This window comes from Carya illinoinensis, chromosome 8 (genome assembly GCF_018687715.1).
Source record: "Carya illinoinensis cultivar Pawnee chromosome 8, C.illinoinensisPawnee_v1, whole genome shotgun sequence".
In the NCBI taxonomy this organism is placed as follows: domain Eukaryota; kingdom Viridiplantae; phylum Streptophyta; class Magnoliopsida; order Fagales; family Juglandaceae; genus Carya; species Carya illinoinensis.
This window is the reverse complement of record NC_056759.1, coordinates 7032382-7176560: the sequence shown is the minus strand read 5'-3', so window position 1 is coordinate 7176560 and position 144179 is coordinate 7032382. Positions and strand designations below refer to the sequence as shown.

The 144179-nt window shown below is 34.9% G+C and overlaps 11 protein-coding genes and 1 non-coding gene across 23 annotated transcripts; all 12 read right to left on the bottom strand.

Moving 5' to 3' along the window:
• Positions 1-31611: 31611 nt before the first annotated feature.
• LOC122318111 (auxin-induced protein 6B-like) lies at positions 31612-32665 on the bottom strand. The gene has a single exon (XM_043135247.1). The coding sequence runs from the start codon at positions 32529-32531 to the stop codon at positions 32079-32081; it is 453 nt and encodes a 150-aa protein (XP_042991181.1). The 5' UTR covers positions 32532-32665; the 3' UTR covers positions 31612-32078.
• Positions 32666-40722: 8057 nt separating this feature from the next.
• On the bottom strand, positions 40723-46062 carry LOC122274723. Of its 8 annotated transcripts, none has more exons than XR_006228317.1 (8): positions 45764-46062; positions 44238-44389; positions 43612-43721; positions 43409-43494; positions 43045-43149; positions 42807-42942; positions 42241-42366; positions 40723-40790 (listed from the first exon to the last, which is right to left on the bottom strand). XR_006228317.1 is itself a non-coding variant. In XM_043083731.1 (7 exons), exons 1-6 carry the CDS (start codon positions 45871-45873, stop codon positions 42825-42827), a joined length of 681 nt encoding a protein of 226 aa, XP_042939665.1. In that variant the 5' UTR covers positions 45874-46062; the 3' UTR covers positions 42093-42366; positions 42807-42824. The 8 variants fall into 8 exon arrangements, 3 of the variants coding, with proteins under 3 accessions (XP_042939665.1, XP_042939666.1, XP_042939664.1); XR_006228318.1 differs by lacking the exon at positions 40723-40790 and adding an exon at positions 41290-41782; XR_006228319.1 differs by lacking the exon at positions 40723-40790 and adding an exon at positions 41290-41763.
• Positions 45034-45097, bottom strand: LOC122274884. The gene has a single exon (XR_006228423.1). It is a non-coding gene; the product is annotated as a small nucleolar RNA snoR101 (small nucleolar RNA).
• Positions 46063-48964: 2902 nt separating the features above from the next.
• LOC122318007 (probable methyltransferase At1g29790) lies at positions 48965-50802 on the bottom strand. Its single transcript, XM_043135125.1, has one exon. It carries the CDS (start codon positions 50626-50628, stop codon positions 49366-49368), a length of 1263 nt encoding a protein of 420 aa, XP_042991059.1. The 5' UTR covers positions 50629-50802; the 3' UTR covers positions 48965-49365.
• A 13288-nt stretch (positions 50803-64090) lies between these two features.
• On the bottom strand, positions 64091-68553 carry LOC122318426 (probable pre-mRNA-splicing factor ATP-dependent RNA helicase DEAH5). The gene is made up of 2 exons (XM_043135756.1): positions 65155-68553; positions 64091-64674 (listed from the first exon to the last, which is right to left on the bottom strand). The coding sequence occupies exons 1-2, from the start codon at positions 68391-68393 to the stop codon at positions 64281-64283; spliced, it is 3633 nt and encodes a 1210-aa protein (XP_042991690.1). The 5' UTR covers positions 68394-68553; the 3' UTR covers positions 64091-64280.
• A 4092-nt stretch (positions 68554-72645) lies between these two features.
• LOC122318032 lies at positions 72646-75541 on the bottom strand. Its single transcript, XM_043135157.1, has 2 exons — positions 75107-75541; positions 72646-72900 (listed from the first exon to the last, which is right to left on the bottom strand). Exons 1-2 carry the CDS (start codon positions 75461-75463, stop codon positions 72871-72873), a joined length of 387 nt encoding a protein of 128 aa, XP_042991091.1. The 5' UTR covers positions 75464-75541; the 3' UTR covers positions 72646-72870.
• Positions 75542-76241: 700 nt separating this feature from the next.
• LOC122318870 (zinc finger CCCH domain-containing protein 6-like) lies at positions 76242-82921 on the bottom strand. The gene is made up of 4 exons (XM_043136580.1): positions 82534-82921; positions 77832-78041; positions 77601-77725; positions 76242-77517 (listed from the first exon to the last, which is right to left on the bottom strand). Exons 1-4 carry the CDS (start codon positions 82591-82593, stop codon positions 76575-76577), a joined length of 1338 nt encoding a protein of 445 aa, XP_042992514.1. The 5' UTR covers positions 82594-82921; the 3' UTR covers positions 76242-76574.
• Positions 82922-85299: 2378 nt separating this feature from the next.
• On the bottom strand, positions 85300-91421 carry LOC122318420 (protein IQ-DOMAIN 32). Of its 2 annotated transcripts, none has more exons than XM_043135740.1 (6): positions 91162-91421; positions 89670-90002; positions 89323-89550; positions 89077-89157; positions 87321-88971; positions 85300-85638 (listed from the first exon to the last, which is right to left on the bottom strand). In XM_043135740.1, exons 1-6 carry the CDS (start codon positions 91240-91242, stop codon positions 85619-85621), a joined length of 2394 nt encoding a protein of 797 aa, XP_042991674.1. In that variant the 5' UTR covers positions 91243-91421; the 3' UTR covers positions 85300-85618. The 2 variants fall into 2 exon arrangements, with proteins under 2 accessions (XP_042991674.1, XP_042991675.1); XM_043135741.1 differs by having other exon boundaries at positions 87336-88971.
• Positions 91422-93734: 2313 nt separating this feature from the next.
• On the bottom strand, positions 93735-99869 carry LOC122318114 (bZIP transcription factor 29-like). 2 transcript variants are annotated; one of them, XR_006244719.1, is made up of 5 exons: positions 98133-99869; positions 97918-98050; positions 97522-97606; positions 95401-95723; positions 93735-93994 (listed from the first exon to the last, which is right to left on the bottom strand). XR_006244719.1 is itself a non-coding variant. In XM_043135255.1 (4 exons), the coding sequence occupies exons 1-4, from the start codon at positions 99302-99304 to the stop codon at positions 95473-95475; spliced, it is 1641 nt and encodes a 546-aa protein (XP_042991189.1). In that variant the 5' UTR covers positions 99305-99869; the 3' UTR covers positions 95264-95472. The 2 variants fall into 2 exon arrangements, 1 of the variants encoding a protein (XP_042991189.1); XM_043135255.1 differs by lacking the exon at positions 93735-93994 and having other exon boundaries at positions 95264-95723.
• Positions 99870-101516: 1647 nt separating this feature from the next.
• Positions 101517-105832, bottom strand: LOC122318113 (protein BASIC PENTACYSTEINE6-like). 3 transcript variants are annotated; one of them, XM_043135253.1, is made up of 4 exons: positions 105662-105832; positions 103045-103090; positions 102784-102937; positions 101517-102699 (listed from the first exon to the last, which is right to left on the bottom strand). In XM_043135253.1, the coding sequence occupies exons 3-4, from the start codon at positions 102850-102852 to the stop codon at positions 101758-101760; spliced, it is 1011 nt and encodes a 336-aa protein (XP_042991187.1). In that variant the 5' UTR covers positions 102853-102937; positions 103045-103090; positions 105662-105832; the 3' UTR covers positions 101517-101757. The 3 variants fall into 3 exon arrangements, with proteins under 3 accessions (XP_042991187.1, XP_042991186.1, XP_042991188.1); XM_043135252.1 differs by lacking the exon at positions 103045-103090 and having other exon boundaries at positions 105662-105831; XM_043135254.1 differs by lacking the exons at positions 103045-103090; positions 105662-105832 and adding an exon at positions 104059-105581.
• Positions 105833-118027: 12195 nt separating this feature from the next.
• Positions 118028-119839, bottom strand: LOC122274263 (aldehyde oxidase GLOX1-like). The gene has a single exon (XM_043083283.1). The coding sequence runs from the start codon at positions 119736-119738 to the stop codon at positions 118113-118115; it is 1626 nt and encodes a 541-aa protein (XP_042939217.1). The 5' UTR covers positions 119739-119839; the 3' UTR covers positions 118028-118112.
• An 11648-nt stretch (positions 119840-131487) lies between these two features.
• On the bottom strand, positions 131488-133456 carry LOC122319351 (aldehyde oxidase GLOX1-like). The gene has a single exon (XM_043137380.1). It carries the CDS (start codon positions 133231-133233, stop codon positions 131605-131607), a length of 1629 nt encoding a protein of 542 aa, XP_042993314.1. The 5' UTR covers positions 133234-133456; the 3' UTR covers positions 131488-131604.
• Positions 133457-144179: the final 10723 nt, after the last annotated feature.

Sequence of the window (144179 nt, the reverse complement as noted above, 5' to 3'; positions counted from 1 at the left end):
TTTTTAATATAAATTTTATATTAATTTTTTCTTTTACAATTATATGATACTTGTACAACTACGATTATAAATATAAATTTTCTTAATCTTATTATAAGCTTCTTTCTCTCCTTTTCTTTTGATAATTGATGAAAGCAATTATGGTTGATTAGAATCCGGACAAAGCAAAAGCAAAAGCTAGCGATATGACATACTTTAGAGTACCTAAAAATTCCGACGATCTTAGGATTATAATATAAATTATCCACACGCTTTTCAATATGGAGATTAATTGGCAGTTAATGGGCTGAAAATTAATGATCAAGTGAATGCCTCTCTTCTTCTTTTAATTGGGAGATACATATAATATACGAGGGACAGTTATCACGTCACTGATCGATCATGGAGGACTTGCAGAAGTCCTTGAATTCCAAGCACCTGAATAGCGTACGGATATATCGAAATTAAGGCCTCTTGGTTTGATGTCTCGTGACTGAATACCATTAGCTAGAGACAGAAAAGAATCCTAAGATCACCAGAAACGAATTAGATAGCATCCCTGCAATTCAATTCAACGGAAAATAAAAAACAACAACAATTTAAGTTTGGAGTTAGGCTCAGCTCCATCTTGTTAAATTAGATTTATAGGACGAGACGCGTGTGTGGCTACGTGCCTCATGATGAGAGAGTTGCAGAGTACGTGATACCCCAGTTACAAGCATGAACCAGGCCGGCCTTGGCATGCATTACCCTCGCAACAACTTTTCTGACCCAATTCACTTTCATATATAATACGTGCTGCTATATTATAAGTCTTGCTAATTTTCTCCTCCTTTCAAAGAACTGTAGAACGTACATGAGAAAATTCCAATTAATTAATGATTGCATGCATGGCACATTTATAGTGGTCCAGCTCTCTCTGTTTTTCTCGACTTTTTGGGGATCTGCAGAATCCAATCTCATCTGATCACCACACAGTAATGATAACAAGCATGCATGCAAGCATCATAATTGGAAGTTTATTGTTGTTATTAGCGTTTGTTCTCTTCGCAGGTGGTCGTCATCTCATTCCTTAGCTAATTAACTCGCAATCTTGGACACGTACAACAACATCTGCAACGTTTTTGGTTCACATGCATTCTACCCATGAAAACGCTTCACGTGCATATGCTTTTACGTACCTTCGGGAAAGATTTTGTAATCTTGGGAGTGATAGCTAGGGTGAAGTAGATCAACTCACTTAGGGAGTGTAGATTAATTTAATCACATGGATTATTGTGTCCCTATATATAATTTATATAATAATAGAGGAAATAAAGGACTAGGCACGTGGAAGCTGGCATGCCAGACTTCCCTACTTTATGATAAGCGGCATTGTTTGGTTGGAGTTGTCCCCTGCATGCTCATCTCTAAAAGACCAACTTTTGGATTTTCTGCCACTTTAAGGACTGTGACAACAACCGGCAATGTTTTTAATACTGTCCTTCCGTATCACCGAGTGTTGTTCCAATCACACGGTTTTGGCTTTTGGGGATCGTCACAAATTCTCACTTCTATCATACACGGCAAAAACCTCAAAAAAACAAAAAATAAAAATGCTTCAAACTAAAGTTCAATTATGACCCAGCTTTTCTTTATTTTCTTGATTTTGAATTGATGTTATGTTAAGATTTAGTGTCGTTTAAATAGTGAGTTGAGATTATATAAATTAAGATAAAAATTAAAAATTAAATAAAATATTATTAAAATATTATTTATTATTATTATTTTAAAATTAAAAAATTGAATTATTTATTATATTTTGTGTGAAAATTTAAAAAAATTATAATAATAAAATAAAATAAGATGAAACACTTTTTGTATCCAAATCAAACCTTAACCTCAACAAAATTTAAGAGAAATGTTTAATTCATAAAGATATGTCACAAAATTACAATCGTAAATGATGTGAGTTGTTGTGATATTATATCAAATTGTAAAACTCTTTTTATTATAATATAATCTAAATAATCTAACGTACACATCTAACTACGTCAAATTATAAATTTTACTGAAATTTTGTTGTGAACTTGATAAATTTCTCTTTTGGGTCGGACATGCTAATTAGCATTGGTTGCCTATAGAACAACAAGCATCTCAAGAATCTATTACATGTTTTTTCTTTTTGTTCTTTGGGTTGGGCTCCATACTGAAAGATATTGAGGTTTATCAAGGCCTGCCAAGTAAAGTGAACACACATACATGTAATATATATGCCTTATTCTTATTCCATTTTGGGTCCATTGAAAAGTAAGACGAATTGGGCCTAATCTTATCTGATTCTAATTAGACCCACAACCAAATTAAGATCACGTGCCTCCAGCAGGAAACTAGACTTTCAAGTTTCATGTTCCTCAACTCAATATACTAAACGAAGCTGACAATATTTTTTACATGGATTATTTCTCAAACGCTAAGGTTTCTTGTCATTTTCAACAGAGATTGCGTTAAGCGGTGGATCGGCACAGTACGTATCAATGCCATTCTACGTCAACAAAAGACTGATGCTGCGATACGCAATCGCAGCGTCTGCTTCTGCAGCCCAAAGCCGTCGTCATTATCCAACAAAGAGTTCATTTTTCTTGGGGACAGATTCAGATTGATTGAAGAACCCAGTACTCCCATGTGTTTTTTTCTCTTTAAAAAAATGTAGCAGCCTAAGGTAAACGTTGAAACAGGATCCTTTGGATGACAGAATACAAGAGGATTGCTTGTATAAATTCCTCGAACTTTGATAGCTTGGACTTCTAGGACCTAGATAAGTATTTAAAATACGAAGTTTCTTTTGAAATGTTTGTCTGTCAACGCTTGAGTTCTTTCTCCTCTCCATGGCTCTTTACACAGGCCAGGGCCGGGTAACCATTCAGATTGAATGTTTATCCTACGCGGGACTTGAAAGAAGAAGAGTTCGACTTTGCCTCGCATGGTTTAGGAGGAGAGACTCCCCCATGCACGTCAATGACATATATGGTTTGAATTATGTTCAATATTATACCATTATCATATTCTCATCTTACGTTGTTGAGATGACACTATATATCAATATTTGAATCGGTTCTTATTTAAAACATAATATGTTTAATAATATTATCTTGTCAACTTAATAAAATAAAAGTGAAATGGGGATACAGTTGCATTTTTCTACATTTTATAAGATTTTTCTCTTAATGGTATGTGGTATTTTCCTCTACCAAAAGAGAAGATTATTAATAAAAATGAAGATTTTATCCCTCTTCTTCGAAACAGAAACTCAATTAAATCATCAAACATATATAATAAAAAATGATATTTGTAGTTAGGAGTGATAAGCATCGTATAATTTTTTTTTTTAAAATAAGAGTAAATGCGAGAGATTTACATAAAAAAATTAATTTTTTAATAATAAACCTTATTTTTTTTAAAAAAAATTATGCGACGCTTACGCATTTTACGACTATATATAATATTACTTTATTACAATAGCATTGAATAATGATAACATCAATACAAGTTGCCACTATTCTATAGCTTATTCAAAAAGAGTCATTCAAAAGAGTTGCAATTAAATAACATTACCCTATCAAATATCTCTTGAAGACGCTCGCAATGAACCACAAAAACTCTTCGTACTTCCAACTTTATCACCATATTCAAATTTCAATCGAGACAAGCTGTCCCTCGTGAACTGCCAGGTTGTCCACTTTCTCTGCCAGAGACCAGATTTATTTGTTAATTGTCAATGTTATAATGATGGAAAACAGAAACATTAGAAGTCGTCTTCATCGGGTTAATTCGGGGCCGGCTCTCGAGCTTCATAAATCAAGTAGAAGGTCCAAATTGTACAATAATTGTTCTCTATTAAAGAAATTAGCTTGACTCTCGCCTACTAAATCTTTTGGATCAATCGGCAACATTTTAATTTTTCATTAAGAGAACCATAGATTGAATCCCCTTCCCCATATATATCTATATATATAAATTAAAAAAGAAAGCTTGACTTTTTCCTTTATGGCCCATCCAACAAAAGTTGTGGCTTCTTGCTTAATTATGATGTCCAGATCTTTTGATTTATAGATCAAATTTTATTTTTTTATTTTTACGTATATATAGAAATGTTTTATGATTGGTTTGGATTTAAAGATGACATAAAATAAGATAAAATGACTTTAGATTAAAGATGAAAGTTGAATAAAATATTATTAAAATATTTATTTTTAATATTATTATTATTTTAAAATTTAAAAAAGTTGAATTGTTTATTATATTTTATGTGAAAATTTGAAAAAATTGTAATGATGAGATGTGATAATTTCCGAATCCAAACATAGCATCATAAAAAAATTATCATAAAAATAAATTAAAAATTGTGTGATTTAATAAGATGTGTTAATTTATAAAAATTAGTATAGAATTATGTTATATACAGTCAATTTTACGTATTTCATTTATGTGATTGATCAAAATAGTTATTTTATATTAAAAAATGATACAATCAATCATATTAGTAAAATACATAAAAAATAATGCACCTAAATTTTTTTTTATGTTTTTAACGTGGGTTGGAATGGTTCCCCATTATAACTTCCACAACGTCTAACGTGATTAAACTATTTAGCAATTTTATTTTATTAGTTTCAACAATAACAATAAAGGAAAATTGTTAATCTTAGTTATCAAGAAATTTTTATGGAGAAAGTATAAATATAAAATGGACCAATCATGATTGGGAATTTCTCTGCAAACATTTCCATTAATCAACCAATTAAACGACAGAATTTACGGTACGTGACCCAAATCACCGACCATCACTTCCTTGCCTTCGCTTATATCATAAGATGAAAGTGCCCCACTTTCTTTTTCATTTTTTCCCAGGTATCCACTCCGATTTGAACCCGGGACGACTCCGTGGTAACTCGCCACCCATTTGCCATCTCCTTCGGTATCCTCCGGAGCATTAGATAGTACTCGGCTCAGTGATTTACTCCAAACCCACTTCCAATGCTAAAATATTTTCAAAAAATAAAAATAAAATAAAAAGAGTAACTCATTGGTTAACTCGGCCGAGTCAAATGCAGCATGTACTCGGCGACGACTTTCTTTATCCGTTCAATTGAGTTTTTCGGAGAGGGGCTTCCCTTGAGCAGGAGCCAACTCGGAGTGATTCACATCAGCAAAAGATGTAAGAACCGACTTACCCGATGGTTTTCTCGGCGAGTCCATCAAGCAAAGGTCGAGATTCGGGCCAGAAATCAAGATTGCTCCTGATGCCCGCGTGGCAGAACCTCTGGAAGTCCTGCAGGTTCACCAACCGCGCCGATTTACTAGACTCAGTAAGTAATATAGCGTACAGTTTGTATGGCGTTTGCATTGATTTATATAGTGTTTACATGAATTCAGCTCTGCTTCTGGCTGTACAGAAACTATAGAAGGAAATATACAGCTGCTATGTAATGGGTACAATGCTTGCATATAAAACTATGTATTTACTGTAATGTCATAGAGATATTTTAGCAACAAATCATGGTCTTTTCTCTTCATTCCCCCTCAAGCTCAAGGTGGAATTGGTCCAATGCAGAGTTTGCAACGATTTGGTGTAAATTTTGGACTGCAAAGGGGCTTGGTGAATATATCAGCCACCGGAACTTGGCCAGAAATATGTGCGAGAGAGACGACACCCCTTGCAACTTGTTCGCAGACAAAATGCACATCTATCTCGATATGTTTGGTACGATGATGAAAGACTGGGTTTTTGGCCATGTGAAGGGCACTAATAGTGTCAGAGTACAATGTTGGTGAAGGAAGCTCATGACATAGGTTCTTCAGCAAATGAATATACCACGTCAACTCTACTGTGTTGGTTACGAGACCATGATATTCGACTTCGGTTGTAGAACGAGACACAATCGCCTGTTTCTTTGCACCCCAGGACAAGAGATTGGCACCCATAAAATTGCAAAACCAGTTATTGATCTTCAGTCACCTCGAGAACCTGCTCAGTCGGCGTCGCAAAAATCAGTAAGAGCAAAAAATGGTTGTTTAACAAAATGAAGTCCAAAATTAATGGTACCCTTGAGATAGCGAAATATTCTCTTGAAGGCGAAAAGATGAGGAGCACGAGGGCTTTGGGAGAATTGGGAAACAACGTGAACAACATAAGAAATGTCGGGACGTGTCAATGTAAGATATTGAAGATAACTAACCATTTGTCGTTACACCGTCAGATAAGCTAGAGGATCTCCCTCTGTTGCGAAAATGGATGCACTTGAAGTTATTGGATTGGAGAGAGGCTTAACACCATCGAGAAAAAATTTTCTAAAGTAGAGTCGAGAGATAACCGAGTCTGATGGAGTGCAAGATTGCTGGAGTCCCGAGTTACCTGAATTCTAATGAGGTAATGCAAATCTCCCAGGTTTTTCATGTGAAAAATTGTTGAGAGACGAGTGATAAATTTGCTGATGGCAGAGGCAGAGCTTCCTGTTAGGATGATATCATCCACATAAATTAACAAGACAAGAAAATCTAACCCTTTGCGCTGAAAGAAGAGTGAAGTATCGTATGAGCAGCACCCAAACCCCATTTGCTGAATGTAAGTGCAGATACCATGCCCGAGGAGCCTGCTTGAAACCATAGAGTGCCTTGTGCAATTGACAAACATAATTTAGATGAGTAGTCCTCAAAACCAGGAGGTTGAGTTAAATAAACTATTTCTTGTAAATCTCCATGCAAGAAAGCATTGCTTACATCTAGTTGCTTTAATGGCCGGCCTTGTGACAGAGCTAAGTCGAGATTCAATCGTATAGTAGCTGGTTTGATAACTGGACTGAAGGTTTCGTCATAGTCGAGTCCAAGGAGCTGGGTGAAATCATGAGCAACAAACCTCACTTTGCAACGTTCGAGAGTTCCATCGGCATGAGTCTTTATTTGCAGGTGGGATCGAGTATGTGGATGAAGACAACATTATTAAACCAACCCGGCACTGATACCATGTAAATAGATTTATGTAGTATTTACAGGAATCGAAAGTTGACATTTACATCCCTACTTCTAACTGTACAGAAACGATAAAAGAAAATATACAGCTGCTGTGTAATGGATACAATGTTTACATATAAAACTATAATCTATGTATTTACTCTATTCTCATAGAGATATTAATTTTAGTATCAAATCATGGTCTTGTCTCTTCAGACTCGGGTCCCGAGATGAACCGTAGCACCTCCTCGAACAGTGACTCGTCGCAAGGGATCGCTAGCGGGCCCTGGTTGGCGAACCCGTACTCTTCTTCGGCTTGGACCAGAAGCTTCTTGAAGACGGGGTGGTTCAGGTAGGTCGCGGGCACCACGAACCTCTTGCAACTGGTGCCCACGCAGACCGGCACGTGTCCGGCCGGTACGTCAGAGGGTATGCGATTGGCTGACATGCGAGCCTTGTTGCGCCACCTTCGCAGCATTTGGCGGAGCCTCACAATGTGGTAGATTTTGCTGCATTTTCCGAGTCCAGCTAACATATTCACGGCAAAGGACAGGAAAAAAGAAAAAATGACACTCCCTTTTGAGTCTCGACTAGCGAGGGCTTCGATTTATTTATTTCAGATGGCTAGAAGCCCAGAAGCAATGTTGGGGTAATTGGCCGTTCAGGGAGGGAGGAGACATATATATAGGGATGGTGGCCTGATATTACCCTTGCTGTTGATAATAATTACGTTGTTCTGTACTTCTGTGGGCTTTTGGTGATACTAGAAGAAATGAGATTTGCAATTTTGTAACGACCAATCACGAGTTGAGTAAAAATATATAATTTATATTTTTAATCTTTTAATTATTTTATTTAGAAGTTGGCGTGAATTATATTTTTCACGCATGTGAATCATATTTCTTCTATTTCCTATTTGCATATAAAATTTATATGTTTTTTGACTCGCATTACTAAATGGGAACGTTTTAGATTGGAAAATGATATTTATACTTGTAATTTTAAGTAAATTTTAAAATTTAATATTTAAATCAAAAAATTGATAAAATAGAACTGATATTCATTTGCATACGTGTAACACTACTCTTTTAGATATTACGTTCAAATGATTACGGATGCTGACCTGCAAACTATGCAAGTATTTATTTATTTATTTGTTTTTTAAGTAAAAACAAAATATGGATCTAGTTTTCAAGCGGCTTGGTTGTGTCATCCCAAATCATCCTTTAAATCTAGAGTGTTGAGAAAATTAGCTATATGAGTACAGTACTACTGCTGAATCTATGGTGGAAGCAACAAATCATCTGGCGAGTTGAAACATCTTCCCATTGAGAGAAAAGGAAAGTACAAACAATTCCAATAATAACAATGATGAATAGAAAAAAAGAGAAATGTTTTACTTATAAAAATATTTTATAAAAATAAACTTATAAATTAATATAATTTGGTATGATATGTTAAATTATTAAATTATATTTTCTGTAAAGTAGATTTAATATATTATATAAAATTATATCTATTTATAAATTTATTTTTACGTGATATTTTTGTAAATGTATCACTTTGATGACTTGTATAATTTAATATAATTTTATTTTTTTAATTTTAAACTTTAATATAATTTTAAATTTTATTATTGTTATTAAATTTTATTCCAAATTTAAAGAAAAAGAATATTCAAATTTCACTTATACCATTTAAGGGATAAAGGTCAAGGTAAATTTTTAAATAATAGAACAAATTGAAACTTGACAAACCTTTGAATTGCATGTTAAAAGTTACATGTGGGCACGCACCAGCATGTTTTGATTTTGAGGAAGATAAACTACGTACAAGAAAGAAAGTAGTTTTAGTTTTAAACTTGGCATGCAATACGGGCCATTGTTTTTGATTGATGGGAGAAGCAACGTGGGCCTTTGGTTTGACTTGGGAGAAAGACGCATGAGTGAAATGCGGAAGAGATTTTATTTTCGTTCGTTCGTTCCGTAACAGAAGCAGCCAAAATTGGATTGGAGAGAAAATTCAATTTTTTTGGGGAATGCTGGCCAGTTCTCTCTTCTATTGACGTAAAAGGGGACCCAAAAAAAAATAAATAAATAAAAAGGACGCTGTTTTGTAATAGATCAAATTAGAATTAGAAGGAACTAGAACAATCTGTAATGAAATTCATCTGTATTGAATAGAAAAAAACAGGGAAATGATGAGGCTCTCTTCGAGGGGAGCTCCTCCGTGAATGAGATGAAAACAGAATACAACTTTCTTACTTTTCTTCTTGATGATTCCCCCACGCTAATGTTATGCTAGATATACAAGTAATGAAGAAAGACATGATTGCCCTTGTTGGTTACAGATTTAATGGAATTAAAGAAGGAAATAAAATGGGTCATGCTCCTGGCTGGCCCGTTAGAGGCCCAAACAATATCCTCCTTTCAGCCGATGCCCCAGCCCATCTCTTCAAGCCCTTACACGGAACCCATATCTCAGCATCAAGTCTTCTGAGACAACCTAAGTGAACTAGTGCCGAGTTCTTCTGTTCTCTTCCCAGCAGTGTCGGCGTGTAACAATCCCCCCCATCAAAACACCTTGCCCACAAGGTGGGGATAATCGGTGCAAAGCTGTGTGTAAGGCTCCCAGGAGGCATCGTTCGGCGTCTGACCAGTCCAGCGAACCAATAGCTCGACAACCGGTAAAATCTCCTCAGGTTCCGGTTTTATAACACCATTTTTGTCAATGGGAGGTAGTGTAGGAAAGATATTGACTTGGGATCCCAATTTTTTTTTTTAAATTGTGAGCTGTGAAAAACATCATGGAGTTGTGATGAAGGGGGTAGTCGGATTCGGTAAGCAACTTCACCGAGCTTGTGAGTGACCTGAAAAGGGCCATAAAATCGAGGTGAAAGTTTCAGGCTTTGGTGATGGCGAAGTGAAGACTGTCGGTATGGCTGGAGCTTGAGGTAAACCCATTCCCCGACTTCTAACTGTACTTCTTTTCTATTTTTATCTGCATATTTCTTCATTCTCTCATGGGATCTAATCAGATTTTGTTTCAATAGGGCCCAAAGTTGATCTCTTTCCCGCAAGGTAATTTCTACTTCCTCCAATCCCGCTGTGCCTGCCGTGTCACTTGATAGCTTAGGGGGTTGATAACCATACAGTGCTTGGAATGGTGTGAGCTTACTCGAAGCATGCTGGCTCGAGTTGTAGCACCATTCGGCCAAGACCACCCATTTTGACCACTCCTTAGGTTTATCACAGACATAGGATCGCAAGTACTTCTCCACCCATTTGTTAACAGATTCGGTTTGACCATTTGTTTGTGGATGGTACGCCGTACTGAAAGCCAACTTAACCCCTTATAAGGACAGAAACTCTTGCCAAAACTTGCTAGTGAATGTTGGGTCGCGATTGGAGATAATGGAGTTTGGCATTCCATGGAGTTTGAAAATGTGTTTGAGGAATAGTTGGGCAATGGTCTTAGCAGTATATGGATGTGAGATAGGTATGAAATGGGCATATTTGGTGAATCTGTCGACGACCACCCATAGGGCATTAAAACCACCCGAGCTAGGCAAGCCTTCCACAAAGTCTATTGTAATGTCAGTCCATGGTATGGATGGGATAGGTAGTGGTTGAAGTAAGCCACTAGGAAGGGTATTATCCACCTTGACAGCTTGACAAATGTCACAGGCCTTGAGAAAATTGCACACATCCAGTTTCTGGCCAGGCCAGTAAAAATCCTTCTTAACCCGATAAAGGGTCTTGTCAAAGCCCAAGTGACCCCCTAAGGGGCTTCCATGTAAGAAATCCAATAGTTTGTGGACAAAAGAAGCAACGGCAGGGATATAAATTCTGTCTTTGTAAAATAGCATGTCGCTCTTCACTGTGTAAGGGCGTGGTAGCTGTCCCTGTGTGTGTTTCTCCCATAGAGCCTTAATTCTGTCATCACTAGAATACAAAGCCTTTATCTCGTTCATCCAGTCCCAATAGGGGACAGAGATAAGAGATATAGTCACCTCAGTATCTACCCCTTGTCTAGATAATGCATCGGCCACCACATTCTCTTTGCCCTTCTTGTATTCCACTACAAAGTCATAGTCCATGAGTTTAGCGACCCATTTTTGTTGCATAACCGTACCCACTCTTTGGTCAAGCAAGAATTTCAAACTCTGATGATCTATTTTGATAACAAACGGCTGGCCTAACAGATAATGACGCCACTTTTGAATTGCTGAAACTAGCGCCAGAAATTCTTTCTCATAGGTAGAGAGTTTTAGAGACCTCCCTTTTAAGGCTTGACTAAAGAATGCAAGGGGTCTCCCTGACTGCATAAGGACAGCCCCAATGGCCTCACCCGAAGCATCGCATTCAATGACAAAAGATTGTTGGAAGTTGGGCAGGGCTAAGACTAGAGGTTCAGTCATAGCTGTTTTGAGGTTATCAAAGGCTGCCTGGGCTTCCTCATCCCAAGTGAAACAGTCTTTTTTGAGCAAACTGGTCAACTTTGCTGCTACACCCCCATAACCTCTGACAAATCTCCGGTAGTACCCTGTAAGGCCTAGAAAACCACGCAAAGCCTTAAGGGATTTAGGCAGAGGCCAATTCATCATTGCTTTAATCTTCTCCGGATCAGCCCTTACACTTTGGCCAGAAATTAAATCGCCCAAATATGCAATTTCCATGCAGCCAAACTCACATTTACTCAGCTTTGCGTAAAGCTGGTTGTCTAGTAAAATGTCAAAGGTGAGTTGTAGGTGTAGTAAGTGAGCTGCTTCATCCCTGCTATAAATCAAAATATCATAAAAAAAAACCAAAATAAACTTCCGCAAATGAGGTTTAAAAACCTGATTCATGAAGCTTTGGAAAGTGGAGGGAGCATTGGTGAGGTCGAATGGCATCACCAGAAATTCATAGTGTCCCTCATGGGTACGAAATGCTGTTTTAGGGATGTCTTCAGGTTTCACCCTAATTTGATGATATCCCGACCTTAAGTTGAGCTTAGAAAACACTTTGGCACCATGTAATTCATCCATCAATTCCTCCACCACCGGAATTGGGTATTTATCCTTCACTGTAACATGGTTGAGTGCACGATAGTCAACACATAAGCGCCATGTACCATCTGCCTTCCTTACCAATAAAACAGGAGATGAATATGGACTTTGGCTAGGTTGAATAACACCCGAGTCCAACAGCTCTTTTATGATTTTCTCTATTTCATCCTTCTGAAAATAGGGGTATCGGTAGGGTCTCACGGAAATGGGCTGAGTGCTAGGTAATAAGGTGATATTGTGGTCATGAGATCTGGTTGGGGGTAGGCCGGAAGGGAGGTGAAAAATGTCAGGATATAGGTCCAGGAGGTGTTGTATGGGTTGAGGAACTGTGGTAGGTGTTTGAGCTTGAGGAGCCTGTTCAATGAGCTGTAATAGAACCCCTTTTTTTTCCAGAGCAGTAGCTCTATTGAATGCCCCTTCTTCCATCAAAGTGTTGCCTCGCAACCCTTTTAAAAGGATCATTATGTCCTGATAATTAAAGCGCATGGTGAGGTCCTGGAAATTCCATAAAACCGACCCTAATCCTTGCAACCACTGCACACCCAACACTACATCACAACCGGCCAACACTAGGAGATACATATCCACCGAAAATCTCATGTCCTGCGCAACCATGGGAACATCCTTAATTCTGCCCTCACTCTGCACTTGGTCTCCATTTGCAACTTTCACCCTCACCTTGTCATTCGTGAACACTTGGAGGGAGAGCTTGGGAAGTATAGAAGGGTCCAGGAAATTGTGAGTACTTCCTGAATCAATGAGAATGGTCACTGGTTGGCTACCAATTTTGCCCACCACTCGCATAGTTTTAGGGTTCAAGGACCCTATAATAGCATGTAAGGTGATTTCTGGGTTTTCGAGAGACAGAGCTTTGTGGGGATGCAATCTGATTCTCCTCTGTGGTGGGAGCAACATCTACTAGTTCATAATTTTCATCAATTCCTTCAATCAAATACAGCTTAGGAGTGACACATTTATGACCCGGTGACCACTTGGAATCACAAGAATAACATAGGCCTTTAGCCCTGCGCTCTCTCATTTCAAATTGGCTAACTTTGAAACAATGGCTTTTGGATGGTGTTGGTTGTTATCTATGGGTGGGTTTTGTGGGGTGGGTTTGAAGTAGGTTTGTTGATGATTGGGTGTGGCTGTATGGTATTGTGTGCTTTTGTATGGGTTCTTTTTTTGCAAAAAATTTTTTTCCTCCTGCATCTTTGCAAGTCCATAAGCTGTGAGTAAATTAGTAGGTGTAAACATTTTAACTGACACCCTTATATCATCCTTAAGGCCACCGAGAAAGCAACTAAGTTTGCAATCCTCAGATACTCCACGCAGCCTATTAGACAAGACTTCAAAATCATATTTATAATCATCCACACTACCCTTCTGGTTCAACTTAGCCAACTGTTCCATTGGGTCATCATATGTGGTTGGGCCAAATCTAATTAATAATGCCTTAACAAAAGCATCCCACGTGTTTATCCTTCCAGACTCCTCCAAATCTTGAAACCAAACCAGTGCTTTCCCTTCCATGTGAAGGGACACTAAGCGCATTTTATGCTGAGGAAGGATACTATGATAAGTACAAAAATGTTTTACCTTAAACAACCATCCATGGGGGTTATCACCGTTGAAGACTGGAAAATCCAATCGAATAGGCCTTGGCTGGATGTCAGAATTATGAGGTACCCTTCTTGCATCATTGTTTTCCAGATCTTCATTGTGTTGATGATTTCTGGATGATTCACTTGATAATGTTGTCTTCACACACTACAGGTCTGCTGCCATACCCGAAAACTGCTTCAGCATTGCCTCCATCTAGCGTCGCATAGCTAGCATTTCCACTCCTATTGTATTAAACTGGCTATCAGTATTTTTTATATGCTGTTCCGTAGCTTTCTTTTAGGCATTGAGTCCCTCTTGTAAATCTTTCATGCGAGTATTTTCAGCCATTTCCACAGGGCAGGAAAGGGGCTTTGGATACCACTTGTAATAGATCAGATTAGAATTAGAAGGAACTAGAACAATCTGTAATGGAATTCATCTGTATTGAGTAGAAAAAAACAGGGAAATGATGAGGCTCTCTTCGAGGGGAGCTCCTCCGTGAATGAGATGAAAACAGAATACAACTTTCTTACTTTTCTTCTCGATGATTCCCCTACGCTAATGTTATGCTAGATATACTAGTAATGAAGAAAGACAGGATTGCCCTTGTTGGTTACAGATTTAATGGAATTAAAGCAGGAAATAAAATGGGTCATGCTCCTTGCCGGCCCGTTAGAGGCCCAAACAATATCCTCCTTTCAGCCGATGCCCCAGCCCATCTCTTCAGTCCAGCCCTTACACGGAACCCATATCTCAGCATCAAGTCTTCTGAGACAACCTAAGTGAACTAGTGCCGAGTTCTTCTTCTGTTCTCTTCCCAGTAGTGTCGGCGTGTAACATGCTTAGAGGAAAATTTGAAGAAAAAAGTGGAGAATACTGCATATTATGAGTATTTTTTTTAAAAATTATGATAAATTCATTTATGTTGAATTTAATTTTCAATATTAACTAATTTTTTTATTTTTATTTTAAGAAAACGATATAATCTAATTTCAAACTATACTTATTTTTCTATACTAATTTGAAATAATTCTCTTTTATATTTATCTGATTTATTCTAAGCTTATTAGTTCTAATTGACTGTCCATTAATTAAATGATTTTAATATTATGATTTGCTATCGAAAGAGAAAATTATAGGATAGATCTTGAATATTTCAAAATAGGTAGATATTCGAAATTGAAAGACTTGTATGAACCTATGTAGTATTAAAATCGTTGGTCTTAATGCTTTCTTGTTTTATTAATTTGCATACTCTTATATAAAATGATAGACAAGAATATTTTCAATTGACTATCGAAAGAGGTTTTTGGATGAGTTTAGAGATTTGCTAACAAACAGAAAGAATTAAATTCAATTAATTCGATGAGTAAAGCATAGTGAGAAATTAAATGAAATCAATTTTCTAGAAATTTTCTTTCTCATTAATTTGATCTTCGAACAACAGCTTTTTTTTCCTTTGAGTATTTTCTTTGAATTGATTTTATTTTAAATTGTAATTACAAAAATCTTAATGACTTATCTAAATAAAGTCAAGATTAATTTAATTTTAGTATTTGTCAAAAGTAAGTTACTAATCTATGAAGATGGTATTTTTCTTATCATTTTATAATAAAATTACGATACTGTATATTTGTAGTTTTGCACTGATACACTTCTCAAAAGAGAATAATTTGACCCGTAAAAATTGAGTTGTTGGAGTTGGGACAAATTAAATTTTGTTCTGGAATTGCGTATAACCTAATGTTGGACTCAAGGAGCCTAATCAGCTCAATGAGTTGAATTTAAGATATCAAACTGCGATTTATAATAAAATTCTTTACTGTTTTGTTTTATGATTACTATTTAAAAAAAAAAAAAACTACCCATCATGTTAGAGCTATGTTTTGATCAAACTTAAAAACTTAACTTTGCCTTCCCCAACAAAAACAACTTTGGTCCATTGTGCATATTGGATGTCTTTTTAATTATTGATGTAACACCCATGTCAAGCACAAATCAGCTTTTTAAAATTTTTAAAGTTATATAGATGAAAAGTTTACTTAAGATTAATAGTATTTTTTTATTTTTTTGGAAGGGACTACGAGTCCAAATTTTTATTTTGGCGGATATCGAATTTTATTTTTATTGAGCTTACTAGTTAAGTGAAAAATCATTAAAGATTTTTGGATTAGGTGAAATCTTTTCTTGGGCTGAGAAATTTGTGGGACAAATTAGATTATTTTGGACGTTGAATCGAGACCCAAAGTTTAGGGAAAAAGCCCAAACCTTGTGGGCCCAAGAACCAAGCCCGTTAGAACCAACTATTAGTTTCGGATAAGTTTTTACTCCATGCACGTCTCCTTCCCACTAGGGTTCACAGGAACACTATACATTATAGAGGAACGCTACGTATAAGCAATTTTAGGGACGAATTTGAGCATGCCGCTGACATCAGCTGTTCTTTTATACTAAATTAAAAAAAAAATTCGTTGGTCTCTCTCTCATATTAGAGTTTCTCATTCCTCCATCTCTCTCTCTCTCTCTCTCTGATCCTCACGATTTGCTGCTCTCCTTCAACACGGCTATTGAGCTTTACCATCAAATCGGCTAGAAGCTCCTCACTCCTCTAAGAGGCCATTTTTCCCCATTTCATTGGCAAAAATCTTTGATATTTTACAAAAAAGGTATCATCATTGCAAACTCTGCAGCTTTCATGGTTTAATTCTTAGACACTGTTGCGAGAAAAAGATCTTGTTGAAGTTATTGATGCTTGTCATTGTTCTGAACCTTGTTTAGCTTTTATCATTGTACTTCAACGAGTTTTTTGATTTTGTTGATGAAGCTAAAAGATTGGGTGGTCGTGTTTGACTCATTGCTTGGTGAGAAAATCGAGAAGTTTGAGTTTTCGTACCATCTAGTCTACTCACTTTCAGGGTAATCTTCTTGCTCATGGTTTTTGCATCAAAATTCTCGTAAAAAGTTTGGAAACTTGCACCTTCCTCAAACTAGGGTTGCTGCACCTTCCCCATAATTTACCATCAAGCATTGCTCGGCCACGACACCTCAACCCCCAAGTCTCATTCCCACTTCTCTGTCTAAGAATATCAACCCATCTTGTATGTTGCCATCACCATCACCAAAAGCCCTTTTTTTTTCCATACTTCTTCTTTCATGCCACATTGCCCAGCCAACACCTTGATGGATGCCATCCTTGCATATCAGAAGAACAAATCCTATTTCACATTTAGACAAACGTCTAGAAGGCAAGAAGTGCAGCACAAATAAAATAAGTCAGCAAGGCCACTTATCAGCTTCGTTACAACCAACAGCAGAGCATCTTCTAGAAGATAACAGTAAAGAAAACTGTTAGGAATTGTCTCAAGTTATTGTATATTAAATTTATTTTCTTATTTTACTCTTATTCATGTATAAATATGCCCAATTCTTTAAATAAGAATCAAATAAGTTTTTCCATAATTCTTTCTTCGTAACATGGTATCACAAGCCTCAGACTAATCGTCATTCTCCATGGCTGCCTCATCTCCTTCTCCCTTTCTCTCTTCCTTCTCTCATATCATCACAACCAAGTTAACCAATGAAAATTATCTCCTATGGACAGTGCAAATCTCTACTTACCTACGAGGTCAAGACCTCTACTTCTATGTTGATGGGACCAGTCTCCCTCCCTCTGAATCCTTACCTGCATCCTCAGACTTACCATCCAAACGCAACCCAACTTTTATCTCATGGCAGCTCATTGATCAACTAGTCTTAAGTGTTCTTTTCTCCTCTCTTCCAGACTCTCTGCTTGGTCATGTTCTGTCCTCTACAACAGCTCGTGCCCTCTGGCTCTCCTTGGCATCTATGTTTGCCTCTCACTCTTAGGCTCAGTAATTTCAAATACGATTCCAACTCTTTCAAAAGGAGATCAGATCATCACCAACTATTTCGGCAAGGTCTGTTCACTTGTAGACTCCTTGGCCACTACAGGTAACTCTCTTCCTGACAAAGAAGTAGTTACTTATTTTCTCAACGGTCTTGGCTCCTCTTATGAAGTCTTTATAACTACTGTCAATGCACGGGCAGAGCCCATCTCCTTTCATGAATTGTTTCAATTACTTTTAATTCATGAAAGTCGCACCACTCATCAGCATCGAAGTACAACTTTCTCTCTTGATCCCTCTGCTAACCTCAGTGTTGCTACCAACCTGGATAATCGTGGATGTGGATCTTATCGTGCTGGCCATCAAGGACATAGTCGGGGTCATCCCTTCTATAACAATCGAGGTGGTTGCTCCTCCTCTCCCAGTGGCTTTTCACAATAGCAGTACACTTCTCATCGCCCTACCTGTCAAGTGTGTAACAAGTCAGGACATGTCGCCCTGCAATGCCATTATCGATTTGATCATGCTTATTAATACGAGCCTCCATGATCCTTCTAAGCAAATTTCACAGCTCCAGATTCTCTGTCTGATTCAACTCGGTACCCTAATTCTGTTGCTACTCATCATATTACAAATGACTTTAATAATTTGAATATTTCATCTGAGCAGTATAGTGGTAGTGATTCAATTCGCGTTGGAGATGGTAGTGGGATACCTATTCAAAATTTCGATGACTCTTGCCTCTACTCTACTTCCTCTTCTTTTTTTCTTCGTAATCTATTGCATGTTCCAGATATTACCAAGAACCTTGTCTCTGTTATGCATTTTTGCATTGACAATTCATGTTTCTTTGAATTTCACTCCTCTCATTTTACTGTAAAGGACAACAAGACAAAGAAGGTCCTCCTCACAGGGCCAACACGTAATGGCCTCTATGTTTTCCCCTTCAAGTTAGCACAGCCACAAAGTCCAACCATTCATCTTGGTGAACGAACAACAATAGCTCAATGGCACTGAAGGCTAGGACATCCCTCCTTAAATCTTGTCTCACGGGTTCTATGAGAAAAGTGTTTACCAGTTTCTTCTTTTGACTCAAAGTTTTTTTGTTTAGAATGTCCACTCGCTAAGGCCCATCAATTACCATTTTGTAATAGTCAAAATACTTATTCTCGTCCTCTTCAACTTCTTTGTGCTGATATTTGGGGCCCAACCTCTCATGCTTCTCGGCTGGGTTTTAAATACTATTTTTCTTTTGTGGATCAATACACACGATATACTTGGTTGTTTCCACTGAAACTTAAATATGATGTTGTTTCAGTTTTTAGCACCTTTTTACCATATATTGAATGCCTATGTAACTTAAAACTTCTTATTCTTCAAACTGAATGTGGGGGTGAATTTAAACCTCTAACTCTAATATGTAAAAAATTTGGAATCACACATTAGTTTTCATGCCCTCACACTCATCAACAAAATGGGTTTGTTGAAAGAAAACATCGCCACATTGTTGAAACAGGCCTTGCATTGTTGGCCCACTCATCTTTACCACTTATTGGGCCGACGCCTTTGAAACTGCTGTTTACCTGATTAATATTTTACCAACTCCTACCATAAACAATCAAACACCACATTTTCTTATTCACAATTGTGAACCTAATTATAAATTTTTAAGTGTTTGGTCATGAATGTTGGCCTAATATTCGATTGTATCTTTCACACAAATTTGCTTTCAAATCTATCTCGTGCTTGTTTTTGGGCTACAGCTCCTCTCATAAAGGCTACAAGTGCCTTGACTTAAAAACCAATAGACTCTATTTTTCACGGGATGTAGTTTTTAACGAGTCTTCATTTCCACTTTCAAAATCACGGCCCACTTCAGCCCCTCACCCTCTCATAAATCTTGCAGTTCCGTTGCCTATTTTTCAATCTTCTATTCTTGGGCCTGCACCTGAACCAAGCCCGCATCCTTCAACCCAACCTACTTCAAATTCTCTCCTTTCCATACCGTCATCTACCTCGTCTTCCTTTGCAAATTTTCTTCCAATCAATCCTTCTCCGAACCCAGTTCCTCCCTCATCTCTTATTCCTCCTCGCTTTCCAATTATAACTTGTGCACAAACAAACTCAGCAAGGCCACGAATATTTACAGATGGAACCCTACCATACTCATCTCAGTATTGTTTCATAGCTTCTCTTACAGTTCCTAATGAACCTTCTAGCTTCTTTGCAGATGTAAAATTTCCTAAATGGTGGGAGGCCATGCATCATAAATTTACGGCTTTGCAACAAAATCAGACTTGGAGTCTGGTTCCTCCTACATCCACGACCAACATTCTTGGTTGCCGCTGGGTTTACCGCACCAAAACTTGAGCTGATGGATCTTTTGAAAGAAGGAAAGCGAGATTAGTTGCAAAGGGTTATCATCAGCAACATAGTTTGGATTACATTGAGACTTTTAGTCCAGTTGTAAAGCCCTCTACCATTAGATTAATAATTTCCATTGCTGTTACTCGTGCTTGGCCATTAAGGCAACTTGATATTCAAAATGCCTTTTTACATGGTAATTTGTCTGATGAAGTTTATATGCAGCAACCTCAGGATTTTGTGGTTGGTTTGCTCAACTGTCTTCATGGCTCCTGAACTATGGCTTCATCTCCTCAAAAGCAGATCCTTCACTTTTTGTCTTACGGCACTCTAATGTATCCATTTATTTTCTTGTGTATGTAGATGACATAGTCATCACTACTTCTCATCAATTTGCCATTGACAACCTCATCCATGATTTGGGCCGTGCCTTTCCTGTGAAGGAATTGGGATGCCTTTCCTATTTCCTTGGTGTTGAAGTTGATCATTCTCAGACTGGGTTATTTTTGTCACAAAGGAAGTACATCAAAGCCTTACTTTCCAGAAGTCACATGCTCCTCGCCAAGCCTATTTCATCTCCAATGGCTTCCTCCCTTAAATTGTCCAAACATGATTCTCTTGACTTTGACGATGTAACTCTATATCATAGCATCATTGGTGGACTCCAGCATTTATCTCTAACAAGACCAAATATCTCCTTTGCAGTGAATAAGATATGTTAATTCATGCACTCACCAAAAATTTCCCACTGGACTGCTGTAAAACTAGTGCTTCGATATCTCAAAGGTACTATCAATTTCGAGTTGCTTTTTAAACCTCAACGTGGCTTCCATCTTCAAACTTACAGTGATGCCGACTGGGGAGGATGTCCCGACGACAGGAGATCGACTGGTGGTTTTTGTATGTATCTCGATTCTCATCTGATCTCATGGAGCTCCAAGAAACAGAGCATGGTTGCACGATCCTCTATTGAAGCTGATTATAAGTCCCTTGCTTCTTCAGCTGCCGAAACCATCTGGCTTTAGACAATGCTTCAAGACCTTGGTATCTCACTTTCGCGAGCTCCTACTTTGTGGTGCGACAACATCGGAGCTACCTACCTTTCAGTCAACCCAGTTTTTCACTCCAAGACGAAGCATATGGACATCAACTTTCATTTTGTTAGGGACCGTGTAGCAGCCAAATCTTTACAAGTCTCTTTCTGCAACTCTCATGATCAAATTGTGGATGTTTTGACAAAACTATTGGTTGCGGACAACTTTCATCGTCTTAGAACGAGTCTCAATGTAGTGGAAACTTCATTGGACTCAAGGGGGCATATCAGAATAACAGACCCTATTTCTCATTTAGACAAACGTCTAAAGGCAGGACGTACAACACATAAAATAAGTCAGGAAGCCACTCATTGGCTTCGTTACATCCAACATCAGAGCAATTTCTAGAAGATAACAGTAGAGAAAACTGTTAGGAATTGTCTCAAGTTATTGTATATTAAATCAATTTTCTTATTTTACTCTTATTCATGTATAAATATACCCAATTCTTTCAATAAGAATCAGAGAATTTTGTCCATAATTCTTTCTTCGTAACATTACATCACCATAAGCCAAGCTTCCCATTCAAGTTGAACGTAATGTAGCCCTTCCCATGCACAAACCACCATGAAAGTAACCGAGTTGCAGCCTTGGATCTCGTCGCTAGCATCGCTGCACCACCACCACTGAAAGGTGAAGACCCACTCCACTTCCACCCCATGCTGTAGACCGAGAACCACGTAGAGTAGCCCAACCACACGTGCAGTACCACGAACTAGTTGCCAACTGCTATCCATCGTTGTCTCTGCACCACCCAACCTGTGTACGTCCACTCACTGCCCAAAGGCTATGTTGCACCTCCACAAGCTGCAACAACCCTCGTTCAGCAGCTTCTCCATGCCTCCTTCCACAGCTGTAGATAATGCCACCCTTCTCCTCAACCACAAGTAGAGCCACCGCAAGTCATCATGCAAAAGCCTCTGTTTTCACCACACCTAAACAGAGCAACCCCTTCCTCCTAGCTGTTGATCCTGTTAGGTGCCACTAGCCACGACTCAGTGAAGTCCAGTGATGTCGACCAGCCACCCTTCCGTAATAATTTGAAACTAATGTATTACTCGAAAAAATTAAGTGGATATCAATGAATTTGAGAGATGATAATATTTTAGGGTTAGGTGAATTTTAGATTTTTAGGAAAAATAGGTTGTTTTGATATTTCACGTTTAAGTATCAAAATACGTATTCTATTGAAAATTTACGGAAGTTACATAACTATCTTATAGGTGACGAGTAATATTCGTTTGGTACTATTGTAGAAAATTTTTGAAAAGCTAAAATGTCTAAATAAGCGAGATTCCTATATTAGATTTTACATAAAAGAAATGAACTGAGATGGATTTTGGAAAAGGAAACTACTAGGGATATAAAGGAATCCCACACATTGACATGGCATAATGACAGGTCAGTTTAAAATTGTTTTTCCCCTGAATCCAGATAACCTGCTCTCCCTTCCCATCTCCCTCCTCTATTTTCCTTCCCAGACCGTTGTAGTTGCCCACAAGCCGTTGCCAACAAACTGTCGCCCATCCTTCTGCCTTTCTCTTCTTCCTTTTTCTTCCCAGACCGACCCATGATAAGACTAGACGGGCTCCTTCCCAGACTGATACATTTTGTTCGACTTGTGGTTGCTTTTCTTTTTTCATTCTTGAGGGATTTTTCAAGTTCATGGCGTTTTCATTTGTGTCTATGCAACTTCCATTTCTATTTATTGTTAGACACTTGTTGTAATGGATGCTATATTGTTGCTGTCAATGTTATGGTGTAGTAAGGATTTGGTGGAATTATGAATGGAAGCTACAGGAATTAAAATGAGAAATGTGGGAAACGTGTTTGACAAAAGGCTTCAAAGAGTCACAAGTATATTGATAAAGGAATACTTCGAGGGATTCTAAACCTTCATACAAGATTCAGCCTAACCAATTTCTAGATCCCCTCACTCAACCTAAGATTCATCTTGTAGATCAATAACAAGATTTTAACAATTCTTGCAATAATATGTGAGTTCTGCGCCCTTATATGGTGAGTTTTCGTTTGGTCAAAACAAACAAGGAATTGAATATGGCCATATTTAATAGAAGGAATTGAAAAATACCTGGGCTACTTTGGCCTAAAGATTTGGTGGAAGGTGGTCTTCAAGAGTTATTATGACAAGGTATGGTGATTTGGTGGCACAAAAACAGGTAAAATTACTTGATTACATATCAGTTTTGATGTCTGCTTTGTCTTTTCACTTCTTCTTTTTTTAGTTTCTTTTTTTATGGGATAAATGCCATGAAATTTTTAAGTAAATTTTCAAGTAAATGTATTCCTTGCTTGGTCTTTATTGTTATCACATTTATGGTCATTACCATCCTCATAACCTGGGAGGGATGGACCGGTCCAGTATATACAAGATTCTGTGAGTTCATTTATTTTAATTTTATATTGCATTTTCCAAAATATACCGGTTGAATTGTGTATGGCACATAGTCTGAAGAAAAAAGAAGTAGAGCTTCCTGCTAGGAAATTAGAATTTGCAAGTGTGTTCAGAAGTTATCGTGGCTGATATTGGGTTGCTGGAAGATTATTTGCAGGGACACTGGGAACTCTATAGAGTACAGACGGGATAGCATGGGGTTGGGAACTCTACAGACATGAAATTTCTGCTCCCGCCATGGATAGAAAACAAATAAAAGAAAAAAACTGATGTCAGAGTGTGGGATCCCTTTGTGAGATCCATGTGTATCTGTAGCAGCTCCATTTGGAAAATATGCATTTTGGTTTTGAAATAAAATTTGAAACAATTTCAATTATTTGTTCTGCATTAACATGAAATTTTGTATAAGAAGAAAGTATTTTCTATCATGATTGATGTAGACATGAGTTTATTTTTGGTATAATGTTTATGAACTATGCAAAAAGGAGCGAGTATGAAAATTTGTGCATAATTATATGACTATGATATGATTTTGCTGTGTTCTAAAGAAGTTCTATACTCTGATATGATATGATGTGACTTCTAAAAACCTTTAGTATGACATTCTGTTTCTATTCTGTTCTAACCTTACCACATGTGTAAAACGATAGCCTTTATTCGGGTTGGTATCAACTTTTTTGTTTCTGGTGTACCCATTTTGGAAATCAAAGTGGTTTTTCTGCATGGTCTTTCCTGTGTGTATACTTGGGGCTCTGAGAATGAATAAATGGGAGATTTCTCATTCTGTTTTTGCTTGATTGACCGTTGGGGTTTGCACAATCTTACCACGGGGTTAAACATGGAATTTTGTTTCTGATGTGATGTTTCATTATGCTATGCCAAAGGAATTTTGAATAAGAATATTTTGAACTTTCGCTCTGATATTTTTCATAACATGTTTTGATTCTGCATTTTGAAACCAAATATTCTGGTCATGCATTTTGAAAGTAAATATTTTGTTATGCATTTTGAAATCTATAAATGCTCATATTTATATACTAGTATATGTTCTCCGTTACTGAATTGTTGATAACTCACCCCTTATCTTCACAATATTTTTCAGATATTTTTTATGCTTCAGCTGGAAGTCAAGAGTAGGAAATGTTAACAAGTTTTAATGATCGTAAAGAAATATATGCCAGATGGTACAAATAGTTATTGGGGAGTCTTTTGATAGATTTAATATTTTCTGTTATTTTGGTGTTTTTGAGTTATGGATAATTCCGAGTCTTTGTGGAGATTCTAATTTATTTTATTAAGGCATTTCTTTAGTTTCCTGGTGGAGGAACATTTATATTTGGTTGGAATAAATGAATTTATAATTTATTTGAAATTTAGAATATATAATTATGTTATGAGAGATGATTTTAGGTTATAATAGTTAACTCTCTGGATCTCCAAGATCGGGGGACCGAGGTGTTACAATTGACTTACAAAAAAAAAAGAAGTGTCTCAAATCATTAGGAAACTAGAAAAGTAAGAAAATGTTTGCTGTGAAAGAAAAATTCTACTTATTATCTCTTACTCTACATATTAATATGTGATTTATCATTTTTGTCATTATAGTTAAACACAAACATGTTGATGTGTTTAAATAGATCAATGACAAATAACATTTTGATATGTGGTGTGAGAATGATAAGTATCATTTTTATGCTGTCAAATAGTAGGTTTTCACTTTACCTTTGAATTATCAAAAACTAACATATTGCAAGCACGGGTTCACACGCGAGCACACAAACAATACGTAAGGGGAAACAAAGAAGCTTATCGAAAGAAATGCAGCTTCGGGAGATGCTCTCGGATAATATGGAAGGAGAGGACGATGTTGGAAAAGAACGTGCCTTCCAAGGAAGAGCAATGGGAGATCCAAAAATCAGGTTTCGATCCTCTATGGTTTCAGTTGAATTGGTGACGGAGGAGATGGTAGTAGTGGTAGGTGTTTGCTTTTCACACCCGCCTCAGAATCCTGTGGGGCGCAGCTCCTTTCATCTCATTTTCGCTTAAAATGTAGATTATATTTTATTAGGTTTGAAACTTATTTCTAGTTTAAAAGTAGGGGTGGGCAGTGGGGCCCGCACCCTGCTACCCTTTCCCATTCGCCCCGCCCCCGCACGATGGGGTGGGGGCCCTCGCCCCGCATCTAGTCCCCCTAGCGGGGGCGGGGAGGGCCCAACCCCACCCCGCATTTCCGCTGCCCCGCCCTCACCTATATATATTATATATATAAACATAAATATTTATATATACAAAAACATAAATATATGTTTATATATATATATATATATAAATATATATTTATATTTTACAAATTGTGTATATATAAATATATATTATAATTTGTTAGACTTGTTCACAAAGTATGTATTAGCAAATTTAAAAACTATATAGTTTAAAACTATTACACTACAACTTACACAAAATATGCATTAGCAAATTTAAAAACTACATAATTTTTAAATTATAGTCATATTTATAAAATTTAAATTTACAATTTAGATCTAAAAATATATTTTTTTATCACTTTTAGATCTAGAAATAATTTTTTAAAATAATAAAATATAGTCAATATTTGAAGTGGAAATAAGGCGGGGCGGGGTGTGGGGAGGGGGCTACCCCGCACCGTATGGTGCGGGTAGCACCCCTATTCAAAAGTGATCAAAAATATTTTTTTAAATTTAAATTATAAATTTAAATTTATAAATATGATTATAATTTAAAAATTATGTAGTTTTTAAATTTGCTAGTGCATATTTTGTATAAGTTGTAGAGTAGTAGTTTTTATATAGTTTTTAAATTTACTAGTGCATATTTTATGTAAATTGTAGTTTTTAAACTATGTACTTTTTGAATTTACTAGTGCATACTTTGTAAATAAGTCTAATAAATTGTAATATACTTATTTATATATACACAATTTGTAAAATATAAATATATATTTATATATATAAATATATTTATGTTTTTGTATATATATATATTTATTTTTGTATGTATATAATATATATATATATAAGGGGGCGGAGCGAATGGGGGCGGGGTGTAGGGCCCCGCTGCCCACCCCTAGTAGGTGTCACTTAAAAGGCAAGACGATGGAAAAGCTCCAATGATTTAGTTATAGTTATAGAAAGTGAGTTGAGATGAGTTAAAATAAAAGTTGAAAGTTAAATAAAATATTGTTAGAATATTATTTTTTAATATTATTATTATTTTAGAATTTAAAAAAATTTGAATTGTTTATTATATTTTGTTAAGATAAGATAAGATGAAACACTTCTTGTATTCAAATCGGGCCAGCCTTAATAAAATTTAAGAGAAATGTTTAATTCATAAAGATATCTCGCAAACTTAAAATCGTAAGTGTTGTGAATTGTTGTGATATTATATTATATCAAATTGTAAAATTATTTTTATTATTGTATAATATAAATCTAACGTACACGTCTAACTACAGGCCTGTTTGAGGTTGCAATAGGAATCTTTAAAATTACTTAAATAGCCTTAAAAATTAATTAATGGAAAAATTAGGTCATTTGGATGTGACATCTTAAAGAACTTTTAATCTCAAATAAATAACTTGTTTAGAATTGAGTTTGAAAGTTTAAAAAGTGTTTTTAACTATTTAAAAGTTCTTTTAAAGAAAAAATGATATGTTTGGTAAATTTATAAAAAAATATTTTAATCTCTTAAAAAATTTGAAAGTCTACTTTTTAAAAAAGTACCAAATTGAAACTTTTATAAAAAAAACTCATACAGATAATTGTATATTTTTTTATAAAATTAATGTAACTAACTTTAAAAGTATTTTAGATACATGTTTATCAAATAGTAATCAGATTTTGAAGTATAGACTCCATTATTTAAGTTATAAGCTATAATTATAAGTTATGAGTTCTAAAGCTATAAGTTATATTTATCACCGCAAACATAACAATATTGAAAGTGTTTTAAAAATATGGTTACTAAACTGTAAATGATTTTTTAATAGTAAAACTTATTAATTAAGTTATTAGTTATAAATCCTAAAACTATAAGCTATATTTTCCATCGTAACATACTTATCATGCTTTTCTTCAAACGTGTTTTTTTGGATAACATATTACGTAATTCAAATTTTAAAAAGACTATAAATAGACGAAAATACCTATACAACTTTCAAACTTTCAAGAATATAATCATAATTTTTAAAAATTTAAATAATTGTTATTTCTACCTCAGAAAATACTTTTTTAATTTGTTTCCAAGAAACGTAATATATTTGAAAGTGTTTTAAAAATACGGTTAATAAACAGTAACTGAATTTTTAATAGTAGAGCTTATTACTTAAGTTATAAGTTAAAAATGTTAAAAGTATAAGCTATATTTCTCACCGTAATCTCAAATATCCACCACGTCAAATTACAAATTTTACTGAAATTTTATTCTAAACTTGATAATTCTCTTTTCGGTTGAACGTGCTAATTAGTGATTAGCAATAGTTGCCTATATCAACAAGAGTAATATTACATATAGTTACGGAGTGTGCAAGTGTTGTGCAACTGTTTTGAAAAAGATTAGAATATTAAAAAATTAAATTTTTTTTTACGTAAATTTCATATTTATTCACTTTTTTAAAAAAAATATTATACGACTCTTATACAATCACGACCGTAACCATCATTTCTTGACAAGCATCACAATAATCTATTACACTTATTTTTTTTTCTTTTTGTTCTTTGGGTTGGGCTCCAGACTGAAAAATATTGAAGTTTAAATTATCAAGGCCTGCCAAGTAAAGTGAACATTCGAAATTGAATCGCACGTGGGTTTTGAACACACATACATGTAATATATATATGCCTTATTCTTATTCCATTTTGGGTCCATTGAAAAGGAAGCAAAATTGGGCCTAATCTAATCTGATTCAAATTAGACCCAAAACCAAATTAAGAACACGTGCCTCCAGCAGGAAACTAGACTTTCTAGTTTCATGTTCCTCGACTCAATGTATTAAACGAAAAAATTTAGTTGTAAGTATAATTATAAATTAATTTATTATAATTAGTTAAAAAGTAAATTTTATTAAAAATAACACTAACTTAAATTTTAAATATGAATGAGATATGTAGATTAATACGCAACTTTACTTTCAACAAAGATTGCGTTTTGTAAGCACCAAGCGGTGGATCGGCACAGTACGTATCAATGCCATTCTACGTCAACAGATAACTAATGCTGCGATACGCAATTGCAGCGTCTGCGTCTGCAGCCAAAGCCGTCGTCATTATCCACTAACTCGTTGGGCAATCATTCAACAGAGAGTTTATTTTTCTGGGGACAGATTGATTGAAAAACCCAGTACTCCCATGTGTTTTTTTCTTTTTGGGGTGGGTCTACGCCCACAGCTCGGAGCCACAGTTAGTTCTAAGTTTTTTTTTTTTTTTAAATGTATTTTTTAATTCTTATAAATATTTTTAAAAAAATAAAAAATATCATAATATTATTAAAAAATGCTTCCTTAAAACACTGAAGTAAAAAGAAAAATAAAAAAATTCAAACCGTAACATTGAGCTGTAAGTTTGAAAGATGAGAATAGCGTTTTTTTTTTTTTTTTTTTCCTTTTAAAAAAGTGTAGCAGCCTAAGCCGTTGAAACAGGATCCTTTGGATGACAGGGTACAAGGGGATCGACTGTATTACAAGTTCCTCGAACTTTGATAGCTTGTGCTTTTAGGACCTAGATAAGTATTTAAAATACGACGTTTCTTTTTGAAATGTTTCTGTCTGTCAACTCTGAGTTCTTTCTCGTCTCCATGCCTCATTACAGAGGGGCCTGGTAACCACGCAGATTGAATGGTTACCCTACACACGACTTGAAAGAAGAAGAGTTTGACTTTGCCTCGCATGGTTGTTAGGGGGAGAGACTCCACCATGCACGTCAATGATATATATGGTTTGAAAATGTTCAATAACACACTTTATCATATTGATCTCATCTTACTTTGTTGAGATGACACTATATATCAATATTTGAATTGGTTCTTATTTAATACATAATATGTTTAATAATAATATCGTGTCAACTTAATAAAAAAAAGTGAAATAGGTAGACAGTTGCATTTTTCTACATTTTATAAGATTTTTCTTTTATTGTATGTGGTGTTTTCCTCTTCCAAAAGAGAAGATTGTCAATAAAAATGAAGATTTCATCCCTCTTCTTCAAAACAGAAAATCAATTAATCATCATGCATATATCGTAATGAGAAATGATAATTTCAATCGGGAATATGTAAAAGTGTATGTAAATACATGATTTACATGGAAAAAATTAATTTTTTAATGGTGGACTTTGCTCTTTTTCAAATAAATTACACGGTGCTTACGTACTTTACGACTGTATGCATTACTCTATCATAATAGCATTGAATAATGACAACATGGATACAAGTTTCAACTATTCTATAGCTTATTCAAAAAAGAAAAGCTGGGGAGCGGTCAAGTTGTTTAAATTAGAAGAGGAGTCCTCCGATGAGATCGTGACATGTAGGAAATTTATATTATTTAATATGCACTAACATACACCTGATCAACAACCAAAACCAAACCCAAACGAAATCCCTCACTCCGTCTTCTAGGAGATCCCAACCCAAAAGAAATCCCACCCCACACTCATCTCGGACGGCGCTCAACCCATATGGTGGTGAGGTCGGAGCTCCACCCATATGGTGGCAAGGACGGAGCTTGACCTAGATAGTGACAAAGCTTGGTATTTCTCTCTCGGTTATCTCTCTCTCTATCTTCGAAATTCCTATTCTTTTTGGTGCTTTGATTCTTTTTATTTTTTATTTTATTTTTATCTTCTTCCTATATGATGACTCGAGATGCTTGAAGTTTGGTTGTCAACCTAGACGGTGCACGAAGCTCAATTCGGCCGTTCATGACTAATATCGATTTATGTTTGAGAGATTTTTTTTATGTTAGGTTTTCATGAAAACAGAGTTGGTGCTCAATCTGTGTGAGTTAGGTGATTTGCAAAACCAAGCTAGGCAATAGAGTCGATGTTGGGCGGAGATGGTGGCGGTAGAATTGAGCTTTGTCTTAAGTGGCGGGTTTGGTGGTAGTGCAAAGTGACTACAAAGATGTCAACAATGTAAAAGAGTTTGGTTTGTTCGAAATGAGGAAGATAAAATATGAAAATGAGGAAGCGTTAGTGGTGATTCTTTACGGTGAGGTTGTAAAAATACCTTTCATTTAATATATTTATTATAAAATATGTTGTAAAAAATATTGCGTGGAGATCATTTTCCTATCAATTTCAATCGAGGCGAGCTTTTTCCCTCGTGAACAGAAAGGTAGCCCACTTTCTCTGCCAGAAATTCATTGTCAACGTTGTCATGATGGAAAACAGAAACATTAGAAGCCGTCTTCATCGGGTTAATTGGGGGCCGGCTCTCGAGCTTCATAAATCAAGTCAAAGGTCCATCATATGGGTACAATAATTGTTGTTATTAAAGTAATTAGCTTGACTTTCTTCCCTGTGGCCCATCCAACAAATGTTGTTGCGCCTTTGCTTAATAATGATGTCCAGCTGTTTTGAGTTCTAGATCATTTTCTTTTTTACGTATACATAGAAATCTTTTAATCATAAAAAATAAAATTTATTATAAAAATAAATTTATAAATTTATATAATTTAATAAAATATGTTAATATATAAAATTAGTATAGAATTCTCCTATATAGAATTATTTTTACATATTTTTTACACTTCACTGATTAATCAAAATAATTATTTTATATTAAAAAAATAACAAATTCAGTTATAATAATTAATAAAGTAAACAAATAATACATGAAAGTGATTACCCTATAATTTTTGTATGCTTTTAACGTGGGTAGGAATGGTGCCCCTTTATAACTTCCTCAACGTCTAACGTGATTAAACTATTTAGCAATTTTATTTTATTATTTTTAACAATAAAAATAAAGAAAAAATTTGTTTGATTAACTAAAACTAAAAATTTCTTCTCATTTCATTTCAACTCATCGTTACAATTTTTTCAAATTTCAATATAAAATAAAATAAATAATTTAACTTTTTTAAATTTTAATACAAAATTAATATTTAAAAATTATATTATAATTATATTTTATTTATTATTATTTAAAACATTTATTCTTAGTTGTCAAGAAATTCCTACGAGAAAGTATAAATATAAAATGGACCAATCATGATTGGGAATTTCTCTACAGACATTTCCATTAATTAATCAATTAAATGATAGAATTTACATTAAGTGACCCAAATCACCGGTCATCACTTCCTTGCCTTTGCTTCGAAAAGATGAAAGTGCCTCTCTTACTTTTTTTTTCATTATTTCCCAGATATACTCGGATTTGAATCCGGGACGACTCGGTGGTAACTCGCCACCCGGTTGCCATCTCCTTCGGTATCCTCCGGAGCATTAGATGGTACTCGGCTCAGTGATTTACTTCAAACCCACTACCAATAATTAACATATTTTCAAAAAATAAAATAAAAAGAGCAAGCCTCACTGGTTAACTCGGCTGAGTCAAGTGCAGTATGTACTCGGCGACGACTTTCTTTATCCGTTCAATTGAGTTTTTCGGAGAGGGGCTTCCCTTGAGCAGGAGCCAACTCGGAGTGATCCACGTCAGCGTAAGATGTAAGAACCGACTTACCCGATGGTTTTCTCGGCGAGTCCATGAAGCAAAGGTCGAGATTCGGGCCAGAAATCAAGATTGCTCCTGATGCCGGCGTGGCAGGACCTCTGAAAGTCCTCCAGGTTCACCAACCGGGCCGATTTACTAGACTCGGGACCCGAGATGAATCGTAGCACCTCCTCGAACAGTTTCTCGTCGCAAGGGATAGCTAGAGGGCCCTGGTTGGCGAACCCGTACTCTTCTTCAGCTTGGACCAGGAGCTTCTTGAAGACGGGGTGGTTCAGGTAGGTCGCGCGCACCACGAACCTCTTGCAACTGGTGCCCACGCAGACCGCCACGTGTCCGGACGGTACGTCTGACGGTATGCGATTGGCTGACATGCGAGCCTTGTTGCGCCACCGTCGCAGCATTTGGCGGAGCCTCACAATGTGGCGGATTTTGCTGCATTTTCCGAATCCGGCTGACATTTGCACGGGAAAGGACAGAAGAAAGAAAATGAGACTCCTTTTTTGAGTCTCGACTATCAAGGGCTTCGATTTATTTATTTGTTTACTTATTTCAGATGGCTAGGAGCAGATGATGTTGGGGAATTGGGCTTGCGGGGAGGGAGGAGGGTTATATAGGGATAGTGGCCCGATATTACCCTTGCTGTTGGGAATAATTACGTTGTTATGTAGTTGTGTTCGCTTTTGGTGACGGGCGATGCTATTATGCCGCCCAGCGATTACCGCTGGGCGTGCCGCCCTTTGTAAATTTTTTTTTTTTTTTTGTTTCTTTTTTCATTTCACATTTTTTTTATATATTTAAACATTTTTAAAAAATATAAAAAAAATATCAATACATTTAAAATCAATTTCTTAATCACTAAGTAAAAAAAATATTAAAAAAAAAAAATTGTGACCAGCGGTCACTTTGAGGGGGCAAATAGAAGGGGCATATAAGCATTTCCCTTTGGTGACTGTAGAAGAAATGAGATTTGCAATTTTGTAACGAGCGATCACGCAATCAGTTGAGTATATATATAATTTATATGAAAAATAATTAATTTTTTTAACAGTTGATTTTATTTTATTTTTAAAAGAAATGTACGTACACAACAAATAACTTGATCGAGTATTATTACTAACATGGAATTGGGTTGGATAATGCAACATTGCAATTCCGTATGTTGGACAAAGTTAATAATTAATAGTATATTTCGACCATGTGCCATGTATTTGCAATAATGTGTTTTGGTTTTTCGAGATGCATTAGTATGCTACATAGTGATTTTTTTTAAAAGAAGTTGTTATCGTTTATTTATCAGATAAACTTAAATTCATGACTGGATATATATAGAGATATTCTCATATTAACCATTACCTCGCAAACCAAGTAGTGCATATAGAACTCCATCAATATATTATTTTTTTTATGATTAGTTTAGTCTTCACTATCGTTGACACTCTATAAACAAACATTTAAGAGACAATATTTTACCTAAATATAGACTCAACATCATTTTTCATAAAAAGAGATTACTTAACCTTTACCAACAAATATTCAAGAGATTAGCTTTTTTTTTTTTTTTACTAAACAATAAGGAAAGCATTAAGATAAATACAAAAAAGTATAGATTACAGTTTGGACAAACTAAGGTAGACTTTGAAATTTATGACGGTATGTAAATGTATCACACCTGTTTCTTTTCAGTCACAAAAGTTAAATATGAAATATCTGATAGTGACAAATTCGATGATTCGACGCCTATATCAAGAAAAGTTGCCGAAAAGGATGGCACGTGAATACCACGCGCTGTAATTTTCGTAAAACCGCTAGTATTCTCCGAACAATTTGCATCTTATGAGTCTTTTTGTGACACGTGTGTCTTTAGATAATTGCAAGTAAATTATAGATTTGTCGGCTTTGAAAGAAATAAAATAAGTCAAGAAAATAGAATTATCTTTATAGACAAAGTGGGTAGATGAAAAAAGAAGAGAAGAAGACGGAGGATGAGAGCTAAAATCAAATATGGAGACTTTTTGCGATAGAGAGTAATTTGCCTTCTTAAGAGAGAGAGTAATTTTCCTCTGTAAGAGAGAGAGAAACCAAAACTGCTATGCCACGTAACGATTGAAATGCTCAAAACGATTAAAGTTGAAAGAAAATGAATTGTCTCAAAGGCAAACTACATTAATTTAGTTTTCAAGCGGCTTGGTTGGGTCATCCCAAATCATCCACAGTGTTGAGAAAATTAGCTATATGAGTACAGTAACTACTGCTGAATCTATGGTGGAAGCAACAAATAATCTGGCGAGTTGAAACATCTTCCTAGTGAAAGAAAAGGAATGTACAAACAATTCCCATAATATCGGGTTTTAGTTACATAAAGATTTTATAAAAACAAACTTATTAACTAACATAATTTGATATATTACGTCAAACTATAAAATTATATTTATTGTAAAGTAAATTTAATGTATTATATAAAATCATGTCAATTTATAAATTTATTTTTGTATGATATTTTTTTTTTAGATGTATCACTTCTTAACCGAAAATTACTTGACCTGTAAGCATTGAGCTGCCGGAATTGGGACAAATTAAATTTTGTTCTGAAATTGCAAATAACCTAATGTTGGACTCAATGAGCCTAATCAACCCAATGAGTTGAATTTAAGATATCAACACTGATTTATAATAAAATTCTTTATTGTTTTGTTTGATGCTTATTATTAAAAACCAAAAAACAAAAAGCTATCCATCATGTTAGTGCTATGTTTTGATCAAACTTAAAAAACCAACTCAACTTTGCCTTCCCCAATAAAAACAAACTTCGGTCCACTGTGCATATGGGATGTCTTTTTAATTATTGACTTACAAAAAAGAAAAAAGTATATTAAATCATTACATCTCAACTCATTTCATCTACTCATTATAGTTTTTTAAATTCTCGTATAAAATAAAATAAGCAAATCAATTTTTTCAAATTCTAATATAAAAATAATATTAAAATAATATATTCTAATAATATTTTATTCAATTTTCAATTTTAATTTCAACTCATATGATCATCTCTAAAAACAAACAAGACATGAAAGGTTCAAAGTGTGCTGTGAAAGAAAAAATCTACTTATCCTTCTTCACACTACACACTAATATGTAATTTTTTATTTTTACCATTCTGTTTAAATACAGACAATCAATTTTTTGCTGTCAAATAATGGATTTTCACTTTATTTTTGAATTGTCAAAAACTAACAAATTGCATATTCAAATTATCAAATATTTATACTTACACTATTATCTAATTATGGACATTTATATATATGAAAAACATGTGACATGACACAATTTTAACCGTCATATCTTAACAGATGGTGCAAAGTGCTTATTTTTTAGTAGGGTGCAAAGTATAATTTCTTTAATAGTTTGAGGGTATAAAGTGTAATTATCCCTAGAAAGTACGTATTTTTTGTGTATAGGCAATTGGGAAAACAATATAAACAAGGTTTGATATTCAAGATGATGAAAGGGAAACTCTAAGTTGAAAATATGAGACAAGATGGACATGCTCATAATGTATCTAATAATGTTGTTGGATGCGGTTCATCTAACTAGATTGTGTGCGGTGAAATTGAAACATGTATATGTCCCAGTTGATTTTCATTATCAAAATCTTTCATCATCCAAGCATTTGATTAGAAAAAAAGATAAATGATATTTGTAATTTTAAATTGTATAAATTTCATACACCCATTCTAAAAAAATAGAAAAATTTGAAATGTATGTGAAAAAATTACTTTTTTAATAATAAACTCTATTTTTTCTCAAAGAGTGCACAGATTTTACATAGTTTATAACTATATCTAACATTACTCAAATAAAAAAATGAATTTATAAAACTTTTAAAAAAGAGTACAATTTCTATTTTAAAAAAATTATGTTTAAAAGTTGAATTAGAAAATATTGACACTATAGAACTTGATTTACAAAATTTTAAAATTAAAAAAATAAGAATCTACCAACAGTGCTTAATTTGTGTGAGGAGCCACGCTAGCGGAGGCCCAGAGGAAAAAGTTTTAGCTGTGCGTGCGGGTTGCTTTTGGCGCATCAACTCATGCAAGAACTCCAAAAACCCACCATGCACATGGGTAGTCGGAAGATAAAAAGTTTCTCCAAACTACCTTTAGTTTAGGCCATCCAAGATGCTCTCCGCTACAGTCTACTCTACACCTCAAACACAACCACTCTGCATTCTCCAAATCTGATCATGTCTCCTATGTGCAAAGGTCCAAGGATGCCCCCACCCCTTTCCCATTTCTTTATAATTATCCCCCCGCAAACAAACATCGAGACTGTCTCGTTTGGATTTAAACTGTACCTCATTTCATTTTATTATTATATTTTTTAAAATTTTTATATAAAATATAATAAATAATTTAATTTTTTTAAATTTTAATTCAATTTTTTTAAATTTTTAAATAGTAATAATATTAAAAAATAATATTATAATAATTTTTATTTAACTTTTATCTTTAAATTAAAATTATTTCATCTCGTCTTACAATCTAAACAAATTTCTCTTCTGTCTTAACATTTTATCTCTATAAAAGGAATAATAATATACATATAATTCTTTTCACGATTTTATTTTAAATAAAATATATTTATGTAAAATAAAAATTACATCATTTTATAAGAATACTTTCAATTTAAATAATACTTACATAAAAAATTGTAAAAAAAATTATGTGTATCATTTTTTCTTAAAAAATAAGGTCAAGATGGTGGGGTCCCCAATAGAAATCCAAGGGTCCACGTGCATGATGTGCTTCGGTACGATACATCCCCTTTAAAATGTCTAATTTATAAAGGTCATACCCTACTTGTTAGGATTTAAGGAGCATGGCATTTATTTTCATCGTTCATGCATCTCCAAACACAATGTGAACAGCAATCGAAAACCTCAATTTGGGCAACAGAGATCTATCTATAACATCCCCCATTAACTAATCATGTTACGTACGTTAATTTGCTTTGTTTTTTTTTGCCCGGTTTCAATTTAATTTTCATGTTCCTTGTTTCTATTTAGGTCCCACTCTTTTTATGATGTGGCGGCATCCCATATGCAGGCTTCATTTCAGCGCGGTTCTCTAGGAACGTTGGTATATCCTAAGTCACTGCCATGTGCTGACATGGCATCATCTTTCATCAAGTTGGGGACCATTTACGGAGGGGTTCTGCCCTTTGGGTTGAGTCATATTAATGCTACTTGGAAAACTTTTCCTCTGAAAAAAGACCGTCCGTGATCGTAGCTGCTTAGTTGTACTGTACTGTGTCCCGAGCCCCACGGCCGGTCGCGAGTCTACGCCTCGTACGGGCACCTTGGTGGCAATCCTCCATTCACACACAAATTCAGCTCTGTTCTTATCATCAACATTCAGGTGTTCCGGCCCAACATCTCTTATTGACCGTTCGATCGTGAACCTACTACCTAAATTGCACGCCTAGTAATTATCTAAGTCCTGGTGAGAAGCAGGCGTACCACATGTTCCAATCATTTTTATCATCTTAAATGATTATCTAAAAACATTTAAAAACATGTAATTGTATTTATCCTGATCATCAGGATTGTAAACTTAATGCCTTTGAGTTTTGATTGGTCGAGTTTCTAATTTAACTAAAAATAACTGTTTACAAATTCGTTCATTCATTATATGAAAATCTTTCATATCTAAGTGTAAAAAAATATTATGTTTTAAATATATTTTTATAATTATAATTGACTAAAAAATAATGTATTTAATTAAATTTATAAATGAATAATATTAGATACAGTTTAAAACATATAATCATCGTACACTCTTATTAAAAAAATAGAATTTATTATTAAAAAATAATTTTTTTTTTATATAAATCTTAAATTTATTCATTTAAAAAAAAATTACGAAACTTATACTCTAGGGACGGGATAAATCATTTTTCTTTATAATAACAACTTTCTGTTGAAGGTGACGTGCATATCCTTTATCCTTTATGTTGCCTTTAAGGTACTTTTGATAGTGATCAATAGATTACATAAATGAAAAAGGGCAAAGAAGTTAGGAAAGCAAGGGTCTTTATTAATGCGGAATGTGTAAGGAGGACGTGTGATCTACATAGTTTTAGCCAAACCCAAAAAGAAGAAAAAAAAAAAAAATTATTGGAAGTTTGCTGTGATGTTTGTTTTTGGGGGAATCTCATTATCCCTTGCCATCCTAATTAAACTTGGATTAAGCCCGACAATCTTGGTGCTAGACGAATAAGAGTACAATTAATTATATTCCCAAGCTGGGTGGGTGGGTGGGTGGGACAAGTTCGGATGCTTATGTTAAATCACCCATGATTAAGTACTAGAAATGTTTGTTTTTGACAAAAGAGATGTCTTATCTGCCTAATTGCTTTGGATTTTTATCTCACCCACGCACAGCCTCTAGATACTGTCACACCGTGGCTGTGGTTCTTATAGATCAACGCAAGCTGTAATTTGTCTGCTTTCTCAGTTTCTGTTGCTGAAAACTAATGATCATTAATATTAAATAAGAAATGATATATACCGTCGTAAATGTATAAATATTATACAATTACTTTTAAAGTCTTGAATTCTAATTTTGATTAAACTCAAAGTTGGATTGAGACTCTCAATTTCAACCTCAAATTGGATCCACTCCAACTCAATGTTCTAATTTTTTTAAGTAGCAATAAGAATTCATTCGGCCACATTATAAGTAGCCGTACCCTTTACGTTATTGTATTTGAGCCAGGTCGTAAAAGGAGATGAAAGACAGTACAGATGGGGTGCACTAGAACGTACAATCCGGAACATCCAGCCAACTGTTTTTGTCCCAACAAAACAACCGACCCTTATGAATAAAGACGAAGTTAAACCACCCTCTTTACGTAATATTTATTTAATTTAGATGAACAAATACAAGGTAGCAAGCAAGCTTGCTAGACAGACCACTTTGGAGCTCTTTTGTTATTAGTTATGATGTGTAACGCACGCCCACATACAAAAGAAGCTTTTGCCTGTTCTACCTTTTTCAGACATAATTTGGACGGTGCAGAGAATAACCTTAACCCCCCATAAAAAATACATTTATACACTTGATTGCTACAACTACAAAGCCCACAGATTCTAAAATACAATTACTTCAAACAAGTTTTTGGTACAATTTTATAATATTGTTAGCATATTTAATTTTCTCTCCCTCTTAGTTTCTCACACTACCTGTAACCTCTCGATGATGAGCATAAGGAATTCAAGTATGGTAATGAAAGATCAAGAAATGTTGTCTTGGTGGGTGGTGGTATTGGGCATGTCTAGTGTTTAATCATTCCTTTCGGTTGTTTATGTCTAGGTAAGTACTGTTCATTTGTTTAATCAAAGTGAATCGTTAATAGTTATTAGCGTAACTTGCAGTTATCTTTAGGTTTTTGAAGTGTTTATTCGCATCGACTATTATGATTTGAAGAGCAAATTTAGATTCGGATTCAATTTAGAGTATGAGAAATAGACACATAAATTAAATCCCACATCATATATTGAGCATTTAAATGGTGCGATACTTACTTTATGTGTCTATATTTTTCTCACTTTTTGCCCTAAGTTCTTAAGGAATCCAGATCCATCAAATCCTAAGTCATATAGTAGACTATTTCAGGTGTATTTTATTAGATATTGGCAGGTGTATCTTGGTTTAAATATCTATATTATATGAGTTTTGTTATATACAATCACTTTTGCATAATCTTTGTACATTTCACTAATGTGATTGGTCAAAACAATTATTTTATAGTAAAAAAAAAGTGATGCAATCAATTATTAATAGAATATGTAAAAAATACATAAAATTAACTGCACATAGAACTTTTGATATTCTATACGCAGAGTTTTGCCGAATATTTTCGTCTTCCAATCTCTAATTTAGTTATTTGTTTTGAAATGGAGATCGAATTTAAAGCCTCGATACGATTCCAACCACCCAATAAGAGAACGCTCCTCCCAATACCCAACAAACAACCAAAAAAAGAAGAAGAAGAATCTTGGATGATTGCTAGCTAATCTTTTATTGTTCGCATGCTCAGAGATTTGTAAAGTGGAGGGTAATAACTAATAAATAATAGGAAAATGATAAATTTACCATTAGTCTACGACTAGTTTACCACTATTTAAAATGAATGGTAGTTACGTAATACTGAAATTATCTTTTAATGAAGTGTAACAATTATATTGGTTGATTTAAAATAAATTGTAAACTAATTGTAAAATAGCTGTAAGTGTATCATTATCCGTGTTCTTTGGGTGCCGATCTCCCATCACTTCTCCATCTTTCAGGCACGCGGGATCCATGCGTTGATAAAACTATGCAACCATTCTTACAGGCCTTTGAAGAGCGCTCATTCTGTTTAGCATCATCCCTCAATGTTACTATTTTTCACAAAATTGAGAGCTCATGCTTTCATGTTTGAGGATGAGGAAGCCTAATTCGTTTTCCCCGCCATATAGTCTGCTGCAGATTTTCCTACTGTGGCTGCTATTTTCTCTACAACAAACAACTTTCATTCGTTATATTAACAGTCTAAACGACAACATCCTTTTTGTACTTGATTATTGAAGAAAACTTTAAACTATACCCTTAATTTGACTCCATTGTCACTTCTTTTTTTTCCATTGCACTGATGCGACATTTGAATCGAAGTATCTGTAAGACTCCACACCCTTACTCTTTTAATCATTTCAAATTTATATATATATATATAAACTACTACAAATACAAAGAATTTACACAAAAATAAACTCACAAACTAACTTAACTTTATAGGATCCGTTAGATCTACTTTACAATAAAAATAATTTTATAGTATGACTTATCAAATCAATCCACATTAGTTTGTAATTTACTTTTATGTAATCTTTTATGACTAAAGTATTTCTCTTAAAAAAAAAAAAAACCCATACTTGGCCCCCATCACTCATCAAGTGAAAAGAGAAGAAGAAGAAGAAGAAGAAAGGTTTCGGATACCACCAATCAAAGATGCAATTACGGTATGGGGGCAGCTTAGAATGCCGGATTATACGGCAAACTGAGTCTTTTTTTTTTTTTTAAAGGTACGGCAAACTCAGTGGAGACAACCTTTTATTCTTGCTAAAAATAATAGTTAGGTAACATGGGAAGGTTGACGAGAAGCAGAATCATATCATAATTCACCAAACTGAAAAGCATATCTTTCCCACTCCTCTATTTCACCTCAAAAACTCATAAAAATAACCTTTGAACAAACATTCAAACAAGATGAGAGAAGGCTACAACTATCATGGGGGTGGGTTCTGATAGAAACCCCGTACCTCATCGTCATTTACAAAATATTCCTCCAATACTCATACACATTATATATATATATAGATCTGTCTTCCACTTTCTTTATTTATTTATTTATTTACAACTGCATGCGATGGCTATGACAAGTACATAATGGTTTACATGAAATGTACTTTACACTCCTCAAATCCCCCTGAAAAATTGATTGATGAACCAACACTGAGTCACGGGTTTTTGACGTCTGTCCAATCTAGGTCTGGTATGCATAGAATAAAAGCAAGAATAGACGAAATTTCCTCATACCGTCAGCCAACTGGTATTTCTTTTTGTTTTTTGTTTTTCCAATCTTTGAATTCTGTCAATATCCCACCAAACTATCTAAAAATTGTAAGATATAAAATTTGATACAAAAGCCCCTTCATAAATATCACATATACTAAAAATAAGAAAGAAATTTGTTGAAATAAAAAAATCCAAAACTAGAATAGATATAGAATCCTATTCGTTGAATGCTACGCCATAGGGAGGGAAATCTTGATAGAAAATTATACACATATAACCCTTATTACAGCCTTTTACACAATCATGTTTTAAGAACTTTAGCTATTGAAAAAATATTAAATAATTACTAAAATACTAAAACAAAAAACTAGGAAAAACACAAAAAGAAAATAGATTCCAACATTGAAGACATTAGAATCCTCCATATTGGCTGTTTAAATGTATCCGAGATTCCGAACAGTAAAAGTTTGTTTGGGTCAGATAGGGAGGGAAATCCTGATATAATAAGATTTGGGCTCTTGGGTTCTGCTTTTGAACAGAAAAAGTGTACCTGAGCTCTGGGTTCGAGGTAGAACTTTGGGCTTTGAAGATGGTATATATTTTGGTCGAGTTGACCTCTTATGGCTGTAAACCTCGATGCCCACTTATTTCTCTTCACCCAATCGGGGCATGGATCCTGCATATTCATTTCGCTTTGGTTACACCTTCCCGGCTATTTTGTCGTTTTAATCTTCATGGGTTTTATTTAAAAAAAGAAATCACACGTTGTTAACTGTAAATAATAATGGGAAAAAAAAACCGAACGACAAAAAGAAATGGCAACAAAAAACAAAGTGAAAAAACGTAGGTTCAAAAAGTTGTATACTGAATGTCAGTATCCTCCTGCATCAACTGTTATGGAACGACCCTTTTTCAATCCAATGGAGAGAATGATATGGTGAAATTGTAAGCTTAATGGGGGGTGAAGAACAATCATTAGACTCAAATTATAAAAAAAAAAAAAAAACAAAAAACAAAATTCAATGCAATAAATAAACTATCGATGCCACAAAAATGTTGAACTATTACAAGAAAATAAAAATTGCTTCCCACAATTACATCAGAACAAGAGAACACCTTACACTTCTTTAAGACTCAGTCTTTAATTTTGCGTTTCTTTGACGTCCTGATTTGGTCACTGTGCAAAGAATATGCTTCACTGTGCTCTACAATTACCGATTCTGCCTCACTTTCTCTTCCCCTCTTTGTACTCCTATAAAATGTTCAAAATTACTGTAGCGCACACCAGAGCCTTTTAAGATTCAAATATTAAAAAAACTTTTGAGATGTTGAAATCAAAGTCCAGTTAAAAAACCTGTCAATACGTGAAACATCTTCCATATGTTTAGCCAACCAGCCAATGCTTCCCGTGTTTCTTGGAACCAGAGACCCAGAAATGTGCAGTATTTCCTCATCAAAACTGCAAATATGAACCACTGATGCGAATCAAGTGACCAATATATCAAAAAGGACGCTTTTCACATACAATCAGTAACAAATTTATGTAAAATTCCTTGGTATGAGAGAGAGAGAGAGAGAGAGAGAGAGAGAGAGGGGGGGGGGGGGGGGGGGATGGTGGAGGAGCATGCCATACTTCAGTCAATAAAAGGATAAACATATATGCAATTCTTTGTGTGGCAGTGACCAGCTAAATACCAAATGTAATTAAAAATGTGTACCTCTTGACTGAAAAGCGTATCATGGTTCCAACCTTTATCACATGTCGCTTGTGAAATCTGCTAGCATATTGTTCCTCACCGTGTTTCTAGGACAAACTCCACATATCATAAAACAAAATCAACATCTCAACCACATAGATGTGTTACAAACACAAAAGGAAAAGGATGTGAACTATGAAATGTGATGGTGAAGATCCACTTACGGTTTTATATATAAATTCTTCCCGAATGTCTTCATCTGTCATGACAGCAGATGAAAAACCAAGAACAATGACATGGATGGATGTTTGAGTAAGCTTCACAACCTTCCCTTCTGCAAGTGAAAAATATGAGAGTCAACCATACAGTACATAGTCATGAAATCTGATGGGCCCTAGTCTATGAAAGTTATAAGATCAAGGAAAAAAAAAGAAGCTGAAAAAGTTGATTGCAGGCTTTGTTCCACTTGGGGTAGGAACACACCGACATACAAAGGATTAAAGATGATTCTTGACATCTTTGACAGGAAACCTGCTATCCTTCCCTATGGTAATCCTATATCACAGCATATAATTATGCCTAAACTATAGCCCATTGTTTCATTTATCATAAATACTACCAACCATCCCAATTGATAATTACTCCTGATCATCATTCATTACTCCTTATATTTAGGATTAGGTTTAGGGATCCTCCTGATCCTATCAAAATCTTAAATGAAGTCTACATCTGCTTCCTTCCTAGAAAAAAATCTGGTATTACACATAACAAAAAGAATAAAAATAAAAATAAAAAGGACAAGGAAAATACACCATCTGGTGAATAATCAGAATGGTCATTGAAAAGCTACCTAAAAGCATGTTTGGCTTCGGAGAAAAAAGTAACAGCTTTGCTTTTAGTCTCACACAAAAATAAGGGTGAAGTCCAGGAAGAATCTTTGCAACTTTATCTTGAATTTGGACGTCATATGCTAATACCACACCATCAAAAGTTTCATTGAACCTGCAATCAAAAACCAAAATGCCCACATAAGCACATCATCCCAAGCAGACTTACTCCATCTTGTAGATTTCAAACGATTAAGATTCAAATTCAAATTGGACACAGATGTCTCACACTCTCTACCATCCCCCTAAAAAAGCCCAGAGTGCTTAATGCTACAATATTTATAACCGCAGAAACTTTTTGATAAGTAATTTAAAACAGCAGAAATGCACTTTCAACTATGAAAAATAACACAAATAGTGCCACACGATGCAAGTTATGCCATATCCTCTTGCTGGCGGGAGTGTAACAAGCAACATCATGGTCAATCAATAATAATAAAAGTGGTAGGGCTTGCTGCATATGCTAAAGACCTTCCATTCATAGAGTTGGCATATTAGGATAAAAACCCTTCCATGGTTACTCAAATGTATAACATAGAAACTTAACCAACTAGTGAGCATGCAAGGTGATCGAGTCCAGTAATATTAAAAATGAGATATCAGTGCACATTAACCATTCGTGATTTTGAGACAAATGTATAACATAGAAACTTAACCAACTAGTGAGCATGCAAGGTGATCGAGTGCAATAATCTTAAAAATTGGGATATCAGTGCCCATTAACCATTCATGAGTTTGAGACAAAGGGTGCAAAGAGAGTGCATCAGCATGTGTACTTGTCAACATATGAACTTACCTGAAGTTCAGAGATCAAGTGTAAGCCATCATGTGCACTGAATTTGCACCAAAAATAAAAATCGGAAGGATTATAAGCATGAAGAGTTAAACATCACTATTAATATATGTCAGTAGGGTAAAAGCATTATAGTTGCATAATCAATAACAAAGTTAACAGTGTATACAAAAATAAGGAAGTTATCAAGCATTGTAGGCAGGCGCCTAGCTCTTTTATTTATTTATTTTTTTGTTTGTTTAATGATCGAGATAACAAATTTTATAAAAATGGAGATTACAGCTCATGGGGGTATAAGGAGAGGTGTTAGATGAAGATATGTGGTGGGATGGTTTGTATGGGAATGCATCCAATAATACTCGATGCAAATGCCTAACTGAAATATCCGATAAATAGCCATGAATAAGAGCAAGACAATACCAAAGCTATCAGTATTCAAAGCATAACCATTTAGACTCACAGCATATTCGCCATCTTAGTTATTTTCTCAAGTTTTCTCGTCAATCAAACAATAGCACATCAACGCCCGCCCCGAACAAAATTTAACTCCGCAAGTAATAAATCTAAGACAGAATAAAAGCTCATTCATACACACTCCAATAACATGGACACCAATCTCTCATAAACAACAGCATAAAAATTAAAAATCATCAAGCCCCAAAAAATCGAAAAACACAGATTGGTAACGAAGAGTACTTGAAAAGCAGAGAGCTGAGCTCGCGTAGGACAGCTTGGGGAACCTTGGTACTCTTCGATGGGTTCACGTAAGCAACCAAATTGGCATCTGATACCTTCAACCCCTCCATTGACGGGTTCCAATTACTATTAGGGACTAGGGTTTCATTTCGCAGAGCTATAAACCCTAAGCAATTGAGAGGGTTTTACTGTCAGATAAGTAAAAACAGACGCTTTTACGGCCACGATGCTTGACATAGTTTTCAATGGGGTTAGGGTTTTCGTGGGACTTGGGCTTTATATAGCAAGAAAGAGGCAAGGGGCTTGAATTTGTATAGGCTGAGCTTGTATTTATTTTCCACCAAATAATTTTGATTGGATTATCCCAAAATGATAAAATATCTCATTTTTTTATTATCTAAAATTTTAAAAAAAAATTTACATATAATAATATTTATTATTTTCCGTATAAACTTTTCTGGAAAACATTACACGCTCCATAAAATATTAGAAGAAGACCCAATTTACGTGTCTCTGGTTCTCTCCTAATTTATGAGTTTTATAAAATCCAAATTTCTAGAAGACAAAAGGCATAAATTATAGTTAGATTCATGTTTTAAAAGAGAGAAACCATATTATTATTTACAGTTGTAAATATATAAGTGTTGTATAATTATTCAAAAATAATAATAAATATAAAATTTATATAAAAATAAATTAATTTTTTAATAATAATTTTTTTTTTTAAATGACTATACGGTACTTATATATTCTATAATTATACTTAGTATTATTCTTTAAAATATGAGAGAAAGAGGATAGGGATGTATTTTATGTAATGTTATTATGATAATAGTGTAATCTTGCACTACATTGGCAGTTTTGTTTATGATTTTTGCCCACATGTCATTATTGTGATCTCATATCAACAAAGATCATCTATAATGATCACGGAGGGGAAACGGAAGAAAAACAAAACAAAAATATTGAGGGTTATTTATTTATTTATTTTTCCTCCTGATCCAAACATTTTATACCATTCAGAAAAGATAAATATAGAATGTGAACCCACGGCATTAAATAGAGAAATTATAAATAGAAATCTCATACTACACAGTTTTACATAATTAATATTTGATTTGTTATTTTTATTATTCTATTTTAATGTTTAAATATGTGTGCTTAAATAAAAAATAAAAATAATAAATTACATATTAATTAAATAAAAACGTGTGGTGTAAAGCTTCCTTACAAAACAACCCGCATTATTCTCGTGTTAGATTCATCTCTCTCAAAATTGCAACCAGAATGCAATGCAATTGTCTCAATACTTGATTGCAATCATCCACACACAACTTCCCATTACAATATTCACTATTGTTAGCGACTAAATTGACTGGTTCCAGTCATTTGAAAACCTATGACTAATAATAAAAGAATAGATAAAGTCAAGAGATAAGATAAGGAAGAGATAAGTAGAAGAAATTGACTCAGATTCTAAAAAAAAAAATGTTTTATAAGACAAGTTAGACTTTATCACTCCAAGAAAAAAAATAGACCTTAATATAAGGAAGAAACTCTCCAAGGGCTAGGGACCAAAGTTTTGAAATCCGTTCCTGAAACCATTCCGGTCGAGGTACTGGAACGGAATATTTCGGTACCGGTACGTTTCGGGATTAATTATATATTATATATAAATATTTATATGTATATATAAACTAACAATTAATAAAATAAATACATATATATGTAAGTGTGTGATATGTATATGTGTATATATATAGAAGAATTAAAGATTTATAAAATGAATATATATTGAAAAAAATTATAAACTTGAGTTAAGACACAAAAATAAAGGAAAAAAAATTAAAGAATAGACAGATTATTAAAAGTAACAATATTTCTAGTGCACAGAAAGAGGTATTTGAATTCTAAAAATACAATTTTATTCATTATTTTTCAACTTATTTACAAGAGAGTTTTTTTTTTTTTTTTTTTTGGGATCGGAATTACTATTCCGGCCGGAATACCGGAATTCCGGCCGGAATTGACCGGAACGGAATAGACACCTATCCGGTTCCGGTCACTGTTCCGGCACGAAAAATTCCGGCCATTCCGACCGGAACGGAACGGTTTTTAAAACCTTGCTAGGGACACCTGATGGGCAAAAACTCGATTGCATATAATGCCTCCCCCAGATCTCTCCACAGGCTCTCTAGGACTTATTGACACCTAAATTCCATTGTATTAACGATATCTGAGACCATGAAAGATTATAAAATCACTAATTATAGTAAATTTTGCCTCCCAAACAACCCGTGAGTATAGATTTTTGTGCCAAATTACGTAAATCTCTATGTTTATTTTTATTTAATTTTATATACTTAATTATTATTTATTTCATAGATAAACACGAAAAGTACCATTCCGGCTTTTTGTACAAATTAAAGTATTAACAAATACAGCATATTGCTACGCAAAAACTTCTATACTGAAATTTCAAATGGGTGGCTCTAGAGCCGCCGATAAAAGGTACGATAGTGTAATTTTTTTTGTATTTTATTTTTTAAATAATTTTTTATATGTATTTTTTTTTAAAATGCTAAGAAATAAAAAAATACAATATTAAAAAAATTCAAACACACAAAAACAAAGCAATCGAAACAAATAATAAGTACACTTTTTCGATATGCCTGTCATTTTCCTGAGGGTAAAAGAAGTTACCCAACGATCCAATAATTAATATCTTTGTATCTTGTGTATCAATTGTCACAATCTTGTGTGTTAATATCTTTATATATTGTGCAATGCATATGGTTGCACATATCTTATGTTTTTTTTTGGCAATCAGATCCATTCTAATGGCTTCTCAAATAATGAAAAACCAGGGTAAGCTCCTACAAACGAAATTACTAAGGAACCACAATTGGCTAATTTTCTGATTAATTTCTGAGCTTACCCCAATTAACAGATTAAAGAAAGGTTGCAAATGGATGCTCTGCTGTGGGTGGCATTAGGACTGGATGGAGGAAACGAAGCTGGTAAGGTGGCTTTGTGCGCACTATTGAATCGATTCAAGAAACTCATCCAATGTTTGACCCATACACAGCTGAGATCACAAGTGGTTATGGAGCTGAGTAAGGTGTATCTTGATTCAATTAGAAACATTGTAGAGAAGGAAGCATGTTTAAAGCTGAAACTCAAACGTCAATATAAAATACCTTAACAGCAGCAAAAAAACACTGATTCTTTTATTTCCTAACAATTGATGTAAGGGATATAACAGCCTTACAACTACATTACATATCATTCTTCACTGCCGATTTACAGTTGGGAAAAGAGAAAAAAATAGATGCACGTATTCTGCTACCGAATCAATATCACGAGGATGTTAAAAGCAAGGGACTCGCACAAATTCTGTGTGAACAAAGATGGGAAAATATATGTAAAATTATATCTTGCAAGTCGGTGTGGGCTTTACACTGCTAACATGTGAGAATTTGATTTGTATTTTAAACTTTTCTTGCAAATCAAATCTTGTCTTGGGCTTCACAACGGCTTGCAAGAAGAAGGATTATAAATATATTACCTTCTGTTATTTCCTATTGAAGCTCTCTTGAGTGTCATGCTCTCACAGGCTTCTGTAAAACGGCAGACAAATAAACCTCTATTTTCCCTGACCCAGCTGAGTCTACCTTCTCCCCCACAACCCATTTGAGCTTTTTATATGTAAACCTTTCAATCAAACTTATCAAGTCACTTTTCTTCTCGTTGTTAGGACAACAAAAATTATCTAACCAAAACAAGCCGCCAGCCCTTAAAATGCGATCAATATCAAACATAAGGAACTCCAATTTCTCAGGTCTTTCCCCCATATACAATCCACCAGCGACGTGAACAAAATCAAACGTGTTATCGTAGAAAGGGAAACGATGATCTAAACTCAAGAATAGAGGGAAAAGTCCTCTTGCAGCAATAAATTCGCTAATTGGGGCATCAATATTCAAGGTGCTAGTGATCACAGTCACATTCCTCTCTGCCATTCTAGCAGCAAAGGTCCCAGACCCGCCACCAATATCAAATCCAATTCTGACCCCACCACTTCCCAAAGCTAAAACATCATCAATTAGAAACTCATTTTTGCCCCTAGACTTGACAAACTTCTGATTCTCGTACCCACCAACCAAATCAAAACAACCAACACAACCTCTACTCATTTTCTTGCTGTTCAAACACTCAAAACTCTTACACTCAAGACCACTCCAGATAACATTCTTATCACCGACAGGTTTCCAGAGAGAAATGGGAAAAGGGTCGAGACCCACCTTAGGAACAGACTTGGCAAAGCATCTTCTTCTGGGCAAAGGCTCACAACCGCGCAAAATTAGCTTCTGGGCAACGCTCCAATCGTCAGGGCAAGGCCCAGAGACCTTGTAAGCCATATACCGAGACAATAAGTCCACGGATTTCACACAGGAATGGCCCACGGAAGCAACCATTTCAGTGATCCCAGTTCTTGAGTCTTTCCCCATTGGAAGCTGGCGAGGCTGGAGAAAAAGCTTGAGCTCGTTTGCAAGGTGAGGTCTTGAAAGATCGAGGCTTTCGTAGCCAAGACGCTCTTTATCAATCTTGGCCAGCTTTTTCTTCGAGGAGTCGATCTCTCTGAGGATCAGCGAGACGTGCTCCGAGATGAGAGAGATGTTATTGCGAGTGTGGTGAAGTAGGTGGTTTTGGCGGTCCTTTGGGGAGGATGTGAAAGCGTATAAAGCAAATAGAATGGTGGTGAGCAAAGAGAAGAACTTGGTAATGTTGATTGCTGAAGAGTACATGGCTGCTCTTCTGAATCTTGATGTTCCATCCCCGATTTTCAGAGATACTGACCCCATCAAGGTTCTAGTTCTTCTAGTTTTGGCTCGAAGAGAGAAGAAAGTGAGATGGTTCCGATTGAGTGAGACTTGTGAAGTGGAGCTTGTGGAAGAGGATCGAATGAAGAAGCCATATGTTATCGAGACGAGATTGAGGTAAATAATCAATCAGCTCCCCGCCGCACACCAACACTTGAAAGTCAGTTATCATAAATAATATACATATATATATATATACACACACACACACACACACATATATATATATATATATATATATATATATTTATATATTTCTAACGTTTTGATACTTTTATAACTGCAACGTATGTTATAAAAAAATACAGAAATGATATTTGTCATTGGTTGTGCAAGTGGCGTATAGTCGTTTTAAAAAAAATAAATTAATATGGAACCCACATAAAAAAAACTAACTTTTTAATCGTGAACCCCACTCTTTTTCAAAACGATTGCGCAGCGTTTACAATTCTACGACTATATGTAGCATTGTCAAAAAATATATATATATATATTTGTACAGGTTCCGATAGACTTTTTTTTTTTTAAATGTAGACTTTATATTAAAAATAAAAATAAAAACATATTCTTTTTTAAAGGACCCAACCTTTTACAAAAGATTTGTATGCTTGTTTATTTAGGGCTTGTACCACTTATTATTCTAAAAAAATAATGAATTTTAATGCAAATTTGTAAAGAGCAGAATTCATACAGCACACAGTTTGTTCACATTGTAAATAGCTTCCTGACCAAAAATTCTAAAAAAAAAAAAAAAATGAAAACTTGGACTTATTTCTCATGAAAAAAATATTTGTAGTTTTGAGAATGGATGGCCTAATTCTTTCATGAAAAGTGATAAAGATATGGGGAGGACTTCATAGGGTTGATACAAAAAGACAATTTTTTTTTTTAAATGTCATATTATTAAAACTAATTAAATAAGAATTATTTTTTAATAATATAACATAATATGATAGGATAGAAATATTATATATATATATATATATATATACACGCACGAATACAATCATTACTCTTTTGCATTCCACAATATTCCAGCACTCCAAATAACCAAATGAATATTTTTTATTCTTCTCTCTCTCTTCTATCAAATAAAAATAATATTGTTACTTATCTCTCTCAAATAAAACATTGTCCTTTCATTATTTCTGGCAATAAAAAGAAATATTTGATTAAATTGAAGGAAAATCAGGAGTCTATACATATATTTATCGGGTATCACTACAAGAAATTTAATTTTTAGGGACGAAATTTCTTAGGGACAAAATTAATTTCGTCCCTAAAAGTACTTTTCTGAGACGAAATTTTAATTTCGTCTCAGAACATGGAAAACCTTATAAATCCGTTCGAACTAAAACAAATTAGTTCGAACTTGAGATTCTGAGACGAATTAAGTCGTCTCCAAAAATCTATACCGTTCGAACTAATTAAATTTAATTCGAACAGAAAATTAATTAATTCGAATGCAATATTATTTGTTCGAATTAGTATTAACGTGTTCGAACGGTATTATTTAATTGAAAAGATATATTGTTAAAATTGTAAGAATACATATTTTTTCTATTAATTTTTTTATCATTTCCAAAGTAAATAAAAAGTTCTATATATTATATATTATGATTTACAATGAATTAAAATATTTACAAATTCATAAATAATTAATTTTATGTAATTAATTTAAAAATATTTTAGTTAACTAAATATTAATTTAAAGATAGTGTCATTTTTTCAATTATCGTGAACACTAAGTATAATGAGAAGAAATGTGTTATTAACAATAAAGACTAGGCTAGCAAACACTAAAAATAAAAACTATACTGCATTAATAATTACATTCCAAAATGAGTTAGACGTTCTATACAACATAAAAAAGTAAAAAAATTACTAACAATATTTATTTATTATATAAATCAAAATCCTTCTGTAAAGTTTGCAAGCGTCCTTCTAGGTCTTTAAGCTTCTCCATCATGGGCTGAATGAAGTCCCTCAATAAAATGTCGCGGTGGTCCGCCAATATAGCTCGTACCTCATCTGGAGTAGCCCCAGCAGGGTGTCTCTCAATAGGGGCAGCAGCAGTAGAAGCTGGATCAGTAGGCAGAGGCTGATCCTGTAGGACTGGACGAGTTTTCGACAAGTGACCCTTGCTCTTACTGAATGTGATCTTGTTAACGGGCCCCATCTGTGGCGACCTCCGCTCAGTCAAAGTCACTGTAACCCCTGAATGGAGTAAGAGGTTAGATATCAAAAGCGCAAATGGTAGACTACCTCCACCCGAATAGCGTGACTCTGTGCGAATGCGGAGGAAGAAATATAATGCCAGATCAATCGGCTCTCCCTGTGCTAACCGTAATAAAAATCTGGCCCGCTCGATCCCAAAATCAGTCTTGTGTTTTTTCGGATCAATGTTATACACAACAATCAAATTAAGCATTCTGAAAAATGCTATACAGTCGGCCTGTCGGATCACTTTACTGCCATCATATGGAGGAGCCTCAGGGTCTCGCACTAGGTCACGAACCTGATCGTCTGTGAGACCATCATCAGGTACCTCATCACCGCTCTCGCTATCATCCGAGCTAGCATCCAGCTCTGCGGTCTGTACATCCAGCAGTGGCGATGAGGATGCGACTGTTGTGTCCTCTCCAGATGGTGCAGTCGTTGATCTCGCAGCTGCTCTCGTTGCTGCTGTTGCAGGATAGGCACCGGGCTCTCGTCACAAATCTAGAAACTCAGCAATAACGCGGGGAGAGAATATAATACTCACTCCCCGGACCACTAAGTTATAGCATAGAGCATCACCAGGCTGCTCACCCATGGCACGGTAAAACTCACCGACCATCTCAGGATATGCTGTGCCACTCTGTCGACAGATCGGGGTCCATCCACGATCGGTGATGATGTCATGTATGCTCCGCCCCTCCCAAGTGAGGTTACGGAAGTCACCTAGAATGATCTCCCGCTCAACTAGTATAGGCCTGGCGGCCGGCTGAGAAGGAGATGTGGAGGTACTTTCTACTGTCTGGGGTCTGGAACGTTTTCTTCCGCTGCTGCTTGCCATTAGTATACTGTTGATGTATAAAAGATATATGTGATCTAATTAAATTTAATTAGAGGAATGATGATGTTGTGCTATCATGGTTGACAACTGCTTATTCGAAGGGCCTTTAATTCCATTCGAATTAAATTATATTCATTCGAATGAAATTTAAATTCATTCGAATGAACATAAAATTAATTCGAATGACCTCAGATACTGCCATTCGAATTAGCCTAAAATCCATTCGAATAAAATTATATCTCATTCGAATGAACATAAATTTAATTCAAATGGACTTGAATTCAATTCGAATGGAATTAATATTCATTCGAACGGACCTGAGCCAAACAGACATGGCTGAGTCGACTCAGAACCGAACCGACACATTCATTTTTATGAAGGAATCCAATATTTTAATCGGTAGAAATGATTTAGGAGTAAATCCCTATCATTTCTACCGATTATAATTGTGTCATTTGCCCCCAAAACAACAAAATGGGGCCGGATTGATTCAAAATCCGAACCCCCCAAAACTAACTAAAAAACTAATGAAAATAAAGCACCTTTAACCCATACCTCTTGTTCTAGGAGATTTGAGGAGTTGGTCGGAGTTGGTGGCGGCGTTGTGGCTGCTAACGGCGGAGGAATCGAAGAGTTCGAATGAGAGGAGGAACGAAATGATCCGGAAAGGAAACTGGTTCGCGGCTTAAATAACGTGATTTCGTTCGAATGGAAGAATAATTAGTTCGAACTAAAAGGGTATAAGTTCGAATTAGTAGGGTATAAGTTCGAATGAATTATATAATAGTTCATAAAAATATATATATATATATATATAAGTACAAGAGGTAAAACAATTGAGAAGTATTAGTAATAATAGTATATAATACAGAGTATACTAGTACTAATAAAAAATTTAGTTCCAAGTATATATAATAATATATATTAGATAACTATATATCAATAGTATAGAGTTTTATACTAGTTACTTATATATATTGTAAGTATCTAGTATATATATATGTAATAGTATATATATTATGGATTAGATGAGTATAAAATAGTATTGTCTAAAGCATTGCATTATAAAGTAAATATAGTAAGTATATAGTAAAACATTGCATTAATTATATGTATAAAAAACATATTTCTAATATATTTAGTTTGTATATTAATAATAAACCAAGTACTTGGACTATATTATAAAGTATTACAGTATTATTAGTTTTCATATTTTGATGGTATCTATACTTTAATATCACTTAGTATTATACTATTAGTGATACTTAGTATTATACTTATAGTGATACTAACTTATAAGTATAACACTATTAGTGATTGTAAATAAAATATTATACTATTTTAAATACATAATATTATAGATTGATAAGAAACTTAGTATTATGATATTAGTGACACTTAGTATTATATAGTCTATATAATTTTTACATATACACATAATAATATTGGGTGTATTATGTGTATAGTTATATATTTATCTAATTATCTGTTCGAACTAATATGCAGTTAGTTCGAATAGAGATAATTTATGTTCGAACGAATATTTTTTTGTTTGGAGGGAAAATTCACGCCAAGTTATCAGTATATGCTGGAGAATATTCCTTTTTCTGTTCGAACTGGAAAAATATTAATTCGAACGGGAAAAAATTGTGGGAAAAATTAGCGGTATTTGGATTTTCGCGTTCGAACTGATTAAAAGTTAGTTCGAACTGAAATGCACATATTATTAATCCGATCCTTTCACTTCATTTTCACTCGGATTGAAGATTGAAAAAAGGAGAGAGAGCGTGGCAGAGGCTGTGAGAGAGTGTTGTGGAGAGAGAGAGCTTGAAAGCGTTGAGAGAGAAGAGATTCTTGAGAGAGAAAGGAGAAGGACAAGAGGTAAGTTGTGTTTTTTTGTATTTTTCATTCCGATTTTCGTTTACAAATATCTATAGAGTTTTTGCATTTATTTGTTGGGATAGAACAACAGTTTAATGTGTTTTATGTAAATATATAGGTATTGTGGATTGACTAAAGTTTGAATTGCTAGTACAAGAGGTAAGTTTTATTAGTTTTCTAAGTTGTTTAATAATCATATTTAGATATATTCATATAGTTTTGAGTTTGTTGTATTGAAATATGGCATCATGAATGCAGAAATTGTGTTTTGTTTATCAGTTTTGTGCTCTGTTTCGTGACTGGTTTCTGGGTTGGTTTAATTCGAACGCTCTGAATACCGTTCGAATTAATTTTTATTTGTTCGAACGGAATAAAACTCGACCAGTGTTCCATTCGAACTTATAGAGTGTTTGTTCGAACAGTATCACAGAATTAAATACTTATTATTTGCAGTGATAATTAAATAGTTTAATACTCCAAATATAATAATAAGATATTTAATTAAAAAATTATAATTAAATATGTGAAGATATTTAAGTACTCAAGTAATAAGATTATTAATACATAATGTATAATTAATTATATCTAAGTACACTAATTAAATAGCTTAATACTCCAAATATAATAATAAGATATTTAATTAAAAAATTATAATTAAATATGTGAAGATATTTAAGTACTCAAGTAATAAGATTATTAATACATAATGTATAATTAATTATATCTAAGTACACTGATTAAATAGCTTAATATTCCAAATATAATAATAAGATATTTAATTAAAAAATTATAATTAAATATTTGAACATAAGTAAGTACTCAAGTAATAAGATTATTAATACATAATGTATAATTAATTATATCTAAGTACACTAATTAAATAGCTTAATACTCCAAATATAATAATAAGATATTTAATTAAAAAATTATAATTAAATATGTGAAGATATTTAAGTACTCAAGTAATAAGATTATTAATACATAATGTATAATTAATTATATCTAAGTACACTAATTAATACTCCAAATATAATAATAAGATATTTAATTAAAAAATTATAATTAAATATGTGAAGATATTTAAGTACTCAAGTAATAAGATTATTAATACATAATGTATAATTAATTATATCTAAGTACACTGATTAAATAGCTTAATACTCCAAATATAATAATAAGATATTTAATTAAAAAATTATAATTAAATATTTGAACATAAGTAAGTACTCAAGTATTAAATATTTCAAAATCTTTAATGGCCCATCATGTATACTTGTAATGTAATCTTCCCATGTGATGTATGCTTGTTATGTTTACTACTGAGTGTTTGGATTTTGTAGTTATTTTACATGTAGTTAAACCTTAGACCCGTTCGAGAGTTGTGGCCAAATATTCTCTTAAAGAATATTTGGGTATAACTCTTGAATTGTCCAAAGTGGACAGTTTGGGATTCTATCATCTATATGGCATATATACTTAGTTATAACTCCTGTGTTAGTCAATTTAAATTTTGGTTTAGCATTTTTCTACATTCTTCGAGTATGTAGTTCATAAGCTTCTCAGCTCCTGAATAGGGTCGACGGCTTATCGTGACTAGCATACTTGGAGAATTGTAGGGAAATGCTGCCGAAATTTTTACTAACATACGAGTTCTAGACTGAGTATATATGCGATATAGATGATAGTCTCTCGAATGGGATAGGACCAACTACCTTAAAAGTACAGGGTAATTAAACACATGTATTGTAATAGTTGAATGATAGTGTTTATCCCATGATTATGGTTTTCTTTTATAGATGGACAAAAGTTGGATGTTGTTGGGAGATAGACTTGGTCGAGACTATAAGCAATATGCACAAGGGGTGAAGTCTTTCTTAGAATTTGCTTGTGGGAGTGTTGATAGTCGAGGATTTATAAGATGCCCATGTAAGAAGTGCAAAAACCTTAGTTCTTATAATATGACGGCTGTGGAGGATCATTTATTCGTAAATGGAATTGATGGTAAATATTCACATTGGGTTTTACATGGAGAACCATTTCCCCAAGGAGTTAGATTTGGCAGTCACACCAACCAGATGGATGAATGTAACGAGATCGACACGGAGGACATAAATGTTGATATTTCTGATGATGGTTATGATAATGGAGAAGATATGACTGAAATGTTAGGAGATCTTGGCGCAGGCATATTTGGTGCCAGGGTTGGAGAAGGAACATCTACCCAGTCATTTGGGGGAAATGAAGACTTTGGATCATTGTGGGAGGATGCACAACGAGAATTGTACGAAGGGTGCACCCGTCATAGCAAGTTGTCATTCACTGTCAGGTTGCTCCATATAAAGTCTATTTGTCGTATTTCTGCAAAGGCTATCGATATGCTGCTTGAATTATTTAAAGAGGCTCTGCCAGAGGATAACGTAGTACCTCGAAATTTTTATGAAGCGAAGAAATTGAAGCGAGGGTTAGGATTTGATTATAATATCATCCATGCATGTAAGAATGATTGTGTTCTCTTCTGGAAGCAATATGCAGAATGTGAATCATGTCCGGTGTGTCTTGAGTCAAGATGGACATCAGATAAGCGTAATGTACCCCAGAAAGTGCTAAGACATTTTCCGCTTATTCCTCGACTTCAAAGATTATTTACTTCCCGGATGACTGCGAAAGATATGACTTGGCATCACACAGAAAGAGTTCAAAATGATCAATTTCTCACTCATCCTGCAGATTCCTTACAATGGAAGAAATTTGATGACGAGTATCCATGGTTTGCTGAAGAACCTCGCAATGTACGTCTTGGTTTAGCAACTGATGGGTTTAATCCATTTGGCAACATGAGCACTTCTCATAGCACTTGGCCTGTCATAGTAATGCCTTATAATTTGCCACCATGGAAGTGTATGAAGGATCCTTATTTTATAATGACTCTATTGATTCCAGGGCCAAGGTCACCAGGAAATGAAATAGATGTATATTTGCAACCAATGATGGAAGAGTTGAAAGAGTTGTGGGAACAGGGTGTCAATACATATGATGTGGCCTCTTCGCGTGAATTCAAAATGCATGCTGCAGTACTTTGGACAATTAATGATTTTCCGGCATACGGGAGCTTGTCTGGGTGGAGCACAAAGGGAAAAATGGCTTGTCCTGTTTGTAACAAAGATACACAGTCTCAGTGGTTAGCGAATGGCCGGAAATTATGTTTCATGGGACACCGTCGATATCTACCTCATGATCATAGATGGCGAAACAATAGGGTAATGTTTGATGGAACGGTTGATCGTAGGTCATCACCGCCAGAGTATTCTGGCAGTGATATTCTCACTCAATTGGCAGATGTCCCAGACAACAGATTTGGAAAGAATGCAAGATGCCGAAAGAGGAAAAGACAAGCAGTGGAATTGAATTGGACCAAAAAAAGTATTTTTTTTGAGTTGCCATACTGGTCTACCTTAACACTGCGTCACAATCTAGACGTAATGCACATTGAAAAAAATATATGTGAGAATATTTTGGGTACCCTGATGTCAATACAAGGAAAAACAAAAGATACAGTCAACTCTCGTAAAGATTTGAAAGAGTTGGGAATCAGATCAGAGTTGCATTTGCAAGATACTAGGTCATCAGCTTATATGCCCATTGGATGGTATACACTTTCAAGTGATGAGAGAAAGAAATTCTGTGATTGGTTTATGACAATCAAATTACCCGATGGTTATGCTTCGAACATGTCAAGATGTGTCCGACCTCATGATTGGAAGATAACTGGTCTAAAAAGTCACGACTGCCATATATTTTTACAGCGATTGTTGCCAGTTGGTGTGCGCGGAAAGCTTACTCCAGATGTTCGTACAGCTATCACAGAATTAGGGCGATTTTTCAGAAATATTTGCAGTAGAACGTTGAAAGTTGATGCCTTATTAAAAATGGAAGCTGACATTGCATTGATATTGTGTAAATTGGAGAGTTTGTACCTGCCTTCATTCTTTGATGTAATGGTTCATTTGGCTGTGCATCTCTCTCGTGAGACTTTAGTTGCTGGCCCCGTTCAGTATAGATGGATGTATCCTATTGAACGGTTTTTGGGAAAACTTAAGCGATCTGTGGGGAATAAGGCTCGTCCGGAAGGATCGATCGCAGAGTCATATATTCATAATGAGTGGCATACATTTTGTTCAATGTATTTTCGTGGGGTTGATACTAGATTTACGAGACCGGATCGAAATTATGAAGGTGGACAAATGGGAGTTTCGTCAGCATTTACCGTGTTTTCCCAGAAAGTACGACCTATAGGTGCACAAGGGGGCTATGACCTATGTGGGCGAGAGTTTGAAAGAGCTCGATGGTATGTCTTAAATAATTGTGAAGAAATTGAACAGTATTTGAGGTTCGTGATGATCATCTAATTTGGTAGTAGTATTAAGTGCATTTCTAATAATATAGTATATATTTATACAAATTAATAACTCACATTAACATATGCAGCGAACATATACAACTACTTCGCACGAATGGTGTAACTGACGTAGAAAAGACGCATGAAGAAGAATTTGCCTCATGGTTTGAACATACGGTATTATTCGGGAAAAAATTATGCTTGAAAGTATTTTAAACTTTATTTAATGTGTAGGTGTCATCATATTTATATATGATATTGATATAAGTAGAATAAAATTTATTTATGTAGGTTGCATCGAAATATAATGAACATTCAAGTGAAATCTCACCAGAAGTATATGCTTTGGCATGTGGTCCGTCTAAGCGGGCTATCCAATGTTCAGGATGTTTGGTGCGTGGATATAGATTTCACACAGCAGACAGAGAATGATATAGGAAAACTCAAAATTGTGGGGTTGTTGTCGAAGGAAGCCATGGGGATGAAAATATTGATTTTTATGGAATTGTGGAGAATATCATAGCATTAAAGTATGTGGGGGGATATATGGTCTGGTTATTTAAATGTAATTGGTGGGATGTCTCGAATCCTAGATTGGGAGTGCGTAAGGATGAATATTTTGTAAGTGTCAATACATCTCGCAAATGGTACGAGGACGACCCATTTGTTCTCGTATGCCAAGCAAATCAAGTTTTTTATTTAGATGATCCGGAGTTCGGAAATCCATGGAGAATAGTCGAGAAATTTGCGCCAAGAAATGTGTATGATTATATTCCAGAGGTAGACAAACCACATGAAGAAGTTGATAGTCCAGACGATGAAGAAGCATATCAAGAAAATGAATCAGGCATCAATCTATTTGTTGATCTAAGCCATTATGACATGGTCCCATTGCGCAGAGAAGATGTTCAACCCGAAGTAATTGAAGGTGACATGTCGGAAGAACATGAATCAACTGAAGTGTCTACTGAGGATGAGAGCGATTGGTCCAGCAATACTGATACCGAATGATTTTCAAACAGATATGCGTGTAGGTAAAATTCTTATAAAAATATTTCATGTATTTTGTTCGAATAATAATTTATTATAATTTCAAACAGATATGCCTCCTAAACGCAAAAGAACACGTGAGCCATCCCCACCACTTAGCGAATCCCCGTGTGCTTCACCTGCCAACAATGGTGGGCCACCGTCACCAGAACCAGAACAAGGTATTTTTTCAATGTATATCTTTCAAATACGATTAATTTAATTAAAATATATTCTAAGCCATTTGTATATATAGCTGTTGTAAACCAGCGCCGAGTTAGAGGCATTACGAGGGGTGTCTGCATAGAAAAGGTAAGGAAAGTGGGTAAAATTAAAGTTGATATATCTGATGATCACACCGGTGGCTCTGGGGATTCGGCAGCTTGGCTTGCTTCTTATGTTGGTACACTTACTCGCACGTATGCACCGATGGCTACATCATCCTGGGCTAAAGTTCCCCAAGATGTGAAAGACCACATCAAAAATCGTTGTCTGGTAATAAGTTACTTTGTATAACATTTTTATGTAAATGCGAATGTTTGAAATTATACTAATTGTTTATAATTCTTTGAAGGACGAGTTTGAATTAAATTTTGGTCGGCGGGAGGATCGACTAACGATTGAAGAACTCATGTCGAATGCATTTCGGAGGTACAAAGGTCGATGCCATGCACACTACCAGAAGTTCAGTACTACGACAGAGGCGCGTCAAAATCCATTCCAAGCAATGCCACCAAACGAATGGGAGAAAGTTTGTGATCTGTTTGAAGATCCTGCTTATCAGGTAATTTCGCTACTATTTTTTTTTTAATAATATATAATAGATGTATTAAATAAAAATTATAATTCTTTTTTTTAGAAACGGAGTACAGTAAACAAAACAAATAGATCAAATTTAACGATACACCATCACGCGGGTTCTCGATCTTTTCATCGCTTGTAAAAAAAAATGGTTAGTTCTTATTGTCTCCAATAAATCTTAATATATACACTTTTTTCGTATAAATTATGATATTAATTTTCATTTTGCAACAAGAAGAAAATCCTACTGATTATGATCTGACCCAATTGTATGCTAAAGCACATAAAAATCGTGATGGTGTTTGGAGCAATCCTGAAGCAGAGGCAAATTATGTAAGTTTAAGTTTATTTAATTTCATTGTCTAAACATATTTTTGTTACATATACTAATTTTAATGTTTTTCTTTTTCCAGGACAAGATGATATCTCTTAAAGACACTGTTGCGGATCCATCTGATGAATCATCTGTCAACGATGCTCAAATCTTTTCTCAAGTTCTTGGATCACGTTCTGGATATTTGAGGGGCTTAGGACGTTGCGTGAAGCCATCCTCAACATCTTCATCATCTTCTAAAGCTAGATCGAATGACGACAACACTAAAAAATTAGAGGAAGCTGCACTTGAGATAGAACGATTGAGATCGAAGGAAAAAGAGTTGTTGACCCGATTAGATCAAGCAGCAGATTTAGAAGCAAGATTAGAAGAGAGGCTACAATTAAATAACCAAAAAATGTTTGAACAATTTCAATTAATGATGTCCCAAAACCCTATACCACCACCACCACCACAATCATAATTCATTTGTTTTTTTTAATAGCCTTTAATATTTACGATGTTTGTAAACATTTGAATAATTGATGTATATAGATTACAATTTGTATTAGTATCAATTTCATTTTGTTTGATCAATGCCGTTTGAATGGTAAATTACCATTTCTGCATACATTCGAACAAAAACATATCCATTCGAACCAATAAATTCCCATTCGAACAAAAATATACCCATTCGAACTTACCGGGAAATACAATCCTTGCGTTCGTTCGAACAAATAAATACTCATTCGAATAAATTCATTTCTAAAAGTCCGTTCGAACAGAAGATTTCTGTAAATAGATTATTTGTTCGAACAGTTAATATTTTTCTTCGAACTAAAGTCGCTTACGAACTTTTTTGTTCGAACGGACTTGGTCAGATATGGTTATTGGTTCGAATTAACATTTCATGTTGTTCGAACAAAAATATTCCCATTCGAACTTGATTCTGAGACGACATTTTTTTGTCTCAGAAAAAATTTCCCGTTCGAACGGTTTCGACCGGTTCCGCCCAATTTCGTCCCTAAAAATACTTTTCAGAGACGAAAATTTTCGTCTCCGAAAACTTTCTGAGACAGCCTTTTTGAGACAAAATAGAGACGAAATTTTTTCGTCTCCCAAAACTTTTAGAGACGAAATTTCCATTTTTTGAGACAAAATTTTTTGTCTCAAAAAATCATATCTCTTGTAGTGTATGCTCATTAACCCTCTTTTTTTTGGTCTGTCCATCATTATACAGGGTTTTCTCGTATCTTTCTTCAAAGCTTATCCTGCATTTGATGCTCGAGTCTGGGTGTTTGGCCCTGAATTAGCTAGCTCTCAATAGTTCCGTTCTGTTGTGTGTTCCGTTGGGTGCGTTTCCTTTTCCTATAAATTGCCTCTCAGAAAACTGGTTCCGCGAGATGTTGCTGGATCTTGTTACTTGTTAGTTTATTTTTTGTCTCGCTGGAGTTGGTTGGGATGGGTCTTGACTCTTTGAGTGTTAAATAATATGATAGGATGGGTTTTCCTATGGATTTAATGTCTTGCTGGATTTGGTTGGGATGGGTTTTGAGAGTAAGAATTTAAAACCAATAAAAAAAATTTTGCAGAAACATAAACCTGCACAAGAACACAATACTCTGAACCACACGGGAGCATATTTTTAATAATGTGTATCACAAAACAGTACAAATATTTACTGAATCTGTATGCGTTCATGAGTTTTTATATGTTGGCTGTCTTTTGTGTGGGGGAATCTGTTATTGTTTACCAAATAGGTTTCAATACTCATATGTACTTGGCTTGGCTGTGCTCATTTGTTCCATCGACGGGTTTTGAATTTTTTCTGAATATGTTATTTTTTGCCAATCTGTTATAGTCAGTCAACATAACAAACTTGGAAAACTTTTCACCATTACTGTTCAAGAGTCAAAATGGCCTCAAAAAATTTTAGTTAAAAAAGAGCAAAAAGCAGAGGTACACATAAAGGAACACCTAACTGGAATTAATAATTCAATAGCCTCAAAATTGTTCAAGGGCAATACTAACCTTTACACAAGATAGGGTTGCTACCCGCACCCCCGGATGCGGCGGACGGGGGCACCCTTGTTCCAACCCCCATCCCCGCCCATGCGGGGGGGTCCACAAGATGTACAATCAAAGTGGGACGCATCTCAAGCGCGACGTTTACTAAGACGCCAAGAGTTAGGCTCATGATATCTGTCATAAAGCGGTTCAATTCTTTCCTGTCGTTTGCGCTTGCTCATCTTTGTAGGATCTGCCACTTTGAAGAACCTTGGTGCCAATTCAACAAGCCATTTTGGATCTATAACCGTGACCTCTCGCATGTACTCTTTTGTGGTCATAACCAGCTCATTGTAGATGACCCAGTCAGGTTGTCTCTGGAAAAGAGCACTGCTAGGATGGATATAAACTGGCTGATTCTCAACCAGGGTCCTATAACCCTCCTGTGGGTCCTTTCTAGCAGCATGGAAAAAGAATCCTGCAGTTATTGCCTTCCTTATCTTTGTAAAATTCCTTCCTGCGCTCATTACATCCAACTTATATCTGCAGTGCAGCATCAATTATCGTGTCAGAATTAACATATGACAAGCAAGCTCTACCCCAGGTGGCATTACTATAACTACAGACAATCGTTAAAAAGCAAGGATGCTGCTACATCAAAGAATCAGAAAGTATCTTTACACATCATTCACTGTTTGTGACTAACTAAATGGATTGAGAAAAAATCCTAGCAGCTAGCAAGTAATAGGGCTCATGAAAACTCAGATAAATTAGTCAGAAAGCAGTTATCCTAGCACCAATGATAGTAGAAAAATGTCACTTTAGGATGGAGAGCACATTTTAACTTCACTGATATACAAACTCAGATGACCGTTCATTGCTATCATAATTGCGTGGATACAACCAGGGTAGGAACAATTACTATTTTGCAACTAAGAAATGGAAGTCGGAACTGGAAGCAAAGCTAATGGCAGGAATCAATTCTAGAACTTAGATAGAGCAAAAGAAAATGGAAGACCATACTTGTCCATGATGGTGAGCAGCTGTTTCCTGACATCCTGAGCCCTCCTCAAAGACCTAGCCTGAACAAAGTTCTCAAAACACCATGGCCCAGAAAAGTTATTATTTTTCCAGGCATCATAAACTGTAAGTAACGTCAGATGGTCTCCCTCAGGCTGGAAAAACTTGGCTCTCTTCTGATCTGCATGGGCTTGTTTCTCCCGTGGCCTGTAGAAGATATTGCCCGTTTGAATCATTGCAATGATTGTCAAAATCTCATCACTGCATCCAAGGTCCACACTGGCGAGTAGCATCTTAGATAATGGTGGTTCAAGCGGAAATTCTGCCATTTTCCGGCCCAATTTAGTCAGAAGCCCCTCCTCATCAAGAGCTCCTATACTGTACAGCCGTTCCATGGCAGAAAGGAGCGCTTGTGGGGAAGGTGGGTCCATGAAATCAAAAGACAGAAGATCATTTATCCCCATAGCTTTCATAGTAAGCGTAGTCTGCCCTAGGTTAATCCTCTGGATTTCAGGAATTGAAGTAGGGGACATCTCATTGCGGTATGCACTCTCAGTATAGAGGCGATAACATTTCCCAGGCCCTGTACGCCCAGCACGCCCAGCTCGTTGCTTGGCCGATGCCTGTGAAATAGGAGTTATGACCAGTGAATCAAGCCCTTGCTTCGGATTATACACATTTTGCTTCGCAAACCCAGGATCAATTACGTAAAAAATCCCATCAATGGTCAAAGATGCCTCAGCAATATTTGTAGCCACTACCACTTTTCTCTTCCCTGGCGGGGCAGGGTCAAATATCCTCGATTGCATTTCACTAGGAAGTGCACTATACACTGGTAGAATAATCAATTCCGGAACATTTTCACCTAGCCCTTTCATCCTCTCATAAAGAGCTTGGCATGCAAAATCAATTTCCTCCTGACCAGTCAAGAAGAGAAGGACGTCTCCTTCAGGTTCCATCAAGTGGATCTGTAGCACGGTAATTAGGGATGCATCTAAGTAATCGCTTTCTGGCTGTTTCGTGTAGAGTATCTCCACAGGAAAAGTCCTACCAGGAATTGTAAATATATTACAGTTGAAGAAATACCCTGAAAACTTCTCTGCATCCAGTGTCGCAGAGGTGACGATCAAGCGTAGGTCAGGTCTCCGTTTCACTAGTTCTTTAAGTAATCCAAAAAGAACATCTGTATGCATTGTCCTCTCATGTGCTTCATCAAGCATAATAACAGAGTACTCAGAAAGGTTCTCGTCGATCAAAACTTCCCGAAGAAGCATGCCGTCTGTCATGTACTTGATGACAGTATCTGGACTAGTACAATCCTCAAAACGAATAGCATATCCAACTTCCTCACCCAACCGACAGCCAAACTCTTCAGCAACCCTCTTGGCCACGGACATGGCAGCCACCCTACGGGGCTGAGTACAACCAATTTTCCCTTTCGTAGTATATCCAGCTTCCGCAAGATATTGAGTTACCTGAGTTGTCTTACCCGAACCAGTCTCACCAATGACAACTAGGACCTGATTGTCATGCACAGCCTGGATGAGTTCTTTCTTTAGTTTGTAGATTGGCAAGGTTTGCCTTTGTTCCTGAAGGGAGAGCTTTGACCTCTGCCCAAAACTGATGGCTTTTCCATAAGCATCCTTCTTCCATTCAGGCATGTCATATGCGGATAAACCAACACCTCTAAGCTCCTGTGCTAGATGCCTCTCACCCATATCTGGCATAGGGTCTTCCCAAGGACGATTCAGATCCTTTGGAATAGAGTCGAGCATCGTACGCTGTTGCTGTTCTCGCACCTCTCTCCGCTCCTTTATCAGTGCAGACTGAAGCGCAGCTGCACGACCCAAAGACCCTTCTGGGTTCTTGAAAATCTTAACAGGTGACATATCCATCGAATACCGGCTCTGCCCTTGCAAGAATTCTGGCTCATCCTCGTTCAGTTCAATCTCAAGCTCCTCCTCAGCACCCTCTTCTTGATAAAGCACTCCATCTCCTTCCTCATCATACGTCGGGTAATCTGTAACACTCATAACACCCGAAGCAACCAACTGCTTAGCTTCCCATATCTCCGGTGAACTCATCCTCTTTAATGGTCTGCGTAAAGGCACACCATCGTCCTCCTCCACAATCCTGATCCCCGACAGACCCGTCCTCATCACTGGCCCCTCCCTTGACCCGCCGGACGGATTCGTCCTATTTGTATCGTCCTCCGAGCTCTTCTTCAACGGAAGCAAATCCTTACCAGTATTCTGATCAACATCCCTCATCGAAAGACTCAGCTTCTGACCCGTTACCGAAATCACCTTCACGTAAACTTCCTGATCCCGCTTCACCACATCCTTGGCATTAGAAATCCGCCGAGTCGCCATCTGTGAAACGTGTACTAAACCCTCCTTCCCCTTCAAATCATTCAATTGCACGAAGCAGCCCGTGTCCATCACTCTTGAAACCCTACCCTTGTAAACCTTATACAATTCGGGCTCATTGGACTGATACCGCCCATTGTGCTCGTCTCTACCTCCTCTCCGATAATCCTCCTTTCCACTATCATCCACATCTTCATCGTCTCTTCCATTCTTCTCGTGCCGATCCCTGTGCCTTTCCTTATTCCTGTAATCCCTTCTATCATCCTCATCACCATGGATATCCCTATCTCTATGCCTCTCGTCTCTATCATATCTATCCCTACGCCTATCTCTTCCATCTCTGCCACTGTCTCGGTCTCTGTCTCGATCTCGGTCCCTGTCTCTGCCTCTGTCCCGGTCTCTGCCCCGGCCTCGGTCCCGGTCCCGGTCCCGGTCTCTCCCTCTATGCCTATCTTCTTCCAAGGGTTCTTCCCTGTCTCTACGGCGCTCCTGGGCCTCCAATTCGATTTCCCTCTCGATCTCCTTAGCTCTATCCCTATTATCCGCAATCACCAGCGCCGAATACTTGGCCTTCTTATCATCCGGAGCGCTCTCTTTGTTCGATTCCTTATCGGACTTCGGTTTCGGAGGAAGAATAGCGTGTATTATCGTCAAAAGCGTACGTACAAAGTAATCGGGCATCTCGGCGCCGTTTTCCTTCAATTTCGCGTCAAATTCGTCCACGGTCTCGCAGTCCCGGCCCAATTCGGTGATGAATTCAGCAAGAACTTTGTCTCCAAACCCTAGATGCGTTTCCAGTTCCGAGCATACCTTGGATACGAGCGATAAGTATTCAAGCTTCTTCAGACCGTCGTCTTTGGGAGCGGGTGCCATTGGTGAAGATACAGAAGTAAGAGATTCAAGGAAGCAATAGAGCGATACTTGTGCGAGTTCTGGGAATTAGAGTTTACTGTTTTTGGGACTCTACCAGATAAGCAGAGGAAGACAGTACGTAATTGTTTAAGGTTTCCCCAACAGTTGTTCCCAAAATGCTTCTGAGCCCGCTAGGGATACCGCCGGGTTTTTTTTTTTTTTTTTTTTTTTTTTTTTTTTTTTTTTTTTTTATATATTTAAATAATGTTATAAATTTTTTTAAAAAATAAATATTAAAAATATAAATATAAAAAAAATAATTAAAAAAACACATCATACAATTAGCGTAACTGTAATGCTACCTTTATCCAGCAAGTGCTGCAGCCAAGCACTCACAGCACTGATATATTAGATTTATTTATAATAAAAATAATTTTATAATTTTATACAGTTAGTCATATTAAATTATAAAATTATTTTGAGATTTAAATATTTTTTCTTATTAGCAAAAAATAGTATCACATAACAAATAATGTTTTTAAGATAAATTTTCAGAAAATAATAAATATATATGTTTATAATTGAAAAATGATTTTTAAACAGATAAAAGAGATCCCTCCCGAGTAAACGATCAGCAATATATCATCACAAAATTTAACGCCACCACCGTGCCAAATACTGTATGTGTAAACCTAAATATAAGAAGAGAAGTATTTTGATTACAAATAGATTTTATAAAAATAATTTTATAAACTGATGTGATATTATATGATTTGTAAAATTATAAAATTATATTTATTATAAAGTAAATCTAACAAATTATATAAAATCACATCAATTTATAAAATTATTTTTATTTAATCTTTTTGTATCGTACAAGAGGCACATGATCGTCTACATGCAGACATCTTTACCAACAAAATTTCTGCTCCAACTATCATAGCTTTAGCCACCACAAGCTTTTACTATTTGCCATTCATAAAAAGAAATCTTTAAACTGGGGTGGCAACAAATATCCTTTAACCATCATCGTTGCTAAGAGAAATGTTAACTGCACTTAAAAAAAAAAAAATTCTTGACATTTCGATTATTAATACGTTAAAAGTTAAGAAATTTAAATTTTAAAAGAAAACTCACAAAATGAGTAAATAAAATTATAGGTCCAGTAATACTCTTAAAACAATCTTCATCTTATAAAAGAAACACAAGCTCACTGTTCCTGCCAGCAGCCCCAGAAATCTAAGCTATGTGACCACCGCCACAGCCATCAGTGATGAGCCTTAGCTTCAGCTTTCTGATGCGACTTTGCCTTTGCCTGACAGCAACGAGGGGAGAAAAATAAAACAGTAACTTCCATCATTTTTTTTAAAAGAATACTGTAGATAAAGAACTTCTGCCGACAGTGATAAAAACAAGATTGACATAAACCCAATCATGAGAACAAAGAGAAAATATTAGACTTATGCGGACTTGAATAGGTGTTCTTTAGCTCAGAAAGAGAGAAAAACATCACAACAAACCCCCTAAACTATTATCCTTTACAATCCAAACTACAAATTTCTGTAAACGCAAATGATCATGAAAGTTAGGCCTGCACAGTGACCCGGCCCGACCAGATTTGGGCATGATTTGACCCGACCCGGAGGTGAGTCAGCATCAACGCGATCCGATCTGACCTATGAATTCACGGGTCAGGTTGAGCCCGTTCTTCTTGCTTTCGATCATTTCATCTTCATAATTTGAGTTGCAGACCCACACTTTACAAACTCTGCCTCTCGCACATCGTCCGTCCCTCCTTTTCCTCTTCCTCCTACTCCTCCCCTCCCAAACTCACGCTCCCTCTGCAGGTACACCTTGAGATTGTCGACAACCTTCACCTCAGGAGGAAGCAGAAGCTTTGGGTGGAACCGGGATCTTGTTGGTTTGATCTGACATCGAAGCTAGTGCTTCGCATGATCGGATCTTTTTTTCTCTTTGCTTCTGATTTCTGAGAAGGATCCATTTTTTGGATTTTGTCTCCGATCTGTTTCTAGCATCCAAAATATTTTTTGGTTTTACTTTATTATCATTTTTCAGAGCTTATTTTGTCGATTTAGCGGCAACCAAACAGAGCACAAGACGAAACAAGCAAATGAGAGGCACTTACTCAAAACTTGCTCCGCCAAGAAGCTTCTAGACATGTCCTTGTAGAGCATCCTTCTAGGCAAATTTTTTGCCATCAGGGACACCGACTGGAAAAATATCTTAGATTGGCCCTCAGCACTGCCTCGATGATTAGCCCTCGCCAAGTGGGTCACTGGATCGTAGACGATGAAGCCGTTGTAGGAGAAAAAAATGGAGATCGTGCGAGCAATGAGATGGGTCTCTTCAGGGTATGCATGTGTCTTTTTCTGGCCAGATTAGCAGTGACGGAAAGTCTGCGGCGACGAAGAATGCCACTAGCTAGGGTTTCTACGGGCAGTGGGGTGAAGGAAACGGGTTCGACGAAGAACAACCCACTAATATCTCTTGACCCGATGAACCCGTTTTTGTTCAGATTGGACGGATCGGTTAGTAGGATGGATCAGGCTCAAGGCCCTTTATGCACAGCCCTAATGAAAGTATTAAATTGTAGTGCTAAATACCAAAATTGGAAGTTTAGAGGTATCAATGCAAAACGGATAATAGTTTGGAGTTAAGTATAATTTCCCACCAAAAAATTGTGTACTTTAGGAAGAATTTTTTTTTTTTTTTTTTTTTTAAATTCTACTTCATTACACTAAATAGATCATATCAGGTAAGTTGCCCACTACAAGATACAGTGCTTAGCAATAAAACTACAAGATAGACGTGAACTTAAAAATGTACCTTAGGAATATCCGGGACATTTTGCTGAGGCACATTGAATTCCATAAGATGAAAAATGGCACCAAGCCATTTACAATTTCATATATAAATACTGCAGTTATTTGGGTAAAAAACTTTGGCCCTATTCCATTGTATCCTCTCTTGAAATGGTACCTAAATAGACATTATGCGCATTCTACAAACAGAGCATTATTTTTTCGTAAATCTGTAAACAAAACATCATTAAAAGAAGGTTTTGACATCCAAAAGACCATATCCTCAATGAACAGACAGTTCTTTTGTCTTTCTCATCTTTTTTCATCCCTTTCCTCTTAAGAATCTGAGTACCTCATCCAGGCTTCACTAATCTTTGAAGTCTAACCCACTTGAATTGCTTCCATGTCCAATGGATATAAGAATTGGAAAATGATATCTATACTTACAATTTTATTCACATAAGCCGATGTGTAAACTATTAAAAATAATGAAAATTTTAAAATTTAAATTAAAAAAAAAGAAAAAAAAGACGAATGAGGTTGCTACTCGTATAATATTATGTGTAAAATTGTAGGTATGTATAGCACTACTCATAAGAATTATTGCCTTTTTATTTCATGAGATGAGATGTGAAATTGGGCAATGCTAATTTTTCAAATTTGAAATTTTCATCCTCAAATCATACCATTTTATATAATAATACATTATAATTTTCTTCCTTAAGCAACCAATTAAATTAGGACATTTTCGACTTACTCTTGACCAAATAAATAGGAAAATTTATAAAATTTAAACAAATAAGAATATTTTATTTTAGAGAGGAAAGAGGAAAAAAATCTATTTGGCAACTAGTGGGTAGAATTATTTGTAGGTTGGAAGACTAGTCGTCATAAGGGAAGAAGCAGATGACCTGAGTTTTAACATTAGTTTATGAACAGCTTTGAAAAGGATAAAAACAATATACATAGATTATAGGGGGCCTTCTAGTAATGAGCTCTAGCTGGCAAGTCAATCGAAAGACTCCATGTTACAAAGAGTTGGCTTACATATGGTGATATAAAAAACAATGAATGTGTCCTATGTAAAGAGTAGTACTATATGTACTTACAATTACAATTTTATGTACAACTCTCATTTTGTCAGTTTTCTTTTGGAATTCATATATGACATGCGGAGCAATAAGTTGTGTGTAAGTTTTTCTTAAATACAATAAACATGTTCTTATGTAATGAATAGATTAGATCGATTGAAATGAATAAATAAATAGATCTAATTCGTTCACTTTTTAACAAAACTCATCCAGTAATTTCTAGGTAAGCCCAACCCTATTATGAATTTCAGGTTGACTCTGCAATTCGAGAATAGATGCCAGGGGAATGAGGGCCATACCCGGGCCTGGGACCTAAAATGATGAATCAAAGTATAACATTTATAACCATCCACACACTGATGAGCAATAAGGATTCAATTATTATTTCAATCAAATAGACTCGACAGACCCAATGCCTCCATTTGCGAAGCAAGAGCAGCATGCTAGCAGTACAAAACAAGGCAAGGTTCAAAGTAATGTCTCACACTCTCACATGTGGGATTTTCTTGTCAAAATTAAAAGTACAGCAGATCAGACAACCACCTATAATGATCCCAGGCAAGATATACATCAGATGTGAAACTGTTACTGCTTCTTCTCTTCTGCTTTCCTCGGCTGAAAGAAAAGGCACATTGGTAGCATGAGAATGCAGATCATTATAAGTTGTATCATTTGCAAGCTACAAGCAGAAAGAAACAGACACAGAAACAAAAGACTCTCATCTGCTCATCCACAAACATGCACAAATACGCAACAAGCAAGAAACAGAAATAAAAGACTCTCCTCTGATATCTAAAGCTATACACATGCAGCAGACAAAAGAGGGTACAGAACTGCCAACAATAAAATGCACATAGAACAAAAACGAAAACAGAAGAACATGTGGACTTTCTGCATATGAAAGGGTCTATTGTTCTAGCGTTTAGTAAGCACCCAGCACGGACCAAGGCCTTCCGATATTGGTGTGTAGCGTTTACAAAAAACTATTTATGCAGTGAATTGAGGATAATCATGTAATTGTGCTATAATCATCAGAAGATCGTAACTACAATGCAGTTATAGTTAAACCAAACATCCTTTCTATTTAATCCAGAATGAAGTTTATCTAAAGTACAGGAAGAAAAGTCTTGCAATTAGCAGACATCACATACTATGATATGTAGCAAAAACTACAGCCAATGATTTGTAGGAAACTTTGATCAAATTCACGTCGGACATGTAAAGACATGATGCTCATCACTAATATTAATTTGAATACCTACAGAAGAATCCATGTGCGAAATCCTAGGGTGTCTTTCAATTTTGACAAAGTACATGGTTACTTCTCCCCTGATTACTTTTGCTACCTATTTCTCTCCTACAGACAAGTGATCACTTACCATGCGTTTCTCATTTTTGTGAAAACTCCTCTCTCCCCCCAAAAGACTCCTTCAACTCATTGGAGCAAAGGAGGAGCTCCCTCGCCCCTCTTGTAAATTAGAACACCCTACCCTACCCTCTCCTCTCCTTCCCTCTTCCTCCATCCCTTTCCCCTTTCCTCTCCTTTTTTTCCCTTTTTTTTTCCCTTCAGGCCAATGGAGGTTAAAATCTCTTTCAGTCCACCACTTACCCACACACACCCTACATGGAATCTTTGTAACTCCTTTGTCCACTGTTGGTTGACCAATGAAAGGGCCATTCCACTGTGACGGCCACACAGCACCCACTTGAAGCAGATTTGAGCTCCCATTTTGAAACCAACCTCTTTTAGCTGTCAGCCTGCCTACTTCCCTTTTTATTTTTCTTAATTTCTTTTATATTTTCCTTCTTTTCTGCTTTTTTTCAGGGACATTGAATACCAATCTATGACCATCAGCCGTCCTCTGCCACCTGTCAGAAATCTCTTGGTGATTGGCTCCACCAATTCACCAAAACCACATTCGCCTTTCAACAGGCATATTGTTTCCATGCGCCATTGTGCTCCACTGCAGATTGCTTACCATCTATTTTTGCTAGAAGATTCGTGCTCCTACCTACAAAGATGGGAATGGAAGTTCAACAGCAACCGCCTCAATTTGGTTTTCTGCAGGGTGCACCTTATCAAAATATAACTCTCAACTGCCTCAAGAATTGCTCCAATGGTTATATTTTTGAACGATGAAATGGCCAAGAAACATGGAATGGGCTCCAATGACCCTTTTTTCTTTTTAATTATTATTATTATTATTATTATTATTATTATTATTATTATTATTATTATTTATTTTTAAATTTCTTTGCTCTATATTGGCTGCATTGGGGTGTTTGTTGGGGTCCCCATCCCCCACCATTGTACTTGATACCATTTTAGTATATTGCAATCTTGATCAGATTAAAAACACTTACCATGGGTTTCGGGAGTACTTGGCCATGCCCAGCACACTGGCCATCTCCATAAATTAGAAAGAACAACAATTCTAACGGTGAAGGCATGGCTCAGTTTTAGAGAGTAGGGGAGAGACTAATAAGATTAAGAAAATAATATTCCGCAAATAGCATCAACAAAGAAAAGCGAGACAGGAGCTTTATAAATGAAATGAAAATAGCAAATATTTTTACAACAGTCCCAGAACGATAAACGCCTGATAAAAATGATTTAATATATACACTAGAGGTAACTAATAAATGAAGAATATGGAAAAAAAATGAAAACAACCAATTCAGCGCCCATCTATCCCTAGTTTCAGAAATAAAACCCATACGTATCAAACGTTCGACCAAATGCCTCGACCACACACCTAAATAGAAACAAAAATAGAAGACAACCGACACATCTATGCAGCAAGATAGAACATGCACGCACCTTAGTACCCGGCGCGTGTTGGTATAGCTCCTCCTCAGGGATGATAACGGGCCAGGCCTCGCCAGCTTCACGGAACATTTGCTCGGTCTCGAGGAGCTGACCCTTTTCGAGAATCATATTCCTTATAGTCTGGGCCGGCGTGGCTGTGGCATCGAAGACCTCTTCGACCCCGTTGACGAAGGCGACGGTGATCTGGGGCGGGTGGTCGTCGGTTCGGCGCTTCACCTGGATTTGACAAGCGGGGTTGGACTCTTTGGCCTTGCGTGCATTGCACTGCGCCAAGAACTCCATGCACGAGGCTGTACGTGGGTCCAAGGCATTAAACTCGATACGAACCCTTGAGAGGAACTTCAACATTACTGCAGTCTTTTTGTCTCTCTCACTCTGTGCTCAAAGATTGGTGGAGTCAATGAACTCGATCCAAGCTCGCCGCACTTATATTTGGGAAATGCTACACAACCTCTCAACACTCCACACTCCACTTTTTTTTAATTTTTTAATTTTTTTAATATTTTTTTTTTGAATTTATTCTTTTTAAATTAATTTAATTCTTTTATTCATTATTTATATATTAAATATTTAATAAAAATTAAAATAATAAAAATTAAAAAAAATGTAAAATATGGAGTGTTGAGAGATTGTAAAGATTTTTTCCTTATATTTTCATCTCGTTGTTTCGCATGCCCAGCCCACATCGGAAAAATAAAGTTTTGCTACACAATAAACACGCTCGTGGGATAGAAATCACATTTGCAATTATATAACGTGTAAACCTCCTACAATCATTTTAAAAAACACGAATAGATATAAAATTATTAATTTTTATTATAAATTTTACTATTTTTTTTTTAAATATACGACACTTACACAACCTACAACTATACGTAATATTACTCTTGTTATTACCCATCCAACACGCCTAGAATCTTTTTTTTGTTTTTTTTCTAGCACCCAAGACACCTAGGATTTTTTTTTCTTGAAAAAAATGTTACACTACGTAGCAAATTACTGATGCAGAAACATTATTAATTTGTATAATAATTGTATTAAATCAAACAACAAATGGTGGGTGTACACATTTAACAAAAAAGTCTTCAGCTCATCGAAGTTTACATCTAATTTGAATCACAAATGATTAAAGGAAGAGAAATTGCTATTGCATTAACTAATGAGTTAAATATAAAATTAGTCCCTATGATTTTTATCGGAGGGACCAATTTGATTAATCTTAGCACAAGGAGAAAGCTCAATTCGTAGTGTTTAACCTTTAACTAATATCCGTGAAGATTATCAGATCAAACCATCCCCACCAGAATTTCAAACAACTCTCAATGTTTCACGCAACAAAGGGTAGAGTAATAAAAAGGTAAACAATTTGATGATAAAACCAAGCCAAAAGAGAACGAAGATATTGAAAGCTGCAGTAAGCCTTTCCATCTGGAGAAATGTACATTCAGTAGTAGCAAGGCTAACTGCTGATCTCCCTATTCAGTTTCATTCTCTTTGCACTTTGCGTCTCCGGCACACTACTCCCCCGCTGCTGGAACGATGTATCATGCTGATATGCACAGTTGGCTCCATTCCGACATCCTCTTGAACTATTAAAATATATGCAAGGTTTCATAATTCTAGGCCTCAGATCTCTCGATTTGTGGTTATTTGTCAATTCCTGGTTTGCTCCCGACTGGTGACTGTGACGGTTACCATATTGTGGAAGGGCTTCTGGTCTTTCTTCCCCATGTTGTTGAATCAAGCTCTTGTAATAGTTGATGTCCTTTGCAGGAGGAGCTCCGACAGGGGGTGGAGCAGAAACTGGTACAACTGGGGGTGGAGAAATTGGTGGATTTGGATGTTGTACTCCAACCCCATTTGGCTTAGGGTAGAATGGTCCACCTAATACGGTAGCTGATGAGGGTGTACCAGTTACTCTCCGATTAATGGGTACGGGATGTTGATCCGATGAAGCCACCGGAGGTGAACTAGCCTTGGGTAAATCCTGTGTATTGGTGGCCATTCCATAATCTGTAACCAATTTCTCAATCATTTTTGGGTTGCTTAGAATTGTAATGAGCAATTCAGGGTCAATCAAGTTTCCATGCTCATTGGTCTTCCCAATTGCATTTATGGCAGCAGATGCAGATGCTACAACATCAGGTTGTGCACCAACGACCATTGCAGCAGGTGGCTTCTGGACTGGAGGGTTTGCAATGGTAGGTAAACTACCTTGAGACGGAGATGGAATTCCAGGAGCCAATAGCAGTGACTGATGGCTTATTGGAACATTAAATGGTACAACAGAATCAGGTGATATATCTACCGCCACATCTTCATCCTCAATAGGAGTAAGAGGTATCAAAAGAGTTTGCTCATCTTTGTGCATCAAGTCTTCTGTATCTACTGAAACAGAAGGGCTGTATGGAGCATGGAAGATCGTTCAGTTCAAGTAAGACTATAACCGAAGAACAAAAGCCTTAGGAAGGAAGAAGTATCATACTTAGGAGGAATCGCAGAGGGGCGAGGATAAACAGCTTCGAGTACTCTCATCTCCCTCTGACTTTGAACCTCACTCTCCTTGCTTTCTTCCCCAGCAACCACTTGCCAAGTGAAATCCAGCACAAACTATAGAAATCAAAACATAACAGAGAAACATTAAACAGGCAAAGGAATGAACCGAAACGAAGCTTGCATAATGCATCTTCGGTGGCATAATTCAATTTAAGAGTACCTGAGAAGGAGATCTCCATTTGATGAGATGAATTTGGGACAGCTTAATCTGCAGCTGTTTATCAGGATGAGATCCTTCAAAGCCAGGGGGCAGGTTACCATCAGACCCTGGTCCTGTTGAATGCAAAACCAATGACGTCTTTGCTTGGAGGTGATCTTGAGCACCCAGCCCAACTTGTGTAGGTGACTCCTCTGATAGGAACAGCCTGACCTGTTCAATAGCAATATCATTATAAATATGATCGTATCATAAGATGCTTGGTCCTCATTAAATTTCACACAAGCAACTACAACTTTGGTACACAAGCAAATGGTAAGCTAAACATACTTCCATACCAAAACTACTTCATCTCCTTCCTTGTTTCCAATCTATATTTGACTAGGGGTCAAATAAAATTTGTAAAAGCAAAACAAAAAATCAAGGAGTACACAAATGGAGAAGAAAGATTTCAAAGGTAGTCTACCAAATCTATGCATAAGATGAGTTTACAATCATGATGCTCATTTCAATATGTCCATTTTGACTGATTCTAATCCAGAAAGATAAAGATCCTTGCCAGGACTATTGAAAATGGCAATTCCTGTGCATTTCACCCAAAAGTCATTTATGTTGAGGGATTTCCCTATGAACACTAATATACCAGTTAACACCTACTTGTCTAGGCCCTGGAGGAGTTGAAACAGAAGATGGGTTCAGAGAGGAACTAAAGCTGTGCATGTCCATGGTTTGGAGGATAGTTTTTTTTTTTTTTTTTTGAGAGAATGGTTTGGAGGTATCATTCGAGACTACCACTAGAAAAGATTTTAGGAATCAGCTTGGCCCCACACCCTACTGGGACTGCAGGCAATCTTTCAACTCTCAAACCCTAGATAATTGCCTGCTAAAGGAAAAGAAGAATCTAAAGTATTCTTTAGAGTTCCCGGAGAAGAAATATCATGGAACATATGATTTTCCTCGCTTAAATTTCAAACAACCAACCAAATATCCAATCTCCTCCACCATGGTTCAGATTTTCCTTACGAAAGTTATAGAACCAAGCCAAAACTAACTTCAAAATCCCCTACTCCTCAAAGAAAAATAGGACGGAAATATATATGGCCTTCTAGCCAATTCCAATAGGTAAACAAAATAAAATCATAGACGATCATTTGGTCACTTCGACCCCGGTAAACAATGTAGCTGTTCAAATGAATTCCAGACGTGCTGAAACAGGATTTACTGGAAAACATGGTGACCATTAAATTTTAGACTCGTACAGCAATATTGGCATTGCCATCAATGGCAAAAATTTGCTCATCAACAAGGGCTCATCCTCTATTAGCAACAGGGGGAACCTTTCAAATTAATGAATCTGATGCCAGAGCTCTTTAAAAAGCCTCTGATCTGACCCTGCACGTTTGAGACACTCTGGAAAGAAAACATTCATCTAAATGGCTGGCCAACCAAGGACTTCAGTCACCTCTCAGTCTGGTTCTTCGGCATTCCCTAACCATGTGTGGAGGGGACGTGAATTGACCCTCCAATGTCAAAAATGGCTGAAGTCTTGGGCCAAGCCTCCTTTTCAAAAAAGAAAGAAAGAGAGACAATTTTAGAGGGGAAAAATAAGAAAGTACTGCTAAGTTGCACCACTCCATACCAAGGCATCAGCATGGATACATTGAAACTTTGGCAACAGAACTAAAGGAATAGCAGATCCACTGATTCTTCAACCTTTAGAACTCGCAACAAAAACATTCATATTCAAAACCAAGGCTCAAAGAACTTCATAAAAGTAAATCTCAGTAAAACTAACCATCTACTATCCATCACAAATTGCCTGGGAAATTCTTCATCCACACCCCCCCCCCCCCCTAAAAAAAAAAAAGAAGAAGAAACAAAAGAAGACAGATAGAAATTGGAGAAGTAGCACAGTACTTGATGCATGTATGTCCAATGAGACAAAATATGACTCTGAGATAAATGAAAGATCACTCACAGGGAAACTTTAGCTTAGATCCTTCCCTGATAATCTTAGGACTCGTCAAAATGACACCAACAACCAAAACAAAAGGCATCCTTAACATAAATATTAAAAAACAAAGGATAAGCATTGAAAAGCAACTATCCTGATTAGGTATTGAAACAAAACAAAGCAAGAAGTAAACAATAGTACAAAATTCCACTAAAGCATGATGAAATCCAGCTTATAGACATTTATATATCACCCAATTAATACCATAAGGAAAGTGTACCGTAGTACAGATCTTTCATTCACTTAAAGGAATGAACTATTATTGGAGGAGATGGCTACTAGTTAAATTGAACATAAAACCTCTAAGCATCTGGAGATCAAGCAGTATTATAAGTTCTTCAGAACCTTTTTCTGCACTAACATTTCCCAAAAGCTCTTGGTTCCTGACCATGAAATATACCTAGTATATACATTTTTAAGGTATTTTAAAAATCCCACATCAAAATTACCAGAAAACAGAAGTAAAAAACAAAAAATGCAGCAACTGTTGCAACATGGTATGTATTTCGCTTCTCACAGCTGCTTCTAATTCAAACACCATGACTAACTGAGGTATGATTTTGATATAGCACAGACCCCTTCCCATGCAAAATTTACAAATGACTTCTTATGAAATACAAACGAACCGCTTTCCATGGCAGTTTTTCTCCAAGTCGTCCAAGTAATTGATCCTTAGAGGAATCATAAGCATGAACTTCCTTTTCATTCTAGGTCATGTGAAGGGGCATATACTTCAAACAAGGCCTTTCTTCAACATCTTTGGGATTCATTTTAACTGTCTTGTGCCATTAGGATCTATCAAAAGTAATATTCACTGTTTACTAAAAGGCATCCCCGTTCTTATTTTGATAAGTAATATAATTCCCATTAGCAAAGGGCAGAAGTTCAAACAATCAAAAAAAAATTTATGATCTGCTTCCATGTGTAGAGGGAATCTAGAACATTTTGTTTCAGCTCTACCACTGAGATTCTCTATCTTCAAAGGTTCATGCATTTATTTCCCTTCACATGCATCATACTGAACATATTGAACCAAAAACTTCCAGCATGTAACAAATCCACTCCTGCTCCCCCCCCCAACAAAAAAAAAAAAAAAATCAACAACTCTCTCACCTTTCTAGGCATAACATGCATTTAGTTCCCTTCACATGCATCATATGCATCATACTGAACGTATTGGACCAAAAGCTTCCAGCATGTAACAAATCCACTCCTGTCCCCCCCCCCCCCCCCCCCCCCCCCCCCAAAACAAATAACAAAAAAAAAACCATCAACAACTCTCTAGGCATAACCAAGTCAACACCTAAAAAGAAATTAAAGAAAAGCTCCATAACTCTTGATGGACTCCCCACTCTCATAACACATAAAACACCAGCCCACTACAATGGCAATCCGCTACCCCAGATTCTCCAATGGCAATACCTCTCCCAAAGCTGCCATCCACACAAAAAACGTCACTCTTAAAGAGACCCTCACCCTCCAAATACTCTTCCAAGGACACTGGGAGCCCATAGGTAAAGATAAACCTAATAATATGATTTCACGTCAGACTTGAGTCTTTTGGAAGGGATCCTATCACACATTTTTTTCAACTTTTCTTGCACAGCACATATTAGAAATAAAATAATATAAACGTCCTCCAATCATCTTTTATTTTTTTTTTTCTGAGCTGAAACTACTATGTCCACTGCTATTTGTATAGAGGGGATCAGAAAAAAAAAAAAAAAAAAAAATCTATCATGATCTGCTACCATGGTGATGATTGGCAGCATAACTGGGTACATTTAAGGCACTTCCTATCCAGGTTTTACAGTTAGCAAGTTGCTTATTATCTGAAACATTCAAGGCATTTACTCCTCGAAGTTCCCTATTCCGTTGACTCAGCAAACTGCTTTCTCCTTCTACTTCCAGATACGTTTTGTGTCAGCAACAAAAAGAATGAGCTTGGTGTAGATGTAATAAATTTGCAGTACTAAGGGTAGAGGAAAAGAGGGATTCAAAGAAGGAACTGGCCTTGAACCGTGAGTCTATACCCTAGATAATACATGAAAGATAGGACTTTAAGCTATTAGAAAGATTTCTCTCCACAGAACTGTCGTACTCGAAACTTAATCCCCAATACCAAATTCCCAGCGATCTTTCAGCTCTACTCATACCAGTGAATTACTTCAAAGTAATTTACTCAAAATATCACCTGTATATGGAAAGCAATGTCATTAATTTTCAGCATTTGGCCAGAAAATATGCATGTTATTTACACAAATTCCAGCCAACTGCTCCATGGTTTCACAAAATTTCCCTCTTTTTGTCGTTTTGACATTTAAGTGTGCTTCTGTACTCAAAATGCAATACATTGGATACAGAGTTATGTGAAATTTGCATTTATCCTTTTTTTTTTTTTTAAAGGTCAGAATTTTTTCTTCAAATGCCAAAAAAGGTTACCAAGAGCAGTAAAAAGATATTCTTCAGAACAACATCGACAAAGAAACAGACATGGCAAAGAATGACAAACAAGTTCCTTTATCAGAAAAACTAAGTTAGATAAAAAAACAAAAAAAAATCCCACTAAAATTACATAAATTAGAGCTCAAATAAGGGAATGTTGAATTACATCAATATTCATTTTGTTACACAAAAATTAGGTTTTCGGATTTCAACCCGGTTATCTGAATTTTGAAATGCAGTTTTTACCTGACAAAGGTTTACATCTGAAGCCCATGCAACCCTTTTCGATTTGTGCAATCCCCGCATAGTTTACAGACTCAAAAATTTCCCCAACTTCTTTTCTCCGCTCTGATTTCCAATATATGTTTATGATAGGTTTCAAATTGGGTTCGATCACAGAGTTCAGAGTAAGAAGCCCAACTCTCAGATTTGAATCCCTAGCCTACTGTATCAAAGACCTTTAAATCACTTACCACTTCTAAAGAACCCTAATTGTACGAAATATACAAGACTGCGCAGAGGCACGGGGACCGATGGAGATCTTATAGTAATAAAATCTCAAGACTAACAGAGAAGTAGTCCATGGAAAGAAGTCCATAGAAAACCTGCATCCTGTGGATTTGCTTTCGTCGTTTTGTACATTTTCCTTCCTTTAACTCTGTCCCAGTCAGTGCTCGCACACGAGCTGCCGAAGCGCGTGAAGTAACACTTTGACTTGATACAATGTGTCAGTAAAGTTTATTTTTAATTTAAAATAGATCTAATACATATGAATCTATGTATTTGTGTCAGTAATAATTCTCTAGTTATAATTTTGGAAGTACATCTCATCTCTATCTCAAAATTTCATATAATTCTCTTTTAAAACATCACTTAAATATAAATTAATTTTTTAATTTCAAAATTTTAGACATTTTTTATCTAATCATGCTATTTATATAATTCTCATTTTATCTAGTTATCTAAATATATCCTTAATTATAAGGAGTTTATGCTTTATTTTTTATACACTTTCTAAAAAAGATTGTAAAGATATTAGATTCAAACAAAAAAAAAAAAAAATACTAATATTCACAAACTCTAATACATATGGACATTTGATCTGTGGTTGGTAGTTAGTTCTAGATAATATGAAAATGGCATCCAAAATATTTTGTTGATGCTCTAAAAATCACACATTTCAAAAGAAGAAAAAGAGTCATTCCTTACCCACTGAGGCGTTGTAGGCCTTGCACGGTGTGGTCGGGATGACACATACAGTGTCGGCACGTACATTCATAATGATAAAAGGAAATAAATACAAAAAAAAATATAAAAAATAAACACATATATTTATTAGTTCTACGTATTGCCTACATCCACATACGTTTAAGGAGAAGGAATTCATAATGATATTCTTATTGAAGTATCTCATTCATCAATGTATAAGGTGATTTAGATACATTTACCCCCTAACAGCCTCCTACCTATCTCCTAATCCCCTGCCCCCATGCCTCCCTAAAAGCCTCCTACCCATCTCCTGGACCCCTACTCCCATGCCTCATCACCCCTCTTGTCCTCTAGCACCCAGCCAGGTGGATTGAGCTTGGTCCATTGGCCTGAGATCTTACCCCCTCAACACTCTCCATCCTGTAAGTGGAAATAATGCATAGAGGGGTCATCGACCAAGAGTCTTGCTAATATTCCAAGTGGGAGAACGCTTTGATCCCAAAGTTTAGCATAAGGAGATTTTCTTTTTCCATTGTCTATGCTTGCACATCCATGGTTATCAACAATTTATTTATCTCTCGTGTTGCATTTGAATGGTAAGATTTAAAAACAGGATTTTTGAATTTGAATCTTTATTTAAAATAATATGTTAAAATTTGAATTTGGTTTTGTGTAACAAAGCCAAACAAGATTTTGAACACTCTAAAATCTTGAATTCTTAAATCTAAATGCAAATTTTTCTATTCAAACGCAACCATAAAATGCTTGTTATCAAGCTCTGAAGTCCCTCCCTTGAAGCTTGATTGTGGGGAGTGTCCCTCGAAGTCTTGGGAGAAGTAGGTCTTCATGTTTGTTCTCAACTTTTAGCACAATCTGTAAGGATGGTAAGTATTGAATTAGGCCAGCATTGACTAATCTGTATTCCTGAAGTTTTCGAAAGAATTGCAGAGCAAAAGCAATCCCATATTCTCCCCAGTTAACAATACTTCAACTCAGGCACAGGTGGCCCAAATATGGGGGTTACATATTCTTGTTACGTCATATTTCTTACAGAAAGTTCTGAGTATATATTTCTTGCAGAAGTCTGAAGGAGAAACTGTAAGCTAGGACCGGCATTTTTTGTCCAGATTATACTATCCAAAAATAAAATAGTAAAGATATTTGTAATCCTAAAATGTGCAAATCTTGTGTACTTTTTTTTTTTTTTAAATCTACTACTAAAAAAATAATTTTTCTCGTGAGTTTCCTATCTATCCACTTTTTTCAAGAAATGGTACCAAATAAAATCTTTAATATCCTAGATGGGCGTTGTAAAAGAAGTTGTTGATGGACTGCTTTGAAATGTGTATTGCCTGCTAAACACACTGGGGGTAGATCGAGCTTCCAAACATCTAAAGAAAGAATAGAAAAAAACCTCAAATCTATTGAGCTCAAGTGGAGGTGAAGGTGGGTTGGGAGAGGTAGTGGGGGCAAAGAGGCAATTCAATTTAGGGGGCAGGCAGCACGCATTGAGTAGAAAGAAGCGGGGGGATATATGTAGATGGGGCTTGTAAAGTTGTGACGCCTAGTGGAAATATGGGCAACAAAAATAACTCTACAAGAGTCAGAAACGAACACCAAAAAAATTAAGTGAAGTGGGAGCTGTGGGGAATTTTGGCTGATAAGAATGAATTCGAGAAATTAAGGGAAGTGAAGAAGAAACACAGAAAATCCATTTTATTACAATAACATCTGGTGAAAAGCCTTCAAAAGCTCTCAACACTGTAAACAAGTAAAAACATCCTGTAATTCAACCAAGTAATATCACACCAAATACTCTTTAACTATCTTATTACTGAGGAACGACATTACAGCAAATAAAAATAGGGGAAAAAATATGGTCGTGGTAACAGTAATGTACATGCAAACATCACTCGGCTTTATATATATATAACTTCCCAAAACCACCCTGAAAGCCACGATGGATAAACTAAGGTAAAATCACAGATGGAAAAAAACTCCAGAATTCAAAACTAAGATGCTATCCTTCAAGTAGATCATCAATTGACTCGAAATCGCCCATCTAGAACAGGTGATGTACCATAATTTTCATTGGGATGTACAATCACTTCAATGTGTCCCTTCATCTCTGCCATTTTCTTTCTGCAAAAAGGATCAAGCAGCAAGTAAACCAGTATTCATGCATAGATGCTCTTTTGTATCTTCTTAGATTATGTTTCTATACTTTTTCCTCTACTGACAGTTTTCTTTTTATTAAAAAATAAGTAAAACGTCAAGGCAACAGTTATGTCAACATTAGGAAGTGAATTCCAGAGTCTCGAAACAAACTCCACCCCCCAACTGGATGGACGTCTTTGTTGTAGTGCAAGAATGGAATTTACATATACCAGATGTCTTAACAAGCGGTCCTGAATGGCATATAGAGGACTACATGATAAATACCTGATTTAATTGCCCGATTATGGTTGATAAAATTAGGGTGCGATCCTCTCTTTTAAAAGAGAAAATATTGCCCAATTATATATATATATATATATTAGTTGTCTAGAGGCAGAACAAATGGATTGCTGGTTGGGAAGATGGCATAATCAGAGTGCTCAAAGGATGTACTATACAGCAAAAATACTGAACTAACAGTATTATGTCTTCACAGTATGGTTCGAGTCTCAGCAACACAAACCATCAAAGTATTGAGTCAGGCAGCATCCACAATCATTTTCTTTTTTAAGGAAAAAAAATTCTCGCAATGGAGAATCCTTTAGTTGGGCAGCAAAACTCAGGTTGTAGCACAAATGGAGAATCCTTTAGTTGGGCAGTAAAAGTTTTGGGGAAAAAATTTTTATCAAAAAAATCAAAAAGTTTTGGGGAAAAATTATGCAAACACCTGCCAAACTAACATGCAATTTGCAAAGTCCCCTCAATACCATCAATTTCCACAAAGTTCCACAGGGAAAATTACCAAAAAATTGCAATCTACCCCTTCGGTAAAATTAAGTTGACACAGATAGCCTTGATAAATAAATAAAATATATCTAGAAATAAAACCAAAAATAATAAAAAAAATTAAAAACCAAAACTTAAAAACCAAACATAAAGATAAATATATAAAAAGGAAGATGCACCCAGGTGCTGAGACTGGGCCACCCACCCACACAGTACCAGAATTTCTTTTATATATAATTTCTATTCTTTTGCTTTTTAAACTTTTCAGTTTTTATTTTTAATGTTTTCTGAAATTTTTATAGTTTTTTAATTTTTTATGAAGAGTATATTTTGATTGTGTCAAGTTTTAATCTTTGGTTTTTCTGTCTTTTTCTTCCGCTTTTCTTCTTCTTAAAAGTTTTTTCTCCTTTCTTTGATTTAATATCAATATTTTATCTTTTTTGAGAATTTATGGGGGTAATTTGTTTTTCTGGGGAAAAAGTGGTACATGAAATTGCTTGATAGTTTGGGGGTATATTGCTGAAATTGAAGCATCGGGGACATTACAAATTGCCTAGAAGTTTATAGGGGCGTGTATTTTTCCCAACTTTTACTTTCTTTTATTTTTGATCAGTTTTTCGAAATTTTCTTTCATAAATTAAAAGGAAAACCTCATTAAAACGAGCAATCAAAGATTGAACAGAAATCTAAACTTTTCGCATGATGAGAATGCATCCCATCTTAGGAGAAAAACCAAGCAGTATGAATTTTAATGGTGCTGAAAATAACCATTCTATGACGTAGCCGTTGCTGACTATAAGCATATTTTGTGGAATAGAATGGGACAGAACACTTATTAGCAAAAATTGTAGATAATATGTACAACGAGGTTTAGGTGATACCGTGATGATAAGTACCATTTCCCTTTGCACCCTGTTGGGCTTGAGACATTGACCGTTGAATACGTGGAGACCCCTGCCTCCCATTTGCACCAGGTAAGGAATGTCTCTTCTTGATGTAAATGTCTCTATCTTGCACATCTGGACTTGATATTGGAGACTTGTTAGCTTGCAGCTTGGCTCTTGCCGATTCCGTTGCTTGCATGAAATGGGGAAGGGAATTATTAGTACTACTATCTCTTGGTTCTTGTTCAATATGATCAGGCCTGGGTGAACCAAAGGAATTGCGCCTCTTCCCATTTTTCTGATCTTTAGGCAGTTGTTCCATACTACTCCTTGAGCCAGAATCAGGATTTGGATTGGATGGAGAATTCTTGCCTCCTGAAAGTGATTTACGCTTAAGGTTGGATCCACTCTTATCAGTTTTGTTCTTTTTAGCTCTCACAGACACCTGACTAGAAGGTGTCCCATGAGATTCTGGAACGGTTATGTGACTTCTGGGAGAAGCTTCTGGGGATGACCGGTACAATTGATGGCCTATCTCAGAGTCCAGCTGTCTCTTCATATCAGATGCATTCTCCTCCAGCTGTGGCTTTATCTGTGAGGAGTTCGCAGCTATCTCTAGATTAATGGACTCGCCATTTGCATCACCAGGTTTCTCTGGTTGATCTGAGACAAAGGGCGATAAATCGGATGGTGAGATGACAGATGCATCCTTGGGTTCAACATCAGCATTCTCTGTGCTATTAGGATTGCATATTCCTTCCTCTAAAACTTTGGCTTCATGCCCACATTCTGCGGCTCCAACTTCAGACCTATCAGGTGAATCAAGGGTAGAGGTAATCGAGAGTTCAGTGCCACATTCAGAGCCACCAACTTGAGCCCTTGAACTATGGGGAGCTGAAGTTTCTGCCGTAATCAGCTCCTTTGTCCTGATAACAGTATCCGTTCCAGACAAAATCGTGTCTGTATGTGATTCAACTCCAGCATCTTCGTAGGCTAGACTCATTGGTTTATCTGAATTGGGCGTTGAAATCAGCTCTTCAAATTTTGACTGGGCAGCAATAAATGCAGGATTGCTCACTTTTCTTGATCCAAATACAAATTTCTTTGCTTCAGTCTCAAGCTGTTCAGAGGCAAGCCTTTTCATAGAACGTTTGGGTTCTTCAGTTTCGGCTTCAGGCTTTACAGAAAGAGAATTGAAGTCCGCCTGAGAAGTTGAATCTGCTTGAGTACTTTGATTTGGAGTAGAAGTTATCACCAATGGGGTTTCATTCACATCAGACTGATGCTGCTCCAAAACATCATTTTGCAAAGATGAGGTGGGATGGCATGCCTGAAATTCAAAGTTGCTGGGATCATAAGTAATCAGATTGTCTTCGCTTTCAGACCTCTCTAGTGTTTCCTTATTGCTGGAACTCACATCTTGTGACTCCATAAACTCTTCAGATGGAACTTTAGTTTCCACCAGTGACACAACATCCTCGTCCTTTTCTTTTTTCTCTTGATCTGTTATTAACTCTGCTTTTTTTGACTCCACAATATTTAGTGAAGTAACAGACATCCACCTCTCCAACCAATTCCAAGCAGAATCAGGCTTAGAAGAATCACACTTGACATGGATAGGTTTGGTCTTTGGTGTTGATTCCAACAGCTTTAAACAGCATATAAATCAAATTAGTCAAGCTATACATGTGTGAGAATAAATAACAAAAAATGCAGTTATAAACAACGGAATTAAAACACCAATTCATCACACCTGACGAGCAAATCTATTACTTAGCAGCTTGTCAATGGAAGTGTACGTTATAGTTGATTTAGTTACTACACCTTCATTCACCTGTAAAATGAAATAAACAGGCAAAGTTGTTAGAAAGCATCATGACTTTGATTCATATAACCTGTTGTCACTTCAACATGAAGAAGAATACCAAATGTAAAATAAAATTTGTCTCATAACCTCATATGTTTCATGATATACTGGATGATAGTTCAGTAGAATTACCTGGGTATTTGTACTATTGTTACCCTCCTCGTGCTTATCATCTAACTTCTTTTCTGGACATGATACTTCTAGAGACAGGCGAGTACGTCGGGCACGAACAAGAGCTTGCATTTTGGCAATGGCTTGAACACAACGTAGGGTTCCCACAGCATGATTCCGTACCAAGTGCCCACGAACAGCAGCTTGCAATTTAACAACGTTCTTAAGCTTTAACAGCATTCTCAGACCCTGGCATATAGTTCGTAAAAGAGAGAGAGAGAGAGAGAGAGAGAGAGAGAGAGAGAGAGGTTAGAATTGGCATTCACCCAGTAAGTTTTGGACATGTGCAGTTGATAGAAAAGGGATACCATAAACCCTCTGATAGCAGTTTGGATGACAATAACAACAGACTCCTCCAGGTTGACATCAGGCGTACTTTCATTTTCCGCGGCAACTATGGTCTCAATTACTTTTGGGTTCACCGAAGTTGATAACTGGGGTTTTTCACCTGTTGATTGTATCACTGAAACTTTCTCAGGAACGGTAGAGTTGGCTGGCAGGGGATGATTAAGAGTAGCAGATTCTGGGTTTTCCTTATTTCCAGAAGAGGGAGTTTCTGAGATAACAGTGTTGCTAAGCACTCGATGCCGGGCAGACCTTTTCCGGAAACTCCAGCCACGTTTGTCACCTGAACCCTTGCTCTGGAATGAAGAAAAAAATAATAACATAAGCACACGTGTACACACACAGAGAGAGAACTTTGACTGCCCTGCCCTATAACTTAGTACAAGCACAACATTAAGTTCCCCATCCGTTTGAATTATGTATTTGGTTATAAAAAAAAATAAACGAAAGTTTTCAACTTATCAGTTACCCTTTCGTGTGTCTCTACTCTCCCTCTCAATCTTCTTCCCCTTGTCTAGAACCAAAATTGTGGTTGAGAGTAGACACCACCACTGAAAGTGATGACCATAGCCATCAAGATGTAGGAGTGCTCAAGGGGTGGGCTTGTTATGAGTTATAGATTCGGACATTTTATGTTCAATTCTGCCCAAGAAAATTCCTTAGTTTACCTGATACACGGTTTTGCCAAGTAGGATTGTGTATCACTTCCTAGGAGTGGGTTCAAAGGACCCTGTCGAACCATGATCAACATAATGTGCTTTGCTGTTTGTGGATTTTAACAACTATGAATGCTTCTACAATAGTCCAGCCTCGGGCCAAAGTATCATGTATATGTCACTTCAATCAGCCAAAAAAATAAAGGTGATCTTCCATAATGCATGGTGATCTTAAAACAGAAAATATCATTGGAAACGAGCATTCCCTGGACCAACCAAAAAGTGATACCAAGAGCTCAATCAATTACAATGCTTGTAAACACTTCCTCTCAAGAAGAGGGCAGTAGTTCTACTTACGCCGCACGCACGCTTAATCCATATGCATAGGCATCATCACCCACATAAGTTGATTGCACAGACAAGGTTGCGTAATTACAGAATAAACGAAATCAGAAACAACAAATTTCTCCAGATCTTAATACTAGAAAAGCGAAATCACAAGCTCAGCCCAATTAAGTCACCCAATTGTGATGAACTCAGTCTAATGCCAATCCGGGCCACTCAGATCTTAATATAAAAAACTTCCTTTAGTAGCATTTTCAAAGTTTGCAAACAGAGAACAATCGGCTACTAAGTAACTCTAAAAGCATCCAAACTAAGAACACCACCACTGCATCAAGTGCAAATCTTACAAGAACATCAAACCCGGATTGAACAAGTCAAAAGAAAAACGCGAGAAGGTCAAAGAGATCTGGGTGAAGAAAAACAAAGAACTCCGTAGTCGGGACGAATCGGGTACCTCAGAGACCTCGAGATCATCTTTGTCCGCTGAATCGCTACCGCAGGTGATTATCTTGAAGCATGAGATAGATTTCGCCATTTTTTTTGCCTCCTAGTACTGAACGTCTCTCAGCGAAGCCAACTAGGAGCACTCTATCGGACACAACACCGCCCAGTCTATATTGGTTTGGTGCGATGTTGGGAAACCGAAACATATCAAAAACGATGTAGTTGCTTAAGAGCACGGACCTCAACACACTCCTTAAATCTAGCTAAGTCTCCGAGGCTCTGTCCGCTGAGAGGGGAGAGAAAAAAGCTGTCAGATCTCTACACTTTTTTTTTTTTTTTTTTTGGAAATTGAAAATACCAACATTATCCAGCCGTTGAGTCACGAGGCTCGCGAGAAAAATAAAATAAAACAATAAGAAATTTTACATCTACGGTTAACCAGGTATTAAAAAGGGAAAAAAATTATATAATTTAAATGAGATGAGATAATATTATTTTTATTTTAAGAATTAAAAAATTAAATTATTTATTATATTTTGTGTAAAATTTTAAAAATTTAAAATAATTATATGAAATAAAATGATTTGATTTGATTTACCAACCAGTTTTAGAGAATTTTTTTTAATTTTTAATTTTTTTAAAGTGTGTGAATTATTAAGTTTTTGTGATGTTAGATAAGAGAATTTTAATCAATTTTTTGTTTTTTAAAATGGTTTTGTCTTAAATATTGTGAAATTAAATAAGTAGAGTTATAAAGTATTTGAATATAACTTATTTAGTATTTTTTGTATAAAATTTATTTAGTATTTGTTTTAAAAACAAAAATAGGTAAGAATTTAAAGGTTAGTTTTTCCATTTGAGCAAAGGCTATAATTCTATTTTATTTTGAACAAAGGTTATAATTATAATAAGTGGTACAATATGTAAAATATTTAATTAAAAATTATAGAATTAAGATTTAGATTCAGGGCACTCTGATATAATATAAAATTACTATTTATCTAAAAAATTTAAACCGATCAAAAAAGGTAAATTTCTTATTAACATTAATAGAAAAATCTTTTTAATTAATTATGCCAGAAGAGAGATATTTTTCTAAAAAATATTATACAAAGTCTTAAATAAAATGGTACAAAGACATTTCTCTCCTTTTCATTTCATTCTTACCATCAACACAAATAGATACATAATTATTGTGAGGACTATCAAAAGTATCATTTGTTTAAGTTTTGTAGAAGTGATTAGTGCGTGTAAAGTGCTGGTGGTGTTTTGCAGTCAAGTGAGGACCACCTGTTTCTCCCTCTCTTGATGAGTTTAGGTACTTGTTTTTGTCCCATACCAGTCCGTACTGTTGTTATTAACCGTTAATGATTCTAAATTTGTATTGTAATTGGTGCCTTCCCTTTTTTGGCTAGAAAGGGAAAAGAGAAATTACCATGAATAACATCAAAACAAAAAGCTTTAAATATAATTTTAAAGTACTTAATTATTAGATAAATATTTTAATCATAAAAGATTATATAAAAATAAATTCATAAATTGATATGACTTGATACAGTACATTAGATTATAAAATTACTTTTAATGTAAAATAAATCCAACATATCACGTGAAACCATGTCAGTTCGTAAGTTTACTTTTATATAAATTTTTTGTGTCTGTAATAGTTCTCTAATTATTATATTTTTCTTAATATTATTATAAATCGTATCTTCTAAATCACACTTATTGATGTGTTATATTCTCAGTAACATTTTTATTTAAATAATTCATTTATAATTTTAAAAAAAAATCACTAGAAAGCATCATCCATATTAGTCATTGACCATCGATCTAATTCGAAGTTAATGCTCTAATCCACCTAGTATTTTAATATTTAAGAGGCCGATGGAATCTAAGCAGACCAGTGACCTAAGTATTGGAGTTATTCTATGCCAACTCACCATAATCTATTTCTTTATTTTAAATAATTTTCCATCTATCATTGATACCCAAATAAATGTATTAATGCACCTTAAAATTTTTTTCAAAAATATATCATAGGCCGGGCCCCATGGGTATATTTTTATATAATCCGTAATTGAGATTTTGGAATATAAAAATTTTATGTATAATCAATTTTACATATTTCTTATGTGCTCAATTAATATGAGCACATAAGAAATTTATTTTTTAATAAAATAAATTATTTTTATTAATATTATTTTTAATAAAATTTATTTTTTTAACTAATTATATTAAATTAATATATATATTAATATACAGATATACTTAACATTTAAATTTTTCCATTATGTTAATGATAAGACCGTGAGTGAGTCCGCTCTTACTTTTGTTAATGACAAGACTGAGTAAACGTGTTACGGTATAATGGGCAGGGACAATCTGGTTCTTTTCAATGACGCAAGACAGGACAAAACTAAAATGGACGACGTACAGTGTATATATATTTAGATAAACTACAAATTAGTACCATTTTAGGGCCTGGAAATCTCCTACGTTTTATTAAGGAATTGGGGACCCAGGAGGAGTTTTAAAAACAGGTGAGGCGATGTTAACAAAGGAGGAAGGAAGCAACAGGGGTTGTCTCTAACCACTAAAGATAAGCTCATTTGAACCACATTATAAATAAATAAATAATAATAATAAAGTAAGGTGAGCACATCCAACCAGAAACCAACCCCATTTTTTGACATATTATTTGTCCGGACATGGCAGTTGGCTTTCTCATCTGGCAACCCCCCCAGCACATGATGGGAGTCCTACGCCGCGCTGTATGCCATTGCCATCCCCAATCTGAATCAATCCCAGCTTCCACGTTGCTCATGAATCAATCAATGAATCTGTCGTGGACAGTGGGGAACTCTCAAATTTCATAAATTCTTCCTGATTTAAATAAATATTACTAAATTTAATATATTATATTTTTTTCATATGGGTAATCAAATTTCGAGCTCTTTGACGTCCATATATAGAGTTGCGGGGTCTCCATCCTCTCTCTTATAATATGGTCAATGCATACACCAAACTCTTATCTAATCATTTAAAAATGTATATGCATATACACACAGACACACAAACCCCACAGGGTTTTCGTCTTAAACACTCCTTGTATGCAGAGTGGGATTTTACAAGCCCACTAAAGGAATTGAGTCGCAGTCATCAGGAGGATATGCTTATATATATTAAGGGGGCACATAGCCTTTAGGGGGGAAAAATATAGGTGGGAGAATTATTTTGAGCAAAACGACTGGACATTTAGATTTAGGTACAACGGCATATATGACTGACTGTCCACCATTTTGAGGCCTCATTATGGTCATTCTGGTGGAGCCCTTTGTCACATGGGGAAAGCACCTTGACTGTGCAGCGATAAAACGTTCCTTTCATTTTTTTTCATTTAAAAATAAAAAATAAAAGAAGAACATAACTGCTAAAGAGAAGAGAAGCAACCAAATCATCAAACTAAAGCCTGTGCCCTTTTTGTGTGACTCACATGGTAGGCCAAAATAAAGTAATCAGTAGAGCTTGAAAACGGATATAATAAGTTATATTGTATTGGGTCTCGTCGGATGTCCTAAAAGTATATGGACCAAGTAGCATGAAAGGACAGTTTCATGAGGGTCCTACATTATACCACTCCAAAGTACCACTTATGGTCGTTTAGATTCAGGTCAAGTTCATGTTTTGAATGCAGTGAGATGAAAAAATTAAGGAGATTAGACAAATTAAGCACATAGGTGATTAACCCCACACATCCATATTGTCAATGGAAGTGGAAATTTTGACATTTGAAATCCAAACCAAACATGCAGCCATATCACACCCCAAGAAAATGAATCGAGCAGATCGATAATTCCATTGAAATTTTGACATTTGAACTCCAAACCAAACATGCAGCCATATCACACCCCAAGAAAATGAATCGAGCAGATCGATAATTCCATTGAAATTTTGACATTTGAACTCCAAACCAAACATGCAGCCATATCACACCCCAAGAAAATGAATCGAGCAGATCGATAATTCCATTGAAATTTTGACATTTGAACTCCAAACCAAACATGCAGCCATATCACACCCCAAGAAAATGAATCGAGCAGATCGATAAGTAAATAAAACTGACTCTTTATCTCAATTTCTAATAGCATCTGAAAATAATAAATTAAAAAATGGCTTAAATTTAATCAAATGGACGACATTGATATATTGATAGATTTGAAGAAGTTTATATACGATTGCACACTACCTTTATTTCAAATGGAGTTGAGACACCCAATGCAGTTTTGTAACTTTGTATTGATGCTAGCAGTTAAGCAACCTATGCATTTGCCTCTTGCTGAGCAACATCACCATTCTCTTGCTGGGGCTCTAGTCCATCAGGATGAGGCAGCTGTGGCAGTACATGTTGCTCCCATGTCGAATGGTTAACCTGCGGATGCTGCAGCTGGAACATCTGTTCATCAATGGAAAGCTGCTGAGCCATGCAGTGCACGAGGTAGCCCTCCCCACCACACTTTACCACACTAAGCCTTAAATGCTGGACTTCAGCCCTCAAGGCCTCCTCTAAAGCTTCATGTTGAAAACAAAACAAACAATTGCCACCCATAACATTATTAAGTACTTAATAGGACAAAATCAAATATCAAAATATGATTCTAAATTACAATGCTAAAATTCTCAGGATGAGAAATGGAAATAAAGAGAGTAGATAAAAATAAATGCAAGACTAGCAAGAATTGAACCGGTGCCTTTAATGTCTTGTATCAAAGCCCCAACTGTCATAGAACCACATAAAAATTGTTTCAGAGAAAAATATTCATGTTTGAGACAATCTATAGGAACTTGTCCAGAGGAAAAGTTTCAAGCGGGTGTGGAAACATATGGTTATTGTAGCAGTGATAAAAATTGACAACCCTTCTCTTGATGATGTTGGAGGTGTAAAATACATAACAAATGGATAATTATCTAGTCAAAATACCAGGGTCATTTCCATTACAAAATGCAAGTTCTCGATCCTGTGGGGTTTAATTTTTTTTAATAATTGATTACGCGGGGTTTCACCTTCTTTAACAGCATCTTTATGGCCACATCAAACCAACAAAATTAAGCAGTTACGTACATATTCCAGAGCCCTAAATAAAGCCAGGCAGGAACCTGAGGGTGGTATAGTACTTATGTGAATTAAAACACCTTTACAAACCAGAAAATAAATGCAGGTGTATATAAAATTGCACACTTTTCTGCACTCTAAAATAAAGTTACAAAATCAACTGAAATTTCAACATGCATGAATTCTAACTAATCACTCGAGCACACAATTTTATCAAGTACCATTTCTAAGTTCTCAAAAACATGAAACAGCATTTGAGTTAAAAATAATAAATATGACTAACTTATCAAAAATAAATAAAGAAATAAATATGACTGGATGGTAAACCGATGGGATAGAGATCTTAGAAACAAAGTTAATACTATAATCTCATCTAGAACTACAACTACAAACTTTTGTAAAAGAAAACACATCTTTGTGCTCCACTTGTGCATTGTCTGAGGGAGCCTCTCTTGGGCGCCCTAAGGTGCTAGATGTGAGCCACACTAGGCTTCACATTTAAACCACATGTAGGCACGTTTACTGTCACTGATCTTCAGAAATCTCTTGCATTAGATCTCTCAATATCATATTTACTCACAGATAGAAGGGCATCTCAATTTTAGGTTTTCTTTTTCTTCTAAGTCCCCAAAAAGAAATCATATACGTTGAATTTAATCCCCTCATATATAATATTCCCAATAACCCAACAAAGCAACTAAATCCTACCGTTGATAAGGTTTCCAATTGCATATGTCAAGAAGTTGATATACTAGGAGAAGAGATTGAACAATCCAGAGAAAATTGTGATCAATAATTATAAAACTAGAATTTTCTGTGATAAAAAATAAACCAAATCAGTTTGTGAAATAAAAAAAATAGATGTAGAAATGCCCAAGGGAAAATATCAAAGGAAAAAAGTACATCAACAAAGTAGAAAATCTTCATATACTCACTCACGAGGTCAAGAAAGAACCAGCAAAGTGGAATTAGAAGCTAGAGTCAAGCAGATAAATTTTTATAACAGGAGAATGAGAGTGATCTTCAGTGGAATAAAGAAATATGATGTAGTTTTCTCTTCTTCTTCTTTTTCACGGGGTATATCAACAATTAAATCAGAAGAAACACAGCAAAATAAAACCAACAGTTCATGCTAGATTCGATTAGCAGAAAAAGTTTCATGTGAAACTTGTAGAATTAGAATATATATATATTGCAAAAAAATCAAGGTCGGTTTCAGCTGGCTAAAGTATAAGGACAGACAAAAAGGTATCATACCATTTTTGAGTTTCGACTCTTGTTCCATGGCCTGAAGGCGGAATCTCAATTCATTATTCTCACTCTTAAGTTCTGTAGACTCTCTCTGGATTGAGCAAAACAAAAACAGTAACTTATAAATGAGTATCAATAATTTTGAGTTTTGCTACATACAAGCACAATCGCGCACTAATCTGTGTACCAATACTGATTTATTCATACTTAAGATTTAAATTAACACTGTTTTCAATAAAATCTACTTTTTGACCAATCACATCACATTGGTGCACAGATTAGTACACAATTGTGCTTGCAACTATATTTTTCCAATAATTTTTTTCCTATAGGTAAATGAGTATCAATAATTAATCAATTAAATTACTAGTGAATACCAATATCTCATCATCCAGATACTACCTGTAACTTTGTAACCTCGATTGACAAGGTGGTGTTCTCTGTCTGTAGAATTTGTGCCTTGTGTTCTATGTCTGTGGTGTATCGCGTCTTCCGATCCTTGGAACGAGCAGCTGACATACGATTAGCCAAAACCCTGGATGAGCAGATTGGAAATTAGTACAACGATACATTGATCGCTAATAGACTGATATAATTTAAACGGGAAAAAAAAAAACCTCTTGGCACGTTTGGGGTCTGATAGTGCAATCTCAGCCAGTTTCGCATTTTCCCTGATCTTTTCCAGCTCAGCCTCATTAAAATGACCATTTCCAAACCCCATGCAGTACTTAGTTGAGTTCCCCTCTGGTGCATTGCTAGGTGATTGTTGACCCACTCGAGTTCCTATAGGTGGGAGCTTTGGTGATTCGTCATCAAAATGCAAATTTCCCATATAACTATCGATTGAAACACTTCTCGAGTGTCGGACAGTAGGCTTCGTGTCTCCACAAGCAATTCTTTTTCCTTCTCTCTTCTCATCAGCAAAACTTGAGCTTGACCACTGCACACAGTTTAGATAGTCATTCTTGCGACTTTTCACTTCATTATCACTGCCATCACATCCCTTCATATTCGGGCCATTGGCTCTACTATCCATATCCTTTTCCTCAGTACCATGTGAGTTCATATTATCAATGTTTTCCAAATTCATAAATTCATTAAACAAGTCATCCAGAACTACTCCCTCAGATATTCCCTCACCTTTCCCATTGGCAATGTTATTGCCATCACTATGCCTCTTCAATTCCCCCTTCAACACCAACTGGATTGGCTTGTCCACCCCTGAATTCTCGCTTCCAGAAATAGACTGATCCAAAACTCCCCAACCCCCAATGGGAGTCAACTGAGGTGAAGATTGAATCATGGTTGAGAATCCTAATGGAATACCATCACTATTGGAGCGCCGGTGTCCTCTACGAGGAGGAAGGCCCTCACCAACCTGAAATGCATTACCTCCGTTTATGGGCGAAGGAAGTGATAAGGCATGAGAATTAACAGCACTTTCTTCCATAGACACATCCATGGTAATTGGGTCAGAGAGCGAGCTCGTCGAAGGTTCAGAATAAGGCAAAGGGCTCAAAGGGGGCAACAAGCTATCAAGCGCAGAAAACGTAGGTTGAGACAAAGACCTAGAATGGGAAACCCCCGGGCTCAAATTCTGGGAACCCCATTGCCCAGAAGACGGCGAGGACCCGATAAACTGCGAGTATTGAAGCAGAGAAGCAGGGTTAATCGTGTGTGAGGGTGGTATACCAGGTCTCTGGTTATCATTCTCACTGCCTCCAGGACTCAAATTTTGCGGTAGTTGACGAACAGGAAACCCCATCTGAGACGCATTGAAATTTTGCATATCCGACTGGTTCTGCGATTTCACTCTAAAAGCAGATTGAAGCCCCGCTTACTAGCAGTTCCACTTTCATCAGCGCAACCCATCTCCCACTATTATACTAAACCCTTTAACAAATATACAAAACCCTAAAACCACTTTACCACTTTACATAGTACTAATCAATCAAAATCTCCAAACCCAACACCAACAACAAGCTCTACAAAGTTATTGATACCCAAATGAGCAGAAACAGACGAAGAAATAAAGAACTGACTGCATGACCAAACGCACAGACACGGTTAATAATAGTAATAGAAGATAGACCCTACCTCTTTGGGCTAAATTGAATCGACACAACTCACTTCAGTGTCCGCACACCGCACATGAAACCCAAAAGCAAAAGCATGATCGACTGCTATTGAAGTCCGCGATGGGTTTTATCGGCCAAAATGTGGGGGATGATATCCACGGTAGAGAATAGGCTTTTTGAGCTGCCCTTCAAAGTGCGCAGAGTTGCCGCTTGGGAGTTGGGACACAAGCTCCGTCTTCTTTTTTTCCTTTTATTTTTCTTATTTTTATTTTACCACAGGAATAAGCTTCTCCCTCGGACACTATACATTTTGTCGGGATGGCAAGGCATTATCTATCAAACGTTTAATTTATTATTTTAAAAAATAAAATTCTATCTAATGATTAATAATGAAAGATATTTATAACAGTAACTATGACATCGCCATGTAATTATTTTTAAAAATCTTTTTTTTTAAACGATTATGTGATGTTTATATATTTTATAATTATATATAAAATTATTTATATAATTATTTATAAAATTGTAATTATTTTTAATTTATTTAATTTTGATGTGTTTGAATTAAAAAATAATATCTAATTAATACAGTTATATTTGCAGATAAAATAACCAATTACTAGAATATTGAGTGACTGATTATTTTTTAAAACTTGTATGAGGGCCGAAATTCAAGCAGTAATGTATGAGGCTATCTTCCCGCATCTCTTTTGGAGACTTAAGTATAGTTTCGCCATTAAAATTTTTCATCTTAAATATAAAATTTTTATTTTATCATTATAATTTTTTCAAATTCTCATACAAAATATAATAAACAATTTAACTTTTTTTTAATTTTTTCAAATTCTAAAATAATAATAATATTTTAATATCTCATCTTAAAATTCAAAAATCTCATCTGAAAAATCTCAGTGGCCAAACAGAACTAATACAAGCGTGAAATTAAATTTTATAAAAATAAATTTATAAACTAAAATAAATATCAAATCTTTTTTATAATAAAAATAATTTTACAATAATATATCACATCAAAACACATTAATTTATGACTTTATTTTTATAAAAAAAATTGTTGTTAAAGCTTATTTTTCAGAAAATAGTAATATTAAATATAATTCTAAAATATACAAATATAGTACACTGCTTGAAAAAAAAGGTGATGTTACTGTTAAAAAACAATTTTTTTATATAAATACCATATTTATCTTTTTTTTTTTTAAAAAAAAAAATGTATGGATACAATTATCCCTGTCTGATGCATCGGTGCTGACCAGTTTGTAATCTGACACTGTAGTTCTATTCTCCCTTCTCTTTTTTTTTTTAATAAGAGTTCTATTCTTCTTGTTTAAATATAATTGTTAGTAATGTGATATTTTTATCCAGTCATTCTATTTAAACCTATATGTTGAAGGATATATTTTTGTAATCTTTGGTCACTTTCTTCAATCCATCGTTCTTCGTTAAAATTCACGGTAACAAATTTAAGATTCTAACGTATTATGGGCATCTGAAGTTCGTGAAATCAGCAAAATGTAAACCAAGGTAAACTGCGTTAGCGTATTAAAAGCCTGTGTCTTTGGAAAGCAGAGCAGATACAATGATTTTTGGCCTCAAAAGTCGAGGAGAGCGCCAGACAACTCGTCCACCTTATCATCAGAATCAAACTAAAGCATGTCATCTCATGGCCATGCGGAATAAGTTCAGCTATACATGTCCATGTCCCGGAACATGGCCAAATTATTCAGCGAAAGATAATCTTCCACTTTAGAGTGACACTTCCTTTCATACAAGTATTCCGAACCTTGAGATGCAACTTCCAACAACTACCTAACCTTACCAAGGACCGATCCCTTCATATGGACAACAATTAACTAGTTTTAAGCCAAGGGATGCTTCTTCCTTGGTTCAATGTGGAATAAGAAGGAAGATGAGAAGCCTTTCATTCGTTATTATGTTGATATCAAAGTTACAAAGATGACAAACGGAGGAAGCAAACTATCTGCAGGAAGAGAGTAAACCGACTTGCATCCTAACAAGCTTGTCCTATTGTGCCAAATAAATCCTTGGTTTAAACGAAAAATAGTGGAAGATGCATACCTGTTCACTAATGGCTTTTTCTCGTTCGCTATTATCCTATTCCTCCATTCCACTGATGTTTACACGTCTATTTGATTGTGATGTAGCGATTTGTTCCATGCTTAGCCCAGTGGTCCTTCAGATCAACAGGATTTGACAAATCATGTCCTTCTGCTGCAAGACGGCTGAGCAGCTTGGTAAAGGCACTTCCACTCATCTTTCTCCCACCTATGCGAGTGTGCCGCTTGTTGGGCACAGCTGGTAGAGGATACATTGACATGGTTGTGGTGCAGCATGAAGATTGCCAACCCCCATTTCCCCATTTGTAACACTGCCTCAGGATTCCAGTGCAGGAGCATACTGGTGCAGGCATGGTTGAGTCATCAAATGCAACTTGATTCAACCCCAGGTCCGGTCCCTTCCAATCAGACTTTGAAATCCCTGACTGTCTGTTCAGATCATCACCTCCACCACCCATATCCTGCCCACCTTTCCACTCATGTGTCTTGCCAAACATGATTTTATTCAAGTCATCACTCTCCCTCTTTATCTTCTTTGGAGATTTTGAAGCCTTCTTATCAGATGGCATGCCCTTGGTCTCCTTCGTTCGTTTGGCCCGTCGTGACTTAGCAGCCTCAGAAGCAACTTGTGATATTGCAAGGGCATCAGTTGTGTGCATTTCTCTCGTATTGTAAGAAGCCTCACCCATGTGGGGTAAATGATGTGTGTGCTGCTGTGGGTGGTGGATGTGTTTCACCCCCCGTGAGATTTGGCATCCTGGTGGGCATGACATATTACCGCTCGTCAAGGAGTTTTCCCGGTATTGAAGAGTAGCAATGGCATTGTCCCGTTCCAGCAAGGCATTATTTCGTTCTGCAATTGCTGTATCTCGTTGCAAAAATGCCATATCTCGCTCTGCAATAGCTGCCTTTTTCTCAGAAAGGGCCAAGTTTCTTTCTTGAATGGCTGCATCTCTTTCAGCCATAAGACCCATTATTTGTTTCATCGTTGGCTGATGTTGCATCAACCACTGCAACAACAGAAGCTTTTGAACTTCATCACATTGGACATTAGTTAAGAAAATGTATGTAACTGTGCAAATTGTTTCTCATACCTGACCCTGAGCTGTTTTATATTGATCTGCTTTGTGTCTGCCATTTTCACGGTGCCCTCCGTCATCCATCTGAGATCCACAAATAGCTATAATTGTGGACAACAGTTTCAAACCTCAGTTAATCAAGCACGATCCCTTATCCAGGCTACAGATTCTGTATCTCAAAGCAAAAGGACAAAACTGTTCAAATTTTGTTTATGGCTTGTCGGTGTGCAGATACATATAGGCAATAACACATTTGGGTAGAGAGAGAGAGATTACTATTCATACTACAGAACCATAGGCAGAAGAACATCAGGAATCCATCCTGGTGGAAATATAAGAAATCATGCATAAATCCAAAGTTCAAGATTAACACACTTCCATCAAACTGACCCACAAGATGCAAAAGTGCTAACAATAAATATCACCTATAAATAACTTACTCAAAACTGCAAATGAGAAATATGATGCATAAATAGCATTTGATAGAAATTCCAAAGAAGAGTCTAAGAAAGTTCATATCAAATGAAAATGCTGCTAAAATGGCTCTTAGCTAAAGCATGGCTCCAAGCAAAGATGTTATGCTAAAAGTAGAAATATGTTACAAGAGCCCTAAAGTGTTTAGAGAAACAATATATAAAACTGGATGGTGACCTTGACCAAAATCAAATGCAAATTCTTAGTCTTAATCAGAAGAAACAAAAGAAATGTAAATTTTCATGACTATAAACACTGACCTTCTGAAGATATACTGGGTCCGATCGTGATTGCACAAAATATATAGGGTGTTAGTAGATAATGGAAGTGACCAGGGATACAAATTAGGGGAAAAAACTACGAAGGCACTCGGCAGAATGTTCTTCGATAATTTGAGCAAATGCATGCCCGCATGCAGAGCCCTCAATTTGACTATGCTTAAGTTCAACACATAAGATGTTTAGGCTCTTGTGAAAGAGTCGAGGACTTATAATATATTGCTTCTATACTTATTGGCCCTATCATTTTATGCTTGTGCATAATGATTTTCTCAAAACCCAATCAGATAGAACATGCCATGTAAAAGCAATATAAAGAATCACAGCATAACCAAAGATGCTTAATCGTATAACAGCATAGCAATCATTTCAAATGCCAGTCAATCCTAGTTTAATCCTCAAGATCACCTTCACAGTACTAAGTTCTAGGTTGATCCTCTAGATACCTTGACAGTAAAGACTTGTAAGCAACAATAAATGATGACCAAGAAATCATCAGAAACCATAATAGTGCACAAACACAATTACACGGACATACACTTCTTTGATGTAAACTGCGCCATAACACTTTGCTTCCCTTACTTCTCAAAACTAGCACTAAAACTTCATGTAACACAATTACACAGGCATATATTTCTTTGATGTGAACTGCGCCATAACACTTTGCTTCCCTTACTTCTCAACCCTTGCACTAAAACTTCATGTGATTTGGACTAAGATGCACATGAGAAAAAGTCACAGAAGAGGTAAATCACATAAAGGATCATCATCAACTCATGCCTAATGTGGTGCACCTGGAATGAAAGGAATAGTCGCTGTTTCGAGGATAAGGAGCGTTCACCGGAAGGCCTTAGGGATTTCTTTTACCATACTTTAGCTTTGTGGGCTTCCTCTATTGTACTAAATGGCACTTCTTTTACTGAACTTTATGCTGCCCTTCGCAGCTCTTAGCCTTTAGCAAGGCTCTTTGTATACCCCCTGTGTACTCGGGCCTTGCCCTTTTCTTGTTCTAATATATCTTCTTTTACTTATCAAAAAAAAAAAAAAAAATCATCATCAACTCATGCAAGGTTGATGTTAGTTTTGACAGAAAGACTGATGTTTTCATCTTACTCCAAACCTACAACCCACAAGGAAGGAGGGGTCAAGTGCACGTTTTTGAAAAGTTAGGGAGATAAAGTAAAAAAGGCCCAAACCACCCAACAAGGTAATTCACAGTATGCTTCAATGAACTTCTATGGGGGATGAAGACCACATGTGGTTAACCAACATTAGACGCAACAAGGAACTCGTTTTCTGCTCCACTAGATGAGTTAGAGAAGCACCTTCATCTCTATCAATAACATCAGAAAATATGCTCAATGCCCAAAAAAAAAAAGCTTTTGGTTCTCCTTTTACTTTATATTCCCAATACCAAAAAAGAAAAAGAAAAAGAAAAAGAAAAAGCTTACGGTTCACCTTTCAAATTCTGGAGACAGACTTACTACTCTCTCTTTCTCTCTCTCTCTCTCTGTTGGGGGGGGCGGGCAGAAAGGAGTTTTAACTGCCACGTGCAAAGGCAATGAACTCAAAACTAATTAATGTTTTTCTAATTTTTTGCCCAGCTTCCTTTTTCGTTGCCAAATATACAAAACTTTCCCATACATAATAATTGCTTTGAACATCAATCACATATCCAAGATACTAAACCCACGGTAGAAAGTCCAGTAATGATCAGAAATTGATACGGTTTATGTAGCACGATGTTTGGACAGGTATTTCAAAAGGTCATACATATCTTGAGCTAAAATTAGGCAGGCGGACTACATAAGTTACACCGAAGATGGCATTTCTAAGAAAATAGAAAGCATCCATTTCTTTTCAACTTTATACAAAAGAAACTCCGCCAGTCAAACCTACAAAAGGATTCTCAAAAATCCAAAACAATCTTGAAGAGCGAGCTTGGCTGTTTAATACTAAACCACCAAAACTAGTTTCCACTGCTCCAACAGAAAGGGTTACAGAGAACCCAGTTCAAGCAGCAACAAGCACAAATTCGGTACCCAGTAGTAATAGTAGTAGTAGTAGTAGTAATAATACCGATAATCGGATGAAGGAAATTAAAGCACAAGAAACAGCAGAGAAGAGAAATCGAAGCTTACCAGCAGGTGCGAGAGAGCAAGAGAATCGGAAGAGGAACGGAGACTTTGGGAAACCTAAATCGAGAGAGTAAAAAAAACTGTGAAGGTCACCGTTGGGACAGATTGGTAGTATCCGCTTTCCCTCTTGGGAGTGTTGGGTTTTACCTGTCTGCGTGTCCGTCTTCATTTTTTCTTCTACTGTTCGGTTTTTTGGTTTTTTTCTTATATTACAGCACCTCACATCCAACATATTAAAATTTTTAAGTGTAAAATAAAATAAAATAAAATAGTAAAATTATATATTTAAATAATATGAAAAAGTATAACACTGCTATATAATTATTCTTTTCTTATAAGTTATTTTTTCGGATTTGTTCGGAACACATTTTCGGGCATAAAAAAACAAAACTCTTTACGAAGAAAAAAATATAAAAATTATATCAAATTGTAGGGTAGAGTATATTTAATAAATAATTTATATTATTAATTTAATTTAAAAGATAAATTTATAATTTAAAATTTATTATTTAAATGATATAGATGGTATATTCTACACACCAATTTAAAAATAAAATAACTCAAAAATGATATATGAGAGTGGTTTTTATTTCCCACCTTGGCCAAGTATAGTTCATTCCTCTCGGGGCCAAGCTGACAATGGGTATCCTCAGCATAGAAGTTGCAAATGAAGGAGGGCTAGACAAAGTCCAAAAAGACCCGTCAGATATGATAACTAGTCATGACACCTAGTTGAACCACAACTCACACCGCACGCCACATTAAATAGCCAGAGGAACAGCACACAACATCAGAGTCGGACATCCACTCACTCTTGTAATCACGACAGTATGCGTAGGGGTGGGCAGCAGGACCCCACACCCAGCTATCCCGCCCCTGTTCGCCCCGCCCCGCACGACAGGATGGGGTACACCACCCAGCATCTAGTTCCCCTAGTCGAGGTGGGGAAGGCCCAACCCCGCCCCACATTTCCCCCGACCCACCCTCACCTATATATATTGTATATATATAAAAATATAAATATTTATATGTGACGCCCCCAAATTCCGTTTGGGATTGGACGGACATTTGAAGCGTCGAGACAGGCAACACAAGGTTACCTGCCCCCGTTCATGACATATAAGATGCAATGTTCCTAACATGCATCTAACATTATGCAATATTCGCAGCGGATAATTTTTTTTTCTTTAGCAATACTATGCACTAAATTAAAAATATCCCAAATGCTTAAAACATACTTCATACATAAAGACTCATTGAACAGATCACAACACTAGTCCAAAATAGTTATGATCCAAAAAGTACTAGAGATGCAACTCCATTGTACAAGTAGTAATTTACGTTAACTACTATATTAACATTGACGTCGCACCATCGCTTAGTCAACTGTGTCTAGTTGATCAGCTCCTGATTCTTCTTTAGGTCCTGTAACAAGATCTACCATTCGGGGGGAATGGTAGTTGGGACTACCAAAGTGAGATTTGATTACAAATCTCAGTAAGTTAACAAAAAACTTCCACACAAGCTAATGATGCATAGATGACAGTAAAAACATAAATGCATAATCAAATTCATAAGTAATTAAAGCATAACTTGACTTAACATGAAAAATACATATTCCACAGTTGTTGTGACCCCATGTATTATACGTGTAAATACATACTCCACAGTTGTTGTGGCCCCATGTATTCTACATGTCATAATTGTTGTGTCTCACGTAGTGTATGCGTCACAATTGCTGTAACCCCATACATAAGTAATCAAGATGAAACGTGACTGGAATACGAAATGACTAAAGCCCTGATGTAACATAACGTGGTTTGAACATAACTTGAAATACGTGACCAACTTGAGATAGAAACATTTCGTAACATGGCATAACATATAATAGACAATATATTTAACATGACATACTTGCAACAGTAAATATTACATGACTTGACATACATGTAATAGATGATATACTTAGCATGACGTACTTGTAAGGTACAGTAATACATGACAGAATATATTATGTAACAAATAAAAATTGATGACAGAATAAATTCTGTATAATAGACAATTACGTGATAACTTGGCATGGCATGACCTATATGATAACACACATACACAGTAGACTGCTACTAAGTTAAAAGCTAACTTACCTAGATCTCTGCATTTCTTATAAAATTTCAAGTGCGATCACGAGGAAAAAAGCTTCGAAATGGGCGTACAAAAGAACTCCTAAAAGCTGTCCGAGAGAAAGTATTTAATATTCTTTTAAAGGAACGTGTAAATGAAGATAAGTTTGTAGGTGATGGCTGGAGCTACTTATGGACGGGATAAGGAAGATGATAAGGCTGGAGTTGAGAATTGAGTGTAGTTTTTTCCTACCCAAAATATCTATAAAAGATTATCTTATAATATTCTATCCAATAATATCTACAAAAAATCAACTTAAGATATTTTTATCTAATAATATTTATAAAAATCAACTCAAAATATTTTTACCCAATAATATTCACGAAAATTACCTCAAGATATTTCTTTTTATCCAATAATATCTACAGTTTTGAACAGACGTTTTGTCCGAAAATATGAAAAAATGTTATTGCGCCATAAAACTTTAAATAACCCTCCGAGTCTAATGGCACAAACCATAATACATTTTGACACTTCTAACTATCTCTAATAATCAAAAACACACTTCTGATACCATAGGAAATAATAACATTGACTATGTAGTTAGACAAAAACCTATACGATTAATGAATTCGTGAAAACTTATGGGGTTTTCACGAGGTTCCTAAAGTTAATAGAAATTTCACAATTGAATTTCTAGCGAACTGTTACATATATATACAAAAACATAAATATATATTTATATATAAACATATATTTATGTTTTACAAATTGTGTATATATAAATATATATTATAATTTGTTAGATTTGTTCACAAAGTATACATTAGTAAATTTAAAAACTATACAGTTTAACAACTATTAGACTACAACTTACACAAAATATGCACCAGTAAATTTAAAAACTACATAATTTTTAAATTATAGTCATATTTACAAAATTTAAATTTACAATTTAGATCTAAAAATATATTTTTTTTATCAATTTTAGATTTAGAAATAATTTTGTTAACATAATAAAATATAGCCAATATTTAAAGTAGAAATGAGGCGGGGTGAATCAGGATGCGGGGGTGGAGGGGGGGGAGGAAAACCCCACCCCCGCACCATGCGGGGTGGGGTGCTGGTAGCACCCCTAAGTATGCGCACCTTCCCCTCACGTACCACAAGAGACGACAGAGAAAGAAAAAGCGACCCACATACAATACGACAAGACGTCAGCTGACATGATAGAGTATAACCCTATAACTAGTATAACGCTCAATACAACCTTGCACGATCTACTAGCAGTGGGTAGAGACCACCACAATTGGTTATATAAGCACATCCCAGGTAAAGGGATTGGAAGCTTTAATCTCTGCTTGTACCCACTTTCTTAAATACTTTCTCCTAGTGCACTCCTCACAAAAGATTATTTTAACTTAAGTATCGGATGTGTCATTCACCAGCCTGAACTCTCATTTTAGTTGATCTTGCAGGTCATAGAGAGAAACTACTCAATTTATCAGAATACGAAACACAATCTAGAATTAATTTAAACAATCTAGAGTTTTGTATTAAACTTTATTTTATTTTTTAAAATTCATAACTTTTTGCTTTCTCAACTTTTAATTTTATCAATTTGATCTTTAAGTTTGTAATTTTCTCAACAAAAAACTTTTGTTAGTTTTTCGTTAATTAGATTAATAACGATAATTTTACATTGCACATCGCGTTTTACAAAATTAAAAAAAAAAAAAAAAATCAAAGTTGAAAAGTTATATACAAACTTAAAAATCATTTTTTAATTGGAAATAGTGCTCTAATTCCTAAACATTTGAATCGGACAAAATGGTGGAAAAGTATTAGAATAAAAATAATTAACCAATGAGAGGCCAATCAAAGTAGATGGGGATCGTGAGGCTAGTCCTACAAGGTATATGACACGAGATGGATTAGGTCCTAGGAAGATGGACCTACCAAAACAAATGGAAAAAGATAAATGAATGAAAAAAAATATATTTTTTTATAAAGAAAAAATAAAAATATATATATTCATCAACTTGTTTATTGGCACATTCAATATATTGTTGATGTCAAAATATTATATTTTGACTAAAATAATAATATATTAGTTTTTTAAATTCTTTTATAACGATAATTTTTTTTTTTTAATACAGGAATGGATTCGAACTAGGTTCTCCTATTTTCAGATCATATATTATATCATTTGGTCCAACTTTGACCTTTTATAATTATAATAAGTTTTATCCGAATTTATATATTGAAGTTTTGTACATGTAAATAATAAATTTTCAAGAAGATATAAATAGATGATACGTAAACAATTATGAAGAAAACGTACACTCGTGGGATTTATTTTGGTGAGCCATCAAAGCAAGTCGTGCTTTGAAATTATATTTATGATTGATAAATATAAAAAAATATTTAGATTATAAGTCAAACTACTAATTTATAAGAGGCTTTTTTCGTATATAAATTTATTAATAACGGGTATTGTCTTAATTTTTATAAACTCTTTATTGACAAAACTTTTAAAAAAACTGAAAATTCAGACTTCGATTAGATTTAGTTTTATTTATTTATTTATTTTGATACCCAATGTGTATTCTTGATATTTTATTAGAAAGATTCTACAAAATTATCATAATTTTTCCGTAACAAATGATCATAAATTCGATAAAGTTTAAGAGAACTACTTTTATATACACAAAAGCATTTGGATGTATAATCTCCAAAAAGGTATAGTTAGGTATCGAAAACTGAGAATCCATTTGCCAAACTCTTCCTACATGAACGTGAAGTGAAATAGTCTTGGTCGAAAAATAAAGGTCCATTAATTGACAATACAATTATTTTCAAATATTTTCAAATATTTTATTTCATAAAATATTTTTTAATTTTAAATAATTAACTTTTTTATCTAATTATATAATTTTTTTAAATTCTAAAACAAAATACGAAAAACAACACTACTTTTTTAAATTTCAAAACAAAAATTATATTTAAAAATTTATATTCAAATAACTTTATAATATTTTTATTTAATTTTTTTTCTCCCATTTTTCAAAATCTAATAAAATAACTTAATTTAAATCGTTTCACTACTATTAACATATAAATTGAGATATTCTAAGTAGGAAAATGCTAGGCTTCCCATTGGATGTTTTTTTTTTTGGTTTTTATTTTTTTTATTTTTTATTTTACTTCATGATTAAGGAAGTATTCTTTAATATTGTTGTGAATTTTTTTAAAATATTTAAAAGTTAAAAAAATGTGAAAAAAATTAAAAAATAATACTTGAAATACACTAGCGAGCCCCAGCGATAACTGTAGAGCCCACCCTTCTAAGTATGTCCTAAAAGTCCACAAAAATGTTAATGAATTTGAAGCTGTTTTCTTAGGACTAGTTGAAACCGCGTGGACTGTCGACTTAAAATTGATACTTCATCAAATCGACTAATAACCATAATACTAAGTTGGCGGCCCCATGCGGTGGCGGTGTGAGATTCGTATTCCGGATTTATTTACAAGGCCACCGGCCCAGGATTTTAACTATGGGCTTTACTCACTGACCTTCGGCCCAAATCTCGAAACTCAAAAGTTATTTAGTACACATAATATAGCGTGCAATTATAATTTTAATGATAGTAATGCTATATATATATATGTATGTATGTATGTGAAATATTCTAATCATAAAAATATTATATAAAATTAATTTTATAAATTGATATAGATTAATGTGATTCGTTAGATTATAAAGTACTTTTATTATAAAGTAGATCTAACAGATTAGATAAAATCATATCAATTTGTGAGATTGTTTTTGTATGACACATTTATGGATGTAGCATTACTCTCTCTCTCTCTCTCTCTCTCTCTCTATATATATATATATATATATATTTAAGGCATGCAAGAGTCTAGTTAGGCATTGAAAAATGCTTGTGATTTGTGCCGATATATATCATATAGTATAGAGTTAGAATTTGAATTCATGATTTCTGTTTTAATATGGCATTAAATCATCACTTATATAAACAATTTAAGATAAGAAAAAATTATAATTTTAATAATTTATATTTATCTTAATATTACTCGTCATCTATTAATTTTAAATGGTATGCTTTAAGAATGAGAGAGAGCACAATAAACACGTGAAAATGAAACGGCATAAAAAGAATAAGGATTTGTTTGGATAATGAGATTAGATGATATAGTTTTGAATTATGTCAGGGTACCGCCCAGCAATGACCACTGAATGTGCCGCCTAGTGCAAACTTGTATTTTTATTTTTATTTGTTATTTTTGTTATATTTTTTAACATATTTAAATATTTTTTTAAAAAATAAAAATTATATATATACACCAATATACTAAAAATTCCTTCTTTAATCATTAATTAAAAAAATAAAAAATATATCTAAATACATGAATGGTAAAAATGATGGGATAAATTCAGGCGGCATAATAGCATTTTCTTATGGTTTTATATGAAAGTTAAAAGTTAAACAAATTATTATTAGAATATTATTTTTTAATATTATTATTATTATTATTATTATTATTATGAGTTTTAAAAAAATTAAATTGTTTATTATATTTTATATAAAAATTTAAAAAAATTATAATAATTATTTAATATGATATGGTTTCTGAATCCAAATCGTCTCTCTAAAAGAAAAGAAGCAAAGAACCCTTTAAGTATGAAAAGAAAAAAAAAAGTAAAATAAAATAAAATCCAATAACATGTTAGGCTGACGTGGCCAGATCAAGTCAATTACGTGCCATTACAAATGAACAATATATATTATATGAGAAATAATATTTACAGTCGTGGTTGTGCAAGCGGCGTGCAATTGTTTTGAAAAAAATGAATTAATATGGGACCCACATGAAAAAAAACTAACTTTTTAATCATGGACCCCACTCTTTTTCAAAGTGATTGCGCGGCGTTTACAATTCTACGACTGTATGTAGCATTGCTCATATTATATATAGCTCGTTTTCTTAAACAAATATTGCTGAGAGAGAGAGAGAGAGAGAGAGAGAGAGAGAGAGAGAGAGAGAGAGAGAGAGAGAGATGGCCATCTGATATTCTGATCTTGTTGGCAATAATTTATGTCTCGACTTTTTTCTTCCCAAGGGCCAAGATATCATCTAAAATAAATAAATAGGACCAAAAATGAAGTGTAAAATGAAAAATGTGAAGAACTGGAATTTCTCTCTTTTCTTAGTTTGTTTTTCTCATAGGCACAAACTAAAGGATGGAGAAAACAGATTTTGCTCATAAATGCATACAAACATATATATAAATTATTTATACAAGTTCCAAATAGATAAGTCTCGTACAAATTTTTTTACAAAAAGTAGACCCTACATAAAAAAAAAAATGTAAAAAAAGAACTATTATTAGTTAGTGAGATCCCATTTTTACAAAGTGATTGTATAAAATTTGTCAATTTGAAACTTGTACCTAGTATTACTTATATATATATATGTATATTTTAATATAAACCCTCTCTCGCGCTCGCCCTTTTTTCTCTAGAGCAGCTGCCCTCTCAAAAACCCAGACCAGAGGAGGGAGGTTAGGCCATTCATCCCTCTTATCTCTAATTTTTTTCTTTTATTTGTTTTTGTTTTTGTTTAAAATAGGGCGAAATGCCGATCTGTTGTTCTCTGGAACCCATCGAACACCATGAACCCCACCACAAGATTCTCAAAGTGCCGATCCTTCAACCGGGCAAAGAATTTCATCAAACGAAGCATCACGTGAGCTACAAGCAATGTCCAAATTAAGTGTGCGTGTGACATCCACGGCGGCCCGCAAGGGGAGCTCTATCTCCACCACACAGCATTTCTTGGACCAGGGCCATTAGTTTTTTCAGACTAGACTGTCTACCATACTTCCAGGGTGGCATGTGTTTCTCACATGCCACCATAATCTTTGTGTTGCATTTTTTTTATTTCCTCTAAGGTTGAAAATACAGATCTAAGCTTTCCAAGCTATAATTCGCTATTTTTTCATGTATCTTTTACGTTTTCTATTATTTCATTTGTTTTAGGTTAAAATAAAAAATAAAAATAAAAAACTCATTATTTTTTAAACGTTTGTCCATAAAATATGTCATCTATTCTGTCTTAGACAAAGTGTGGGGTTTATTAATTATGTCATAAGGTTTGTTAATTCTGTCTTAAGACAGAGTGTGAGGTTTGTTAACTCTGTCTTAGAACAGAGTGTTATCTCTTAAACGGTTTTTCTATAGAGGGTTACAATAATGGATTAGACCATATTAGTCACTAAGAAAGTTGTATACTAGAAAGCCTTAAAAGTAGTAGTTAGTTTGTATTCTATATGTCTCAGGTAAAAAATGTAATGTCCCATTATGAATGAATGAAGTTTGTTTTACCATAAAAAATATATATATATGTATATATATATTTTTTCTATGCAAGTACAAATAATTACATCGTGGATAGGTCTGTCATTACAGTTTTAATACTATCTATTAATATTTCTTTTATTTGAACCTTATCCTAACTCTTTCGAGTTTGTTACATTTAAAACGAAAATATCTCATATTATAATTATTATAAATATACATTGAAAGCTATTGATTACCAAATTATATATTTTGTCCGCCTATATGATCTATTATAATCATAATTTTATTAACGTGTTAAAGTAACTTATTCCTTATTCACACGCCTCTATATATTTTTTTAACATAAGAGGTGGGGGGTTTTAAACTCAGATTTTTTATTTAAAGAATTGAGTCATATATGTGCCATCAGACTATTAGTCTCTTGGCCATGTCTATATACTAAATGACCAAGACTCTTGAGAACAACTATATATCATGCATATATATTTGAAATATCTATGTATTATGCATACATATTCGAAATATGTTTAGTAATTTAAAGATTTTCTAGAGTTTAATTAAGCCCGGGTTCTAATTAAATTTAGAATAAGAACAAGATAAACATATGAATTAAATTATGCAAAATTCATTGGTTGTTATCCGTCAAAATTTTCATTAAAAAGTGAAAAAAAAAAGACTTGCCGACAAGAGACAACAACATTATTAATTAATTAATATTGTATATCATGTATAATGTGTGTGGATACGCAAAGAATATTTCTTGAACGACTTAGCATATCATGATTCATGCTCATCTACGAACTATTTTATTAATATTCCACTCTCTCTTTCGATGAAGATTTGATATGTTTTTCTCTTTCTTTTTAAGACTATAAATCATTGAGCAGTAACATTTTATACTGAAAAAAAAAACATTTTTCTTAAAATGGGAAATATATATATATATATATATATATATATATATATATATATATATATATATTAACACATAACTAGCTAGCTAGGAAACTGGAAAAGGGGTAAAGACCAGATCATCATGTTATCGGCTGATAATTTCAAGTGTCTTTGCGTAGATGACTAGTTTTCTCCCACCAGAGATACATCAAATATTTGAAAGTCAACTTACGAAAATTGGTTGTCGAGAATAAACTGATCATGAATAATATTACACTATATATGGGTTAAATATTTATTATTTAAGCTTAGTTTCTATGTCTAATTAATTAATTATTTATGTCTTAGGGGCACATTTATATATATATATATATATATATATATATTATATTTTAAAAATAATATAAAATGTTCAAAAAATGCTTAATTTATTCCGTATTTTTGCTATTAATTGGGAGCAAAACAATTAGTCAAACAAGTAGAAAAATAAGTGCTTCGCCATAATATATATCAAATATATATAATTAATTTTATTATTATTATAAAAGACCGAGAAATGATCAAAGTTGTTATAGTAGTGCTACAACTATAAAGAAAATTCACAAACTGATCATCTAGCTTGTGGATTGATATATGTGATACCTATGTTTGATTTAGATTTACTTTACATTAATAAAAGTAACTATACAATCTGATATATTATATCAAACCACATTAGTTTATGAGTTTACTTAATTTATTATTATGTTCATCGTATATATATAGGAATGGTTCAAAGGTTAGTAAAGATCATATATATAATATATATTCTTGTGCTGGTTTGAACCAGTTTAATATTATTGGAATATCTAGAATGCAATACAAGAAAAATAATTTTTTGCGTCACTTAAATTGAATGTAAAAAACACAAAATGGTTGTAAAAAAATAATCGCAACTATTTTATATTTTTTGTATCCAATTTAAGTAACGCAAAAAATTATTTTTCTTGTAATATTGATGTTTAGGTGAGAATTAGGCACTTCACCTAATTATAACATTATTATAAGTACTATTAAATCATTAATGGAACTAGCTAGCTAATGAGGTCATGGTCATGTGCAGTACAAATAAAAATCTCAGAAACATTTTCTTCATGAATTTTATTTAGTTGATTGGAAAATGCACAAATTAATTGTGAAAATCTGTTTTGAAGTATGCTGCATGCCGTTTGTACGTATAACGCGTCATTGAAACGAAATAGTCAATTCCCGACTCCTTGTTCGTTTTGAATTAGGAGTCAATTCAAACATTTTTTTTTTTTTCTAAAAGATCAAATTAACTTTTCTTTAAAAATTAAAAAAAAAAAAAAAGAGGACATTCATTTGTGATCAATATTATATTAAAATTAATAATATATCGATCTGATCGTATGATGCTATACAAAACACTGTACCTCAAAGAATTATATATAACTTAAAAGTAACACTAGATACAATATTTTTAAAGTGTATAAGTCTCACACATTATTTAAAAAAAAAAGGTTTATTATTAAAAAACTATTATTTCATGTGAATTTTAAATTTAATTACCTATTTTTTTAAAAAGAAATAAGTGAAAATAATTACACATTTTAAAACTATAAATATCATTTCTCATCACTTTAACCATAGCTTGTATCAATAAAAGGCAAAACTAGGCGACTTGCAAGCTTAAAAAACAAATTTAAGGCATTACGTACGATATTGCAATATAAGATCGAGAGAACAAAATGATCGACCAACGTCAAAGTACTACACTTCTGCAGTACGTGCATGAGGAGATCGTATTATTGTTTTGAATACCGTATCGTATTGATCGGTATGATCGGTATATTACATACCGGTCACTAATTTAGTACAGGTATTATATTTATTTTATATCGTACCAAATATCGGCCGTACCGGTCTGTACTAGTCAATATTTCGACTTATACTGACTTATATTTCGGCTCATATTGGCTGATATTTTAGAATTTATATATTTTTTATTTTTTTTAATTTCTTCAAACTGCAAGTTTATTTTTTTACTCTCAATTTAGATTAAGTTATTTATAATTTATATATATTTATATAATTTATTCATATACAGACTATTATTTTGAAATATAATTTATATATATAATTTATTCATATATTAATTATTTCAATACAGTATTAATATTAAAATATTTAATTTAAATGCCTTGACTGATTTGCCCTCCGATACCGTATTTAAAACTTAATTAGGATCGTACCACAAAAAACTACGTGCTTACTTTTGCTTTACAGCTAGCACTCTCAACACAGTTAACTTCTTAAATTTCAATCAAAATCTAGGGGGGTTTCTTTTAAAAAAAAAAAAAAAAAAAAATTCCTTGACTCTTTTCAATTTTTTTTTTTTAATATTCCTTCTTTTTTGCTCTTTTAGGTACTACACACCACCAAAATTCCCTAAAATGAAATCATTTGGTTGAGAGCATGGGAATCTAGACGTGAATTTAAGTTTGATCTTAGATTTAACCCCAAACATGCAAAGATCAGTGCTCCTCTATTTTTAGATCGATGCAGTAATTAAATAGCTAGCTAGTTGCCAAGATGATTAAACATGTTAGCTAGATTAACAAAGATGTTATAAAAGTTTGTTAGATATATATTAAACGAGGATGTGTTTGTGTCGTTAGTCCTCCATCTTTGTGCTCTAGTTGATCTGTATGTACGTTCAAAGGATGGATGAGATCAATTAATTAATTAATTCTAGAAAGAATATTGATGAGTTTGAAGGAAATAATTCCTCTAATTTTTTGTTTCCTAGCCTTACACAAAGATGAATTAAGAGCCACGCATGTATATAACTAATTATTAACAGAAAATTAATACTCATGACTTTATTCATCAGTACTACAATATTACAATTCTGCATGCGATTTACAAATTACTGTGTTTATGAACTACATGCATGGCCTGGAACAATAATATTATTTTCTCCAACATTTTTATTTTCAAACCGTGCGAGAAATCAAATTTAAAAGAAAACACTTCAGCAGTACTCTTTGTCACTGTAGTTGGACCCAAATTCCCTCGCTAGGAATATCTTGATGAACCACAAAGAGAAGATAATATCCGGATGGTGCAAGATAGCCCGAGCCGGCCGGTGTAGTAACCTGGACTTCATACGTAGAATTCCCAAGACTTGTCACCTTCTCCGCACCAAGTACCAGCAACCTTTGATTCATGGAGAACGAGTGCGTGGTAAAAGAAGGCGACACCACCGTCACAGAGACCCGATTTCGAGACAGAGCTCCGGCGACTGAAAAGCGAACCGCTAGCTTTCTGCCAGGGTTAAGTTTGGTCTGGGACGGGGGTGATACAATTTGTGGACGCAATTTAGAGAATTGTGCGTCCAAATATGGAGGATAAAATGCTTCTAAACTTAGTTCGGTAGGGTAAAGCACGTTGGTGAATACGTAACCCGAATGAGGGTTGCTCCCACCAACGAGAACTCGACCATCCCGAAGCAAAATGGCCGACGAATGATACATCCGAGGTATCGTGCTCGGGTTTTGTAGCTCGAAACGTGAACCCAACTTGTTGTCAGGTCGGTAAATGACAGGATTCAAAACCGGGTTTCGACCGATTTCCCATCCAGCCGTCCCCGCTGATGCGCCGTTGATTATCAAGACGTTTCCGTTTGGAAGCAGAGTCATGTCGCCCATGATTCTGGCCTTAGGCATGGTCTCCATGACCCACTTGGGATTTTGGTCGGTGATTTTGATCCTGGCGCAGGTGTTCAAAGCTTCCACGAAGTTACCCTTTTTGGCTTTGGTGTAAGCCCCTTTTGGAGCTCCGCCACAAACCAAAACCTCAGCTTCTACTGACGTGGCTTGCAGATTCTTGAGTGGAAGCAACACTGCCGAGCCAGTGCTCGGATAACACCTCGGATCGCCGCCCGGGATTGCCGGGTACGTCTTCACGACCTTGTTGGCGGCATAGTCGAGCAAGATAGCTCGATTATTTGCGAAGATGAATAAATTCCCATCAACGTTAAGAAACACAAATGGGTACAGATTGTTCTCTATGTTTGCGTCGTTGGTTTGAGATAGAAATGGCAAACTATACAAATTAGGTGCGCCACTGCTCTTAGGATAAAACTCATAGTTGAACTGTTTTCTCCCGCCGATTATAATCTGCCGTCCGCCGGGAAGAATATGATTAGTGGCGTACCATCGCGAAGCTGCTAATCCGTTGGGTATCTCTGTCCAGTCACAGCCGGTGCAGGGTACGAATATCCTGACTCTACGTTCACCACTGTTGAATCCACCGGTTTGGATCAGACGGCCATCGGGCATGACTGCCCCAGAGGAGCACCAAACGTCTGTTTGGACGAAAAGTGCTCGGAAGGTATTGGTGATGACGCTATACTCGGCAGAGTGAGCAGTGCAGTCTTTCGGGACGGTTCGGCATTTACCGCCTGGCAGGGACAGGTTCGAATTACCGAAGTCGGTGCGGTCGAAAATGATAACGCGGTCGTTTTTGAGGAGTTGCATGTGCATGGCTGTAATGCCGATGCTCTTTTGCAAGAGCTGCCAGCGCCCGCCAGCGGCGTCGGTAAGATAAGGTTTGGCAGAGAAGAGGATCAGCTGCCAGGAGAGGTAGGAAAGCATCACATGAGTTCGTGCCATTGGTGTTGTGTATTGCTTTTTGTCTTGTTCCAGTGCAGAGAATGTCGGAACGTCTTGCTCTTAAATACTTGTGGTGATCAAAGAGACCGAGCAGGTTGTGGACCCAGCATTTGCTTAACAAAATAGTAATATTTGTACTTCGTGGGCTAATCCTCACCCAATCATTGTAGAATCCTTAGATGTATTGGAGGTCACATCAAGGATCATAAAAGTCAACTTTATTAGGATGAGAATTTGATAATCCGCTCTCTTTATTTTTCTTTGCTTTCTGATTATGATGCATTGAATATATTCAGCAAGAAAATAAATAAGTAAATAATTAGGCATTGAATAATTCTTTTAGTTATAATTTTATGATAAAGTGTTCGATGTAACATTTTATTCTCTCACTCAATTATCCTTAGCTACGTACGGAGTTTGTTTTATGACTTTATAGCAATATGCATAGATTTGGAACTCATATGATAAAGATGACTAATATTTTCAATAACGAGGTAATTTCAGATGATTAAGATGACTAATTAATTTGATCGTTGACCGTAAAGTCTATTGAAGTTGTATGAGCCTTTTGGGAGAGAGTCCAAGGGTATAGATTTACATTAATTGATTTAGAGCTCAATTATTGATTTAGAGCTCAATTAGTATGTCATCTCTTAATTATGATATTATCATTTCTTTTAGTACCAAAATTTGATGGAGAGAATATTGCTGGGCTAATTTTCACATGCATCACATACGCGGAAAGAAATAGAGTATTTTTATTTTAAGACTTCTATAACAAATACTGCTTACTTGATATAATTTATTTTAAAAAGTAAATTTTAAAATTTGAATCATATTGATTAGCATTTATTATTAAAATAATATAGATGGTGTGTTCTACACGTTGCCTTGAAAATTGAATAATCCAAAGAAATAACGTAATGGAGAATAGTAAAATTTCAAAAGGAAAGAGGAGTAATTTACGTGGATGGTGTGCTGATCTACACTGCTTAGATGCTTTGTTGCAAATTTCAAAAGGAAAGAAATTAAAGAAAAATAAGAAGAGAGATTGGTAGAATAGAACTCAAGGAAATGAAAAAAAAAAAAAAAAAAAATTATATAACTACAGGGCATTAATTATATATGTCAAATAATCTTAGAAAAGAAACCCTCTCCCTTAAATACGAATCATGGAATAAAGAAGCTCTTCAAGTACCTTTTGTTCAAATCGAATGGTTCAATTCGGAGAGAGGAAGATTATAAACATAACATGTAAGTCTCAACTTCAATACTAGCTAGTTCCACAGAGATTGTTCGTATTTAGTTTTTGATCTGCTTTTCAACTTACATAAAACAAATATATAGAGAGAATCTTCATTCATTGCAATCTTTTTTTTTTTTATACATTTGGAGGAGTGGAGGTTTCGAGCTTGTGACCGAGGCTAGAGGTTATGCCAATCAGGTCACAGGCCTTTGGCTCCATTCCTCATAATGATAGTTCTTTTCCCATAAGTAATCCTTTGCATTGGGTCAATGTCGATCGTTAATTTAAAAAATAAAAAATAAAAGCACGTTATTTCTTATAGCTAGGTATATATTTGGTGGAGGCCGTGTTAGTATTAATGGAGTTCATAGCTAGGAATTAAGTTGGGTCGACAAATGATCAAATCGTTATTAAAATACTTAGTTTATGTTGGCGGTTAGATTAGCAATAGCAACCCGAAGGGTTTGGTCGATCGATCGAGCAATATACATATGTATATATATTTTCTCGTAATGTTTTTGGTCACGTTATTCTCTTACCAAACAGTATACTTTGAACCGTCATATAAGCACGAATGTCGTGTGATTTGACTTGTACAAACCAGCGAGCATTATTTGGATTCATTCCCCAATATTCTTTTTGTTTTCGTTATCCTAGTTGATCTAATTCTATATATGGAATTTATAATGTATTAATTTAATATATATATATATAATGAAGTTTCGGTTGCGTGCGTACATTAATTAATATGTAAGCTAGAACAATAAAAATTAATATGATATTGGATGACGTACGAATGTTATGATCGTGGACTAATATTTTAATTGTGCCAAACAAATATTGAAGTCAGACCGTGTAAGTTATAAATTGCTAATAATCAAATAACATATATAAATAAGCTGCTTGTAGAATTTATGTATTATCTGCTTTATTATCTATTTATCTTAATTAATAAAGTCTAGTTTTAGAATGGAAAATGCTGGGAGCCCGTTTGGGGCTACCGCTGATTTTTTTTTTAAATAATTAATGATTAAGTAAGTATTTTTTAATAATATTATTGTGATTTTTTAAAAAAGGAAAAAATACATGTAAAAAAAAAAAATACATATACACACAAAATCAACTAGCGGTAGCAGGAGATACATACAAGCGGGGTTCGTAGAGCCACCCTTTTAGAATTTAGACAATAACTCTAAAAAAATTGAATCCTATAAAATGTACACAAAACTAGCTCACAGCTGGAACAGTAGACACTACAACAAAAATCATTTTTTGGGACGAAATTGCTTTGGGACGAATTGGAAATCGTCCCAAAAAGTGAGATTTTGGAACGAAATTTGAATTTCGTTCCAAAATAACGACGGAATGCCAGACCGTTCGAACGCGTTCGAACGCTATTCTTAGGGACGAAATTTTTTGTCCCAAATAAGTTAACCGTTCGACCGTTAATGATTAACCATTCGAACGTTCAATTGTTACCGTTTGAACGTAATATTGGCGCGATAGGCAAAATTATTTTGGAGGGAAATTGACAAACCGTTCGAACGGTAAATTATAAACGTTCGAATGATACATATTCACCGTTCAAACGTTATTTGAAGCGTTCGAACGTGGTACCGTTCGAACGGTAAGTTAATACCGTTCGAACGTATTAACTGAAAATTAATACCCTTCCCTAATTAATCCAAATTCATGATAATAAATGTTATTTAAATGTAATATTCGGTATTAATTATATTAAATATAATAATTAATTCAATTATAATATATTTTAACTGTTAAATATATTAAATGCAATATATTTAATGCGCTTATATATTATTAAACACTATATATTATATTTATAATTTTTTATATATATAGTATATATTATATTATATTTAATTAAAATATATTATACTATTGAATATTATATAGTATATAGTATATAGTATAAGTTATATTATATAGTATAATTAATATAATATAGACTACTATATACATGAAACTATGTTCATGTACTTATATAACATATATATTATATGTGATATTAACTAATATATATATATATATATATAATAGTATATGTATTACATGACTTGTTTAATATATTTTTCATATTATATTGCAGTTATAGGCTAATTAGATGACACTCTCTATTCTAGCACTATAAATGACACTATATATACTCAATTTTAGTTTTTGTATCATTATAATACACTCTAATTGCTAGTAGTATAGATGACACTATATATAATAGTAGATATCCTATTATTAAATAATATTATAATAATAATATAATATAATAAACACTATATATATATGCATGTGATACATATAACCCTATGCTATGATACCATATATATGTTATATATAATAGGTTAATATATGTACTTGACTATAATACTAGATGTAATATGATATTTTATACTATATATGTTACTAAACTATATAATATATGTTTGATTATATATTATATAGTTATATTACTCTATCTCTAAACTATAGTATATTTACAAGTTATTATATTTAAAGGTATAGTGTAAAAAAAATACAATAAGCAACATTTTAATTTGACGTTTGAACGGTTTAAAATAACCGTTCAAACGTATAAGAAAACGTTCGAACGGTAATTTTCACGTTCGAACGGTAATTTTCACGTTCGAACGTGAAAATTAGAGGGGGAAAATTTTCCCGCTAATCTATTTGACGTTCGAACGTTCATTAAATAACCGTTCGAACGTCAATGTTCTACATTTACACGACAGAACCTCACAATCTCGCACTCGTTCCAGTCGACTTCCAATCTCTCCCACGCTCATTTTCTTCCAACCAACGCCATTATTCTTCAATCCAGCCCTCAAATATTACTAACTTCTATCAATCTCTTATATTTTCGGATTAAGAGGTTGTTTTTACCGTTTGGTGAAGAGTATTTAAGTTTTGGGCATTGGGTACGGGTGGATTTTCCGGTTTATCTCTCCAAATCAGGTATTCTCCTTAAATATATTCTCATTTTAGATTTTATATAAGTGTTTTCGTTTGCTATAATGAGTTCGTCATATAGTTTGCTGTCTTTTGATGTAATTTGGACTGTAAATGTTGAGGTTTTCGGAGGTTGAAGACGACTGTAATCTGGAATTAATCCGTTCGAACGGTACTCGTTTGCCGTTCGAACGTATGTCCTTAGATCGAACGGTGACTAGCACCGTTTGAACGTTATGTTGGTCAGTATTAAAATAATTAATACTTTAAATGCAGGAATTGAAATAAAAATTAATTATTTATAATCTACATTTAATAATACTTAAATACTTAAAAGATTAAAGTAATCAAATGAGAATGAATTCAATTACAAATCATCTAAAATTTAATAATACTTAAATATTTAATAGTTGAATTATTCAACTATAGGTTAATACAAATAGTTTTGTTTTAATAACACAAAAATACTTAATCTTTGAATTAATAAAATGAATTTTAAATAAAATACAAATAATCTAGATTTAATAATACTTAAATACTTAAAAGTTAAAAGTGATCAAATGAATTTGAATTAAAATATAAATTCCGAATTATAATTAATAAAATGAATGTTAATTACAATACAAATAGTTATAATTATTAACTAGAATGTTAATTACAATACAAATAGTTATAATTATTAACTAAAATGTTAATTAAAATACAAATAGTTATAATTAATAAAATATTTTGAAAGATATAAAACAACTATCTAATTATTTAATAATATAAATACTTAATTAACATATCTTGCATTGTTTGTTTGATACATGTTCTATTGAAGAATTGGTTGCAAAACAACAAGAGTTAGAGGCTCAATTGGCGAGACAAGGAGACATGGAAATGCGCCTCAAAAAACATGAAGAAGAACAAGCAGAGTTCATGAGAGATATGCAATTCCAAATGCAACAGTACAGGCCTCCAACCAACTGATGGTTTTTTACGTCTAGCTTATGACATTATCTAATTATGTATGAACAATGCTAATATCATGGTTATTTATTTCTTCGCACTTATTATAAAACTTTTGTGAGTAATTAAACAGTTCCTAATTTATGTTTTTCAAATATTATGGATGTCTATTTAATTTTTTTTTATAATTATTGATTTTAATAAAAATAATATCCGTTCGAACGACCGTGTCACGTTCGAACATTAATGGGTAGGGCGTTCAAACGATAATGTACCGTTCAAACATTAATGACCAAACCGTTCGAACGATACCAGATGCTCAAAAAAACATTCAAACGCAGGTCATTACCATAGCGTTCGAACGTTGATCAGCACCGTTCGAACGTTGATCAGCACCGTTCGATCTGTTCCTTTAACGTTCGAACGTAATTCTATTGATCGTTTGAACGTATCTTGATAACCGTTCAAAAGATACATTAACGTTCGAACGGTAACTGAGAAGCATTCGAACGCCATTCTGGAACGAATTTTAACCGTGACAAAAAAAGTCATCGTTCGAACGGTATCGAACGGTCAATTTCAAAATCGTTCCAAAAGATATATTTTGGGACGAAATTGTAATTTTCGTCCCAATATATCTTCTGGGACAGTGATGTTGGGACGACCTTGGGACGAAATTTTTTCGTCCCAAAAAATCTTTCGGGACGAAATCTATATATTTTGGGACGAAAATTTTCGTCCCAAAAAATATTTTTTGTTGTAGTGAGATTAGGAAACCAGCCATCGATCTACATGGCCGGGGCTAACTCAAGTTCTCTGAGCCAATATTCGTAAAAACAGCATCTGATCCTATCATTTTACGTCCATTTGGTGCAAAAGCTTTATGCCAACGTAGAGAACTCTGAACAAAATATTTAGTTTGGACACCAATTTCATCTCATCTAATTATTACAACTTTTTTAAATTCCAACATAAAATATATATAATAAACAATTCAATTTTTTCAAATCCTAAAATAATAATAATATTAAAAAAAATATTCTAATAATATTTTATTCAACTTTCATTTTAATCTATCTCAACTCAACTCACTATTCAAACCCAATGACAAATAGTACTCTTGTGTCCTTCATAAGACCATGACATTGTGCATGAAGCAAGGTATGTGACTCGGAGCTATTAATTATCGGGCTTTAGGAATATTGTCGGATTGTGAGTCGCCAATTCATCTCTAACTAATTTGATCATTGTTGGAGAGTATTAAGGAAAATATCATGTTTTAAGTTTTTTTATGACATTCAATATATAACTAAGCCTATTTTAAGAGTAGTCATATTAGAGCGATACTGTGAACACAACTCAATATTTGTAAAAGTTCTCAAAAAACTAATGTTTTGTCTTAAAGAATCACATCAAGTGAAGAATTAGATTGCGTTTAGTTGCTAAGCCTATCTCAGATAGTTTTGTATAGATAGAATGCCCCTACATCAAACACACCAAAGCCTGTTCATACTGAACTCATGAAACGGTTCCTTTCACTACAAGAAAAACGGCATTTTACGACCAATTTATTGCAACGAAACTATTTAAATATTTCAACTTCTTCTATAAAATTTAAATATTTCTCAACTTGCTTAATTCATCCAAACACATTATCTAAATGAGACGCACACTCTTACATAAAATCTACTTAAACATCTTAACTTATTACTATTCACAAATAATCTATCTAGACCATCTAAGATGCTCTTAGCATTCAATAATACTGAGAGATATACTCTTAGCTTCATCTTCCAATATGATCAAGCTTAAAACTAATAATATTAAGACCACCAACTACGCTACAAGCAATAACAAATGACAATACATTGACATCTAGTTTGGGTTCAGAGTTGATTAGGGCTGTTCATACGGGCCGAATTTTATTCGTTCCAGGTTTCAGCCCGAATTTATTCTGAGCCGAAACCCAGATTATGAAAACCGGATTTATCCGGTCCGGACCTGGGTAAAAAATCCGGATTTCATATTCAAAATCCGGTTAACCGGATTTGTGTATATAAAGGATTGAAAAATAAAACCTAGCTCTCGTCTCTCATCTGTCTTACCTCTCATCTGTCTCGCCTCACTCTCATCTCCCGTGACCCCTGTCTCCGTCTCCTCTCTCTCTCTCTCTCTCTCTCTCTCTCTCTCTCTCTCTCTCTCTCTCTCTCAACAGGTGAAACCCTAGCCGCACTTACACTTTGCACTCATTTACTCCATCTGCACACCCAGCTGGACAGGAATCTCACATCAACATACAACTCGATGAGACCCCGTCTCCGTCTCCTCCCTCTCTCTCTCTCTCTCTCTCTCTCTCTCTCTCTCTCTCTCTCTCTCTCTCTCTCTCTCTCTCTCTCTCTCTCACAACAGACGAAACCCTAGCCACACTTACACTTTGCACTCGTTTACTCCATCTGCACACCCAACTGGACGGGAATCTCACATCAACATACAACTCGATGAGAAGACAAACTGGGATGGGTTTTGGAGATCGGCGGATTTGGTGAAAAATTGGGATGGGTTTTGGAGATTGGCGGATTTGGTGAAAAATTGGGATGGGTTTTGGAGATCGGCGGATTTGGTGAAAAACTGGGATGGGTTTTGGATTTTGTTGTTCTTTTTTAGTTGTGTTTCAATGTGGGTGGATGGGCGGGGTGGGGCGAATGGCCATGGGGTCAATCTGTCCCTCGGCATCTAATCGAGGGCACAAATGTTGTCGCCCAGTGTCACGATACCGGCGGCTAGAAGCACAAATGGTGGAAGAGAGGTGGCGTCGGTGGAAGAAAGAGAAAGGAGAAATGTTGTCTTTTATAAAAAAAAATAAAATATTGGATATATCATACATTTATCAGATTAAAAAAAAAAAGACGGGTTTAATCCGAAATCCGAAATCTGTGTTTTGAAAAATTTGGATTCATCCGGGTTCCGGCCCGTTTCTGATCCGAGAAAACCCGGTCTGGGTTCCGGCCCGGATTTAAAATCCGGGTTCCGGTTTGAGTCTATCCAGATTTTCGGGTTGGAACCCGGATGAACAGTCCTAGAGTTGATCTCAACTCAACTCATATCATGATCCTATCTACTCATTATAATTTTTTTTCAAATTTTTATACAAAATATAATAAAAAATTTAATTTTTTAATATTTTAATAATATTTTATTCAACTTTCATATTAACTTACTATCTAAATCTGACCTTAATTCAACAAATTTGCCAACATAATTTTTTTCATTAAAGGTTGAGTTTATTTTAAAAATAAAATCAATTGGATGTAATTTTTCTTTATTTAATAAAATTCATAAATTGAAAAAAATATAAAAATTCGGTCAAAAGTCTAACCATTAATTTTAATAATATTATACAGTTTTTAAGCAGTAGAATGGTATGCCAGCAAATTAGGGAGGAGTCCCAGGAATGATGACGTAACATTACGATTGTCTTCTCTTAATAATGTATATTAATTTAAAATAATTAGTTAAAAGTAAATTTTATTAAAAATAATATTAATTTAAAATAGTAATTTTATTTATACGTAATAAAATTTATTTATATATATATATATATTTTCTTTGTCGGTAAACAAATTTTAGTATAGGTTGGTGTGCATTGTTGGGAGGGGTGCCACGTCATTCCATGGTAGGCTTCCCTCTGGGTTGGAGTCGTGTCTCCAATACTGTCATGTCTTTTTGTTTTGTTTATACATTGTTGGATTCTTGTAAAGCGAGCATGCGTCCAAATTCGACTTAAAAACAAACTAACAGACTATTCTTACTTACTATATATCATTTTTCAAAATTTTAAATTTTTTGAAAAAAAAAATACTAAATATTCTTACTTAAAATCTACGATTAGATATAATTTTGTTCTTACGCGTAACATTATTTACAAATACAATTAAATGGCTACAAGACTAAAAAACTACTTGAAACTTGTATAACAATACTAATATGTTTGTAACATTTACACAATTATATAATGTGTAATGTGTGTGCGTACACAAAGAATATATCTTAACAACTTAGCATATCATCATCGATCTACATACGAACCATTTTATTATTCCACCATCTCTTTCGATGAAGATTTGATATTTTTTTTCTTTTTATACTGAAAAAAAAAACATTTTTCTTAAAATCGAAAAATATATAATATATAACGTACGCTAGCTAGCTAGGAAATTAAAAGGGATAAAGACCGTACCAGATGTTATCGATTGAAAATTTCAAGTGTCTTTTCGTACGTAGGTGACTGGTTTTCTCCAACTCAATAAATTGGACATATTTTTAGCTAAACGTACGTACAACATATTTTTATGACAAACAGCTCAAAACAAACAGACTCGGTCCATACAAATTTATCAAAGCTCGTTACAAAAAGACGAGAGAGAGAGAGAGAGAGAGAGAGAGAGAGAGAGAGAGAGAGAGAGAGAGAGTATTAACATGCTGATCAGAATGCATCTCCATTCTCCCTTTTCAATTTACGTATCTGGCATATAAAAGTAGAACCCGGCCGGTTAATTTCCAGGAAACTGCATGTAGGAAACAATTAGCCAAACAAGTAGATAAAAAAGAAGTTCTTTTCCATATCTCACATAATATATATAATTAATAATAATAATATTATTATTATAAAAGACCTAGAAATAATCAAATTTGTTATATAAGTGGTGTTATAACTATAAAGAGAAATCGTAAAAATATACAAATTAATTGATGTGACTTGACGTGATGTACTAAATCTTGTTAGAAGTGGATCTCATAAAATCAGGGAGGAGTGTTGGCATTTTCAACGCTGCAGTGGGTATTTTGATACCTAATATTGATTTAATTTACTTACTTTATAATAAAAGTAATTAACTTTACAATCTTACAATATATCACTACATCAAATTATATCAATTCGTAAATTTATTTAAATTATTATTATATTCATTGTGTGCGTGTATATATATATATTTATGTACGGTACAAGTTTAGCACTAGTCATGCATGATCGGAGATGGCAGGTTGAGCATGTGTCTAATATTATATATTCTTGTGCTAGGTTTTTGGTATTCATGTTAATTATGAACTGATGATCATCTTTGAAAGTATCTCTATATATAATTGATCGAGCTGGTTTGAACCAGCAGCTTATTAATATAAACTGGAATGTCTAGATCAACGTGCTCGTGAGATTAATTTAGGCACTTCACCAAATCATTAAATATGGAACTAGCTAGCTAGCTAATTATGAGGTGTGCGCCGTACAAATAAAAATCTCTGAAACATTTTCTTCATGAATTTTATTTAGTTGATTTGAAGGAGTCAATTCAAACAATTTTTTTTTTTTCTAAAAGATTAAATATTTAAAAATATGTTTTTGGTAAGTTAACCTTTGATCATTAAAAGAAAATGCCGAAGCAAAAAATTTAAGAGGACATACATCTGATATTAGTAAGATGCTATACAAATGTCAAAATTACCGTAAGAGAAATGCTTAGATATATTAATTTACGAGTACCGTACAAATTTCGCATATTTTATTTTAAAAAAATTGAGTCCATTATTAAAAAAAATATTTTTAAAAGTACATTAAAAAAAAAAAAAAAGGTGCAAGACTTGCACGTCCTACAAACATCAAATATCGTTGATCATCATGTCGCAAACCTATAAGAATGAGCGCTCTGCATCAAAGTACAAATGGCAAAACTAGACAACTTGCAAGCTTAGAAAACAAATTTAAGGCACTACCATATTGCAATACAAGATCGAGAGCACAAAATGATCTACCAACGTCAAGTACCACAAACTACGTACATATATACTACGTATATACTTATGCTTTAGATCGAGCTAGCACTTTCAACAGTTACGTACTAATTTCTTTACTTTTTCCATTTTTTTTTTTAATATTCCTTCTATTTTGCTCTTTTTAAGTGCAATATATAGATAAACTCTATTGAGTATTTGATCTAATAGATTTAGCATGCAACATGCAAAGAGTGTTCCTCTATTTTAAGATGCATGTAGTAAATAGCTAGCTAGTTGCATGCCAACATGATTAAAGGAGCATGTTAGATTAATAATGATATAACCATAGAGCATGTCACTCTACTGTTAGATATTAAACGAACGAGGATGTGTTCGTGTCGTTAGTCCTCTTTGTGCTCTGGCTGATATGTGATTCTGTATGTTCAAAGGATGCATGAGATCAATAATTAATTAATTAATAGATGCATGAGTTTGAAGGAATAATTCCGCTAATTAATTTTTTAATTGTTTCCTAGCCTTACACAATGATTAATTAAGAGCTACGCATGCATATAACTAATTATTATTAAAAGAAAATAAATACTCATGACTTTATTTATAATGATCAGTACTATATATTGCAATTCTGCATGCAATTTAAAAATCAAAAATTCTATGCGCAGTCATTTTTGTGGACTCTTTTGTGCACTCCAATGATATAATCGGTTGTGTATTAAAAAAAAATTAATCCAGCCAATCATATCAGTGGAGTGCGCAAAGAATACACAAAAGTGACTGTATGTAGCATTACTCTTTAAAAATTACTGTTTATGAACTACATGGCCTGGAACAATAATATTATTTTCTCCAACATTTTTATTTTCAAACCGTGCGAGAAATCAAATTTAAAAGAAAACAATTCAGTAGTACTGTTTTTCACTGTAGTTGGACCCAAATTCCCTCGCTAGGAATTTCTTGATGAACCACAAAGAGAAGATGATATCCTGAGGGTGCAAGATAGCCCGAGCCGGCCGGTGTAGTAACCTGGACTTCATACGTAGAATTCCCAAGACTTGTCACCGTCTCCGCACCAAGTACCAGCAACCTTTGATTCATGGAGAACGAGTGCGTGGTAAAAGACGGCGACACCACCGTTACAGAGACCTGATTTTGATCCAAAGCTCCGGCGACTGAAAAGCGAACCGCTAGCTTTCTACCGGGATCAAGTTTGGTCTGGGAAAGAGGTGATACAATTTGTGGACGCAAATTTGAGAATTGTGCTTCCAAATAAGGAGGATAAAATGCCTCTAAACTAAGTTCTGTAGGGTAAAGCACGTTGGTGAATACGTAACCCGAATGAGGGTTGCTGCCACCAACGAGTACTCGACCATCCCGAAGCAAAATGGCCGACGAATGATACATCCGAGGTATCGTGCTCAGGTTTTGTAGCTCGAAACGTGAACCCAACTTGTTATCAGGTCGGTAAATGACAGGATTCAAGACCGGATTTCGACCGAATTCCCATCCAGCCGCCCCCGCTGATGCACCGTTGATTATCAAGACGTTTCCGTTTGGAAGCAGAGTCATGTCGCCCATGATTCTGGCCGTAGGCATGGTCTCCATGACCCACTGGGGATTTGGATCTGTGATTTTGATCCTGGCGCAGGTGTTCAAAGCTTCCACGAAGTTACCCTTTTTCGCTTCGGTGTAGGCCCCTTTTGGTGCTCCACCACAAACCAAAACCTCAGCCTCTACAGACGTGGCTTGCAGATTCTTGAGTGGAAGCAACACTGCCGAGCCAGTGCTTGGATAACACCTCGGATCGCCGCCCGGTATTTCCGGGTACGTCTTCACGACCTTGTTGGCGGCATAATCGAGCAAAATAGATCGATTATTTGCGAAGATGAATAAATTCCCGTCAACGTTAAGAAACACAAACGGGTACAGATTGTTCTCTATGTTTGGGTCGTTGGTTTGCGATAGAAATGGCAAACTATACAAATTAGGTGCACCACTGCTCTTAGGATAAAACTCATAGTTGAACTGTTTTCTCCCGCCGATTATAATCTGCCGTCCGTCGGGAAGAATATGATTAGTGGCGTACCATCGCGAAGCTGCTAATCCGTTGGGTGTCTCTGTCCAGTCACAGCCGGTGCAGGGTACGAATGTCCTGACTCTACGTTCACCACTAGTGTTGAATCCACCGGTTTGGATCAGACGGCCATCGGGCATGACTGCCCCAGAGGAGCACCAAACGTCTGTTTGGACGAAAAGTGCTCGGAAGGTATTGGTGATGACGCTATACTCGGCAGAGTGAGCAGTGCAGTCTTTCGGGACGGTTCGGCATTTACCGCCGGGCAGGGTCAGGTTCGAATTACCGAAGTCGGTGCGGTCGAAAATGATGACGCGATCGTTGTTGAGGAGTTGCATGTGCATGGCTGTAATGCCGATGCTCTTTTGCAAGAGCTGCCAGCTCCCTCCAGCGGCGTCACTAAGATAAGGTTTGGCAGAGAGGAGGATCAGCTGCCAGGCGAGGAAGGACAGCATCACGTGAGTTCGTGCCATTGGTGTTGTTTATTGCTTTTTGTCTTGTTCAGGTGCAGAGAATGTCGGAATGTCATGCTCTTAAATACTTGGGGAGAGAGAGAGAGAGAAAGAGTAGGTTGTGGGCCCAACATTTGCTTATCAAAATTGTACTTTGTGGGCTAATCCTGAGCCAATCATTGTAGAATCCGAAGAATGTATTGGAGGTCACATCAAAGATCATGCACGTCATCTTTATTAGGATGAGGATTAGGTTTTTTTTTTTTTTTTTTTTTGGATACAGATGAGGATTAGGTTGATTGATCATAATCCTCTCTCTTTATTTTTCTTTCCTTTCTTATAACGAAGCATTTAATATATTCAGCAAGAAAATAAATAAGTAAATAATTAGACATTGAATAATACTTTTAATTATAATTTTATGATAAAGTGTTCGATATAACATTTTATTCTCTCACTTAATTATCCTTAGCTACGTACGGAGTTTGTTTTATGATTTATCCCAATATGCATAAATTTGGAACTCCTCAAATAAAGGTCATTGATTTTGACCGTAAAATCTATTGAAGTTGTTTGAGTCTTTTGGAAGAAAGTCCAAGGTTATGGACTTTTACATTAAATTGATTTAGATCTCAATTGGCATACCATCTCTTTATAATATCATTTCTTTTAGTGACAAAATTTGATGGAGAGATCACAGATCTAATCGTCACACGCATCACATGTACGTGTTGTGAAAAGAAATGGAGTATTGCTATTATAAAAACTCTGCACTATATATTATTTACGTATCATATTTTGATTTAAAAGATAAATTTTAAAATTTAAATCTTATTAATCAAATCATAGCATTAAGTAATTTGGAATCTTGGATAGTATGCTCTATATATCAGTTTGAGAATAGAAAGAATAGAATAATTCAAAACAATAATGTAATAGAGAAGTCGGAAGAGTGAAATGTATGTGCAAAAAAGAGAATTACAAAAAATATGTTTTACAATGTGTAAGTATATTATAATGAGGTTGTAGATGGTTTACAGCAAATTCAAAAATAAAGAAAAGAGCAATATGAAGGAGAGATTGGTAGAATAGAACACAAAGAAATGAGAAAAAAAAGGAAACTATTAGAGTTTATATAATACTATCTTTATAGAGGGTAGAATTTTCAAATATTATTTTATATAACTAAAGGCCATTAAATATGTCAAATTATCTTAGAAAAGAAACTCTCTTCTTTAAATACGAATCATGGAATAAAGAAACTCTTCAAGTTTTTGTTCAATTCGAAGAGAGTTAGATAAACATAATATGTACGTAAATGATCTCAACTTAGATACTATCCATATGATTATGGTTTCGAACAATGTGAACTCGATCCATACAGACAGTTCATAGGAATTAAAACAAATATATAGAGAATCTTCAATTCATTCCCCCTAGTGATAGTTCTTTTCCCATACGTTATCCTTTGGTCAATGCTGTACTAATTTCTTAAAGAATGAATGATATTCTTTTATAGGCATTTATTTGGGGAGTGGTGTGACGTTCGTGGAGTTCATAGGCATTCATCAGTTGGGTCTACAAATGATCAAATCAGTATTTAAATACTTGGTTTATGTTGGAGGTTAGATTAGCAATAGCAATATTCCGAATGGGTTGGTCGAGCATGAAATATTTTCTCGTAATGTTAATTTTGGTCACGTTATTCTCTTACCAAACGGTATACTTTGAACCATGGTACTTGTCGTGCAATATATAGTTTTACTTGTACAAAGCGGCATTATTTGGGTTCGTTCCCCGATATTCTTTTTGTTTTCGTTATCCTAATTGATCATCTTCTATGGAATTAATATTCCTCGAGGAGGATAAGATCTCAATAAAATATGGTATTGGATGCAGATCGTGTAAGTTATAAATTGCCAAGAATCAAATAACATAAATAAGCTGCTTGTAGAAGTTATGAATGGTTCCCAAGAGTTGGTGAAAGTCAGCACGCATGAAATATACGCAGCTCATTGGGAAATATTCTGCCATATATGTATACGATGGATTTGAATCCCTTAGACTTTATAATTATTGTCTAAACCTTAGAATACTCTAAAGTGAGAAAGATATGGATATATAAAGTGGATCTCACAATGTTTATTAATTATTTAATACAATTCAAGAAATTCACTCGTACACGGTACATATATAAATATTGTAAGATCGGATTTATTACCTATATATTTCTCTTATAGTCTAATTTTAGAATTTGGACAATAAAAAAAAAAAAATAGATCGAACCGTGAGGAAACCAACGAAATGGGGCTAACGTACTCAAGTTCTCGATCTGAGCAAATTAATATTCGAAGGCCTTGATCAGCCCGTGATCCTAATTTAATTTCTTAACTCCCATGAATATTAGAGATTAAAAAATATAGTGCATCTGACCTGATTTTAAAGAGTAAATAAATATAGATGGGAGAAATGTTTTCCTCTCTTGATTCAGGAGGATCTCATGCTACTTTATTTATAGATATTTTTGGATAAATAAAATCTATTACAAGCATTTAAAAATATTTAAATTTACAGAGAGTTTATTATTTCCTAGATTTGCTTCCGTGAACATGATCTTTATCTTCATGTTGATCTTGAGCTTTATCTGTTTGTTGAGCTTTATTCGTGGCTATTGTGAATCTGACATGAATTTGATCTGTGCTTGAGATGAACTGAACTTGGAGTTGACGTTGGGCAATCTGATCACGCAAGAAGTGAATATCAAGTTCAATGTGCTTGGTGCGTGGATGATAGAGAGGGTTGGCCGTTAAGTATGTGGCGCCCACATTGTCGCACCAAAGTGTAGGTGGATTTGGACTTGAGATGCCTAGTTCAGTGAGGAGAGAGTGGAGCCACATAACTTTAGCAGTGGTATTAGCAACTGCACGATATTCTACTTCGGTACTTGAACGTGACATCGTTGGTTGTTTGTGAAAGCTCCATGATATTAGATTAGAACCAAGGTATACACAATAGCCACTTACAGATCTTCCTTCATCAGGACAATCGGCCCAGTCGGTGTCAGAGAAAGCATGTATTTCTCTGGATGAGGTGCGGTGGATGAGAATGCCATGGTGGGCAGTTTGTTGGAGATATCGAAGAATTGGTTTGACAGCGGTCAAGTGGTTTGTCGTGGGACATTGCATGAATTGGCACACTTTGCTGACGACAAATGCGAGGTCGGGTCTTGTAAATGAGAGACATTGGAGAGCGCCAACTATGCTGTGATAAAGAGTTGGATCACTAAAAGGATCACCTTTGAAGAGTGATAAGTTGGCTGTTGTGGACATGGAGGAGTTCACCGGCTTTGCATGTAGCATATTGGTTTTCTTGAGCAGGTAAAAAATATACTTTTGTTGTAAGAGAAAAACTCCACGATCATCCTGCAGGGCCTCAATACCTAGAAAATAGTAAAGTAGCCCAAGATCTTTTAGGGAGAAATCCTGCTTAAGATTTTGTGATGATTGAGTGTAAAAGAGATTTGTGAGGCCCAGTTATGATAATGTCATCAACATACGAGTAAAAAGATGACGGCATGTTTCGACCTGAAAATCAATAAAGAAGTATCGGCCTTGGACCCATTTCTACCAGTTTATTGCTAAGTCTTGAAAACCAAGCCCGAGGTGCTTGTTTGAGTCCATAAAGAGATTTGTGAAGGTAACAAACATACTCAGGGTATTATGGATCAGAGAATTTGGGAGGTTGGGTCATGTAAACGGTTTCTTGTAAGTTTCCATGTAAAAATGTATTTTTAACATCTAGTTGTCGAATGGGCCAATTTTGTGACAATGCAAAAGAGAGAACAGTTCAAATGGTTGTGGGTTTTACCACTGGACTGAAAGTATCATCATAGTTATTACCTGGTAATTGGTGATAACATTTCGCAACTAGACGGGTTTTGTAGCGTTCAATGGACCCATCAGCCCTTTTCTTGATTCTGTAGACCCACTTATAGTCCATGAGATTTATGTTGGGTTTTGGAGGAACTAAGACCCATGTGCCATTGTCGAGTAAGGCCTAAAATTCCTCATTCATGGCTTGTCTCCAATATGGGCTTTTTGAGGCAGTAGAGGAGGAAGTGGGCACAATTTCTTGGGTCTCGGTGATTAAGGCCCGCGGAGTGGGAGTCATATCAGGTGGGAGACTTTTGGGTTTGTGTATATTATTTTTAGATCTTGTGGTCATAGGGTGTGAGTTTTGACTTTCGAAATTGGGCTCGGGTTGGGAGTTTGGGCTTGAGTTAGGGCACGATTCATTTGATGATGAATTTGGTGGGTCTAGTGGAAAAGAGATGTCATTTGTCGAAAGGTTAGACTGCAAAATATAAAGGGATGAGGGCAGTGTTGTGAGAGGGGTTTGTGAATCGAGAGAGGGAGGAGTCTTTTGTTGGAATGGAAATCGGGTTTCATCGAAGATTACGTGCCTGGAGATAAAGATTCAGCCTAATGATTGTTGCAAGCAACGATATCCTCGATGATTAGGGCTGTAACCAAGGAAGACACAGAGATCTAAGTGATAATCCATTTTGTTGGAGTTATATGGATGAAGATAGGGCCAGCAGGTGCACCCAAAGGTACAGAGGAGGGTCAAGTTTGGAGTTTGTTTGAAAAGAGTTCAAGTAGAGTTTTGTGTTGAATCATGGGAGAAGGGAGGCGATTTAGGAGATAGGTGGCAGTGGTGAATGCATCATCCCAATATTGGTGCGGGATAGATGCAGTGACCATTAGGGTAAGGCCAGTCTCGATGATTTGGCAATGACGACGCTCGAGAGACCCATTTTGTTCGTGAGTGTGTGGGCAGGACAGACGATGGATGATGCCGGAGTTAAAGAGATGTGATTTTAAGGCCTCCTCCAAAATCAGTTTGTGCACTTTTGATTTTGCAACTAAAGTAGCATTCGATTTGAAGTTGGAAATTGATGAAGGTATGTGCAACTTTTGATTTTGCATCTATAGGGAATAGCCATATGAATTTAGAAAAATCATCAATGATGCTCAAGTAATATTTATTTCCATGAATAGATTTGGTGGGTGAGGGCCCCCATACATCCATAAATATTAACTCAAAGGGGGTAGATGAAATAGAATTTGACAAATGAAAAGGTAATTTATGACTTTTCCCTAATTGACAAGCATGACAAACTGGAAAACTTTTATTATTGGTGTCTGTTAGATGATGCTTGGAAATGATTTATTTCACTGTGCATAGAGCAGGGTATCTAAGGCGTGCATGCCATTGTGGAACCAAAACTCTTTCACCAATGTAAGAAGCTGGACAGGTGGACGGAGATGTGAGAGTATGCAGAGGATAAAGTTTATTTTTACTCGGTCATTAGAAGAGGATAGTTCCTGATGATGGATCCTTGACACGGAAAAATGAAGGGTGAAATTCAAAATAAACGTTATTATCGTTTGTGTATTGAGAGACTAACAATAAGTTCTTTTTGGATTTCAGGAGCATGTAAGATTTTGTTGAGAAAGAAATATTTTAAAGCTGAATAAAGAAAAGAAGATTCAATGTGAAAGATTTGCAAACCTTGTCCATTGCCCACTTGAATTTGATCAGGTCCAGTGTAGGGGTTGGCATTGAGAGAAAGACTGTTGAAATTCGAGGTAATGTGATTGGTGGCACTAGTATTAGGGTACCAGTTTTGATCATATTTGGGTGCATGAGGTAGGATAGGAGGTGTGTGTGATTGAGCTATGCTTGCTTGAGTATTGGGTGCGGAGGGAGATTGGAATTGTTGGTCAAATATATACCAACAAATGGTAGCTATATGGCCAATTTTGGAGTAGATTTGACATTGAGGTATGTTTGAATGTAACGTTTGTTGAGGTGAGGAATTTTGGAATCCATGCCCCCTACCTCTAGACTGATGGCCATAGTGAGGAGCACCTCTATTTGAAGGTGAACCATGATGACCTCGACCAGGGTAAGAGGTGGCAATATTAGCTGAGGGTAAGTTGAATTCATTGGAGGTGTTTTGTTGGTCAATGTGATTTTCATGAGTGAGTAGGCAGCCATATAAGTCATCAAGGGAGATGGGATCTAATCTAGTGGTAATACAGGTGACAAGTTAGTCATGTGAGGTGGAGGGGGGGGGATTAGCAAGAAGATATGAGGTGATTTCGGAGGAGCTAAATGGATGACTAATGGCAGAGAGGGTATTTAAAAGTTGTTTGACCTTGGTGAATAATCATTAATTGTGAGTGATGCCTTTTTAAGAGTAGATACTAGATAGTTGGAAACGAATGCTGAGGATTTGGGCAGGGGAAGTAGAAGAGAGTGTTTTCCCTAATGCGAGCCAAACATCTCTAGAAGTTGTAAGACCAACAACTTGGGTGAGAAGGGATTCAGTGAGAGAAGAGATGAGGGCACTTAGAATGATTTGATCTTGTTGTGACCAATGAATGTATTTGGGATTAGGGACATGTGTGGAGTTGTTGGAAGAGAAAGGAATTGTGATAGGTGGGCAGGAAATGAAGCCATCTAGGTAACTAAATAGATTTTGACCACGGATGTATGGAATTAATTGAGCTCGCCAAAGAAAATAGTTCTCTCAATTGAGTTTGATTGTGATGAAATGATGGAGTTGGGTGGGGAGAATGGAACTGGCAGCAGAGGAAGAAGAATTGCTGGAGGAAGAATTACTAGCAGAGGATTCATTGGAGGCCATGGATGGGAGACGTATGTCTTGGTAGCTTTTGATACCATAAAGAGTAAATAAAGATATATGGAATAAATGTTTTCCTCTCTTAATTTAGGAGGATTTCATGCTGCTTTATTTATAGATATTTTTTGATACATAAAATCTATTACTAGCATTTGAAAAATATTTAAATTTACTGAGAGTTTGTTATTTCCTAGATTTGCTTCCGTAAACGTGATCTTCATCTTCATGTTGATTTTGAGCTTTATCTGTTTGGTGAGCTTTATCCGTTTGTTGAGATTCGGTTGTTCCATTAGATTTTGCGTCCATTTGGTGCAAAAGCTTAATGTCATCGTAGAGAACTCTAAATAAAATATTTAGAAGATGTCAAGTACTACTCTTGTGTCCATCATAAGTGGCCATGACATTGAGCATGAAGGTCTGTGACTCGGAGCTATTAATCATCGATCAAGTTTTGGGATTAATGTCGATCATATGGAGCGCATGGTATTGTGATTAAGATAACTCATTAATAAGAAAATTATATACACTACACTACTATCTTATTTTTATCTCACTATACAAGATGTGATATATTTATCATCATTGAATTAATGATCATTTATTAGATGATTATTTATCATTTAATGGTAATAAATATGTCACATCTTGAGATGAAAATAAGATGATAGTGTGGTGTATACTACTCTATAAATAATGACAAATAAATTCTCACAAAGCTCATCATCATGTTTTGTCTTATTGAATCACATCTAAGTGAAGAAGTGAAGGCAAGATGAAGTTGAAATCTAATATTAATTAATGAGTAATATTATGCACCACACTCTTATTTTACTTTCATTACTTTCATCCTACTAAGTAAGATGTGACACATTCATTACCATTAGATGATAAAAAAGTATGCAATAAATAATCATTTAATAGTGATAAATATGACACCTCTTATTCAGTAAAATAAAAATAAAATGATAGTATGGTATATAGAATTTTCCTTAATTAATATTAGGATCACCAACCATCCTATGTACATACTAGTCATAACAAATGACACGAACACATGATTTAATTCAACGAATTTGCCAACTTAATTTTTTCCCTTTTTTTAAAATTTTGAGTTTTTAATTTCCAAAATTAAAATCAATTGGATCGTCAAATTATAAAAATTAAAAGTTGGGTCAAAGGTTGTAGTTCTTATGCTAATAACCAGCAATTCTAATAATATTATACAGTTTTAGGTAGTAGAAAGAAACGTAAGCAAACTAGGGAGGAGTCCTCTGGGAAGGACGATGATGTAACATTATTATTCCCTTTCTCCTTAATTCTCTCTTCTTAAAAAAACAAGTATGTATATATTCTGTCGGCCAGTAAACAAATTAATAGCACAGGTCGGTGCTCCAATCCTTGGGCAACCATACTGCCAACAACGTGGATATGGTGATGAAATAAGCAGCAAAGTGGATGTCATATATTTTCAACCCTTTGAACTTCCTGGCCGGAGGGGTGCCACGTCATTCCATTTTTGTGAAGAGCTGGGCTAGTATGCTGCTTGCAGCTTATCACGGTAAGTGACCGGCCGTTAATGTAAAATTTATTTTTTTATTATTTTTAAAAAATAAAAAATATATCAATACATTAAAAATTATTAATTTAATCATTAAGAAAAAAAAAAAATTCAGTGAATGTTCAAATAAATCGGTCACTAACGGGCGGCATAGTAACTTTTTTCTTTTGTGAATTGTGGACTTGCCTCTAGGTCCGAGTCAAGTAATGATAGAGATACATTCATTTAAAAAAAAAAAAAACCGAGTCTCTGTATTTTTCCTCTATCAAAAAAATATACATTCTATAATATTAATTACACCATGCGTCTAATAGAATATCACTGTTTGTTAGTTGTTATTTTAATTATTTTCTCATTATTTAAGAATTATTTTTTATTGTATACCGATAACTCGGGATGCTGATAAATAACGTGTTTTGTTCGATACAATATTGGAAGTGAACTTGATTGGACCATGAATCTGATATCATTTTGGGCCGATTGGACTATGAATATGGGTGAGGAGCACACGGGTCATTGCGGGAATCAGCTGAATGTTTATATTCGAAGAAAAAGTCTAGTTTCAAGCATACTTACGCATTAATATATATATCAATTTATTATAATTAGTTAAAAAATAAATTTGATTAAAAATAGTATTAATTTAAATTTTAAGTATGAAAAAATCAGTATTGATACGCAGATTAGTACACGACTTTACTTGTATATAGCAAAACTCTTATTTAAAATCTGGACTTGGATCTTAACCTTTTCCTAAGATGATTAGTAGCGTAACTAAAGTCTTAGGTCCAGTATAAAAAAATGTTTCATTTTATCTTACTTTACTTTATCATTATAATTTTTAAAATTTTTACATAAAAATTAATAAATAATTCAATTTTTCAAATCTAAAAATAATAATATTATTAAAACATAATATTTTAATAATATTTTATTCAACTTTTAATTTTTATCTCAATTCATATCATCTCAACTTACTATCAAGTAAAGAGATAAGAGAGTTTGAGTGTCAGGAAAAGAGATAACATATTTTTGTATGAGTGTCTTCATTAATAGGAATATGACTTCAAATTTGGGGATTAAAAACAAAAAGAGCAAGACAAACAAAATTGTTGCCGACAAGAGATAACATGAATTGTATAATGTGTGTGTACACAAAAAATATTTCCTAACGATCGACTTGTGATCATATGATCATCTACGCACGAACCATTTTATTATTCCTTTTATACTGGAAAGACAAAACATTTTTCTTAAAATCGAAAAATATATAATATGTAACGTACGATTGAAAACCAGATGTTATCGATTGAAAATTTCAAGTGTCTTTTCGTACATAGGTGACTGGTTTTCTCCAACTCAATAAATTGGACATATTTTTACCTAAACGTACGTACAACATATTTATGACAAACAGATCAAAACAAGCTGACTAGTTCCATACAAATTTATCAAAGCTCGTTAGAAAAAAGATAAAAAATAAAAAAAAAAATAGAGAGAGAAAAGAAAAGAATATGCCGATCAGAACGCATCTCCATTCTCCCTTTTGAATTTAGGTACCTGGCATATAAAAGTAGAGCCCGGCCGATTAATTTCCATGAAATTGTAGGAAACAATTAATTAGCCAAACAAGTAGATCAAAAATAAGTGCTTTGCCATATCTTACATAATATATATAATTAATAATATTATTATTATCGTAAAAGACCGAGAAATGATCAAATTTGTTATATTGGTGTTATAACTATAAAGAAAATTCATAAAAATATATAAATTAATTGATGTAGCTTGATGTTATGCGTTAAATTTAGAAATGGATATCATAAAGTTAGGGAGGAATGTTGACATTTTCACGCTGTAATGGGTATTTTGATACCTAATATTGATTTAATCTACGTACTTTATAATAAAAGTAATTTACTTTATAATCTTACAATACACCACTACATTAAGTCACATAGTTCGTAAATTTACTCAATTTGTTATTATATTCATCGTGTGCTTGTGTATATAATATTATATATATATATTTATGTACGGTTCAAGGTTAGTACTAGTCATGCATGATCGGAGATGGCAGGTTGAGCATGTGTATAACATTATATATTCTTGTGCTAGCTTTTTGGTCATATTATGAACTGATGATCATCTTTGAAAGTATCTCTATATATAATTGATCTTGCTGGCTTGAACCAGCTTATTAATATAAATTGGAATGTCTAGATCAACGTGCTCGTGAGATTTAGGCACTTCACCAAATCATTAAATATGGAACTAGCTACCTAATGAGGTGTGCGTACAAATATAAATCTCAGAAACATTTTCTTCATGAATTTCATTTAGTTGATTTGAAGGAGTCAATTCAAACATTCTTTTTTTCTAAAAGATCAAATATTTAAAAATATGTTTTTGGTAAGTTAACCTTTAATCATTAAAAATATATATATATATATATATATAGATAAACTCTATTGGGTGTACTACAAAATTTCCCTAAAATGAGATCATTGGTCGAGAGAATTTGATCTAATAGATTTAGCACGAAACATGCATGCAAAGAGTGTCCCTCTATTTTTAGATGCATGCAGTAAATAGCTAGCAAGTTCTCAACATGATTAAAGGAACATGTTAGATTAATAATGATATAAAAAGGTTGTTAGATATTAAACGAATGAGGATGTGTTCGTGTCGTTACTC

Coding starts and splice junctions, on each gene's coding strand:
- LOC122318111 (XM_043135247.1), bottom strand. CDS start 32,531: ATGTCAGCCGGATTCGGAAAATGCAGCAAAATCCGCCACATTGTGAGG.
- LOC122274723 (XM_043083731.1), bottom strand. CDS start 45,873: ATGGAGGGGTTGAAGGTATCAGATGCCAATTTGGTTGCTTACGTGAAC. Junction 43,722..44,237: donor GAAGCCAAACATGCTTTTAG/GTAGCTTTTCAA, acceptor TTTCACTTGCAG/AAGGGAAGGTTGTGAAGCTT. Junction 43,495..43,611: donor AAGAATTTATATATAAAACC/GTAAGTGGATCT, acceptor AGTTTGTCCTAG/AAACACGGTGAGGAACAATA.
- LOC122318007 (XM_043135125.1), bottom strand. CDS start 50,628: ATGGGGTCAGTATCTCTGAAAATCGGGGATGGAACATCAAGATTCAGA.
- LOC122318426 (XM_043135756.1), bottom strand. CDS start 68,393: ATGGCACCCGCTCCCAAAGACGACGGTCTGAAGAAGCTTGAATACTTA. Junction 64,675..65,154: donor CTGCTCACCATCATGGACAA/GTATGGTCTTCC, acceptor GCTGCACTGCAG/ATATAAGTTGGATGTAATGA.
- LOC122318032 (XM_043135157.1), bottom strand. CDS start 75,463: ATGTTGAAGTTCCTCTCAAGGGTTCGTATCGAGTTTAATGCCTTGGAC. Junction 72,901..75,106: donor AACACGCGCCGGGTACTAAG/GTGCGTGCATGT, acceptor CTTTTCTTTCAG/CCGAGGAAAGCAGAAGAGAA.
- LOC122318870 (XM_043136580.1), bottom strand. CDS start 82,593: ATGCGGGGATTGCACAAATCGAAAAGGGTTGCATGGGCTTCAGATGTA. Junction 77,726..77,831: donor AATGGAGATCTCCTTCTCAG/GTACTCTTAAAT, acceptor TGATTTCTATAG/TTTGTGCTGGATTTCACTTG. Junction 77,518..77,600: donor CCCTCTGCGATTCCTCCTAA/GTATGATACTTC, acceptor TGCTCCATACAG/CCCTTCTGTTTCAGTAGATA.
- LOC122318420 (XM_043135740.1), bottom strand. CDS start 91,242: ATGGCGAAATCTATCTCATGCTTCAAGATAATCACCTGCGGTAGCGAT. Junction 90,003..91,161: donor ATGATCTCGAGGTCTCTGAG/GTACCCGATTCG, acceptor TCTTCATTCCAG/AGCAAGGGTTCAGGTGACAA. Junction 85,639..87,320: donor AAATGGTACTTATCATCACG/GTATCACCTAAA, acceptor TCCTTTTTGCAG/AAAGAAAATGGCAGAGATGA.
- LOC122318114 (XM_043135255.1), bottom strand. CDS start 99,304: ATGCAAAATTTCAATGCGTCTCAGATGGGGTTTCCTGTTCGTCAACTA. Junction 98,051..98,132: donor GACCCCAAACGTGCCAAGAG/GTTTTTTTTTTT, acceptor CTGCTCATCCAG/GGTTTTGGCTAATCGTATGT. Junction 95,724..97,521: donor AGAGTCGAAACTCAAAAATG/GTATGATACCTT, acceptor TTCAACATGAAG/CTTTAGAGGAGGCCTTGAGG.
- LOC122318113 (XM_043135253.1), bottom strand. CDS start 102,852: ATGGATGACGGAGGGCACCGTGAAAATGGCAGACACAAAGCAGATCAA. Junction 102,700..102,783: donor ATAAAACAGCTCAGGGTCAG/GTATGAGAAACA, acceptor CTGTTGTTGCAG/TGGTTGATGCAACATCAGCC.
- LOC122274263 (XM_043083283.1), bottom strand. CDS start 119,738: ATGGCACGAACTCATGTGATGCTTTCCTACCTCTCCTGGCAGCTGATC.
- LOC122319351 (XM_043137380.1), bottom strand. CDS start 133,233: ATGGCACGAACTCACGTGATGCTGTCCTTCCTCGCCTGGCAGCTGATC.